Source organism: Dermacentor variabilis, chromosome 2 (assembly GCF_050947875.1).
Source record: "Dermacentor variabilis isolate Ectoservices chromosome 2, ASM5094787v1, whole genome shotgun sequence".
NCBI classification, from domain to species: Eukaryota; Metazoa; Arthropoda; class Arachnida; order Ixodida; family Ixodidae; genus Dermacentor; species Dermacentor variabilis.
The window spans coordinates 3,742,976-3,887,154 of NC_134569.1; the positions used below are offsets into that span (position 1 = coordinate 3,742,976).

At 48.1% G+C, this 144,179-nt stretch overlaps 1 protein-coding gene and 1 long non-coding RNA gene across 2 annotated transcripts; both read left to right on the forward strand.

Moving 5' to 3' along the window:
- Positions 1 to 13,565: 13,565 nt before the first annotated feature.
- LOC142570797 (uncharacterized) lies at positions 13,566 to 16,255 on the forward strand. Its single transcript, XR_012825679.1, has 3 exons — positions 13,566 to 13,871; positions 15,067 to 15,120; positions 16,175 to 16,255. It is a non-coding gene; the product is annotated as an uncharacterized LOC142570797 (long non-coding RNA).
- Positions 16,256 to 25,731: 9,476 nt separating this feature from the next.
- LOC142570246 (uncharacterized) lies at positions 25,732 to 118,911 on the forward strand. Its single transcript, XM_075678648.1, has 4 exons — positions 25,732 to 25,814; positions 32,977 to 33,150; positions 63,763 to 63,976; positions 118,687 to 118,911. The coding sequence occupies exons 1-4, from the start codon at positions 25,732 to 25,734 to the stop codon at positions 118,909 to 118,911; spliced, it is 696 nt and encodes a 231-aa protein (XP_075534763.1).
- Positions 118,912 to 144,179: the final 25,268 nt, after the last annotated feature.

Consider the following 144,179-nt stretch of genomic DNA (forward strand, 5'->3'; position numbering starts at 1 on the left):
GACGTGCGGATAGCGAAAAGGAAGCGGTTTACGCGTTCATTGTTGCAGACATAACCCTTGCGATGCCATACCTATCCGGCCCATCGAACACTCACAGGCGTACGTGCATCGATTTGACATTACCAAAGAATCAGATTGCAGTTGCAATTGAAATACTCATTTTACGATAATTATGTGCGATGTTACTACCTCTGATCTCGTTGTCGGTGTTCTCACTGCGGACGTGCGGGTAGCGAAAAGGGAGCGGTTTACGCATTCTGCGTAGCAGGCGTATCCCTTGCGATGCCACACCGATTCGGCCCAATGAACCACCCAGCGTCTTACGTGCTTGGATTTGATATTACCAAAGAATGAGATTGCAGGTGCGAGTGAAATACTCACTTTGCGTGAATTAGCTGCGACGACACTACCCTGTGATGTCGTTGTCGGTGATTTCAATGTGGATGTGTGCGTATCGAAAAGGGAGCGGTTTACGCGTTCCGTGTTGCAGACATATCTCTTGCGATGCCACACCGATCCGGCCCAACCAACCACCCAGCGGCGTACGTGCATCGATTCGACATTACCAAAGAATGTGATGGCTGTTGCGAGTGACATACTCACTTTGCGTAAATTAGCTGCGACGACACTACCGCTAATTGTAGTTGTCAGTGATTTCAATGTGGATGTGTGCGTAGCAAAAAGGAAGCGGTTTACGCGTTCCGTGTTGCAGGCATATCCTTTGCGATGCCACACCCATCCGGCCCATCGAACACTCAGAGGCGTACGTGCATCGATTTGAAATTATCAAATAATGAGAGTGCAGTTTCAAGTGATATACACACTTTGAATAAATAAGCTGCGATGTTACTACCTTGCGAGCTCATGAGTTAGTTAGTTTCCGCGTAGTTAGTTTTCCTGATCGCCGTGCCTGTGTCCATCAGAATTTAATCCAGGGCAACACAGAAAGACTTTGCACAAGGAGCGCACATCACTTTTAAAGGAACTTCGCGCCAATGCCGTCGCCTTTATTACTCCTCCTGCTAACCTCGTGAGAAGACAGCGCTATTCCCCGAAGACTTCAAACAAACTCAATAGTGAGTCCTCTTTTCCGTCACTGTAGTCAAGGCCTACCTGGGCCACCAAAATGCTACAACTCCTTGGAATATCTATCCCTACAGCATTGTCTATGGCATTGCCCTCACACTCAACCCAAACTGCAGTCAGCCCTCTCCACCATTCCCACTAAGATCAAGCCGCCGTCATGGACAGATTGGCTCACTCCACCACTCCATGCAACTATCTGCTGCTGGTGCTTATCCAGCACGTCAGAAACGTGTTGGGTGAGGACTGGTAGCTGACCGACAAGGGTTGAGCGCCGGACGCTGGCGTAATAATAAGTCTGTTCTCTCTCTCTAAGGCTTTGACGACGAGGCCCACGCTGACGCGCATTTTAACCACGTCGCAGATCGCTTTCAAGACGATTCCACGCCTTTGCGAGTTCTCTGGAGTCGAGATGGGTTTTGAACTATAGCGCGTTCAATCCATTCGAATTTCGTTTGTTTAAATCGAAGTTTTGTTACTTAGCCGCACAGGTTTCGATGTCTTGGTCGTTATTAGTACATCGAGAGAAGGAATCTTTAGAGGGTCAATGTAGAGGGGGAACAAGAATGCAGAGAAGGGGGGGGCATCTGCAATTCCAAGACAGAATAAAAGAATGAGGTGCGGGTAAGTCGGCGGTGGGGAGCGTAGAGCGCATGCCGTCAGGTTGCCTTAGCCAAAGACGAAAAGCAATGCTTCGCTTATGTTGAAAATAATATTATTTCTTTTTTCGGCACCATGTTCTTGCTTTCTGACTGCGTGTTTACGATTATAGCTGCCATGGGATTTGCCGCAAACTCAGAACGTCCTCAGTAGTCTGCGTGCACGTTGTCTCGCAACACTTGCCAGAACAGCAATAAAGATAAATAGGCCCACTGAATGGTATTTCATTTAACCTAATATAGTCGTTACCACAATGCTCTGGGTGTTAACATCCTAATGTGATCTGGAAATTTTATCCTTAGGAAACTCCCACATAATGTGACCCAACATTGGTATTTTGTGCCTGCGTACGCGTCCACATTGTCAAAAATACGACTCTCCTACAGTGAACTGCGCACTATTGATATACGTGCACTGCTCAAAGACATGTAGAAAAACTAGATATTTAGGGGCACCGAAGAAGAAACAGTTCAGTGTCATTGCCTCGCTTAGAGTGTATAATCGTGCATAACCAACTCGCCCACCAGCATGTGCTCAGTCCCTTAGAGCAACGCATAAGGTTATCATCAACAACCTCAGTGCAGCGTTAATTCAAGTCAACCAAACGTAAAAATTAGTTTCAAATGCCAAGGCAAATTTAAGAGAGCATATTCACCAATTCTCGAAGCTAAGTGGAGTATAGCATAAGGTTTGCGAGTTTGCGAGGGATGTTTTCACGAAATAAGACTGACAGCAGCTGCCTAAGAGGCAAGGTTTTTTTCTGTTTACATTCTTGAAATGAAACGCGGCTTCCTTTTCCGACTCGTCCAGTTTTTCATCATAAAAACGGCGTCTTCACGAGCAAAACAATGTGACGGTAGAGATGGCGGTGCCATTTTCACACCGGCTGCACCCGTGTTTGCCGATACCCGCGGCGGGGTGTCGCAAGTGCGCGTGTCCTGCCACTGGCGTCGATGAACACGAGCGCACGTGTGAAATGGAGCAGACGACGGATGAGCCGGTTGTCGCCAACGCTTTTTCGGTGGTTCGCGCGAGTTCAGTGACGTCGCGTGTACTCCTGATTTACGCCACTAGAAAAATATCTGCCCCTGCTCGCGGAAATCTTGAAATCTGGAACTGTGCCACGGACATCGAACCTTGTTAAATTTCAGCGGACACGATGGCGCATCTGTCGATCGCTGTTATGGTCCCCTAGATGCTGTCTGCTACCCAAGAGAAAAAAATAAACATCTGCCGTTTGGCGCATATCTGCGCTCTTCTTATGTCCACCCGTGGCGCAGGTACGGCTCCCTACGTGCCGTGCGTGGCTTGTCGTTTGGCGTCCCGTCGCAGCAATGCTTTGGACTGCTCGGGGTCAACGGCTCTGGAAAGACGAGCACATTTCAGATGCTCACCGCACTGCTGCCACCCACGAGCGGCGAGGCCTACATGGGAGACCTTGTTCTCTCCAGAGAGCCGCGACTGGTAATGCCTGCTCTATAGTCGATGACAGTAAGGCATGGGACGGCCTATTTACTGGTGCTGTTTCATCATAATGCAAAAGCATGCTCCTAAGAATAAATTCAATGGTGTGAAAAAGTGACCTTCCTTCGAAGGCACCTCGTGCCACTCTCTCTCTCTCTCTCTCTCTCTGCGAAAATACGTCTTCCTCGCGGTAGTCCATCTGTTCCCAGGAGCCCGGCTTTGTCATACCCTGTCCCGCACAACGCCACGAACCTTTTGAAGAGTTTGCTTTTAGGCTAGTTGGTACATCTTTCTTAATCAAAACCAGCACATATAACGGGACAATAAAGCGAGGCAAACACAACGTGGCCTTTCTCGTCCCGTTCAAGAGATACGAAACTTTTCGGTGCACTAGATGGAAAGCGAGGGTTCATTGTTCCCTAGACGAAGCGTATGGACGTAGGGAAGTACAGTGGTCCCAAGTGGCTCAGCCGATCCAGAAATCCACACACTGATCAATGTCTTATCTGCGCTGTTTGAGTTATACTGTAGCACAGCTGATTACCCCTTGTAACTTTTTCACTCATTCAACCTGAAAGTTTGCGTGTTGTACAACTGAAACATACGAACAGCTGTTTTCACTTTTATTTACGTAATCTTATTGATCTTTAAAGACCTTGTTACATTACATATGAGTAAGAAGTGGGCGTTTGGTTGATAGCGAGATCTCAATACTGTCATCTTTGCCGCGAATTCTCGTGCACGTTGGTGTCAGTTGCATATGACTCGTGCTTATGGAAGCCGCAGAAGTCGCGGACGCAAGAGACCAAAGTGGTAACGCGGACGCCAACTACCTGTGTTGTAGTTCTTGGCGTTCATAAATATTGCTCGTGCCTTTTAAAATTTGTTCTCCTACTCGCTCGACTAAATGTTGTTTTGTGTATGAGAATAAGCCAAGAGGAATTTGCAATGTTCCCTTTCCTCTGCAGGGCTAAAGAATGGTGTTCTAGCCTGAGCTTCGTCACGTATGTGCGTGAGGTGGCATGTGCGCCGTCGTGCGATGGCTGGTCTCACGATCGTATCGACTGTTCTGTTCCGTGCAGTGGCAGTCGAGGCTGGGCTATTGCATGCAGTGCGGCGGCCTGCTCGAAAGCCTGACGGCCTTCGAGTTCCTCCACCTGTTCGCTCGGCTACGCGGTGTGCCGTCCAAGGATGTGAAGCAACTTGTTGAAAGTTTTATTCACCTAGTCGGTCTTCAGGAGTGCGCCAACCGGCTGTGCGGGACGTACAGGCAAGACTACATTGTTACCCGCCTATATGCCTAGAGGCTTCTATTTCCTAGTGTTAGCCGGCACCACTCAGTCTCAGCCATTACGGCGGATATGGAACATGATTTAAACCCGCGTTACGTGACCTGCTTCAAGAGCAGCTCTCGGGCCTATTAACTCTCGTATGGGAGCTCGTGACATAAAGACGAGAGAAATTATCGACAAGAATCAGAGCGGTTCAACTATATCTGTAGGGTTCGATTTATTACACATGCACAAATTCCCAAGACATTGGTTGTGGGCGAAGGGGATATAGTCGCCGCTACATATCGCAGTCGCATAATGCGGGACATGTGGGCTCGACTGCCAATGACAGAAAGTTGACTAATCCACCACTTTAAGTCCTCTTTTCGTTATTTCTGCAATTCAATTAAAAGAACTGCCGTATGGTTTGCCTGAATTATTATCTGTTGGATGTCATGTAGTTGTAGCTAACTAAAAATCGAGCCTCTCGGTGTCCTCAGTCCTCGCTGAAAAAAAAAATGGTCAAACCACTAAATGTTTTAATTTTTTTCCCTCGATGGGTATGACTTAAAAAAATTCATTCCAGTTATTAATTAAGCGGCAGTAAAAGCTTGCCACCTATGCTACTAAATTCTTATCCACTTTCAATTAGTGATATACGTGGCACGAAATATATCTAATGAAGAAAACTAGTAAGCTTAAGAAGCTACATTAGTAATGGTTCAGCTTGTAGCAATTAACACAGCCCTACTAGGGTGATATATCTTCCCAGTGAAATCTTAGCATTTGCAACATAGGCGCCGACTACGGAGGGGGGGGAAGGGCTCCGGGGCCCGAGCTCCCTCTGGAGTTCTTTGGGGGGGGGGGGGCGTAGGGGGGTCTCAGCCCCCCTGGCGATGCCGATGCCTACTCCACCCCCCCCCCCACCTAACGTGTCATGGTCAGAGTTCTGTCACCCACATCATTTGAGGTTTCTTTTGACTTGCCTCGACCTTCTCACTTAAAATTTTATTGTGGCTAACAGCTACTGCATCATTGTTAGCGCGGGAATGCACGGATTTCAATTCATACTTTGCTTTATTTCTACAAATCCTGACAATATGAGAGCAAGCGCATTAGAATTAACAGCAGCGGCTGAGTCACCTGTATTTTCTCACTTCTACATCGTTTTAAATTTCCACTGTAAACACCATGCACATACATAATGTATTTAAATATCTACACACGACATAGTTTATGATATATTTAAAGAGAACGAGGTAGCCAATTAACAATTATTTCTAAAGGCATGTATAGCTTATGCCCAGAGAATGAATATGTTGCTCTATGTTCACCTCACTTCAAAACGCTTTGCGTGCTTTTTTGGTTCTAAAAAAAAAAACTGCAGACTTTAGTGACTCCGTCGGCAATGTTTTATTATTGGCGTGCGGAATGCACGTGAATGATATGTGTCTCAGTGTCGATTCTCTTTCCAGTCAACAAAGCTAACAACCAATTAACGAATACTTTTCATAATTCACTACATTTATTCAGGATGAAAACATCGTCATTTGCATGTAGAGGTCATAAATATATACAGGGTGTCCAAATCAACTATCATACAACAAAATTTTTAAAAAGTAATGCGTTACTTAGAGAAAACCCAGTGCTTAGAGATTTATTAAGTAAATGTAATCAACTCTCTGACTCGTGACGTAGTATCATAATTACCAAAGTGTCAACGAGGCATTTGTAGGCACAGCCATGGGACATCCAACTGCGGTATTTTCAGTGACACTGATTGTGCACTATTTTTTTTCTGACTGATAAATAAATCCTGCGAAATATGGCGAATACCACGTGACTGCGCTCCCACTCTCATCATAAAACAGCGCCCTTCGACAGGCTCCTCCACATCGTCGAATTTTGGGTCCAGTGTTCTTGTTCCCAAGATCTTATTTTCGGCTGGGACTTCCTTTCCACTAATAATGCCGCCATCGACTGTTCTCGTGCTGAGGTGGAATTTCAGACGCTGTGTCATGCTCCACTCCTTGACCCTCGTTAATAAAGTAAATAAATAAATAAATAAATAAATAAATAAATAAAGATAAAGTATTTGTTGCCGAAGACGTTACAATTCCCCCGCAGTCGTCTGCCCTTGCCACAGTGTCATCCAACATTGTTGCTGATGCCAGCGTACTTTTTACGCCACCTACAATTTTCGCCCGTCGCAAATGTTCCCCGCTGCCTTTCGCTCTTTTGGACGTTCTGTCGGCGTCAGTAGACTTATCTTCGCCAACTGATTGTCCGGTCCTCTCACTTTGCTTCATGGGGAATGCGTCGGCCGTGCCCAGTATGTCGACCCTGCTGCCATCATTGACATGCCAGCTGATTCCATCGCCACTCATGAGGTGGCCGGAGTGACCTGTAACCCCAGGCAGAAGCTGACTTCGGCCGATGTTTTACATAGCTCCATCGCCGACACGTTGACCGTTTCTCAACGCGCCCAGCTTCTACGCCTTCTCGACAAGTTCCGTTCGTCCTTCGACTGCCCGCATGTTCCCTTGGGCCGCACGTCAACTTTTTGTTATCGCATCAGCAACAGTGCGCCACTGCGACAAAGACCATATCGTGTATCCGCGGCAGAGCGCCGTGTTACCGATGACGAAGTAGCCGACACGCTCAAGGGCGGCATCATTCAGCCTTCAGATATGTATGCGATAATGTAGTTATTTTTTTCGCCTGATTTTCCCACCCATCTCTGTAGGCTGGAGGAAGTGTTACAGTGCCTAACTGCCGCCGGTCTTCAGCTCAACCTGAAGAAATGCCACTTTGGCGTAAGTCAGCTCACCATCGTTGGGCATGTATTATCTAAACACGGTATTCTCGCTGACGCCGCCAAGCTCCGTGCAGTTGCTGATTTTCCCAAACCTTCCTCCGTAAGAGAACTTCGCAGCTTCATTGGAATTTTTCGTCATCACCACTCCCTTGAATCAGCTTCTACGGAGCGACTTGAACGATTACGCCTGGTCGTCCACCTGTGGCGATGCCTTCCAAGAGTTGCGTCGCCTACTGACCTCGCCGCCTATACTGCGTCACTTCGACCCGACAGCTGCGACCGAAGTACACACCGACGCCAGTGGTGTTGGACTCGGCACAGCACTCGCGCAGCGCAAATCTGAATTCGACGAGTACATGGTTGCATACGCAAGCCACACCCTCACCATAGCCGAGAAGAATTATTCCGTTACGGAGAAGAAATGTTGGCCATAATCTAGGCACTTGGTAAAAAAATTATGAGGTTTAACGTGCCAAAACCACTTTCTGATTATGAGGCGCGCCGTAGTGGAGGACTCCGGAAATTTCGACAACCTGGGGTTCTTTAACGTGCACCTAAATCTAAGTACACCGGTGTTTTCGCATTTCGCCCCCATCGAAATGCGGCCGCCGTCTCCCGGATTCGATCCCGCGACCTCGTGCTCAGCAGCCCAACACCACAGCCACTGAGCAACCACGGCGGGTTCTAGGCACTTGGTAAATTTCGACCCTACCTCTATGGCCGCCCCATCGATGGGATTACAGACCACCATGCAGTTGGCTGTCCACGTTGAAGAACCCCTCAGGTCGATTAGCTCGCTGGGCTTTGCGGTTGCAAGATTTCAAGGTGCGCGCTGTCTACAGGTCTGGCCGCCGTCACACCGATGCCGACGCGCTTTCTTGCTCCCCATGTCAACCGAAAGCGACGCCTGCCTCTCTGCCGTTGACCCAGTACTTTCGTTCCCAGCAGGCTGCGACATGGTTTCGGAGCGACACAAGGATGCCTGGATTAGTGCTCTTATCCGCTTCCTTTCAAACCCGTCGACTGTTCCTTCACCTTGTCGAGCTGTGCGCCATCAAGCATCTCACATCGAAATTCGGGATGGACTTCTCTATCGCCGGAATTACGTCTCTGACGTCCGCAAGTGGTTGCTGGTCATACCTCGACATCTTTGGGGTGAAATATGTTCTGCCTTCCATACTGACCCGCAGTGTGCACATGCGGGTGTCTTCAAGACGTACACGCGGCTTCGCTCCAGGTTTTATTGGCGTCGCATGTGCACCTTTGTGTGCAAGCACACTCGGTCGTGCCCTCAATGCCAACGCCGCAAGGTTCCTGCTCAGCATGTTTCTGGTCCGCTCCAGCCAATCCCGTGTCCTGCCAGGCTCTTCGATCGCATCGTCACTGACCTGTATGGACCCCTTCCGAGCATGGCTTCCGGAAACCGCTGGATAGTCGTCGCCGTCGACCATTTGACGCGATACGCATAAACAACCGCTCTGCCTGCGGCAACCGCTCGTGATATAGCATCCTTCCTCCTGAAAAACTTTCTTCTCCGTCACGGTGCACCTCGCGAACTTTTGAGTGATAGAGGACGTGTCTTCCTTTCCGAAGTCGTAAACGCGCTCCTTGCTGAATGTCGCATAGTTCATCGCACCACCACCGCCAACCATCCTCAAGCTAATGGTCTGACGGAAAGATTAGCCGCACCCTTGGCGACTTGCTCTCCTAATAGATCGCCTCTGATCACACTGTTTGGGACCTCATTTTGCCATTGATCACGTTCGCCTACAATACTGCACCACAGCCTTCTCCCCTTTCATCCTCTTGTATGGCCGCGAACCTTCGACTACCGTCGACACAATTCTTCCGTACAGACCCGACTCATCCGAATGTACGCCCATCTCTGAAGCTGCACGCCGCGCAGAGGAATGCCGTCAGCTCGCCCGTTCATTTACAGCCGTCGGTCAGTGGCAACAAAAGTCTCGACGTGACGATGATCATCCGAATTGTCACTTTCTTTCGGACTCCCTTGTTTGGCTTTGGGTTTGGACTCTCATCCAAGCTTGTCTCCAAATATCAAGAACCCTACCGTGTTGTAGCTCAGACATTGTCTGTGAACAATATTGTCGAGCCTGTCACGCCACCTTCGGACCAACGCTGTCGTGGTAGTGAAACCGTCCACGTGCAAAGCCTGACTCCGTATTACGACTCCATGAGTGTATTGTCACCATGAGTCTGCAGGATGGCTCCTTTTCCCATGGGGGTCGATTGTAGTGAAGGTGAATGCCCAGCGCTGCAGCCACATCGCCAGTCGATATATATATATATATATATATATATAGTCATATCATGAGAAGCCAACAAACACTGACACAAAGGACAACATAGGGGAAATTACTTGTGCTGAATAAACGAAATAAAGAAACGATAAATTAGTGCAAATTAAAGTGGATGAAAAAACAACTTGGCGCAGGTGGGAGCCGAAGCCACAACCTTCGCATTTCGCGTGCGATGCTCTCCCAGTTGAGCTACCGCGGCGGCGTTTCCCCATCCACTTTCTTGGGTATTTAGTGTACTAGTAGAACCCTGGGAGTGTTAGCCAGCGCCACCACTCATAGACCTTGGCGGCGGACGTGGAACGTCGTTTTTGCCGCAGGCGTCACGAGAACGTGATTTTTTTTTGGGGGGGTGAAGGCAACTGGTCAATAAACCCACATATGCTACCTGAAGGCATCAATGTTGCCGGATTCGAGACCCTCGTTATGTAATAAACGAGAAGAAAGGGGATTAACCGAGGGGCCCGATTTTTCTTAGTCATATCATGATATGGACTAATAACCCCCTTCTTCTCGGTTATATATATATATATATATATATATATATATATATATATATATATATATATATATATATATATAATTATGGGGTTTCTTCGAAGGTCGGCACGCAGGACCCGACGTCACATATGCAGGAAAGAGACGACGAAACTATTGGAAGTAAGACGTACTTACTCAACATTTCGGCTGGGGGACCAGCCTTCGTCAGAGTACAATAACTCTGATACACGCACACACAGGCATATATATATATATATATATATAGTGTTCGGAAATAAAAACTTTCCGCCTCTGGTTTACACTACTTTCGCCTCGTGTCGCCCACAAGTTACTGCTGCAGCATCTAGTGGAACATGTGTGCCTTGATATACTCATACAAATTCGTGATGACTATGTTTGGTATCCTAATTAAGGTGACAAAATGATGAAAATTAAGGTTGGTAAAATGTGCATTCTTCTTTTTAAATGTTTCCGTCACTTTATACGGGTACTCAACTTACCGAATGACCTAATAGGTTGCTAATATAGATGGCTAACAACGCCATAATAGATGGCTAATAGCGCCGTGTTGTCGTTTTTTACCTTCCTTTTGTCCGTGTCTTGTGTTGCGCTGTTACGAACCTTATGATGGCTAATAGGGGGCACGTTACATCATTGCATGCCTATGTTGACCATGACGAGAAATTATCGTGTTTGAACTACGCATTGCTTGTGAAACCTTGAGCGTCCCACAGCAGGCTCGCAACATGTAGATGCAATCGGTGTGGTAAGTGATTTGCATTCGATTTTTTTTTCATATTACAGTTGGCCGGTACAGCAGTCTGGCAACATTGAGAGGTCACGAAAGATTCACATCTACGGAAGCGGCTCTTCCGGAGTAACCGTAGTCGATACCAAAGCTAAGCTTTTGTGCCCTCTAAGAACCGGAAACGATAGCAAGAGCTATAAACACGTCATAGTCACCATATATTATTTCAAATATGCTTCAGTATTTTTAAAAGCTACGGCAGAATTTTCATCCATGCATATATTCACAGACCTAAACAATTCCTTAAGGTATTGAGTAAAAAAAAGTCTCGACTATTGGCCGAAACGGTCTCGAGAGCTACTTTGGCGGCAACTCTGTCTTGTCTGTCTGGATCCGAGTGGTATGCTTGCGCGACCACCCCGTTTGGCTGGCCAACTTGAAGTAGCGAGCCATTCTACGTCAAGATGCACAGTTCATCAAGTTCTGTTTGAGAGCTTATCTTAAGCAGAACTGAAAACTAAGAACTAGAACTACCCTTAGAAAAGTGCCTATTAACGTTATTTAGAACTCCTACACTTTAAAAAAGAGAGAAAAAAGGGAGTCACGGCAACTTGACTCTCTTTTTTCTTCCGAAGAATCATTTTTGCGCGAGTAGAGTCACAGAACAAGAGTCAACATTTGTGTATGGGTCGTCTGACTCTCAAAAGCACGCGAAGAGTCGTCGTGGAAGATCGCGACTCCTCTGATATTCGAGATGAGTCTGGCAAGAGAAAGACTGTAATGCAGGAGAAGAAATACCAGATAACGTCCTCTGTTTTAGGCAGGCCCTCGGGTTCCTGTCCTGGTTGTAATGAGGTGTATCATTCTTTCGTCCTTGTCATGTTCTGCATTTACATCGAGCTCCAAATATCGATTTTCCTTGACCATGTTTGTGAATATCTCACACGCTTAAGCGATAGCTGGTTTCCTATGCTCAGGAAGACCGGTATTCGTCACACTGGTTTCTGACCATAAGTAAATCTCACAAAAAAGTATTGGCTACTAAAGAGAGCATAGCAACGAGATAAGTTCAGTAGGCGCACTCAACAGTGTCGATTGTAAATGTAATTCCGCTACGGAAAATTTAATTTTGAGGATTTAAGTTCCAAAATCAAGATCTTGTTATTAGGCACAAGCTAATGTAATGAAAAACTGCAGATTTATTTTCAGCTGATCGGGTTATTTAACGTGCACGGGATGCACAGTATACGCGCGTTTTCGCATCCTGCGCCCAACTGGAATGCGACTGCCGCGGTTGTGATTGGACTCGTGACCTGGAGCTCAGCAGCGCAACACCAAAGCCACTGGGCTACCGCAGTGCGTTGCGTTCCGCGACCAGAAACAAACATTAGCGTACGCAGCACTGCTTTTGAACTCCCTAAAAATATAAAAAGAATTATGTAGCAATTTACGCCCAATGCTGCATGAACCACTGCACGAACAACAGCACGAACCAAGGTTCGTAGTTTCATCGGATGAATAAACTGCAGTAAACATTCGCTTACTCCTTAAATTAGCAAGCACGGGGCCACGCGCGCACGTGTACACATGAACAGATCTCACTCAATGACCGCGAACACTCGCTGTCACAGCGTCGGCGTGATGAAGGCCGCAAACAGAGTGGACAGAACGCTTCTGCTACTTCTTCCTTCAAAGCGTCTCCGAAACTTGAAATGGCGCTATCTAAGCGCCCCCCAGATTTGCACCCATCGGAAGTTATCTCCACGACAGAGTGAGAGTGGCGCCTGACCCGGCTAGAGCAACGGCCAGAGAAGCGTGCTAAGCCAGCGCCTCCCTTCCCCGGCTTTCGCGCGTTTTATCACGTGACCACCTATAGATACTTGGGGCACCCATCCAGGCACTATACATCTAGGCTCACCCTCGAACACTTCCTTTAACGCACCCAGCCAAGGGCGGAGGATAAGATCTTGTCGCGGTTGACTTTATACGTAAGCTCACGGCAACACCGACAGACATATTTCGACGTTTGTGTCCATATAATTGCTGTCGCAAAATTCCCTATAACTAGAAAACTTTACTAAGGACCAACCACGCTGCTTCTCCATGTCGTGATATAGCGGTGAACGATATTTCTGGAAAACGTGTTGCTAAATCTCCGCCAAATGACTACGCTCGCATTTGGTGACAGCGGCACACAGTCGCAAGAACTTGTGGAGGAAATACCGGAGTTCTGGCAGCTTCAGGTGCATTAGATTATTCAGTAACATGAGCGGCTTTGTAGTTCTACCTTACGTCAGAGCAAACTGCACTCGACAGAAATCAAGGGCAGCCGCACCATTTAGCTAAGCAAATTAAGGACAATTACGCCGCGCCTTCACACTTCGAACACACTCCGACAGCCCAAAGATATATATTTCAAACGCAACCATACCCGGATGCGCAAATTTTGCTTCTGCATGGTGAACGTAGCGGGCATATAAAACGCACGTTAAATTCATGACTGTTTCATTCGTGAAAATTACTCACGTGACGCAAAATTATCAGTGAGCAAAACAGTTTTTATTTCAACGCAAAGAAACGAAAACGAAACGAGGGTTTTACGCAGTTGTGCGCGTACAAAATTATCCAAAGCCGAAGCCGTCAATAGCATGACGCAATTTTGCAGTTGCGTTTCACCATGCGTGAGTACTTTGTTGTTGAGTGGTTCCGAAAGCGCTGCGTTAGGCGCTACTGCAACCAGGCTTTGCGGCAAGTTACGGTGGCAACTTCTTTCCGTGCTATGTTATTGCGACGAGGGGACCACTGCCAGCAGCAGCGTGTCGCTGATTTCATCTTTGCCGATGTCGAGCAAGTGCAGCTTGCCGACCGTCACAAGCGCCCGAAGTGTTGCAGTTCGCACTGCGTCTTTCATTGTGATATGAGAGACAGCAACGCACCGAGACGACCAGGTGCATACGAAAGACTACCAGAGGGGAGTGTCCTGTGCCATGTTTCTCATAACGTCTCAGGTAAGCATATCAGCTTTTGTTCCGAGTTTACAAACGGCGCGTACTCGGCCCTTCCCGTATGGCTACATTTTGCGCCATGTTTCTCTTGGCAGTTCACAGACGTTTCTTTAGGCATGCGTGCGCGTATGTATGCGAAAATATTACTGGCAGACGGAAGCCTCAGGAGAGCATCAAAAATTACAGCAAAGCTGTACGGCCAGGAGAAACACAGTTCCTAACGCCTCTAGTGACGAGTGGCCTGTCGCATCGAAAAATCCGTATAATATCAAGTACTGCGTAACTTGAAGTGTATAAATACAATACTAGCGCCAGTGTGACTTTCGCTTGCGAATACAGGTCGTCGAAACGACAGCTTGTGTATTCTGAAGATTACTAGCGCTTTAGGTGTATTACCTCGAATAATAAAAGCGCTACAACGTGTCAGGCGATGTGGCATCACAGATATTTTCTCAGCGGTAAAGCGGCTGCATGCACAAGCGAACAGACACAGCGCTTGAAAATTGCTGAAACAGAACAAATTTGGTGTGAATTTGGCTGTAAGTAGAAAACACATTAGCTCAAAAACTAAGCCTATATATAATTTATTATTTGTTACGTAATCTTTACTTTCACGGTTGTAAATACTTAAAAGAATGAATTTGCTGCAACATTTATAACGTAAATCCTACTAGCCTTACAAAGCCTGGGTGTGTTATGTGGTAAATTTGTAATATTGCTACTGGATTTTCTATATTGAGTCTGGTGTTTTATGAAAAAAAGGTCCTTTTATTTGTAGTTTTATGTTAGCGCGTATATTTGCCAAGCAGAAATCAGTTGATTGCAAATATGTACCTCCCAGTGAGCTGCATATGAAACCAAGTTTATCCTGTCTTGGCTATTCTAATGTGCATGCAACAGTTTTAAGTATATACAGCTTTAGTTGGCTTAGTCGCTTCAGCATATTTTGTAAAAGGAGAAGGCTGTTCATTATTTTACTGCTTCAATGCAGAAATACCTTTTTTCTTGTACCAAGAAACGCTGACAGCATTGAATGAAATGAAGTGTGGTGTATTTTTCTACTAACTTAATAAAAAGGAATTTTGTCTGCCTTGCATGAGAGATTCGTTTACCTTATTGTACTAAACAATGTTTTATGCCCGCGGCTACTGCTGTTGTCCTGGGTATTTTTATAGTTTTGAAATGTACTTTATTTTAGGTATTCAAGAGATGGCAACACCCAGAAGTCTTCATCTCATCCAGCACGTTATGGGTGAGACAAATTGTAGCAGGCACTTTCGCAGATCTCATTAGCATATGATGCTATTCGTTGTAATTTTTGTGTCCACATTGCTGTATTTATTTATTTTAGTATTATTGTGCAAAGGGTAATAGTTTTACATTGAGACAGAGTAATCGCCAAAAGGGGAGACATGGCTGGAGGAGACAACACACACAAGCCTCCCTTGTCCGTATCTCAATGTTGCTCAGTTAGTCTGTCGTTATCAACCAACAAGCCCAAGTTCCTTATCAGCTACGTTTACTAATTATCCGTTATCACAATTTCATTGACACAACATTGTAATTACAGGGGTACACAGGAAGACAGAGATTTGAAATAATGTAGAGCCGTAGAACAAGGAGCATCGCTGGAGCCAATGTTTCGACAAAGAGGAGATTTTTCTTCTCAAAACGTTGGCTCCAGTGAATTTTCTTGTTCTATCACTACTTAAAGTTAAAAGAAAGCATTATTGCTCTTGCTGAAGTATTATGCATTATGGAATAAAAATTAGCAGGGTGAAATATCAGCAATGTCAAAATTCTTGTATATTCCAATGCTAGCTCGAAAGCCAGAAAAACAAGATCCAGAGAACCACATTGTTAATTTTCACGGCCTAGTTTGGCCAGCTTCATTCCGAGCTTGCACTTTGTTGCATTAACGACCACTGGAATTCGTTAATTGAATTAGCTTGGTGATTTACTTGTGTGAAGAGATTTTGAACTTGTATTAATGCAGCTTAAAATAATGCATGTAAAAATATGCAATGACATTTTAAAGTGGCAGGCTTGCAGTTGACTAGCAGATCACTTGATGGTATGAGCTCACGTTTCAACCGAGCTTCCATGCACAAATCGTTTGCAAATTTTTTTTCATTGCTTGGATTTTCATAAACATAAGTACTGTTTCTTTTTTTGTCGGGGTTCTAGTTGTTTCTTAGGACCTGTTTGCTTCTATTGGTAATGTATCCATGTTACACAGACAGCTCAATTTTTATTGTAAATCGGGACATGGTAGGACTAAGTACATTTGTGCAAATTTGTTGCAGGTACACTCTGGCGGCTCCTACCCCTGCGTCCTACCACCACCATGTCCTGACTACGTCCACTAGGGAGTCGGGAGCCTTACTAATGATGCCAAGCAGGCTGACAGCCGACAGAAAGATTCAGGTAAATACCTGTAATTAAGTGGCGTCTTTTTGAGTGAAGTGGCTTGTAGCTACTCAGCAATGAAAGAATGAACTTCGAAGCCGTTTAGACTCACTGCTATCTGTGCAGGGATGCTCAAGTCCATGCATTTTGTCTTAGCCGCAAAGAGGCTATGTGTATTAGACGAAACGCGATGCAAATTTTGAAACTACAAGAGACCACTTGTACAATATCTTTTCTTGTTTAACACAACAACTACTTTGATAAAGCTTTACCAATTTAAAAACAATACAATGTTCTCTCATACATGGTATTTTGCATAAAATTACTAGGGCTGCCTCAATGGTAGCTAGGCCAATAAACGTAGCCAAAACTGCTTCTTTTTCAAGTTATCCTCATCTTTGTGCTCTGCTGCGTCTTTCTGAAACCAGTTCTTGCACACAGCACAAGTCCTAAACACGTGAGTTACATGAATTTGCAGCGTTTGCTATAGGCCAGTTCTGTGAAAATAAAGTTAATAAACCATTTTGTCCATTCTTAATGAGCCATAATAAGCGGAGTAGTGGCTAATAAGCAGTTCAGTTTTAGGTGTTAGGTCTCTCTTCATTGTCCTTAAAAATTTGGCCCTCTTAATGAAGGAACCAATTTTTTGGCTATGCCATTTATGATGCATAGTTTAATGCTTTACACAAAATTTGACACAGTGTTTACACCAGTAAAGAATTTTGTTTGCCTTAAGTATAGCGTGAAATTGAGAGTTGTTCTATATCGAAGGGCCTCCAGTTTTCAAAAAGAAACTCTAGTGGTCGTGTGCCAGGTTGGGACAGCTGGCAAGGAATAGTCTACTTACACAAATAGGGAGGGCCATGTACACTTGACTTTATGTTAAGATACTATTATTGATCCACAAAAGACAAAATGAAGGATTCCATCCTATAAGCAGCTCTTCACATTTATTTACACTTTTGCACATTTATATACCTTGAGTCTGGTGACTTGTGTCTGTTTTCATTGTCTGCTATGTGCAGATGGTAAACTTCAGATTTGCCTTATGGTGCAGAATATTTCGATGCTTATATATATGGACCTGTGTTTTTCAGGTTGCCTCAATATTTCACCCAAGCCATGCGACTCACTCGGGCCAGCCCTCTTTATAACAAGGCTCAATGCATCAGTCTCGAGTGAGTCTGGAGATCAAGGCAACCTGCTGTGCAACCAGCGTGCAACACTTGGTGACCCCTCTACATGTTCCTTCTATTTCACAGCTGTACTCATCCATCTATCCAAATAGCATCACCACCTGTGGTCTTTTATAGAACCATGGATGAATGTTGGGGTGGAGTTACTTGAACAGACATTCTATTTGTCTCTTGTAATTCGTTGCAAATACTTCTGTTATTATAACTCATATGTTTATTTAGTACCTAGTTTTTAATAGTTCCTTTCTCTTAGAATCCTTACCATCAACTCCTGCTATTATAATGTATACCTGTCCTTATGCTCCATTTCTCGTAGTTCTTTTGTACTTGTGGATGTAATTCATAGGTTCCTAATTGTTCTACAGAAGGCTAAAATGCAAACTTACGGCATTTTTTGTTCATTTGATAATCTACAGCACTGCAATGTGTTCAAGAAATGCAACATAACACGGGCCCTGGTGCAGGATAAATTTAAGAGCAATATAGCGCACTTATTTCAAGCACCCATTATTTTTGAAAAACTCAAGGATGTAGGAGCACAAGAAAGAAAATATTAAACTAGAGAAAAATGCGTTCCCCTCATAAGTCCGGTAATAATGTCACTTCTTTTGACTGCTAGGGTACCAGTGGTACTCACATACAAGGTTTGAGACAAGAAAGCTATGATGCCCTTGGCATTTCTCAGTGCTCATTTGCCACACTGACGAATGTCAAAGGCAGCGTAAGTTTCATGCACACATTGGTTGTATTACACCTTTCGACGATAGCATTTCTCAAATACACATGTCTACAGCAGTGCCTTAAATAGCAGATGTATTTCCTAATTTTCAGAATTTGTTGGTGCAAGAGTAACGGTACAGATCATGTAAAAATAATTTTAAGGGCTATATTTCCATGGATGCACTTCTTCTGATGACGTAACAGTGCCATGTGGTCGGGGGATGAATGTCTTTATTTCAGATTTAAATATTGGCTTCCATATCTGGGTTAGTCTCCTACACTGAGTATTCTAGATCAGAGCCCATTTGCTAGAGGAAAGTGAATTAAACTAGGAATTATAAACATCAAAAGATCTTGTTCGGGACACTAATGTGACAATCAGCAAGGTTGTTTGTGCATTCATTTCCAAATTTGTGAGGATCTATTTTGACTGGTTTCATTTTTGTAAGAAAAAAGTATTTGTTTATTCTCACACTAGAGTTGGGCTGCCCCGATTGGCATACAACCCCTTTACAGGCTAAAAATTGAGTGTATTATTAGGCTGTTTTTGGTTTTGCGCACACAGTGTTAACGGATGCAAACGGTGACATACAACAGAATGCAAAAAAATGACTAAGGAATGCAAGCAGGGCGTGGGGTTATTTAGGCAGATGCGTGCGTGTGCTATCTATAAAACTGCCTATGGTATGCCTAAAGGCATTTTCTAACCCTTTGGTAGAAGCACTGACACCCACTTATTAAGGGGAAATGCTCCTCGAAACATGTTCTTTTTAATTATTTGTACTAGAGATTTGAATATACTGCCATTCATAGGGATTTTTATGTAGATTTGAATTGTCATAGGTTTTTGTGTAGCTGGTGTTTTTTAGTTATGCCCTACATAGTGGCAAAATCTTTTATGGGCACTTTCTTGTGTATGACATTTTCACACATAGTTTTATGCTGTATCTTATTTAGCTAGTTGTACACCGCAAAGTGGCGATACCTATCCAAACAGCTAGTACAATTACTGGAACTAGGCAAAAAATATGAGGCCGCTTTAACTAATTTTTACAGATTGCAATATCAATTAGATATCAGTATTCTGCATATCTTGAAGAGTATGTATGCCAAATTTCATTTGTGTAGGACAATTATAATTGCACAAGGTTATTCTCATGCTATTGTGAAAAAAAATATTGACGCATTCTCAATAATTTTTTTTCACAATACATGAGAAGTATGCAAGATTAGTAGGCAGGCCTGCCTGCCTGCCTACTAATCTTGCATACTTCTAATAACTTTACATGCTGTTTGAATAGATATCGGCACTTTGCAGTCAACAAAGGCCTGAGTTAGCTACAGCACACTGCTTTTTGTGAAAATTTAATACACAAGAAAGTGCCTGCAAATATCATTATGTATTTTGCCGTTGTGTAGGACATATCTCAAGAAGCAGCTAAACAAAAACTAATGGAATATATGAAATCTGCATGAAGAAGTCTACAATTGGCTCTCTTTTCAAACCTGCAGCAGAAATAATAAAAATATTTCGAGTAATATTCGATCAGCAAAACGTTCCCCTTTCTACAGTGACCTACAACATAGCGATGCAAAGTTTAAGACAAGTCCTCTTGCCGAAGGAAGTCTGGGCTCTCTTCCCAAGGGCTTCTGTTAAATTCTGTGAGTTTTCCTGCATTTGCCAGAAGTGCTATACTAAAATATTTGTGAATGTGCAATTGGTGTTGGCACACTAAAAGAAAAAAAGACAGTTCTGTGAAATGTAGGATAGACTATAACTTTGTTCGACATTTACATTTTGACTCCATATATTTCGCGTTTTGTACTGAGTGTTTCAGCGGAGACTGCCGCTAATTATTGAACTGCTCCAGGACAGTGCGACAATTTTCACTAACAGAAATTTATAGCAGTGGCAGGCTTTCGAATTACAGTACTCAATAACGTCTACTTTGTAAGAAGTCAGACTAGCACCAGTTCTGAGATACACATGCCCAAAAAGACATGATCAAATAGATTTCTCTTCCGCACAGAATTGTCCGACAAGGCTTACAGAAGGCTCTTTGGCAAAGTAATATCTGGAAGAGCAAAGCAGGTTCCACCAAGTATGGTGACAAGTATTTCAGAGCTGCCAGTCTGAGGACTCTTACAAGCTAACAATACCTTCAGCACTGACTGGCTTCAATGATGGGATGTCAGCATTTTGCTGAAATTAATGAAACTTCTACAACGGGGGTGTTTGCCTAGCAGCACTAGTTCTAAGTTGTAGCGCTAGGCTGAAACAGGTCGGTACTATCGCGTAACGGGGAAGCCAGCAATTCTCGTCGTCTTCCCTTTCACAAGCACTGTGCCCACTGCCCAGTGCCTTCAGTACAATCACTCCCCACCTAGAGAGTAGCCATCCTGGCGACCTAAGGGCAGGAAAACACAGGGGGGTCATGGCTCTGCTTGAGCTGGGAGACGTGGACAATTTCCTGGCCGCAACGATGCTGGTCAGAAGGCGCTTCCATTGGCTCCATGAGGTAGTTGACCGCGGATGTTTGTTGCAGTACCCGATAAGGACCGTGGTACTTGGAGAGCAGCTTGGGGGAAAGGCATGGAGGGGTAGAGGGCACCCACAACCAGACCAGCGAACCCGGAGCAAAGTGCGTAGCCGTAGCGCATGAATCGTGGCGATGCTTTTGGCGGCACTGGTCGTGGGATGTGAACGAACGAGAGGGCGAGCTGGTGACATTCTTAGGCGTAGGCAGCCGCTCTAGAAACAGTCGTCCACTCCGAAGCATCCGGCCGGTAAGGTAAAATCCTGTCCCTAGTACATGAAGGTTCGCGTCCGTAAAGGAGAAAGAAAGGGGAGGATCCAGTGGTGCTTTGCGTGGCGGTATTGTAAGCGTAGGTGACGAAAGGCAGAATGCAATCCCAATTTGAGTGGTCAGATGAAATTACATGACCAACATGTCGCCAAGGGTGCGGGTGAAACGTTCCGCTATCCCATTAGTTTGAGGATGATATGCCGTGGTAGTGCGGCGAATGATGCTACACTCCCTGAGCAATGCTGAAATTACGTCGGAGAGGAATACGCCACAGCGGTCGCTCAGTAACTCTCGAGGTGCTCCATGGCTTAAAATCAGGTGTTGAATGATAAAACTGGCGACGTCTTTTGCTGTTGCAGATGCAAGGGCTGAAGTTTCAGCGAACCGCTTGAGGTGGTCGATAGCAACAATAACCCAGCGGTTGCCGCTTGGAGTGTTGGGAAGCGGACCGTATAGGTAAGTGCCGACGCGGTCGAACGAGCGCGCGGGGCATGGTAAGGGTTGTAAGGGGCTCGAGGCATGTTGAGTTGGCGTCTTACGTCGTTCGCATATGAGGCATGACCGGACATGCTGGCGAACGGAACGTACATACCGCGCCAATAGTGCCGAAGCTGGAGGCGAGAGTATGTTTTCAACCCACCAGCGTGGCCGCATTGTGGGTGGTCGTGGAACGTGGCGCAGATGTCGGAGCGGAGGCGTAGGGGTATAACAAGCAACCACTCGCGGCCGCTCGAACTGTAGTTGCGGCGGTACAGCACGTTAGCCCTAATGATGAAGTGCGCCGCTTGACGACGGAGCGTCCGAGAGATCGGCGCGGGCGACTGTCTAAAAGGAAGGCAATAAGCGAAGAGATCCATGGGTTCTTGCGCTGCTCTGATGGCATGTCGGTAATATTGAGGGCGAAGGCGCCGCAGGTGGAAATAGACGAGTGGACAGGACCAGGGGGCAGGAGTGACCGGGATACAGCGTCTGCGTCTGAATGCTTTCGGCCTGAGCGATAAACAACGCGGATGTCGTACTGTTGCAGGCGCAATGTCCAACGGGCGAGCCGACTAGCTGGATCTTTTAGTGAAGATAACCAGCATAGGGCATTATGGTCGGTCACGATGTCAAATGGATGCCCGTACACATCATCATCATCATCAGCCTAGTTACGCCCACTGCAGGGCCAACGGCATCTCCCATACTTCTCCAACAATCCCGTTCATGCCCTAATTGTGGCCATGTCGTCCCTGCAAACTTCTTTATCTCATCCGCCCACCTAACTTCCTGCCGCAACCTGCTACGCTTCCCTTCTCTTGGAACCGAGTCCGTAACCCTTAATGACCATCGGTTATCTTCCCTCCTCATTACATGTCCTGCCCATGCCCATTTCTTTTTTTTTAATTTCAACTAGCATGTCATTAACTCGCGTTTGTTCCCTCACCCAATCTGCTCTTATCCCTCAACGTTACACCCATCATTCTTCTTTCCATAGCTCGTTGCGTCATCCTCAATTTAAGCAGAACCCCTTGCTTAAGCCTCCAGGTTACTGCCCCGTACGTGAGTACTGGTAAGACACAGCTATTATACACTTTTCTCTTGAGGGATAATGGCAACCTGCTGTTCATGATCTGAGAATGCCTGCCAAACGCATCCCAGCCCATTCTTATTCTTCTGATTATTTCCGTCTCATGATCCGAATCCGCCGTCACTACCTGCCCTAAGTAGATGTATTCCCGTACCGCTTCCAGTGCCTCGCTACCTGTCGTAAATTGCTGTTCTCTTCCGAGACTGTTAAACATTACTTCAGTTTTCTGTAGAATAATTTTCAGACCCACTCTTCTGCTTTGCCTCTCCAGGTCAGTTAGCATGCATTGCAATTGGTCCCCTCAGTTACTAAGCAAGGCAATATCATCAGCGAATCGTAAGTTACAAAGGCATACTCCATTAACTTTTATCATTAACTTTTATTAACTTTTATAACTTTTACCATTAACTTTTGCAGAAGTGCGCGCTTCGGAATCAAGCGTATTACACGTTCACAAAGTCGGAGCGGTTGGGAAAACTGATATGACGCAGGGAAATTGCTACCGCTGCGGATCTGCGAAACATGCAAGCAGACTGTGCCCGCACGTTGCAGCCGTCTGTTTCAAATGTGATAAGAAAGGGCACATTCACAGAATGTGCCAAGCTAACAAGAAGAGAACGACGAAGGGAGCGCGTCGAAACGCAATGAAGGGGTTGAGTCCCGTTCAAGCTTCTGTTAGCGTGAAGGGAGTTGTTTCGCCTGGTATGGAGTCGATAAAAATTTCAGTGCAAGTACAAGACGTACCCTTGGAACTGGATACGGGAGCTACTGTGTCCGTAATGTCTTTGGATCAGTTTCGTCAAATGTTTCCCTCAATCAAGATAATGCCAACGACGCTGAAGCTGCGGACGTTCGACGGAGCCATCTTCCAGCCTGTCGGAGTGGCTCACGTTGCCGTGCAGTACGGAGAGCAGAGGGCCCAGCTGCCTTTTTACATCACGAGAGAAAAGGGACCCCCTCTGCTAGGTTGACAATGGTTGCAAGCAGTCCGACTCGACTGGAGCCGTATTTTCAAGCTCAACGCTAGTCCCACGTGGGACGATTCTGCCTGTTCCAGACTGCGCGCACTTCTAGACAAGTACCAGAGTTTGTTTCAGGACGAACTGGGGACAATTACAGAAGAGCGACATTGTCCCTGAAAGATGGTAGCGCGCCAAAATTTATGAAGGCAAGAAGTGTGCCCTTTGCATTGCAACCAGCAGTCGAGGCTGAACTTCAAAAGTTGGAAGACATGGGAGTCATTTCGCCAGTCGAGACAAGTGACTACACGACGCCGGTTGTGCCAGTAGTAAAGAAGGAGGTGGCATAAGACTATGCGGCGATTATAAGACCACCCTAAACCCTTGTCTTGAAACTGATCTCTATCGACTCCCGAGAATCGACGAGTTCTTCACAGCGCTCGCAGGGGGCCAAGAATTTTCTAAAGTTGACCTAAATCGAGCCTATCAGCAGGTAGTAATGTCAGAATCGTCAAGAAAGTATTTGACACTGAATACTCAAAGGACTTTTTTCCGTAAACAGGCTGCCGTTCGGGGTTTCTTCAGCACCTTCTATTTTCCAAAGAATTGTGGACACAATGCTGACAGGCCTGAAGGGCGTCAGCTGCTATTTGGATGATGTTCTCATCACCGGCAAGACGTCAGCCGAGCGTTTTGCAAATCTCGAAGCGGTTCTGAAGCGGTTAACGGAGCGCGGCGTTCGAGTAAAGAAAGAAAAGTGTTCATTTTTCCAAATGGAATTACGGTATCTGGGTCATGTTATCAGTGCAGCAGATGTCAGCACAACGCCAGACAAGATAGAAGCACTGTTGAAAGCGTCCGCACCCACAGGCAAGCAGCAACTGCAATCGTTTCTGGGCATTGGAAATTACTACGGGAAGTTTGTTCCTCGATTGTATACTCTGGCGAGTCCACTTTACAAACTGCTGCGTCGCGACCAGCCATGGCTCTGGGATGAATCGTGTCAAAGGGCGTTCGAGGAAATCAAGAATACGTTGGCGTCACCCTCGATCCTGGCGCATTACGACCCAGAGAAACCTTTGCAAGTGGCATGTGACGCTTCCCAATACGGCGTGGGCGCAGTACTTTCTCATGTAACTAAATATGGAAGCTCTCGGCGTTTGTTTTATGCGTCGCACACATTAACTGAGGCCGAAAAGAAGTACAGTAAGCTAGAAAAAGCGCTGGCCATTATCTTGGCCTCAAAAAGTTTCATTTCTACATCTATGGGAGATGTTTCACGTTGATTACGGATCACAAGCCATTGCAAACAATTCTGGGGCAAAAAACGGGCATTCCACCAATTGCAGCAGCACGCTTACAGCGATGGGCTGTCACGTTGTCCGCTTACAAGTACTCGCTCGTGTACAAAAAGTCCAGTAACAACGGAGAAGCAGATTTTTTTTCAAGGTTCCCGCTCCAGGGTCCTGAAGACGGCACGTCTGAAGGCGAGGAATCGTTTTATGCTTTGCGTCTGGACTCTATGCCAGTATCCGCTAAACAGATTGCGCTCGCTACAGCACGTGTTCCAGTAAAGTGCTGCAGCTTACAAGCATAGGCTGGCCATTGCATTTGCGAGATGCGAGCTTAAAACCATTCTTTGACAGACGTTTGCAGATTAGCGTGCATCAAGGGTGCCTCATGTATGGCCTGAGGGTTGTTATTCCGTCCCCTCTTAGGGAAGCCGTGCTCGACGAACTGCACCTTGGTCATCCCGGCATTGTGCGGAGCAAGAAGCTGGCTCGCAGCTATGTCTGGTGGCCGTCAATTGATGCAGACTGACAGACAAAGGTACGGAGTAGCCAAGTCTGCGAGGAACACCGGAATGATCCAGTTAAGGCACCTCTGCAACTCTGCACCTCTGCAAAGCTGGTGTGCCGTCTTCATGTACTAAACTTTTTAGTAATGCATTCATCCCTAGCACAAGCAAAGATTGGAGCCACCTTCCCGCCACCGTTGCAGCCATCCTGGATACCGACACCTTCAAAACCAGCATTCATGAAACGCCACGTTGAATATGTCTTTGTATATTGCACAAATGTTTTGTTATGTTCACCTACTCCTTTCTGTAATGCCTTCGAGCCTTGAAAGTATCTTAAATAAATAAAAAATAAATAAATCTGGCGTCGACATCTCGACCAGCTGCCGGCTGGCGCCGGCCCTATGGTGACACCAAGGACATCCGACTCCGATTTCTCGGGGGCGTTCCTGGTCTTCCCTGAAGGTCAGAGTGGTGACCAGCCTACGTCAGTAGAGCCGATACCCGGGGAGGCCGTCTCTCCAGCTCCCGCTCCTCCATCAGAGACGTCGGCTCCACACAGGCGCTACCCGACAAGACAACGCCGTCCACCCGAGCGATACTAAGCCGTTCTCTAACTATTGTATAAGGATGCAAGTGCACCCTCTAAAATAAAGAGGGAAGAGCTTTGTGTTATCATCGCCGCTTGAGCGATAGCGGCGGCGCGACTATCACGACAACTTGCTAAATTAGCCCAGTCATGCGGCCACCGGGCCGCATTCTACTACGAGCCGTCATGGAATAAACCACGTTTGGTTCTGCTTACGCCTCTTCCTTCGGCTGCGGTTTTCACCCCGTGAAAACACTACACAAAGACAAAAGAATTAAGAGGTATGTGTCAATCATCCCTCCATGACCTCCAGTGTTTATAGAAGCACTTTTCTGTATATTTGCCAAGCCGTAGGGAGGCTTTACGTAACTCAGTCATGCTTTCCAAGTTAAAAATCGGAATAGGGACAATCACAAAAACATTGTATGAGTGATTTGTAAATGTGGCACCTAATGTAACTTATTCATGTATGTGCTGATGGTAGATTACAGGCAGTGCATAATCTGCTCTTACACGATGACTTGTGATGAGTAAAAGAAGCCTTCCTCCCATCTTCCTCTTTGTTTCTTTTGGATCTTGGTGCACTATGTATATTGTTAGAGCTGCGCGCATGCAGCTGGGTATAGTTTGTTTAGGTATTCTGCTTCCTCCCTTGTCCTCATCATTCATGTGCTATCTTTGCCGTAAAAAAAATACAGCTACCTGTGCTACATATTTTGTCTGCGTGTTTCCATTATGGCAAGTTTTGTATTAGTGGTTATTGCAATCTGTGAAATAGTCTGTGTCAGCTATTATACTTCGACTTGGAGAAGTATGTTTGTCAACATAAGTAAACGATTAGTATAAATGTTGCCGTATTTATTTTTGTAATATTGTCAGTTATGAAGTTTTTATACACTGTTGCATGTTGTATGACAGAATAAAATTGATGCACAACTTTTTAATGTGGTATTTTTCAGATAGATTTGAACCTGACACTAACTAGCACAAGTTGTGTGGGAAAAGTGCCAGCAAGAGCACCATAAAGGCAAGACAGCTGTTTCTACTGTTAGGTTGGATTATCAATTGCCAACCAGTTGTTTTCAGCAAGCATAGTATAACGCATATATTATGTAATCTAAGTTAGAATATTGTTTTTATTGAACTTCATTATCTGGCTCTCCTTTGTACATAAGTGCAGCCTTTTTTTACTTGTTATGTGTACCTTACTTGCTTAGGATGTTAAATCGTAAGTTCTAAATAAGATCACGTCTCGGAGAACAGCGAAATAGGTTTAACTTATAAATCTTTTGACTTATTATAAGAGACTTGTGCAGTGGTGAATTGAACTTCTGCATGAATTACATAATATTTTAGGGTCTCATTATGGTTCGTAGTGGCATTACAGTGTCATGCATATGCACCTGCAGGCCACATATTGGATATTTATTTAAGTCTGTTTTGCTTGGTTGGCTATTGATTCCAGTTTCATAGTAATGACAACTGTCTTGCTTTCATGATGATTCTGTGCTGACTGATACATTTGAATTTTCCAGAAGACAATAACAAAGGGTGATGAAATATAAACTTTTTGTTGCTAACCTGCCATGTCCTTTTTGGCAAGTTTGCTATGAATCCTTTCTTATCATATGTTGTCTTTTTACATTAGTCATCTTGAGAACTCGCCGTAGTCGTCTGTACTTGCAGCAAAAGTTGGTGACACATTTTAAAAAGCGGCTCCACACTGCCATCCGAGAGTCAAACGACTTACATGGATTAGTTATTTTAATCTATTTGCAAGAGTATTGCACCACGCACTAAGGGTAACTTGACACACACTGCTGGAGTCATCAGACTCATCAAGGATAGTTACCAGAATCCTTCAGCAGTGGCCATGTGACCCTTTATCTTGAGTCGTCTGACTCATGTAGAATAGTTAACGGACTCCCTCAGCACTAGTCTTGTAAACCTTTTTAGAGGGTTAGGAGAGTACTATAACAGAGTGTGCATGACTATTGTTTGTGGAGTGACGTAACCACCTTTTATCGAGCACAGATAGTCTCGGGACTCTCTGCCGAAAGAGAGTTCGGGTGTCTCCCACAAAGTGTGTCGTATACGTGGCGAGTCCAGACTCTCCGAAAAGAGTAAGAGGTACTTTCTTTTTCTTAGTGTGTTCCAACTTTCTATTTGGTTTACTGACAGTCTATTAACATTTACATTCTAGTAACATGTGTTCATACTTTGTCAAAATAGTTCTTTCTTACTTTTGTACAAAAGAATGTGTTAAATAGACCTTTAAAATACTTGCTTCCTACTTTTGTATAAAGAACATTTGTTCATACACCGTTAAAAGGTTTCTACTTACGTTTGTATAAGGAATACTTTAAATAAACCGTTAACATATACCTTTTTTTAACTTTTCTCTAGATAGCTTTAATGCTCTGTTAAAAGGCTCGTTACTTTTGTGTAAAGAATGTTTACTGTACATTATCAAAATATTTCTTTTCTGAAGGACATGTATGCTCAGTACGTCAATAGTTTGACGGTTTGCCGAAAACTACTTAGAATGGGAAGTAACTTGAAACTTCTTGATAAATTTGTCTACCTTATAATAATGTTGATATATGACACACTCAGGAATCAAGCTCTTTGTTTTAAATCACCGTTCTAGTCCAAGTCGATGGCGAATTGTTGACGAAGTGCTGCTAAAATGTTTAATCAAATATGTTCGTAAACTGTTAGAACTAATCCTTTTAAAGGTTATACTGGACTATGCATAGCCTGCGGTGACGTCAGCACAGTTCGAGAATTAGCTTGCGCTACACCAACTGGCCCGGGTGATCATGGCGGAGTACGCCGCGCATCAGTTGCACCGCTCTATCCCGGCCGTAGGGCTGGTTATATTTAAAGGCCGATTGACGCTCGAGCGACACCACCCACTTGCCGCCCGCGTGTGGTCGCGCGGAAAACTGCACATTGCGCAACCTGCTGTGCACACACACAGGCACGCACACACACTGGGCTCGCACATGCAGTAAAAACCGATATATGTGTACCAGTCTGCGAATGTTCGCCCGACCACATGCGTGCGGCAGGCATGCGGCTCGAGCGTAAGTCGGCCCTCATACCACCACTGTTATTGCAAGGCCGCCAGTTAGCTTTGTAAAGAGATGATCAGGTCACCCCAGTGCACTTCGCGATATAAATAGTACGCCCTAAGCTGGAACATGTCAGCACAGTAGCGTTAATATATTAGTTTAAACAAAAAGAGCCAAAACTCAGAATAACGCTGTTCTGGAACGTTGCCGCTGAAACATCCAAAAGGCTGCAAAATACATATGTTGCTGAGTAAGAGCGACATGATACTGCGAGAAAGTAAAATTGAGGACAAACCAGGATTAATGAAATCTTATCAGATTATGAACAGTGCATTGGTGGCACCTCAATGTCGCTGTACAGCACCGAGATATCTTTCCTGCATTACACTGCTGGTTACTTGTGTGTTGCTTAGCCTTCTGTATGCACAAGCGCACTGCAAATATTGTTTTAATTTTTACGCGATGCAGGGAATAAGCTTGATATAGTTGGTAGTTTACGCTTGTCATGCCGATGTGTCCTTTTGTTTGTGTTGTTCACGAAGGGAGTTAGGCTATCATCTACGATAGGTTAAGAACAACACAAAAGCGGAAGCTGCACGCAACTCTCGCAACACACTGCATGTATACTGTTGTGTACTGCGCGGACGGTGACGCGCGCAGCGTGACGAGCAAGTAGACCAACGAGCTCGGGAACAGAGAATGCTGTATTCGGAACAGCGCGTGCTTCTTATATGCGCTGGCGGTTGCTTATCCACTTCTGATAACGGACACTGAACGACACCTGCCAGCGCTGTCACCTGTGCTCGCTTCAGTTGTAAAGGAGGAGGCCAACTTGCGCGTAAATCGTTGGCCAGCCGAGGAACACACGTCCAGCGGTGCACAGCCGTACCGACATTATTTTAATTGCATGCGCGCGCCGCGTCAGCTTATGTAGAGGCAGAAATAATCCGCTATCAAGAATTTAACAATTGTTCGAGTGGAACAGTTTGACGGATTCGAATAAAGCAATGACTGCTTCTTTAATTGTACACGAATAAGAAGCGTGAAGCGCCGAAAATGCGCGCTGTGAAAACCTTTACGCGACCGCCACTGAAGGCGTTGCGCTCGGAAGGAAACGCTGCGTTTTCGCACTTGAAGACTACGCACCTTTGTCGAACACCAGCGTCTCAGACAGGCGAAAAATGTACAGTGGTGAGCAGCATTGTCTGGAGCGCAGCGACTGTGCTCTGCAGAGCAAGTCAGCGCCATCTAACGTTACGCTCTGGGTTTGAGCTATGCGTCTCGTGCGCATGCGCTGCCAAAATAAAGCGGTGCCTGCTCGTGGTTTCTCGGCCTGAGTGCTTTTGCTTCAGTCCGCCAGAGCCGCGCTGAATGATATGTAACAGCGGGGGAAAACCAACGCGTTTCGCGCGAATCACGGGGCGGCTAGGCAAGCAAGTGCAAGTGATATCGGGTGATCGCGCGTTTCTGAAGCACGTCCAAGTGATAGCGGTGATCGCGCGTTTCAGGCGCAGACCAGGCTAAGAGTGCGAGAATTGGGCCTATATGGTTGTTTGGTGCCTATTTTCGTCTTGTCCGTGTACAGTATGTACTCCGCTACACTTGCAGCGGCATAAAAAGCCCCAGAGCAGCCAAGTTGGCCGCGGTCTGAAAAGACGCGAAATGCGCTTTTAGCAAAATACGCAGTGCTGATACACGCCGAAATACATTAGGGCCGCGGCGAGTGGTGCCTGTGCAGAAATGCGCGGTTATCTGCTATCACTCGCGCTTGCTTGCCTGGCCGTCTCGTTACACTCGTGAAACACGGCGGCATGGCGACGCCCTCGCCGCCGTCGCAGCGTCACAATTGCAGGCAGCGCGCCCCTGGCGGCACGAAACGAACTCGCAAGCCGGTGGCTGGACAAGGAAGCGATGAGCAGGCATGCCTCTGTTTCTGCCGCGCATGCGCGCGGGACGCATAACTCAAACCCAGAGCGCAACGTTAGGTGGCGCTGCCTTGCTCCGCAATGCACCGTCGGCGCGCTCTAGAGAGGGGTGCTCACCACTGTACGAAGACCCCTTGGTGTCATTTCAACGCGAAAACTAAACAATGCCGAACCACACATGCGCTGTGTTGTTGCTCAGTTCTTGCTCACTCCACCCTATTCCTCGGAGAACGTCTCGATGCCTACGGTTTCCCACCTCCACCCATCGTCGTTCTACATGAACCGAAACGAGATTAATGTGGCCCTACTCAACTATACCAGCAAAGCCCAGATGTAGGCGGCAGCAGAGTTTGCTAGTTTTGGGCCAGTTGCCAGAACCTGCGCAACGGGCATAGCCCGGTTTTGCACACATTATAGACCACTTTTCACCGATGTCTCCAAATCTCGTGGTCTAGATCTGGGTACCTGAAATAGCCACGTGCGATATCCTTCATTGCCGTTATTACCAGATGCGATGTCATGAAGGTCCTTTATTAATAAAGAACAGAACGGCTTAGGTAACAGCACGTGGTGACACCACTAGCACCGTGACTTCTGACACCGTCTTGCCTTTCGAAGAACGGTTCAAAATGTTGCAGTTACTGCACGTCGGTTTGCTACACGTGTGTTGTCCTAAGTTGGCGCCACGTCGGGCAATGACGTATAGTTTCCTTGAAACCAAAGTCAGTGGAAGTACTGCAGAAATAGCGCTTCTGCGTGCTGCAAAAAATGGGCACCGAGCCGCCACTGCAGCCGTCTTGCCAGGGGACGCTGTATACAGGCCTATCAACAACCGCCTGCCACAGCATCGAAATAAAAGCGGGACGGCTCCCTCGTGTAAGCCTACGCAGACGACGCGTCTGCCCCTCTACCAATGACGAGGATAGCATAAAACGCATGCACCATCGCTGTCCTCCGGGCGACAACTGGATCCGACAACAGTACGACAAATAGAGGCTTAAAATTTGGAGGACGCTTAAGCTTCCCCTTTAGGAGTGGAACCCACAGCATTCAAAGTCTCCTGCCTGCTTCTCACGCATCCAGGCAACTGCAGCTTATGTAACCGGAATGTTTACCGGGTAACGCTGGCGCCAAACCGCTATGCACGAAGGCGAGCTTTCTGGTAGAAACGCGGCCTCTTGCCCGAGCCGATCCAGGAGATAGTGCATAGCCGCGGCAAAAAAAAAAGAAAACGTCATTTTCAGCTTTCTGTTATTGTTTGCCACTTTTAATCTTTCAGTCCGAGATGATTTAACATAAAAGGCATGCGTTGTCGCTGATTTGTTTCATGATATTTGTTTGTGGGCTGCCATTCTAGAAATTTCGAGGAATTTTGTCAAGAATGTAAGAAAAGGTATGAGCAACTTTAAGTGGTGCGGCAATGTAAGCCAGGTATACCGCATGTCATATAGCAGGGCAGGGCGGATACACATATACCTAAATATATATGGCAATTTTTGCCCACGCCAATGCCGGCTACGGTGCCGACGCCCGACACCGGATTTTCTACGACGCGGGGCCCTTAACGATACCGCGTTAATATCCACGTCTTAAGAACTGTTTCCCTAGGAAGCTTTAGCAGACAACCTGCATACAAGTCGAGAAGCTGGAGTCTTCTCACAGGAGACGTTCGACAACAACAGATGTGCCTGGAAATTGCAGCAACAGCCTGTGCGCATCTAAACATAGCCTCCGGAGAGCATAGAAAATTTCATGCTAGTTGTGAAGCGCCATCTCCCCCTTATCCCACCTAGATATAATATGCACTTGAGTTACCTAAAATAGAAACAATTACTCATAATGACCACTTGCCTGGTGCTAGGGGCGAGGTTTCCGGGTGCAGACATCACAGGAGTCCACTTTCATTCCTACCTAGTGCTTCCAAATTAAAAAAAAAACGCTTTAAAACGCCCTGATGTGGCCAGCCTGCCGTTATTGCAGTGTTTATATGTCCGTATGCCACATACAGCTCTATCCCCGGCCTGCGCAACTCTTGTCCATTTTGTCATGCATGCACAGCGGCGGCGGCAAGCGGAAGCTGTCGATAGCCGCCGCGCTAATAGGTCTGCCCCGACTGGTGTTCCTCGACGAGCCCACTGCCGGCGTGGACGTAGTCGCCAAGACGCGTATATTCGCTGCACTGGCTGACATCATGAACCACTCCGGAATGGCGGTCGTACTCACCTCGCACAGGTAAGGCGACCTCCAACGCGGCGACCTCCAACGCATTCTGGGCTTTTATCGAAAGCTGGTGAACTACGCCTTCGAATTTTTGCGCTTATACACCAGATACTTTGAAGCGGAACAAAATGCGAAGACAGTAGAACAAGCCACGGAAGAGTGGCGCTAGGATGGAAAGGCGACTTTACGATTAGGTGCGCACAGTGCACGCGGGCCATCGTGTACGCGGCGCTTTCACCCGGCACATTCGAGGGAGCGTCGTGCAATCATTCGCGCGCGCCAGATGGGTCGCACCGTATACCTGCACAGCGCAAGGTAAGCCGGCTTCTTCGTAGCAGGTATTAAAACGAACTGCAATGATCGCGCTAATTATCCAGAACGCGACAGCTAGCACGGAAAATAAAATGCTACGTAGTCATGGTAGATTCGGTTCATACCAACACTACAAAGCCACATGCACGCCTAATTTACGGCTATATTATTATGGTCCATGTATGCGCCACATACCCTTGATCTACGCACTGGTCTTCACAGGACACAAGGATTAAGTTCACTAAACGCCAGCAAATATATCTGCAAACAACGGCATGGACAACCATACCTGCACCATTTTTTTCTCTGGTAATTCGGCATTTTGATTACTTATCGACAAGCGATGCTTTATTTCCTGGCGGCGAACATGGGCGCCTGACCGATCGTCCCACGTAAATTTTCACGCCGCCGATGTTCTTGCCGCCAAACGCGGGCAAGCTTTCATAGCCTGTCGTGTGCAATTCCGCCATCTTGTGCAGCTGGTTATCGTTTCTTCAGCCTTAGCGTGGTAACCAGGCTAAGACAGGCGGAATATATATAGCCGAAACAGAAACACGAACTGCACAAGACAATATATATATATATATATATATATATATATATATATATATATATATATATATATATATATATATATATATGTGGTGTCCCACATAACTTGAGCCAATAATTTAAAAGTAACTCCATAATTAAGTTTAATTACCGAAATTTTTAATGATTGGCTGAGGACCCCAAGTCTGATAGTATATTTGTAGAGCACCTTTAGAAACCACCGATCGAGTTGTTCACTTGACGATGCGCCTTACGTAGTCCTTTTTTCCGGGTTGCAAAGAAGGCCTGCGAAATACGAAAAAATCCACGTGACGGAGCGTCTCCGCTGTGGTGGTGTGCTGCTCTCAAGCGTGTGTTCGGTGAACAAGGTCGGCTGCATCGTGACCGGCGACGAGGAAGCGGCAGGGCGTTCTTTCTCTCCTCGGCAGCGCTCGGCCAGCAGCATGCATTTTCGCCGTTATCCGACGGTGAAAATGCACAAATGTACAAACCACGCCTTCAGACGTGGGTTGTACAATTCGCGCGTGGAAGCAATTGGTGGCTCCGAACCTCCGCTATCCTGGCACTACTTTCGTTCGTGTGCACCACCACGTCAAAAACTTTAGCTGCATTGGCCATACGCTCCCATCAGCCTCTGCGCGCTACACGCAATCACGATAGCAGGTTTCTGTGTCGCTTCCTCTGAGGCATGTTCACATAAAAACACATTTCTGAATGTGGCAGTTGAACTATACGGACCCTAGTGCAACCACCTGCCCTACTTATTGGACCACACCTTTCTTATTAGACCACAGACGGGTGCATGGCATGGCAGACTACCAAAGTTACCAAGCGTCACACGTGCAACCTAACATAAGGTTGGCGCCTGCATAGCATCAAACAAAACCAATTTGCTTCCCAAGCGTGAGAGTGCGCCAACTTTTCTGATTCTTCCGCAGCTTGCGACATTTTGTACCACTGCAACACCCTCACGTCTGGGCGTCTTTACTATGTGCACTACCTGCAGGATCGGCTCACGTTGTAAGGAAACACACTGTAACGCTTCAACGCTGGAGCTCAGTAAATGCCTTGTTCCGTCACCGTCATCGTCATGGTGCCATTGTTTGTCGTATTAGAAGGAAAGAGTGCGCCATCTGGTAACACTGTATGGAAAACCAAATTGGCGCCAGGCCAGTTAAGCGCACAGTGCTTCGCATAATGTTTATTCACACTGTGTGTAGGATCAGCATAAATGTTACTATGAAAGATAACTCCGCTCAATGATTCTGTGCACGTTTTCATAAAAGTCGCTTTTATTCCGGGCACGATCCCCTAGACGTTGATGTGTCGAATAACCTTTCTGCGTTAAAAAGTACGCGCATGGCTGACGCTACACAGACACTTTGCTATTGGCAACTCCAGAATCCGTTACTTATGCTGGCAACACTGTCCAAATATTCAAAGATGGCTACGACATCTAAGTCCACGGCGGCTCTTTTGCTTGAAGCATGCGCCCACGCGTTTCTCTTTTGTGGCGTTGAATCGAGGTGTTTCGTCGAAGCCAAAAGATCCCTTGCTGCCGATTACCATACTTTAATCTGTCTCAAAGATTTCAGAGGCAAAACCGCGAAAATGATGGCGCTTTGCGAGCCAACGTCTTGCCTTGCCAGCGAACCACACCATATCTTTCTAAAGAAAAAGAACCTTTGAAGCGAGCCAGAGGTTTAAAAAAATGGAGTTTGTGCGTAGCGCACCTCCGAAAGGTGCCAGCACTCGTTCGCGGCGTTGCTCCACTGGTACAGGTACAACACTTGACTGTTTTCGAGCTTATTGGGCAACTCCGCACTGCGACCCGTGTTGTAGTATACCTCATATAGCAGCACACAATCTATAATCAGTAACGTCTGACCAGCTTTCAGAAGCTAACTATGGTTATTTTGCACTGAGGGTAAATGCTCTAACGTTACCTGTTCAGTGTTTCTTGGTATAAAAGCAAATGAGACCCGTCTGTGAGTCGGGGCCGCACCTTTCATTTCAAATTTAGATGATACGTGTGATCAGGTCGCATGCATCAGATGACTGCTGCTTATTCATGCTTGCAGTACGGAGTGTTCGAGGTAGGGCTCGGGCCAGCGAACACAGCAGACGCCCACCGCCCGTAGAAATTGTCAAACCCTAGTGAAATGCGAGGAGTGAATAACAACCAATCGGACAAAGCTTAGTTCCCTCCAATAGACTTCCACAACATTGCGAAGGTTCTTTCCTTTTTCTTTTTTTTTGTGGGGGGGGGGCATAGTCACTTATCGTAAACGCATGAATTAGAAATGCAATGAACCAGTTGTAATGGACTTTAGGTGTGTGCACTGCGGCGGAAAGCAAGCAAGCGGCGCTATGCGCAGGTCAAATGCTCCAAAGCTGGAATGAGCACTGTTTGCTGGTGCTTCGAAATTTCTTGCGAGTAAATGAACGGACAACTCCATGTGCTGAAGGAGAAAACAGCATATTCTGCTTTCACTGCTAAACTAGAGCATGCTATGAAATTCCGCATCGCGTCATAACATGTGTCATGATCAATGTCAGACCTTCTGAGGCAGTGCCATTCCTGCAACCGTGCTTTCAGACAAAGTACATTAGTGAAAATATTCCTGTTGATTAAAGCTTTATTAACAATGTTGGCAAGAAGGCAACAAACGAAAAAGCTAAATGAAGCTTAAGCGTACATGACTATAATTTATTAAAGCGTCTGCCTGAACGAAGCACACTCCGCGATTTGAAACGCCAGCAAGATATTAGAGAATTTTAGTGCGTCTGGCATTCCGGCAAGCTCGGTTTACCGGTTGAGTGGAGCCGTAATTGTGAGTGGCCACATTGACCAACCAAGCTCAACCACAGAAACACAAAGCCAATTATTATATTCTGCATAGTTGCTGGTGTAAATTTATGACAGCGGCGTAATCGTGTTCGCAATTGCGCCGCTCCCGAAAATTTGCACTTGCAGCGAAGCAGGATGTAGTGAATTACTGCGATTTTAGCTCACTGTTTGTCTGGTGAACTCTATGCCACCAGGTGGCTGCACCACTCCAGCCACTCAAGTTTATGCCCCTGCACATCCGGCAATCCACCCAAACCGCCCCCGTTTGCCGGAATAGCGGACGCTCTAAAAGTCTCAATTGAAAGCAATGTTCTGTTTGCCGGGAAGAAAAATGTCCCGAGTGAAGTGTTTAGAAGAGGCCGGTAGAGTATCATCATCATCGTCGTCATCATCAGCCTGGCTACGCCCACTACAGGACAAAGGCCCCTCCCATACTTCTCCAACTCAAATAAAAAAATCCAAATCATATTTTATTCTCCAGAAAGTATGTGGATGGTCACCTGGGCTAAAAGCTGTAGGAACAGCTTGACGAAGGCCCAGGAAACCATTACATGGCAGCAACAGACAGAGCGACATAACCATAGCAATACAGAATTAGTCATCAAGTCAACTCAAGTACAGCAGTCAAGTACAGCATCAAATCAAGTACAGCAATAACACAGAAGTTTTCTTAAACGACATATGAAAAAATACGGTTTACATGTGCGCAAAGTATGCTCGCAGTTGTTTTTGACCAAAACCAGCAGTATGTTTGTGTTTATTGAGAAAAAATGGCACATTCTGAGCCAAGGATTGCAGCTTGTAACCGGTTGTAAACTGTAGTAAGGACCAAGTGTCAGCACAACGAGTGTTAACTATTGGTGTACGATATTCAAGGGAAGCAAGATGTGTCAGAAAATTACTCATACCTGTGGAAGAAAAGTATGTTATTTGTAACAAACAAAATTCATATATATTATCTACACGGATCAAATTGAAGGATGCTATTGTCAGATTAACACTCGACGTTGGTTCAATGTTAACGATAAGGCGAATAATTTTCCCCTGCAATACAAGAAGCTTGTTCATATTTCTTTTAGCTGTTGTTGCCCATACCAATGTACAATAGTTAATGCGAGAAGGAAATAGGGCGTAATACATTTCTGGTTTAGCACTTGTGGGAAGAAATGTGCGGCAGCGTGAGATTACACCTGTAACTGCAGACAGTTTTCTGGAGATGTAAACAGTATGAGCGTCCCATTTTAGATGGGCAGAAAAATACACACCGAGAACCTTGTGCTCGGTGACCATTTCTATCTGCTGGTCTTGAAGAATGAATGAATTCACCGGAGGAACTGCTTTATTTTGAGCACGAAAAATAACTGCTTTGGATTTAGTTGGGTTTACTTTGATTTTATTTAATCTAGTCCATGGCGATAGATAAGTAAGGATATCGTTGGATTTTGGCTCTAGTGTGCTAATATTACTCCCAGACATTAGTAAGGTGCTATCATCAGCATAGATTACGAATTTTACTGTGGCGTCGATATTTACGATATCATTGATAAAAGTATTAAATAAAAGGGGCCCCATTATTCTTCCTTGTGGCACACCACATGCAATTGGTAAGAATGATGATCTTTGGTTGTTAATATACACGCACTGGTACCTATTTTCTAAGTAGGATATAACTAAGGCCAAAGCTGCACCACGAATTGCATATGATGAAAGCTTAGTAATGAGAATACTGTGATCAATGGAGTCAAATGCTTTACTAAAATCAAGGAAAATTCCGGCTGTCAGTAAATTATTGTTAATATTTTCCAAAATTATTTCCTTCAGGGCTAACAAGGCGGCTTCAGTCGACCACCCCTTCCTAAAACCATACTGTGAGTTTGTGAAAATTCTGTGCTAACATAAAAGTTTGTAATGCGAGAAAAATAATCTTTTCTAATCCCTTCGAAAAAACTGGGAGGACGGAAATGGGACGGTAATTGGACGCAAGGTTGTGATCACCGCCTTTGTACAATGCAGATACCCTTGCACGTTTCATGGAAGTTGGAAGTATACCTGTTTCAAGGACAAGATTAAAAATATGAGCAAGGGCAGACGTTAACAATTCTAATACATACTTAACAGGTTTAATTTGAAAATCGTTTGTATCCAATGATCTACTGTTTTTTAGGCTCATGAATGTGCTGTATATTTCATTGTCATCTGTAGGAGCAAAAAATATGCTTTCAGCACAGCTATAAGCTAGGGTAAGCGTATCCAAAGGAGTACTAGTCGGTCTTGGAGCGTTTACAAAATAATGATTGAAGTATTCAGCTATGTCGCGATCTGCAAGTCACGGCCATTAATAGTTATCTTTCTCGGAATTGAGCGCGAGTCATCCCGTCCAAGGACATTGTTTATAACTTTCCACGCAGCACCAAGTCGTTGCCTATTTATATCTGCAAACAGTTTCTGGTAATATGCAGTCACCGCACGTTTAATCTCCGCGTTTACTTGATTCCTTGTTTTCTTAAATTCCTTCAGTGCGGCTTCGGAACGTGAACGAAGCAAATCATGATAAAGGCGGCTTTTCGTTGTAATCAATTTGAGGTGTTCCCTGTTTATCCATGGTTTTCTCGTTTTCTTTGATGACTGAATTGCGATCAATGGGAAGTGGTTTGCGTACTTGTCGATAAAGATTTTAATAAATTCCCCATATGCATCATTCGGATTGGTTTTGTTCAGAACCGTTGACCAATCACAGGCCTATAAATCTTGTTTGAACATTTCTAAAGTGTCGTGCGTGATGTATTCAATTATAATGGGTTCTTTTAGCTCCCTTGTTGAGAGCAGTTCGTCTGATAGGTCATAACTACAGGGCAATAGTCACTTATGTCAGAAGTTAGAGTACCACAGGTATGTACTTTGGTATTAATATTTGTCAAAATAAAGTCGAGTGCAGATTGAGTAGTGACTGTAACTCGTGTAGATCTTTTGATTAGGTTCAGAAAACCAGAGGAATGCAACACAGTGTTAAATTGTCGAGTAGTGTTGGCATCGTCAAGTATATTTATGTTAAAATCGCCACCGCAGACAAGGCGGCAGTTGTTGCTGCATACATAGTCCAACAATGACGCAAAAAATTATATGAAAGATTTTACGTTACCTGCTGGAGGACGATATACAACACAGATGGTTTCATTTTTGCATTGTACGGTGAGTATTTTGGAATCGGAGGTTGCTTTGCTCAAGTGAGGCACGATTTCACAGTTCTTGTGCCTGTGGGGCACAAGAACTGTGAAATCGTGCCTCACTTCATATAATTTTTTGCGTCATTGTTGGACTATGTATGCAGCGACAACTGCCGCCTTGTCTGCGGTGGCGATTTTAACATAAATATACTTGACGATGCCAGCACTACTCGACAATTTAACACTGTGTTGCATTCCTCTGGTTTTCTGAACCTAATCAAAAGATCTACACGAGTTACAGTCACTACTCATTCCGCACTCGACTTTATTTTGACAAATATTAATACCAATGTTCATACCTGTGGTACACTAACTTCTGACATAAGTGACTATTGCCCTGTAGTTATGACCTATCAGACGAACTGCTCTCAACAAGGGAGCTAAAAGAACCCATTATAATTGAATACATCACGCAGGACACTTTGGAAATGTTGAAACAAGATTTATTGGCCTGTGATTGGTCAACGGTTCTGAACAAAACAAATCCGAATGATGCATATGGGGAATTTATTAAAATCTTTATCGACAAGTACGCAAACCACTTCCCATTGATCGCAATTAAGTCATCAAGAAAACGAGAAAACCATGGATAAACAGAGAACACCTCAAATTGATTACAACGAAAAGCCGCCTTTATCATGATTTGCTTCGTTCTTATGACCTGGTAATCTTAACATATTACATCCGTCGTGATACCACGTCTCTGACAACATCACGATACTAAATTTAAACCCAAATTCATCCAGAAATGAGGTAAGAACATCTTTTCCACTCACAGACCGTGCATTATTATGCAGAAGAGATTCGCAGGATTTTGCAGGAGGTTCAACATGTTTAGAAAGAATGAATTCTTGGTACTTCATAGAAGCATCCATGACGTGCTAGTTAATCTGCGTTATTATCGGAAACAACTCCTATTCCGACTGACAAAATATCCTTTAAAGATCATTTCCATGTGCTATAAGCACGGCAGAGCTGCCATCCGATTGCTTTGCGTAGATTTTGCCGCTGTATGCCCAAACTGACTTCCATTTGTGTTCGTGTTTCTTTTTTACAGTCATCGCAAGTAGTTTTTTGAGCGCGGGACAGAGGTGCTCCTTTACAAAAAACAGGTGCTTTATTGTCAAGGCAGAGGTCGTCATTTGTCAGCCGTGCTTTCTTGGCTTTCTTCAAGACAGCATCCCGTTTTGTGCGCGTCTTGAACTGCACGACAATACTTTTGGTCTTATCAGCCTTTCTTGTGGCCACTCGATGGCAGGCTTCAATGTAACTTACTGTTATCGGTTTTCACAGTACTGCCAATCATAACAAGCAAATCTGTCACGCATTCATTTTCTTTCTGAATGACGCCTTAAATTTCGATGTTTGCCCTTCGCGAGTACTGCTCTGAAGACGCGATTCGATCTTCAGGATGTTGAAATTTACTTTCTGCTGCTAGACATATTTTGCGGAGGGCTTCCTTTTCTGTTGCAAAACATTCTTTCTTCAAGATTTCTGATTCCTGTTTTTGCTTTAGTTCATTAATACTGCTGTGAGCAAAGTCAAGGCTCTGCACAAGATTCCTTTGTTCAGCTTTCAAATCCCTGATGTCATTGCGCAAATCCCTCTCTAGTGATTCGTGAAACACTTTAAGCGCTTGCCTTATTTCATCTTTGAATTTGAGAAGGTCGGCCTCTTTAATCGACATATTGCATGTGGTAGGTGTAGCAAACAGGATCAACGCTGAGAATTATATACTTAGCAAGTAGAATAATTCTAAGAAAAAACTATTTCGGAACAGGGCGGCATTATCGATAAAAATGTTGCAATCAGGGCAGCAGCAGTGACTGCGGAGAAGTATTACAAAATGAGAAGAAAACACAATAGTGTTAGTACTAACCTGCATACAAATAAGAGACGATTGAAACTTGCACTTTTCGCTGTCGCTGCTGCCCTTGTGGCGGTGCGTTGATGCCGGCTTGGCTTTATAGCAGCGGCCACCGGAAGGGCGGCTTCACTGTTCCGGAAAGTCTGTACTACCCCGATGATTTGCTCATTATGACCATGCAGTCCCTGCAATCTTCTTAAACTCATGCGCCCACCTAACTTTCTGCCGCCCCCTGCTATAATTTTCTTCTCTTGGAATCCAGTCCGTAACCCTTAATGACCATCGGTTATCTTCCCTCCTCATTGCATGCCCTGCCAATGCCCATTTATTTTTCTTGATTTCAACAAAGATGTCATTAACTCGCGTTTGTTCCGTCACCCAATCTGCTCTCTTCTTATCCACCCTTAACGTTACACCCATCATTATTCTTTCCATAGCTCGCTGCGTCGTCCTCAATTTAAGTAGAACCCTTTCTTAAGTCTCCAGGTCTTTGCCCCGTAGGGAGTACTGGTACTGGTCGTGAGTACTAAGCAGATAGATAGTTAGATAGATAGTACTTTTATTCATATCAATTATCGCGCACCAAAATGAGGCATTCCAAAGCCTCACCCAGGGCTTGAGTGGCAGCGCCTGGAAGACAGTGAACATTAGCAAAACAAAGGAAAATAGAGATGTTTCAACTAATTCGACAAAAAAATGAGAAATTTTAACAATACAGAGAGACAAATATAGAGACATAAGTATTACAACATCAAATGAGATGACAGTAATGCGAAATTTAGACAATAACACTAGATTAAATAATTATGGGGCAGGAAGCAATGCGGAGAGACATACCGCAAAATTTTTTCTTGGTGTATTTTGTTCTCACGCGGAATAAACTAGCTGGCATAGAATTAAAACAGGCAGGTACATAGTATTGACGTGTGCGCTTTCCGTACCGGGTTGAAGAGCGAGGAATGCAGTAACGGTATTCTGGTGTTAAATCACGTGCAGGAACATATGGAATGTTGAATTGACTGTACCAGAAATGTTTAAGCACAATAGTTTCTGTTAACAAAACAGTAAAACTTGAAAGCTTTAATCTTGTAAAAATATCAATGCTATTACCAATGGGCAGGTCATAGGCAATATTTGTTAAAAGTGAACGCGGAAGCGAATTCACCATGCGCTGCCAGCGAACCGTGCAGAGACCATAAACAGTGATTCCGCATCTAAGCACACTATAGGCTAGAGCGTCTGTAACACATTTACGGACAGAAAAACGCATAAATATCTAATATTATACAGGACACAAGATACATAACGAAATGTTTGGGAAACAAAAGAAAGGTGTGAGTTCTAAGAGAGATCAATGTCGAAGATCAGGCCATGATATTTGACCGAATGCGCACATCTTACTGGTACACAGTTACAATGAAGAGAGGAAGAAGTATGCAAATAAATCATCAACATCAGCCTGGTTACGCCCACTGCAGGGCAAAGGCCTCTCCCATGCTTCAACAACCGCGGTCATGTACTAATTGTGGCCATGTCGTCCCTGCAAACTTCTTGATCTCATCCGCCCACCTAACTTTCTGCCGCCCCCTGCTACGCTTCCCTTCCCTTGGAATCCAGTCCGTAACCCTTAATGACCATCGGTTATCTCCTCTTCTTATTACATGTCCTGCCCATGCCCATTTCTTTTTCTTGATTTCAACTAAGATGTCATTAACTCGCGTTTGTTCCCTCTCACAATCTGCTCTTTTCTTATCCCTTAACGTTACACCTATCATTCTTCTTTCCGTAGCTCGTTGCGTCGTCCTCAATTTGAGTAGAACCCTTTTCGTAAGCCTCCAGGTTTCTGCCCCGTAGGCGAGTACCGGTAAGACACAGCTGTTATACACTTTTCTCTTGAGGGATAATGGCAACCTGCGGTTCATGATCTGAGGATGCCTGCCAAACACACCCCAGCCCATTCTTATTATTCTGATTATTTACGTCTCATGATCCGGATCCGCCGTCACTACCTGCCCTAAGTAGATGTATTTCCTTACCACTTCCAGTGCCTCGCTACCTATTGTAAATTGCTCTTCTCTTCCAAGACTGTTAAACATTGCTTTAGTTTTCTGCAGATTAATTTTTAGACCCACTATTCTGCTTTGACTATCCAGGTCAGTGAGCATGCATTGCAATTGGTCCCCTGAGTTACTAAGCAAGGCAATATCATTAGCGAATCGCAAGTTACTAAGGTATTCTCCATTAACTTTTATCCCAAATTCTTCCCAATCCAGGTCTCTGAATACCTCCTGTAAGCATGCTGTGAATAGCATTGGAGAGATCGTATCTCCCTGCCTGACACCTTTCTTTATTGGGATTTTGTTGCTTTCATTATGGAGGACTACGGTGGCTGTGGAGCCGCTATAGAGATCTTTCAGTATGTTTACATAGGGCTCTTCTACACCCTGGTTCCGTAATGCCTCCATGACTGCTGAGGTTTCGACAGAATCAAACGCTTTCTCGTAATCAATGAAAGCTATATATAAGGGTTGGTTATATTCCGCACATTTCTCTATCACCTGATTGACAGTGTGAATATGGTCTATTGTTGAGTATCCTTTACGAAATCCTGCCTGGTCCTTCGCTTGGCAGAAGTCTGAAGTGTTCCTGATTCTATTTGCGATTATCTTAGTAAATACTTTGTAGGCAACTGACAGTAAGCTGATCGGTCTATAATTTTTCAAGTCTTTGGCGTCCTCTTTCTTATGAATTAGGATTATGTTAGCGTTCTTCCAAGATTCCGGTACGCTCGAGGTTATGATGCATTGCGTATACAGGGTGGCCAGTTTCTCTAGAACAATCTGACCACCATCCTTCAACAAATCTGCTGTTACCTGGTCCTCCCCAGCTGCCTTCCCCCTTTGCATAGCTCCTAAGGCTTTCTTTACTTCTTCTGGCGTTACCTGTGGGATTTCGAATTCCTCTAGGCTATTCTCTCTTCCATTATCGTCGTAAGTGCCACTGGTGCTGTATAAATCTCTGTAAGACTCCTCAGCCACTTGAACTATCTGATCAATATTAGTAATAATATTGCCGTCTTTGTCTCTTAACTCATACATGTTATTCTTGACTATTCCTAGTTTCTTCTTCACTGCTTTTAGGCTTCCTCCGTTCCTGAAAGCATGTTCAATTCTATCCATATTATAGTTCCGTATGTCAGCTGTCTTACGCTTGTTGATTAACTTCGAAAGTTCTGCCAGTTTTATCCTAGCTGTAGGGTTAGAGGCTTTCATACATTGGCGTTTCTTGGTCAGATTTTTCGTCTCCTGCGATAGCTTACTGGTGTCCTGTCTAACGGAGTTACCGCCGACTTCTATTGCATGCTCCTTAATGATGCCCACAAGATTGTCGTTTATTGCTTCAACACTAAGATCCTCTTCCTGAGCTAAAGCCGAATACCTGTTCTGTAGCTTGATCCAGAATTCCTCTATTTTCCCTCTTGCCGCTAACTCATTGATCGGCTTCCAATGTGCCAGTTTCTTCCGTTCCCTCCTCAGGTCTAGGCTAATTCGAGTTCTTACCATCCTATGGTCACTGAAGCGCAGGTAGCCGAGCACTTCCACATCTTGTATGGTGCCACGGTTAACACAGTGTGAAGTTTATTTGATTTCTAGTCTAGTCGGTACAGTATCAGTCATCACCTTTTCCCAATGGGAAGTTTCTTATCCAAGTCACTCCATAATGCGCATCTTCTGCGTCTTTCGAGAACAGATAAAATCACACATTGCTGTCTTCACCCCCGTGATGGCACGCCTAGTGGTACACAACAAGCATTTCGACATAGGATTATATATATTTTTCATTTTCGGGCTCGGGCGCAGCGGCATTGCGATGATTTGAAAACTAAGAACCTAGTGCGAGACCTTCAGAAATATTTTGTGCTTCTTCTTCAGTAAAATACATCAACTTAAATTGATAAAGCATGCATCACGCTAGTTTCGTCGCGTATATTGCTGCCCTCATACCGGGAAGTCGTCGCTCAAAACCGTCGCTCGCGTGGAGTTCGGCTTGCAGACGACCAGTGAACGCGAAAGCCATCGCCTCGCTTGTAGCGCTGGCGCTGTCGCGTGCAAGATCACTTGTAAGGGGTTTATACTTTACTCCCTATATGTACGAGCCGATTGCGAAGAGCCGGCCTCTCTAAGAAGCAAAAAATGCTGGTGCAAGCACTGCTTTCCACGCGAACGAAGGCGAAGTGTTAGCAGCTCCTTGTGTTGGAAATGTTCTTTGGCGAGTATGTTTTTTGCTAAGCTGCATTCAGCGTTCCAGTGAGTACGTTTCCGGGCAAACAACTGTAGTGTTATGTTCCTGCATGCCTCCTCGTAGAACGTAAGCGGTGATGCGATCTTCAGCATTTGGGCGCTGCCCCAAAGCTGTCGGCAATCTACACAGGCGGTTTAAACGCGGGAAAAGTGTACCGCCTGTTGTAGCACGTGTAGTATAGAACCTTCATCAGCGCGCCATCCGCACGCTACTCGTAACCGGCGAATTCCGTCGGCTACGTGAGATGGTCGGTTTCTTATGTGTGCGAGAGAAGGGCGAGCGCAGCGGCTTGGCGTGAGCAGGCTTTCCAGCACATGCAAAATTTACGCTTGCACTACGTTATGGTAGCTACATGCAGGCTGTTTCACAACACACGTGCGAATAAAAAATTCACGGCGCTTGGCGATGAAACCTGCGTCAAGGGTGGGCGATAAACATGCGCCTTCCGTTCAGCGTGCTAACTACTTTTTTAGGAGAAACCAAAGCACGCATTATTGATAAACTCCGGTAGTAATCGTCACGGAAGTGGTTAGAGCACAACACTGTTGTTCTTGAGCGCTTGAAGTTGTTTCGCTTCACAGCAGCCCCCCACTTAGCTCAAAGCTTGTTGTCTTGCAGGAACTAATGGAACATCGGAACGTCGTCGCGGCCGCTGGTGTTCGTGTAAGCGTAGGCTGCACAGAACGCCGGCATGATCGGCCTGCAAGTTCAATTGATGCTGCGCACGTCAACTACCACTCCTATATACACACAAATAAAGGAATGTAGGGTCGAGCGAAGCAGATTAGGACGGCACGCACGCAGAAATAAGCCCGGCAAGGCACGGTCGCGGAGACTGCGAAGGAGCGGAACACCAGTGTTGACGTCACTAAGCCGCGGTTTCCCGTCTCCGCTCGCATCGTCAGCGTCAGCAGCAGCGCGCGGCGCTCGACGGGGACCGGAGCTACAGCGCAATTTTAACCGACGATTGCGTCGCTCCTAAGTGAAAAATCCTCCCCAAAATTTTACCTTCATGGTTTATAAGGTTCCCGCATCCGTATATGACCGTCTTATTGAATTCGACAGACTCTTCAGCTTCCCTTCAACGACCACGATGCGTGAGGATTCGGCTTTGTGTGAACGAAAAACCTCGACGAATCTGTCATATGAGTCTGCAGGGGACACACTGTAAATAAAAGAATCCCAATCGTACTTTTCTATTCTTTCATCAAGACGCCTATAATCAAGTACTGATAGCTTTTGCTGGCTGCGCAAAGGTGCAGGGTGGTTGACACCATCCGTTAACGAGCAGCAGATAAAATAGTAGTCTGCAAGCTTGATTTCAACCACAGCAGACCGCGCCAACAGGTTTTCAGAACGACGTTTATGTGATCTATGCAAGACGAGACCAGCTGCCAAGATAAGTATTCCTCACGCGTAGGACTGTGGATTTTAGTCTCTAGTCCCTACTTTGATAAATGTCAAGATAATCTGCAACCGTTGGAGCATTGGGGCGTAGAATATCGATATTCATATCACCGATAATGCACACGTGTTCTTCACGAGAAAGCGGTGATATTGCATAATCAAGCTCGACTAAAAAGATTCGACCGTTACAACACCGAGGGCGGTAAATTATGTGAAGAACCAACGACAACCAAGGTGTACTTAGGGAGAGCGCAACTACATCTCCTTGAGTAAAAGGAATACTAATTTTAGAAACAGACCAAGAATCTTTAACAAAAACTGCGATTCCTCCTCCTGTTCATTCTAGTCGAGTGTAAGAATCTAACTGGTAACCTGGCAGCGTGAAATGTGATAACACATCTGACGAAACGTTCACTTCCGTGAAAGCAACAACGTCAAAACTTGAATGAAAAGAGTGAGTTAGCGCACAAAAATGGTCCCTGTGTTTCCGTATACTGCGAATATTAACATCAGTAAACTGAAATGAATTGCCTGTGTGATTCTGAAAGAACTACCGGACTTCAGAAAAATCGGAACACTTCACGAAACCAATGTCAGACATGGTTATGTTAGTTTTTAAAGATCTGAATGCTTGTTGATACGAATGAGAGGTGTGCCTTCGGACTGTTTTACAAGGACCTTCCCATTTTTGGCCCAGTTGAACTGAAAACATTTTTCTTGGCCACGACACCTTGCTAGTCGGAACAACTTCCGATTAACCCAAGACAGGTTATTGTTCAAAAACAGCCGATGAGACTGATCGTCTTGCACCAAATCAGGAAGGCCCTTCCGGGCCCCGGGCCATTTCTGCTTAACATAAATTTAGTGGGTTTGCACTAGAATTGGTGAAATATAGTCGCCTCTGCATGGCAGCCGATGCACTGCCGAGATATATGCTGCTTGAAAATCGGTTATGTTTAGCTTGCCTACTAAGGTACGTGAGAAAGAGCGTAAGTTTTCATCAGATTTGACGGGAAGGCCGTGAATCTCGAAGTTACATCTACTGTGTTGTTCGAGGTCATTAATCTACCCACTCATCCTGTCAATCACCTGTCTCTGGGAAAATACTGTTGAAGGGAGCGATTGAACGTGTGATCGAAGGTCTGCAAGCTCAGTCTGATTAGTGGCCACTGTAGCAAGCACCGAGTCATACCGTGACGAAAGGAAATCAATAGCGGACTCTATGTCCTCGACTGCTGAAGCAAACTTTTCACTAGTTTCCTTGACCAACAATAGTTCTTCAATTTTCATCATCAGTGCTGAAACAGTTGTAGTCAAAGAATCTAGTTTCTTATTCAGAGCAGATAGTTGCTGCGAGAATGAACCATCACCTGGGTTGGATGCTACGTCTGGTTGCTTAACCGAATCGACCTTGCCTGAAGGACACTTCCACGTTTCACGTGTTACTGCACCCATCTTCTTGTAGGCATTATCAGTAACTGATGAGCAGTTTTTCCCCAGGTTCAATTCGCCCTCACAGGTAGAACAACTCATAAATTGCCCGTCTTTCGTTATGCCTTTTCAGCAAGAAGTACACAAAGAAGACATGGTGCAGTCAGCGGGAAAACCCGAAAAGTGATGAATTACAAGAGGCGTAATAAACGCTCACCTGCCAAAAACGAAGCAAACGTTCAGTCCACGACAAAGGTTTGCCGCTGACTGCAATGTTCCACAAAGTTGACGGCCTTTAAATAATCGGTGATCGACGCCAGGGGGACATTATTAGCAGGTCCAGAGCCAATGAAGTCAAGGATGGCTTGCTACGTCGAAACTGCAGCTTCCCCTGGATCCGCATGGCGTAGATCAGTCAACAGAAACAGTTGCGAAGATGATAGCCGTTCAAGATAGGAGCGGTTTTCCAGCTGATACTGTTTCACAGCTTGCAGAACCTGCCAAAAAGGTAGCAAACGTTTAGTCCAGGACAAAGCTTTGCCGATGACTGCGCTGTATTCCCTTATCACTTCCAGTACCTCACTACATATCGTAAACTGTTCTTCTCTCTCCAAGACTGTTAAACATTACTTTAATTTTGTGCAGATTAATCTTTAAACCTGCCCTTCTGCTTTGCCTGTCCAGATCAGTGAGCAAGCAGTACAGTTCGTCCCCTGAGATACTACGCAAGGTAATATCATTAGCAAATCGCAATTTACTTAGGTATTCTCCATTACCTCTTATCCCTAATTCTTCCTAATCCAGGCCTCTGAATACCTCCTGTAAACATGCTGTGAATAGCATTGCAGACATCGTATCTCCCTGCGTGACGCCATTCTTTATTAGGATTTTGTTGCCTTCTTTATGGAGGACTACGGTGGCTGTGGAGCCGCTATAGATATCTTTCAGTATTTTTACACACGGCTGGTATACACCCTGATTCCGTAATGCCTGCATGACTGCTGAGGTTTCGACTAAATCAAACGGTTGCTTGTAATCAATTAAAGCTATATGTAAGGGCTCGTTATATTACGCACATTTCTCTATGACCTGAGTGATAGTGTGAATATGGTCTATTGTTGAGTAGCCTATACGGAATCCTGCCTGGTCATTTGCTTGACAGATGTCTAAGGTGTTCCTGATTATATTTGCGATTACCTTAGTAAATACTTTGTAGGCAACGGACAATAAGCTGATCGGTCTATAATTTTTCAATTCTTTGGCGTCCCCTTTCTTATGGATTAGGATTATATTAGCGTTCTTCCAAGATTCCGGTACGCTCGAGGTTATGATGCAGTGCGTATACAGGGTGGCCAGTTTCTCTAGAACAATCTGACCACCATCCTTCAACAAATCTGCTGTTACCTGACCCTCCCCAGCTGCCTTCCCCCTTTGCATAGCTCCTAAGGCTTTCTTTACTTCTTCTGTCGTTACCTGTGGGATTTCGAATTCCTCTAGGCTATTCTCTCTTCCATTATCGTCGTAAGTGCCACTGGTGCTGTATAAATCTCTGTAAGACTCCTCAGCCACTTGAACTATCTGATCAATATTAGTAATAATATTGCCGTCTTTGTCTCTTAACTCATACATGTTATTCTTGACTATTCCTAGTTTCTTCTTCACTGCTTTTAGGCTTCCTCCGTTCCTGAAAGCATGTTCAATTCTATCCATATTATAGTTCCTTATGTCAGCTGTCTTACGCTTGTTGATTAACTTCGAAAGTTCTGCCAGTTTTATCCTAGCTGTAGGGTTAGAGGCTTTCATACATTGGCGTTTCTTGGTCAGATTTTTCGTCTCCTGCGATAGCTTACTGGTGTCCTGTCTAACGGAGTTACCGCCGACTTCTATTGCACGCTCCTTAATGATGCCCACAAGATTGTCGTTTATTGCTTCAACACTAAGATCCTCTTCCTGAGCTAAAGCCGAATACCTGTTCTGTAGCTTGATCCAGAATTCCTCTATTTTCCCTCTTGCCGCTAACTCATTGATCGGCTTCCAATGTGCCAGTTTCTTCCGTTCCCTCCTCAGGTCTAGGCTAATTCGAGTTCTTACCATCCTATGGTCACTGAAGCGCAGGTTGCCGAGCACTTCCACATCTTCCACACTTCCACACTTCCAGTCGGTACAGTATCAGTCATCACCTTTTCCCAATGGGAAGTTTCTTATCCAAGTCACTCCATAATGCGCATCTTCTGCGTCTTTCGAGAACAGATAAAATCACACATTGCTGTCTTCACCCCCGTGATGGCACGCCTAGTGGTACACAACAAGCATTTCGACATAGGTGTGATGTTGTTAGGATCGTCACGTTGCAAAGCGTGTGACGCGAAGAAGATGGAGGAGACGGTGCATGATTAGCAAACACACGACAATTATATTAGACGGCACATAATCGCGAAGAATACCTTCAACTAGAACCACGCATGTCAGGCTGTTCGTAAGCAAGACAAATATAGTCTCACGAGGTTGCGGTTGAAGGCCGGAGTGTGGTGAGACGTTGAGTCCTTGCGGTGGAGCACTCGCTGGTATGAGGACGACCGGCGTGGTAGAGCAGACGCAGCAGCACGGGCAGGAAAAGGTGGACGGCCCACAGCTCCGTAGACGAGAACCGGCCACTCGGTCGCCCGGTCACTCGAACCTCGCGCGTAGAAGCGGGTTCCAAGATGCCGGCAGGCCGACCTGGGGCCTCGTGCAAGGCCCGAGGCCCCGAGGCGCTCCTCGTCTCGACGACGGACGCTCACTCTCCCGAACCTCGCGCGTAGATGCGGGTTCGAGGCTGCAGCAGGCCGTTCCGGGGTCTCGTGCCGTGCAACGACCCGAGGCGCTCCCTGTCCCGAAGACGGACGCTTGGTCAGGTGAACCTCACCGGTAGATGTGGGTTCCGTGGGCCCGGTGGCCCTAGTCGCGCCGGTGTTCCAACGATCTCCGTTGCGCGAGACCCTTCTCATCCACTGCACGAGCCTCCCTCGTCTTTCTTTTTCTCTTGTTGAGGACGGCCGCAATGTCGTCTGCTCTTGCGCTCGGTAGTTTGTGCGCACTTCTTCACAATCACCCCCTACTTAAGAAAGCTCTTTCGTTCAAAGAACTTAAGGGTACTCGATAGCTGCTGGTCCACCGTAGCACACACACACCACAAGAGTATAGCCACTGCACCGCATATCCGAGCACCGCACACTCGGTACGTCTGAGTACACATAAAAATTACTACAACACTACAGTGTCGAGCACCGCACACTCGGTATGTAAGAGTACACATAAAAATTACTACAACACTAGAGTTCCGAGCACCGCACACTCAGCATGATGACTACCTTAACAAGACACAACACCACCATAGAGGGTGAAAAAAAAAATCCACAAAACCAACATGCCAGGAAATGTTGTTCAATATTAAAGTTGCCCCGGTTTGAAGTGCTTGCTATTACAACACCATGTTGAGACACCATGTTTAAAACACCCTGAGAGAGCGATTCCAACAGACTCGCGTCGGCCGCCGCTTCTTTTCCTTGAAACGGTACGCATGTCGATTGTCATTTTCGGTGTCATCAGTCTGACAAGCAGCTGACGCTTTCGGTAACGGCGGTGATGTAGGTACCCGTTCTTCATACTTCTTCAGTAGATTTACATGAAATAGTGTCGTCCTTGTCCCGAGGTCAATAACGTAATCGACGTCATTTTTCCTCTCAAGTACAGTGAATGGCCCTCTCCACGTAAGAATCAATTTGTTGTTGTCCGAAGGCAGCAGTAGCAAAACCTTGTCTCCAACGGCTAAATGACGTGGTCTGGCCTTCCGGTCATAGTGTTTCTTCTGTAAAAGTTTAGCTTTTTGAAGCTCCTCCTTGGCCAAACGACAAGTGTCTTCAAGACGCGTCCGTAACTCAACTACATACCCGTATGAGGTTTTTGCGTCATCATCAATATGATGACCTGTCCATAATTCTTTCAATATCGCCATGGGTCCTCTGACATAACGGCCATACAACAAGTCGAAGGGTGAAAAACCCAGGCTTGACTGAGGGACTTCGCGATAAGCAAAAAGCAAGGGTGCCAAGTAACGGTCCCATTTTTTCGGGCTCTCTTGACACATTCGTCTTATCATATGTTTAAGGGTGCCATTGAACCTCTCCACCAGGCCATTTGCCATCGGATGATATGGAGTTGTTGGCAACTGCGTAAAAGAGAGAAGACGGCTTAGCTCCTTCATCAGGCGTGACGAGAATGATGTGCCTCTGTCACTGATTATCTCCTGTGGGACTCCCACACGAGAGAACATCTCTAGAAGTGCCTCAGCTATTTTTTCTGTTTCAATGCTTGGCAGTGCCACAGCGTCAGGATACCGCGTTGCCATATCGACCATTGTCAGAACGTACTTATTCCCTTTCTCTGACATGGGAGTTAATGGTCCCACAATGTCAATGGCAACTCTCTTAAACGGGGTATCAATGACGGGAGTATTTCCCAATGGTATTCGACCTATTAGATGTTTGGGAAAAGTCCTCTGGCACGTATCGCACGATTTAACAAATCGCGTGATGTCTGATTGGAATCCAGGCCAGTAGAACTCTTCGCTCACACGGTCTGTGGTTCGCTTTATTCCTTGATGTCCGGCAAGGATCCCTTCGTGAGCCATTTTCATCACAAAATGACGAAGGCTTCTGGGTACGACAAGCTGTTCCATTTGTTTCTTTGACCGCAGTGTGTATCTTCGGTAAAGAATTCCCTCCTTTATAAAGAATTGGACGTCGGCGAACCTAGTCTTCATCTCTTGGTCCACTGCTTCAATGCATTTACGTAGACTGCTCTCCTCCCTTTGCCTGCTTTTCAAGTCGATTGGGCTGATGTCTAGGGGGTTTATAGCTGGTACTGGTAATGAAGGCGGACTTGATCTTGGCTGTCTGGTTGTCGCCGCCACTTCCGACTTGTCCCTGGTTTCACTAGCACCCGATGATAAAATGTCAGCAGAGATGGATTCATTAGTAAAACCGTTTCCACCTTCTGATCTAAAGCAATCATCCGCAGCGCTCGGTGTATAAAGACGTCTTTTCCATTCATTGTCAGGATTGGAGGCATTCCGTACGCCTTTCACATTTCCCAGGACAACATCATATAAGGGATTGTCCATGCATAAAACTCTAGTCTTGCCTGTGAAGAACGGTGACGCGATCTCCACGGTTGCTTCAGGTAGCTTCAACAATCTTCTATCCAGGAGACACACCGAGGAAATTTTTCCTGTCAGCTTACTGTCTGGTACAAGGGACCTCTTGACAATAATACAGTCACATCCCGTATCTCGCAAGACAGTAGCGGGATGTCCTTCAAGCACACCTTCGGCAGCAGGCATAGACTCTTCGTCTTGTTTACGCGTCTGCGTTCTCCCGCGTTCCAAACTTCCGGGAACTCGACGCAAGGTCTGTGTCTCTTCGGTTACTGCCTTGGACATGTCTACTTGTTGCATCGAGCACGAAGCCTTCTCAGTACTGTTGGGTTTTTTGGGGCAGTCACCTGTCTTGTGCCCAGTGCGGCGGCACTTTCCACAGAAAGATGTATTTGTATTTGGACCCTTCGTATTGGTCCAGCAATCAGCAGCTCTGTGACCGCGTTTACCACAAAGAAAGCAGCGTGGTCTTTCCTTTTCTTCTTGTCGCTCAGGAGTTCGAGCTTGACCTGGTGGCTTGCTAGTATCCCTCTCGTTTTTACCTTTGCCAAGGTTAACTAACCCTTGCGCCTCCAGGTAATGATCTGTAGCTTCCGCTAGCTTGTCAAGTCCCTGACAGTTCCTCTCTCTCAAAAAGACTGCCAGTTTCTCATGGCAAGTCATCAGAAACTGTTCTGAGACAATCTTGTCCCGCAGAGCATCGTATGTCCGGTCCGTATTGGCCATTTCTTGCCAGTGATCAAAGTATCCCAATAGACGACCGGCAAACTGTCTACCAGTTTCGGAATTATCGGGTTTCGCCGACCGAAACTTCCTTCGGTAGCCTTCCTCCGTGAATCTGAAGCGTTGCAAAAGCGTCTGTTTTAATGTCGCATAGTCCATGGCATGATCCGGTGCCATTCTACCGACGACACTTAGAGCTACGCCTGTCAAACAGAGGCTCAGCGATAGGGCCCATTTGTCGTGTGGCCAGCCCTGGCTCGTTGCGACGCGCTCAAATCGTTGAATGTATGCATCCAACTCATCGCGTTCTTCGTTAAATGGTGGGATTAGCTTGTGCGGACTTTGGTAGCTCTCGGAAGCACCTGCGTGCACACTCTCTGTAAGCTGCGTAGTACTCATGCTACCCGCTGTCGCGTCTAACTCCCTCAACTTTAACTTGAGCTCGAGCACTTCCCTTTCAGCCTTTAATCTAGCTAGCGCTTCGGCATCAGCTTCTTTTGCTGCATTGCGTTCAGCCAGACGTGCTTCACGCGCTTCCCTTTCGCGTGCGCGCTCTTCGTCTACCCATTGTTTCAGTGCCGGGCCAGTCAACCCCAGTTCTTTTCCAATTGCCGTAAGCTTGTCTGTCTCCATCCTCACCCGTCAGACACGCATATGCAATGTGCTGCTCTTCTCGATAGCGTAAGAGCAGTCCTGTTCGCGGACGCCAGATATGTGATGTTGTTAGGATCGTCACGTTGCAAAGCGTGTGACGCGAAGAAGATGGAGGAGACGGTGCATGATTAGCAAACACACGACAATTATATTAGACGGCACATAATCACGAAGAATACCTTCAACTAGAACCACGCATGTCAGGCTGTTCGTAAGCAAGACAAATATAGTCTCACGAGGTTGCGGTTGAAGGCCGGAGTGTGGTGAGACGATGAGTCCTTGCGGTGGAGCACTCGCTGGTATGAGGAGGACCGGCGTGGTAGAGCAGACGCAGCAGCACGGGCAGGAAAAGGTGGACGGCCCACAGCTCCGTAGACGAGAACAGGCCACTCGGTCGCCCGGTCACTCGAACCTCGCGCGTAGAAGCGGGTTCCAAGATGCCGGCAGGCCGACCTGGGGCCTCGTGCAAGGCCCGAGGCCCCGAGGCGCTCCTCGTCTCGACGACGGACGCTCGCTCTCCCGAACCTCGCGCGTAGATGCGGGTTCGAGGCTGCAGCAGGCCGTTCCGGGGTCTCGTGCCGTGCAACGACCCGAGGCGTTCCCTGTCCCGAAGACGGACGCTCGGTCAGGTGAACCTCACCGGTAGATGTGGGTTCCGTGGGCCCGGTGGCCCTAGTCGCGCCGGCGTTCCAACGATCTCCGTTGCGCGAGACCCTTCTCATCCACTGCACGAGCCTCCCTCGTCTTTCTTTTTCTCTTGTTGAGGACGGCCGCAATGTCGTCTGCTCTTCCGCTCGGTAGTTTGTGCGCACTTCTTCACAATAGGATTATATATATTTTTCATTTTCGGGCTCGGGCGCAGCGGCATTGCGATGATTTGAAAACTACAGCGCATGACGTCCTCTTTCGCTTCAACCTTGAACCTGGATAGACTGTTTCTCGGTGCGGCCGCTAGGGGCGAGCATTTTGTTCGAATCGTCATTGAAGAAAAAGAAGGAAGATGCCTACAATTCCTGAGCCGTATTCACTGGTCATTCATTACGTCGAAAACTTTGCTTCTTCAATGTAATTATAATATATAATACGATAGAAAACCGCGTACACGACAAAACGCAATATAGTGCAGCAAATAACATAATACGTACTAATACTAATTATTGCATCACGAAAGCCAGCGCACAAATCACGGACAAAGATTGGACGACGACACTTTGTGCACTGGTTTACACGCTAAAATCATGCCAACATGCCCACCTTACTGTGCTTCTACGCTACTATTAATTGCCATTTGGTGATTAGTCGTTCGTTACTTGTTTTATTTGGACATCGTAGTAACAATTTGCAAAAAAGTCATAAAATGTTCTGAAGTTCTGCACAATGTTACCGAGTACAAATGAGCTTGTCGTAAGCTAATCGGTGATGATGATAACATAAAAAACTAAACATTGCCGGTTGAAAATTAATTTCCCCATGTTTTGTTTCATATAGTACCAATATTACATGTCTGTTTTCCCTTTCACCGCTGGGCTGCTTGTTCGTGAATAGGCAACGGCGTAAGCCTATAATCTGTTTTTCATTTGTTTTACTTTACATAAACATAGCATGGAACACCATATATACGCAGTAGTATTTTTCAGTGTATGGGACACTGTCATCAAATCGAACTTACAGTTCACAACACTCTGAGGACTTCAGTTTCCTCTCTAATGCATATATCCCGTGGCTTGATTTAGTGCTACATCACTACCTTCGAGAGCTGCACGAAGCGAAGGTGCACCCAACTCATATGTTTAAAACTCGAAGTCATTTTTGCCATTTGTCATGCAAGGCTAGTACACGAAGCATTAGGCAAGCCTCCCAGCCTTACAATATTATCGCATATCGAGACTGCAGATCATTCTGAAATCTGACCAGTGCCTGCGGTTGCTTGCTGACGGAATCTATAGGTAATTACGAGGTGTAACGTTCCTTCGGCACTTAATAACAATGGCTGCAAAACACGTCATCGTCACATGCTGGTTGTCTGGTGCAATTTGACTTAACGCAATGCACGGAAAGGTTTCATGTGGCCACTTGTTTAGCGGGTATCTGCTTTTCCTTCTATTGCCCTGTTCAGGCTTGGCGTATGTCCCGACAAATTTCACATTGCATAATGACGCGTGTATTCTGTGCCGACGACGAGGACGAGGATGGGAGCACTAACGGACTTCGCCTAGTGGGTCAGAGTGAGATTGGATGATGACGAAGAAGACGTGTCTCTGCTCTGTTCGTTTTTGTACAGATTGTTCTGTTGTTCGTGAAGAACGTCTCCCGGTGTTCTGTCCGCGTTGTACCGCAACACTGCTGGAGGTGTGGGGTACTGGCCGCGTCTGATGCGTCGGAACCTTTCTGGTAGTCGTTCATCTAGCCCGGACGCACTGTCACCAGTTACGACACCCGTGCATCGCTCTAGTCGTCGATTGCTAGGCCTTGCCCCGGAGTTCTCCGCTCTTCAACCACCTCCCTTCAGGAGCTGCACTCATCTCGCAATGGCCGAAACCAGTCCACCGCAAGCACCCCAAAGCAGTCGGTTTCCCAGTCCACAGCAGGTAACCGTTCTGCATCCGCTGGTTCCCGATCGATATCGCTGTGCAGTCTTCGAAGGCACTGAAGACTGGCTGGATAAGTGCGAACGCGTCGCACAGAATAATCAGTGGACTGAGCAGCAAAAGCTCTCCCACGGGGGTAGCCTCACGAGCTGGCATGACTTTCGGCAGAGGATCACGGATCCTTTTGCGAGTGCCCACCGACGCGACCGCGCCCAGAAAATGATAGAGCTACGCGTGCAACAACCTAGTAAGTCGGTCACAATGTTCGCCGAGGACATGGCCAGCCTCTTTCGTAGAGCCGACCGGAACATGACCGAAGATAGGAAGTTCCACTACCTCATGCGAGGTCTAAAAGAGCACTTGTTCACGGGGCTTTTGCGCAATCCGCCAGTCACTGCCGCTGAGTTTATCAAAGAGACTACGGCTATTGAGCGGGCCCTTCATCACAGATGCAGGCAATACGATCGACTGTCCACTAGCACTACAATCAATGCCGCCGCAGTGACTGCCGAGTATCAGAACTCCTTGAGTCAGTTGGTCAAAGAGCTCATCAGAGAGGAAATTCAAAAAGATTCTGACACCGACACTAGATAGACCCGTCTCGTCAATCGCCAAAGTGGTGCGTGACGAAATCCGGAAGGCGTTCCCGGTAACTGATCTGCAAGACCACCAGCGACCCCTGAGTTACGCCGCCGCTGTCCGATATCCACCACCGGTTGCAACCACATCGCCGTACCACCAGCCTCCGATAGCCGCTCCTTGGTCGCCGCCGCAAGAGGAGGCTTCGAAGCGCCGTTATGCCGCTTCAGTCATACCGCCAGCCGTCGTTCGCCGCGTCTTGGTCACTGCCGCAAAACGACGCTACGGGACGGCCGCAACTTCGGAGAACTGACGTATGGCGCACTGTCGATAGGCGCCCACTCTGTTTTCACTACGGAGGCGCCGGCCATATTTCGTGTCATTGCTGGCATCGTGACACATCATTTCGACCTGTTCGTCCGTAGTCCTATGGTCGACGTGCAAATGACGACGCCATGCTACGCCGCGACGGCGCTGCTTTTCGTGACCCCCAATAGCGCACCCGAGTGACGAATCCGTGCCCAATCATCGGTCTGATTTCGGCCGTCGGTCGCGCTCTCCAACCCCTCCACGTCAGATAGCTTCATCTACTGGACGCGCTTTTGCGGAGCTCCGAGGACGAAGGTCGCCCAGCCCGCCTCGGGGAAACTAAAGGCGGCGACCTCTGGGGGAAAGGTTGCTGGCCCGCCGCGAGACACTAAAAAGCCTCCAACATTCTCGCTGCAGAACGACGTGAAGCCTATCAACACTGCAGAAATTTTGAGCGCGGTCATTGATGTTTTCGTGGATGAGCAGCCGGTGACAGCGTTAGTCGACACTGGTTCCGACTTCTCTATATTGAGTCAGGAACTCGTCCTCCACCTGAAGAAAGTAAAGATGCCATGGACGGGACCTCACATAAGGACGGCAGGCGGCCAATTAGTGATGCCTACTGGAAGATGTACTGCTAGAATTAATATCGGGTATTGTTCTTTCGTGGCCGCTTTCATCGTTCTGCCTGTGTGCTGTAAAGATTTGATTATTGAAATGGACTTCCTAAAGGAATATGGCGTGGTAATTAGCATCCCGAACCGCATGGTGACGTTTTATAAGAGCTCCGGTTTAGTCCATTGCTTATCGCGGCAACACAACTTCTTTCGTCTAACAGAAGACGACGTCGTCATCCCCTCTCGATCGTGTGCCCTTGTTTCGGTAGCACGTGACATACCGTTTCGTAGCGAAGGATTTGCCGACCAAATAACTACGTTGTTGTTTACTCACGGTATCTCGGTCGCACGAGGAATCGTGAATGTCACGGACGGGCGCACGAACCTGTTGCTAACAAATTTTAGCACAAAGTGACGGCACCTTCCCAAGGGGACGGCTGTGGCTTATTTTGACGCCGTTGCGGATGTTCGTGGCTGCTTTTCACTATTCAAAGAAGCGCCTACGCAAGACCCAGCTCCTGTACTTGACGTTAGCACTGCTTTGTCGCAGCACGAACGAGAGCGGCTTCTTACGCTATTGGCCAAATTCAACGACTGCTTTGCGTCGACGTCGAGCGTCGGTCGGACGCCTCTAACAAAGCACCAAATAACTACACAGTATACGGCAAGACCAATTCACCAAAATCCATATCGTGTGCCTCCTAGAGAACGTGAAGCCATACAACAAGCGACAAAAATGGTTGAAGATGACGTGATCCAACCATCAACGAGGCCCTGGGCATTTCCTGTAGTTCCGGTCAAGAAACATGACGGCAGCTTGCGTTTGTGTGTGGACTACCGAAAGCTAAATAAGGTACAAAGAAGACGTATACCCACTTCCCCGTATAGATGATTCACTCGATAGGCTTCGACAGGCACGTTACTTCTCTTCAATGGACTTAAAAAGCGGATAATGGCAAATCGAAGTAGACCCCAGAGACCGCGAAAAAACTGCTTTCGTGACGCCAGATGGCCTATACTAATTTAAAGTCTTGCCTTTGGCTTGTGTTCTGCCCCTGCTACGTTCCAACGCCTCATGGATACTGTACTTTCGGGTCTGAAGTCGAAAACCTGCTTAGTGTATCTCCACGACGTCATCGTGTTCTCCGCAACGTTTCAAGGACACCTCGAACGGCTTGAAGCGGTTCTGCAGTCCATCCGGTCCGACGGCCTCACCCTGAACCCGCACAAGTGCCACTTTGGCTTCACGGAACTGCAGTTTCTCGGTCACGTCGTCAGCCACGCAGGTGTCCGGCCAGATCCTGAAAAAATTGCGGCCATAGCACAGTTTCCCGTACCATCCGATAAAAAGACTGTCACGCGCTTCCTCGGCCTCTGTGCCTATTACCGGCAGTTTATTGTCGACTTTGCGCGCATTGACTTTGCGACGACGTTGCTTTTGTAGGCGGCGACGAAGAGCAAGGTGCATTCAACGACTTGCGGCCACGTCTCCAGACACTTCCAGTGCTTGCTCACTTTGATGAGACCGCTCTTACACTGCTCCACACTGATGCCAGCGATGTTGGCTTGGGAGCTGTTCTTGTGCAGCGGCAAGAGGACACAGAAAGAGTGCTTGCCTATGCAAGTAGAACACTGTCACGTACAGAGGCTAATTACTCCGCAACTGGGAAAGAATGCCCCGCCGTGGTATGGGCGGCTATGAAATTTCGCCCATATTTGTATGGCCGCCAATTCTCAGCGACCACCATTCACTATGTTGGTTGACAAACCTTAAAGATCCTTCTGGACGGCTGGCGCGTTGGAGCCTAAGGCTGCAAAAGTTTGGCATGACGGTCACGAACAAGTCGGGGAAACGACATACGGATGCTTACCTGCTTGTCTCGATCGCCGATAGAGACCTGCTCCGCCCGAAGAAGACTCAGCATTTCTTTGTGTTATGGACACATCCGCCATCGCACAACAACGACGGGACGACCCTGAGTTGCTTGAACTAATCAATTACTTGGAGTGAAGATCTGCGAACCCACCTACAGTTTTCGCAAGAGGACTGTTGTCGTTTTGTTTACGGGCCAAGGTCCTTTACAAAAAAAAACTTTTCTTCAATCGGGTCCCCCTATCTGCTTGTCATTCCTGCAGCTCTTCGTACGGAAGTACTTCAAACTTGCCAAGACGAGGTGACTTCTGGTCACTTAGGCTATACGCGAACATTAGCCTGAGTGCAGCAAAGGTACTACTGGCCGAGACTTACCACCGCCGTGAAACATCACGTTCGCACTTGTCTCGACTGCCAGAGGCACAAGTGGCATCAGACGAAACCAGCCGGCCTCGTACAACCCATCCAGATCCCTCGAATACCATTCGATCAAATCGGAATGGATATTGTCACGTGGTGGTGACGTTGAATAACACAGTAGCAATACTGTGAACGACAAAAACTTTTATTGGGCGAGCCTGTGCCCACAAAACAGGCTACACTTATAGCACAACGATAGCGGCGAACACGCTCGGCGATCGTAGAAAATCTGATCAGCGGGTCAAGCGCGTCGGCATTTATACAGCAGTCATCGAATGTTCCAGACTAATCGTTGGGACCCGCATGCCTTCTACAAAGTTCTACACCATTCGTGTCAAGCGATGAAATCAGATAACACAAGGTTCGGCGACAACAGACAGCGGATGGAAGCATCGATAAATTTCCAGAAACTTCGGATACATGCAGGCGCGTCCCGCGCTGTGCGATAACATTTCTTAGGCGGCAAAACATGTCGCCCGATAAAGACAAGTACACATGTCAATATTTTGGGCCCACTTCCTACTTCTACTGCAGGCAATCGCTTTGTTATCGTCGCAACCGACTATCTCACATGTTACGCTGAAACAAAGGCGATCCAGAGCAGCACAGCAGCCGAGGTAGCGCGCTTTTTCATTGAGCATCTGGTGTTGGGACACGGCGCGCCAACCGTCGTAATAACAGACTGAGGAACCGCATTTACGGCTGCACTTTTAGATTGTCTTGCTGCTGAGTGGAACATCCCATCGAAAGTCAACCACCTACCATCCACAAACCAATGGCTTAACAGAGCGCCTAAATGAAATCATTGAAGACATGCTATCAGTGTACATGGATGTCGAACATAAAAATTGGGACAACATCCTGCCTTATATCACCTTTGCCTATAACACGGCCAAACAGGAGACGACGCGCATCACTCCGTTCATCCTTGTTCACGGACGAGATGTACGAACGATGCTGGATGCCATGCTTCCACGTGGCTTTGACGACACTGATGCGCACGCCGATGTGTTTACGCAACGCGCAGAAGCAGCTCGGCGGCTCGCGAGCTTGCGGATCTGCCAGCAGCCAGACTACGACGCAGGTCGCTACGATCGTCATCGTAGAATATTTACCTAAGAAGTCGGCGACAGCGTGTGGGTTTGGACACCCATTCGGATACGAGGCCTCTCCGAGAAACTGTTAAGGCGATACTTCGGATCATATCGGGTATTGCGGCGATTCAGTGATGTCCCCTACGAGGTGGTTCCCGATAATCCCAACTGTACGCGCCACCGCACACACTGTCTGGAACTTGTGCACGTTGTCCGCATGAAGCTCTATGTGAGCGAATAACTATGTTAGCGTTCTCTACTTCTGCAAGTGACCTTTCTTGTCTAGCATCGGGATGATGCTCTCGTAGGGAGCGACAAATGACGCGTGTATTCTATGCAGACTACGACGACGATGGGAGCACTAACGGACTCCGCCTAGTATTGCGGTACAAGGCGGACAGAACACAGGGAGACTTTCTTCACGAACAAGACAATCTGTTCAAAAACAAGCAGAGCAGAGACACGATTTCTTCGTCATCATCCAATCTCACTGTGACCCACTAGGCGGAGTCCGTTAGTGTTCCCATCGTCATCGTCGTCGTCTGCATAGAATACACGCGTCAATATCCTCGCACTGCAGCCTTTGTGAAAAACAGCCAAAGTTTCCTTCACCGGTGTTTCCTGCAGCATGGATGACTGTGAGTCTGTGTGCGACCGCATCGCCATCATCTCCGAAGGCCGGCTGCAATGCCTCGGCAGCCTCCAGCGGCTGAAGGACCGCTTCGGCGGGGGCTGCACGCTCGTGCTCAGGCTGGCCCCCAGGGAGCGGGTGCGCGAGAAGGAGGTGCAGAAGTCGATACAGCAAGTCTTCGCTGGAGCCAAGCTCAAGGACTACACTGAGGTACATTCACTTTTCGACATAACAGCACAGAGGGGTAACCACGCTTCGCCGACGTGACAGCTTTACGACAGTGGTTCACGACAACAGAGGCAGTAAACAGGATGAACAATTGCCTTTTTGCCTGCTTTGTTTCGACTGTCCAGAACCATTGTGACCGAACTTGAACGGAGAGTAAAAGTAGCTAGAGAGAGATAGACGCTTTGAGGAAGTAAAACGCTGGAGGAAAAATCGCCAACTATGGCTTGTAATGTATCATCATCATCAGCCTGGTTACGCCCACTTCAGTGCAAAGGCCTCTCCCATAGTTCTCTAAATACCGCGGTCTTGTACTAATTGTGGCCATGTTGCCCTGCAAACTTGTTAATGTCATCCGCCCACCTAAATTTTCGCCGCCCCTTGCTACGCTTCTCTTCCCTTGGAATCCAGTCCGTAACCATTAATGACCATCGGTTATCTTCCCTCCTCATTACATATCCTGCCCATGCCCATTTCTTTTTCTTGATTTCAACTAAGATGTAATTAACCTTCGTTTGTTCCCTCACCCAATCTGCTCTTATCCCTTAACGTTACACTCATCATTCTTCTTTCCATAGCTCGTTCCGTCGTCCTCAATTTAAGCAGAACCCCTTTCATAAGCCTCCAGGTTACTGCCCCGTACGTGAGTACTGGTTAGACACAGCTGTTATAAACTTTTCTCTTGAGGGATAGTGGCAACCTGCTGTTCACGATTTCAGAATGCCTGCCAAACGCACCCCAGCCCATTCTTCTTCTTCTGGTTATTTCAGTCTCATGATACGATTCCGTTTGTCACTACCTGCCCTAAGTAGATGTATTCCCTCACCACTTCCAGTACCTGGCTACCTATCGTAAACTGCTGTTCTATTCCGATACTGGTAAACATTACTTTAGTTTTATTCAGATAAATTTTCAGGCCCACCCTTCTGCTTTGCCTCTCCAGGTCAGTGAGCATGCATTACAATTGGTCTCCTGAGTTACTAAGCAAGGCAATATCATCAGCGAATCGCAAGTTGCTAAGGTATTCTCTATCAACTTTTATCCCCAATTCTTCCCACTCCAGGTCTCTGAATACCTCCTGTAAATACGCTGTGAATAGCATTGGAGAGATCGTATCGCCCTGTCTGACGCCTTTCTTTATTGGGATTTTGTTGCTTTCTTTATGGAGGACTACGGTGGCTGTGGAGCCGCTATAGATATCTTTCAGTATTTTTACATATGGCTTCATCTATACCCTGATTCCGTAATGCCTCCATGACTGCTGAGGTTTCGACTGAATCAAACGCTTTTTCGTAATCAATGAAAGCTATATATAAGGGTTGGTTATATTCCGCACATTTCTCTATCACCTGATTGATAGTGTTGATTGATTGATTGATCCTGCCTGGTCCTTTGCTTGACAGAAGTTTAAGGTGTTCCTGATTCTATTTGCGATTACCTTAGTAAATAGTTTGTAGGCAACGGACAGTACGCTGATCGGTCTATAAGTTTCAAGTCTTTGGCGTCCCCTTTCTTGTGGATTAGGATTATGTTAGCGTTCTTCCAAGATTGCGGTAGGCTCGAGCTCATGAGGCATTGCGTATACAGGGTGGCCAGTTTCTCTAGAACAATCTGTCCACCATCCTTCAACAAATCTGTTGTTACCTGATCCTCCCCAGCTGCCTTCCCCCTTTGCATACATCCCAAGGCTTTTTTATTTCTTCCGGCGTTACTTGGGGGATGTCAAATTTCTCTTGACTATTCCCTATTCCATTATCGTCGTGGGTGCCACTGTTCCTGTATAAATCTCTATAGAACTCCTCAGCCACTTGAACTATCTCATCCATATTAGTAATGATATTGCCGCCTTTATCTCTTAACGCATACATCTGATTCTTGCCTATTCCTAGTTTCTTCTTCACTGCTTTTAGGCTTCCTCCGTTCCTGAGAGCATGTTCAATTTCATCCATATTATACTTCCTTATGTCAGCTGTCTTACGCGTGTTGATTAACTTAGAAAGCTCTGTCACTTCTATTCTAGCTGTAGGGTTAGAGGCTTTCATACAATGACGTTTCTTGATCACATCTTTTGTCTCCTGTGGCAGCTTACTGGTATCCTGCCTAACGGAGTTACCACCGACTTCCATTGCATGCTCCTTAATGATGCCCACAAGATTGTCGTTCATTGCTTCAACACTAAGATCCTCTACCATAGCTAAAGCCGAATACCTGTTCTGCAGCTTGATTCCGAATTCCTCTAGTTTCCCTCTTACCGCTAACTCATTGTTTGGCTTCTTATGCACAAGTTTCTTCCACTCCCTCCACAAGTCTAGGCTAATTCGAGTCGTTACCATCCTATGGTCACTGCAGCGCACCTTGCCGGGCACGTCCACATCTTGCATGATGCCAGGGTTAGCGCGGAGTATGAAGTCTATTTCATTTCTAGTGTCGCCATTGGGGCTCCTCCACGTCCACTTTCGTCTAACCAGCTTGCGGAAGAAGGTATTCATTATCCGCATAATATTCTGTTCTGCAAATCCTACTAATAACTCTCCACTGCTATTTCTAGGCCATATTCCCCCACTGACTTGTCTCCAGCCTGCTTTTTGCCTACGTTGGCATTGAAGTCGCCCATCAGTCTAGTGTATCTTGTTTTGACTTTGCTCATCGCCGATTTCACGTCTTAAAAGCTTTCGACTTCCTGGTCATCATGACTGGATGTAGAGGTGTAGACCTGTGCTACCTTCAATTTGTACCGCTCATTAATTTTCACAAGACGTGCCACACTCTCGTTAATGCTATAGAATTCTTGTACGTTACCTGCTATATCCTTATTAATCAGGAATCCGACTCCTAATTCTCGTCCCTCCGCTAAACACCTGCAGCACAGTTCGAGCCCGCATTTTAGCACTGTATGTGCTTCTTTTGTTCTCCTAACCTAACTAAGCCCTTTTATATCCCGTTTACTACCCTCTAATTCCTCCAATAACACTGTTAGACTCGCCTCATTAGATAACATTCTTACGTTAAACGTTGCCGGGTTCAGATTCCAATGGCGGCGTGTGCTGAGCCAGGAGCCATTCTTATCACCCTCTGCTGCGTCAGAGATCTGTCCGCCGCCGTGGTCAGTTTCTTCGCAGCTGCTGGGGACTTTTGAAGTTAATCAACAAGCGTAAGACAGCTGACATAAGGAAGTATAATATTGTTACGTGCAGAAAGATGCAGACGGAAGAGGCTATTTGCAAGCTATTTACACTCGACTGGAGCCAGAGCCCGAGGCCGACATTTTCACGCGCCAAGGGCACAGACCCACTTCATCGTCGTTCTCGCGGCGGCTCGTCTCTCGGGTATCTACCGATAATATTGTAATACTGCCCCCCCGGCGGCAAAAGCGCCGTCACGGTGCTTTTAAATATCCAAGGCACGTGGAGAGTTGTAGGGCTTGAGTCGGGAGATGTGGACAATGGCACTGGTTGTCACACCGGAGGACGTAGTGGGCGTGGCTAGAACAATTTCATAGGTGACATCGGTCACTTGGCGGAGCACGCGATATGGGCCGGTATAACAGGAAAGCAGTTTCTCACAAAGGCCAACTTTACGCGATGATGACCAAAGCAACACGAGGGTGCCGGGCACAAAATGGACATCACGGTAACGGAGGTCGTAGCGTCGCTTCTGTTTGTCTTGAGAGACTTGTAGACGACGCGCGTAAGTTGACGAGCATGGTCAGCACGGGCGATTGCATCACGAGCATAAGCGCTAGTTGAAGCTGTGGTGGACGGAAGCACGGTGCCTAGTAGTAGCGTCGGTTCGAGGGCATACAAGAGGTAAAACGGGGAAAAGCCAGCAGTTTAGAGATGGGGAGAGTTGTATGCAATGGTAATGTAAGGTAGAGGGAGGTCCCAGTCACGGTGGTCGTCTGAAACGTATTTCGATAGCATGTCTGTAAGGGCGCGGTTCAAATGCTCAGTGAGGCCTTTCGTTTCAGGGTGGTAGGAGGTAGTAAATTTATGCTGAATGGAGCAGGCCCGCATGATGTCGTCAATGACTTTCGCCAAAAACGTACGGCCACGGTCTGTTAGCCATTGACGCGGAGTACCATGAATCAAAATGATATCATGCAGGAGGAAATCCGCAACATCAGTTGCGCAACTGGTCGGAAGAGCGCGGGTTACGGCGTAGCGGGTCGCGTAGTCCACCGCGACTGCAACCCACTTGTTTCCTGATGTAGATTCCGGAAATGGGCCGAGAAGGTCTAAGCCGACACGATGGAAGGGCTCGGCAGGTATGTCAAGCGGCTGTAGGTAACCAGCGGGGAGCTGGGAAGGCTTCTTGCGTCGTTGGCAAAGTGCACAAGCGGCGACGTAACTTCGTACGGACGGGCAAGGCCCGGCCAGAAAAAACGGCGACGTACACGGTCATAGGTTCGAGATACGCCGAGGTGTCCCTCCGTTGGTGCGTCATGAAGCTCTTGTAGAACGGTTGAGCGGAGGTGTTTAGGTATGGCAAGTAGGAACTCAGAGCCGTCCGGATGAAGGTTACGACGGTACAGTGTACCGTCGCGGAGGACGGAGAGGCGTAGAGTGGCGTCGGCCGGAGAGTGTTCAAAACGGTCGATGAGTGCTCTGATTTTGACGTCACGACGTTGTTCGTCGGCGAAATGAAGCAGTTGCGACATAGAGAATACACAAGCAGCACTGGTAATATTGGAGGAATCAGGGTCGTCAACAGGGTAACGCGACAAGTTGTCAGCGTCCTGGTGCAGGCGGCCAGACTTGTAGACCACTGAATATGAAAATTCTTGTAGTCTCAAAGCCCATCGACCAAGCCGGCCTGTAGGATCTTTTAGGGATGAGAGCCAGCAGAGAGCATGATGGTCAGTGATTACGGAACAAGGGCGACCGTAGAGGTAAGGACGGAACTTCGCAACCGCCCAGACTACAGCAAGGCATTCTCGTTCCGTAATGGAATAGTTGCGCTCCGATGGTGTGAGGAGGCGGCTCGCATAAGCAATAACGCGATCCTGGCCACGCTGACGCTGGGCTAAGGCGGCACCTACGCCACGACCACTGGCATCTGTATGCAATTCTGTAGGGGCATCAGGGTCCAAGTGGGCGAGAATGTGTGGTGAGGAGAGAAGAGGGTCGAGACGAGAGAAGGTGGCAGCTTCTGCAGTACCCCACGAGAATTGTACGCCTTTCTTCAAAAGAATAGTGAGGGCTCTAGGAATTGCCGCAAAATCTTGAACAATACGACGAAAGTACGAGCATAGCCCGACAAAACTTCGAACGTCTGCGGCTGTCTTCGGAACCGGAAAGTGTCGGACAGCGCGAGTTTTGTCGGGATCAAGCTGTACTCCGGAAGCATCAACGAGGTGGCCCAGAATAGTAATTTGGCGGTGGCCGAAACGACATTTCGACGAGTTAAGTTGCAGCTTCGCCTTTCGAAATACATCAAGTATAGCTGTTAGATGCTCAAGGTGAGTGTCGAACGTGGGCGAGAAGACGATGACGTCGTCCAGGTAGCAGAGACATGTGGACTATTTGAAACCACGGTGCAAGGAGTCCATCATGCGCTCAAAGGTGGCAGGGGCGTTGCATAATCCAAACGGCATTACTTTAAATTGGTATAGGCCATCAGGTGTGAAGAACGCGGTTTTTTCTCTGTCCATATCGTCAACAGCAATCTGCCAGTATCCAGAACGAAGGTCGATAGAAGAGAAATAGCTGGAACCGTGGAGGCAGTCAAGGGCGTCGTCTGTACGTGGGAGCGCGTAGACGTCCTTCTTAGTAATGTTGTTCAGATGTCGGTAGTCTACACAGAAGCGCCACGTGCCATCCTTCTTCTTAACCAGCTCTACAGGTGACACCCAGGGATTCGAAGAAGGCTCAATGATGTTCTTGTCAAGCATTTTGTTGACTTCGCTTTGCATTACTCGTCGTTCCGACGCAGAAACTCGATACGGTCGTCGGTGACTAGGAATAGCATCGCCAGTAAGAATCCGATGCTTGACCGCGAGCGTCTGGCCTATAGGGCGATCGTCGAAGTCGAAAATATCTCTGTAGGACTATAATACTTGGTAAAGGTCTTCAGCCTGCGCAGAAGACAGGTCCGTCGCAACCATTTTCTGTATCTTGGGATCGGTGGCCGAGGTTGGCACGATGAGCTTGCTAAGCTCGCAAGAAGCATCGGTTGATAACGCTGCCACGTGATGGTCGCTGAGACAATCAACGTTGGCAAGGCAAATACCTTGCGGTAGAATTTGCTTTGCCAATCCAAAGTTAAAGATAGGTATGTGAGGGCGGTTCGCAGTAATAGTAAGTATACTGTGAGGCACGGTAACGTCATACTGTAGTGGAATGTCGGGCAGAGCAGTGATGAGGTACTCGCCATCAGGGACTGGTGGGGAAGACAAGAGGCTATTAATAGGATATTATTTTGGCGGCAGGCGAATAGCCGGTGGGGCGGAGGCGGCAGTGGTGTGCGTCAGAAGGTTCTGCGAGAATCGGCAACTCAAGGCGAAGGGTACTGGCAGAGCAGTCAATAAGGGCAGAATGCACGGAGAGAAAGTCGAGGCCGAGAAATAGGTCATGGGGGCAATGAGCAATGACGGTGGTAAAGACAGGGGTGTGGCGGCCGGCAATGCTGACTCGTGCCGTACGCATGCCGATAATAGGCACAGTACCGCCATCCGCAACGCGGACGACGCCTGCCGACGTTGGGGTGAGGTGCTTTTTGTGTCGTCGTCGGAAGGCAGCACTCATAATAGCAAGATGTGTGCCTGTATCGATGAGTGCCGTGACAGGATAGCCGTCAACGTCAAGGTTAAGAATCTTTCGGTTAGTAGGTAACGTGAGCAGAGGCTTTCAGGGCAGGGTCGACAACGCAGCTTCACCTCCAGAAGCTGCAATACCTAGTTTTCCGGCTGGGTCCGGGAGGCGATAGGCGGCGAAGAGAAGCGGCGGAGTTGGGGCGAACGAGACTGATGGCGTCGAGGTGAAGGCGAGCGGCTGTAGCGAAGGTTCGGAGCAGGGGCATCAGCAACAGTGGGTTCATGGCGGGTGGCATAGGGAACAGAAGGTTGAAAAGTGCGGGAATAAGTGGCGGCGTATGTCCGAGGAGGTGGTGGCCATCGGTTGCGGCAGTTACGAGCGACGTTTCCGATGCGACAGCAGTGGAAGCAGATCGGCCTGTCGTCAGGGGTACGCCATTCGGACGGCATGCGGCGAGATATGGCAGAAAAGGACTGTCGGGGACGAGGAGGGCCGGTAGAGAACTGGGAAATGTTGGGTTGAGACGTTGTACACACGGAGTTCAGACCCATGTTCTCAAATTCCTTTCTGACTACGGCCTGAATCATCGCAATCGTGGTTGCTGGCGGATCGGGAGGCGTCGCGGCGAAAGCTGGCGGACAGGCGGCCTCGAGCTCGCGGCGAACAATACGGGTGACGTCGTCACAGGTCGCAGCCTGACGTGGTCGACCCTCACATGTCGACGTAGCAGCAGTGTTCGGTAGCCACGTGATGTGGTGCGTGATACGGCTGCTCTTAGCCTGTTCAAGGCGAAGGCATTCTTTAATGATGGCGTCGATTGTCGAGACGTTGTTTAAAACAAGCAAATTGAAAGCGTCGTCGGCGATGCCTTTTAGGACATGTGACACTTTATCAGCTTCAGACATAGCGTCGTCAGCTTTTCGGCATAGAGCCAAGACGTCGAGGATGTATGAAACGTACGGCTCTGTAGATGTCTGAACACGAGACGCAAGAGCCTTTTTCGCGGCAACCTTGCGGCCAATGGCGTGGTCGGACAGTTCCCTGAGGTTTTGTTTGAAATTGTCCCAACTAGTTATCTCGTCGTCATGCGTCTGGGGCCACACGCGTCGGGTGCCGCCGAGATAAAAGATGACATTGGCGAGCATGATCGTTGGGTGCCACCTGTTATTAGCACTGGCAGGATTCATATAGTTTGATCCATTCGTCAACGTCCTCTCCCTCCAGGCCAGAGACTACACCAGGGTCGTGATGTTGGGCAACTGCGACGACGGGAGTAGTCGGACAAGCCGAAGCCTTTGCAGAGGTGGTCTCGCCACCGGGAGGCATGGTGACAAGCTCGATCTACCGACCACTCCGGAGTTCGGTGGCGAGGACGGGGATCGCTCACCTCCACGAGAATGTTACGTGTCGAAAGATACAGACGGAAGAGGCTATTTACAAGCTATTTACACTGGACCGGAGCCAGAGCGCCAGGGCGACATTTTCTCGCGCCAAGGGCACAGACCCATTTCGTCGTCGTTCTCGCGGCGGCTCGTCTCTCGGGCATCTACCGATAATATCGTAATAATATGGATAGAATTGAACATACTCTCAGGAACGGAGGAAGCCTAAAGGCAGTGAAGAAGAAACTAGGAATTGGCAAGAATCAGATGTGTGCGTTAAGAGACAAAGCCGGCAATATCATTACTAATCTGGATGAGATAGTTCAAGTGGTTGAGGAATTCTATAGAGATTTATACAGTACCAGAGGCACCAACGACGATAATCGAAGAGAGAATAGACTAGAGGAATTTGAAATCCCAAAAGTAACGCCGGAAGAAGAAAAGAAAGCCTTGGGAGCTATGCAAATGGGGAAGGCGGCTGGGGAGGATCAGGTAACAGCAGATTTGTTGAAGGATGGTGGGCAGATTGTTCTGGAGAAACTGGCCGCCCTGTATACGTAATCCCTCACGACTTCGAGCGTACCGAAATCTTGGAAAAACGCCAAAATAATCCTAATGCCTGAGGGCCGGGGTTTGATTGTTGTATTCATATAGGAGGTTATGGCCACGTACTGCACCAGGGTGGCCAATCCTGCTCTGGTGAGAGAGTGCGTTACCAGTTCTGGTCACCGGGATCAGGCCGCACTCCAAGCCTGTTTATGCAATTTTCTCAACACACGTTTCTTTTTCCGGAGGAAAATTGCGGGGCAGCGCGATTTGAACCACGGTCCTCTTGCACGTGACACGGATACTCTACCGCCAAGGCAGTAGTTGTACGCCTCGTTTAACCTACAGTGGTGCCTTCTTTGATCACTGAAGGTGGACCAATCTGAGCTCGGTTAAACCGCACAGATGGCACTCAACTGGAGAAACGTGGTATTTATGACCTGCACATGTGTAGTCATACATAATAGAGGAGATTTCTTTTTTCTTTAAGACGGTCCCTGTACAGTGATAAACTAGAAGAAAAGAACTATTAAAATAGGGCAATAAGAAAGAATGAAAACAAAAAAAGGAAGGGAACAGGGGACTTGAACTCGTGACCCTTGGATGTTGCCCGGAAAGATAGCTCAGTCGGTTGCTCCGTCAGGCCCCAGGTTACATTGAAGCGCCTTAACTCCTGTTCAGAGCCTTGTACTTACGTGTGGTACTTACGTGTGTGGTACTTACGCAATTCCGAGTGCTTGGAAGGCATATTTGCTTGGAAAAAATGGCCGCCCGTTGATGAGAGGGAACTTGAGCGGCTCTAGAGTCTAAGAAAAGGTTAAGCAGGATAGAGCGCAGCACGCTTAGCGTGGGAAGCTAGCCCGTGTAACGATCTCAAGGACTGCTGCTCACGAGAGCGAAACACCTTTTTGCAATTTTAATAACCCTAATAAGACTACTTTCGAAAAGTGAACATCCCACAGGGCTGTACTAGTAGTGCTATGACTGATAATTTTCTTTATAAATAAGCAAACATATATATATATATATATATATATATATATATATATATATATATATATATATGTTACATATCATCTAAGGGATCGAATTCGAGCGCTGTTGCTTTGTTTCTGCGTGTAGTAGTTAAGAGAACGTGTTTAAGGTAGGAGAAAAAAAAAGAAGGGAAAATTACTGAAGTAAAATTGCAGCGCCGTGCTTTTAAAGCGCACTCGCGGTAGAGAAACGGAAGGTTATATAAACGTGCGTGGGCATGGCACGCACGCGAAAAACTGCCTTAATAAATTTAGAGACTCGAGAAGAAGTTTCGTTAACAACCGATAACATGGCAATCAGCACTCGAATACGACGGGAGAAATTATTGAGACATGGGAAATTCCCTTGAACCAAGCATGGTTTGCGAGAGAAATGCTTGTAAGTAATGACCATTTTAAAAAAATGAGGGAATATAAGATAGTCTCCGCGCTTATAGAGGATGGCGTCCGCACGAGACTACATCAGGCACCTTACTGAGACAGGCGCTGTGTGGCCGGAACAAGGCTCCCTTCTCTGCCGGCCAAGCGCAGATAACGTGCGTTCCGATCGCCCAAGGTTGCGCTGGCATAGTTTAGTTTGAATTGAGAGAACTCGAGCGGCTCTAGAGTCTAGGAAAAGGTTAAGCCGGTGCAAGCGCGGCACGCTTAGCGTGGGAAGCTAGCCGTAGTAACTATATCAAGGACTGCTGCTCACGAGAGCGAAAAACCTTTGTGTAATTATAATAACCCTAATAAGATTACTTTCGAAATTTGAACGGCCCAGAGGGCTGTACTACGAGTGCTGTTACGAGTCTACTATGAGTCTACGAGTCTACTACGAGTCTACTACGAGTGGTCGGAGCCCACGTTGTGGGCTACGAGCCCACAACGTGGGCTCCGACCTTCAATACATGTCCAAGTGGGGCTCCTTGCTTAAGAGCTCTGATTTCACGAACCAACTACAGGCAGTCTAGAGGGTCGGCAACGTCGCGGAGAGTCCCCACCTCCCGGTTCCGTCGTGGGCGGCGCCACCAACTTGACTGGGAGCCTTCGGTTCCCCCCATTCAAGTTCCTCAGGACACACCAATAATGTTCTTGTCACTGTCACTGTTGCAAATGGGCTATGTTAGCACAGTAAATTCTCCTAAGCGAAGCATCACGCTCGGAGCGCTGACTGCGTCGGTAGCCGCCGATTGCTCGAGCAGCTAGGCCTAGCTCCAGTTTGTCCAAGCAGCAGCGGACGGCGCTAGCAATGAAAACGCCGCTAGCAGTGGCGCCGACTACGGGGTGGGCTCCAGTGCGCCCCGTCCGGAGATATCCGGAGGGGGGCTGCGCCCCCCCCCAAACACACACCTAAAGTGCCATTACCAGAGCTTTGTCAGCCACATCATTTGAAGTTTCTTTTGATTTTCCTCCACCTTTTTCCTTGAAATTTTATTGTGGGTAATATCTTACTGCATCATCCTTGGCGCGGACGTCCACGGCTTTTAGTTGACACTATCGCTTTATTTCTGCAAATCCGGACAATAGGAGGACATGCGCATTGGAAGCAACAGCGGCGGAGGCCTCATCCCTGGCTTCTCACTTCAACATTGTTTTAAATTTCCACTGTAAACAACATGCACCCACACAATATATTTAAATATACACAGAGGACAAAGTTTATATTTTGGACAGAGATGGAGGTAGCCAATTAAAATTATATTTTTGAAGGTATGGATACCATATGCCTAGAGAATGAATATGTTGTTCTATGTTCACCAGGCTTCAAATTGCTTTCCGTGCTTTTTTGACCATGAAAAACCTATAGACTTCAGTGGCCCCTTCGGCAGAGACATTTATCAATGACATGTGAAATGCATGTGAATGTTATGTGTCTCACTATTGCTTCTCTTCCCATTAAGCAATGCTACCGACTCATAAATAAAGCTTCTAATAATTTACAACATTTATAAGGGATGCAAACATAGTCAGTTGCATGCTAAGGTCATGAATATATACAGGGTGTCCAAATTGACTATCATGCACCAAGATTTAAAAGAAAGAGCAATGAGTTACTCGAAGAAAACCTAGTGCATATTGTTTACAGTACAGTGGAGTAGCTGTCAGTAATTGTTTTGTTACTGAGATATAATTAGGTAATCCTAATTATTTTCTAACTCGAGACGTAATATCCTAATTATCAAAGTGTCAATGAGGCATTTGAAGGCACAGCCAAAGCACATTTAACTGCGAATATTCAGCGAACTACTAATTGCGTACTAATTTTTTCGGACTGATAAATAAACTCCGCAAAATGTGGATAATATCATGGGACTGCGCTCCCACCCGGATCGCAGCGCCCTCGAGCAACCTCAGTCTCAGTTATCCAGGACAGAATAAAGCAAATATAGAAAAACATCTTGGTTGAGCTAGTGCCTTATCTGCCGCGCCTCGGCCGAAGTAACACATCGCGTTTGGTGTTACTTGGAAATAAGCTGTGATAGCTGTTGCCTTAGCGTAGATAAAGTGCACGGATGCTTTTTTTTCACATAATTTATCGCTACAGAAAGCTAATTGACAACGTCAGTGCAAAGGTTTAAAGGTTCGTTTTGTTTCGACCCAGTCGCCATGTCTTCTCTAATGAGCAGAAGGTAAACATGATCCTTGCCTTGGCATCTGCAAATGGCAACAAGAAGGCCGCAAATATATGTATATATATGGATATATATATATATATATATATATATATATATATATATATATATATATATATATATATATATATATACATAAATCGCGGTAAATAGTTGGTCGAGCTGTGCTTGGTGCTTCCCCAACCGGCCTGCAACTACGTACTCGGACACCAGGTAACCGGTCATCGTGCCTGACGACGCCAGCCAAACCACACCTCCGGCATCGCCAACATTGATTTTTTCTGGCTCAGTGGGTCAACGCGATCCTTCCATCTTCAGTGGTTCCGACGAACACGACGTAGAAGATTGGCTCTCGATGAAGGAGGATGACGGAACTTAATTATTGCAGAAACTGCTGCGCGGTTTATTCCTCGGTGGTTCCCTCTGACAGGACCCCACTGACGGTCACGGCTCGCCGGGCCTGGTCGAGGGTCGCCAGTTGGCTTCCCGGGTCCAGTTCGGAGAGTCTCGCCTCCCAAGTCCACGTAAGCGTGAGTATGTGCGTTGTGGTTCGTGGCGAAATTGCGTCGGCCTGAAGATCGGTGCATTCGTGTGTTATCTGCGCGAGTGTGGCTTTGTGGTTGCTACACCAGGGACCTGTCCGGGACGTATATCTGTCTGGGGAGATTGCGTGTAGACTAGACAAGTGTGGGTATGCGTTCGTTTGCAGACGGCGCCAGTCCCTTGCCTGGAGTTTACTGAGAGCTTTTTGTGAGGGAGCGTATTGTGTTCTTTCGAGGCGTTGGTCCTGTAGTATTTGTTAACTTATGGTTAACTCGTGGGTCGCTCATCGGTCTGTCGGGGGCGGAAGAACGGTGTTGTCTGCCGCTCGGCTAGTGAGACCTCGAGCTACGCATTCCGCCTCTTCGTTGCCCGGCAGGCCTTCGTGCCCGGAGCACCAGACGATACCGTGGGTCCATTCTAGTGAGCGGCCCAGTATTCGAATGGCTTGCATAGGGAGTGTTCCATTCATGTATAAACGAAAGGCCGCTTGTGTGTCCGTAAGGACGCGGGCGGGAACTTCCCTTGCTCTAGGCGTTGCGAAGGGCGAGAGAGATCGCTGCTGTTTCTGCTGTTGCGCTGCATGTGGCGCGGATGGAGGCACAGGCTACCAGTTTCCCCTGATTGACAACGGCGAGTGTGTATTTTGCCGCACGACGTGGCGACGGGGGATGCGGGCTAGCGTCCGTGTATTATGTATCTGGGTCTCTGAAACAGCGTTTGTGCAACATGCGGGCACGCGCTGCTCTTCTCACTTGATTGTGGGTGGGGTGCATGTTCTTGGGGAGAGGGACTACTACAATGTTCTCTCTAATGTGTTTAAGCAGGAGTTGTGTTTCTCCTTTGCAGTACTGAGGTGTCAGTGGGTATCCCAGCCGCTGAAGAAGGTGCCTTCCCTGTTGTGTCTAGTTGAGGCGCTCCCTCTGCGCAATGAGCGTGGCACTTGCTAGCTCCTCCACGGTGTCTTATACCCCTAGCGCTAGTAATTTCTTTGTGCTTGTGCTTGACGGTAGCTGTAAGGCCGTTTTGTACGCCATTCTTATAAGAGTGTCCATGCGCTCTGTCTCGCTTTTGCGCTTGACCTGATATGGGAGTGCACCCGCCGTGGTTGCTCAGTGGCTATGGTGTTGGGCTGCTGAGCACGAGGTCGCGGGATCGAATCCCGGCCACGGCGGCCGCATTTCGATGGGGGCGAAATGCGAAAACACCCGTGTGCTTAGATTTAGGTGCACGTTAAAGAACCCCAGGTGGTCAAAATTTCCGGAGTCCTCCACTACGGCGTGCCTCATAATCAGAAAGTGGTTTTGGCACGTAAAACCCCAAATATTATTATTATTGATATGGGAGTGCGTACGTGACACGGCTGATGACGAGGGCTTGTACCAGTCTTAAGGTTTCGTCCTCTTTGAAACCATCTTTGCTAGCGATGAGTGATGCGATGCTTCCTATAACGTGATTTAATTTCTCTGAGACCACCTTTATGCCGTTTTTCTCCTGGACGTACATACCTAGTAAGCGTGCAGTTGGGACGCGTTTTATAGGTTGCCCGGCAATCTCGAGATGTATTGGCGGGACTCGATGTTTCCTAGCTTGCTTGGGCCAGACTTGAAAGTACTCCGATTTGTGTGGGGCACACCTCATTCCTGCTGTGGTTAGATATGACTCGATATGTCCGATAGCTGTGAGTAATGTGTTTTCTCTGTCGCCGTATGAACCCTTGGTTGCCCATAGGGTCATATCGCCGGCATAGAAGGCAGATCCGAGTTTTGGGATGTTTTCCAGTTGTAAAGCAAATTTTCTAAGTCCGATGTTGAAGAGGAAAGGAGATATTATTGATCTTTGCGGAGTACCCTTCCGCAGTAGATCATATATGTCTGATTGTATGCCTGGTATGCCGATGCGGGCTTTGCGTTGACTGAGAAAAGCCACGGTGTAATGATATACTCGCTCTCCGCATCCTATGGCGGCGAGGCCATCTAGGATTGTTTCGTGTGCTTTATTATCCAAGGCTTTTTCCACTTCGAGGGCTAGGAGTAGGTTTTCGCTGCCCGCTTGTGGGTTGAGGACTTCTTCCTTGAGGAGGAGGAAGACATCCTGTGCTGACATGCCTTTCCGGAATCCGTACATGCATTTGGGGTGTAGTCCATGTTCTTCCATGTGTTGTTCTATTCGAGTGTGTACCATTCGTTCCAAAAGCTTGCCCAGGCAAGACCTGAGCGAGATTCGTCGTAACTGATCGAGCCTGCGCGGTTTTCGCGGTTTGAATATGAGGACTATGTGAGCGGTAGTCCATTCCTCGGGTAATGTTCCGCTTAGTGTCCATATTTCTTCGTCCAGCTGCTGTGTAGAGGCTCGGAGGGTTTCATCGCTCAGGTTTCTGAAGATGGCGTTGGTGATCCCGTCGGGCCCCGGTGCCGTGTTTTTCTTGAAGCTCTGTGCTGTCGCGTATACCTCCGCATACGTGATGGGTTCATGAAGTCTCTCGTTCGGGAGTCCCGTATATAGAGGGTATGGTTTCGGATACCCGGTCCTGATTCCCGTGTATGTTTGCTGGAGTTCATGTATAAGTTCATCCTGCGTTCCCGGATATTCTCCAACGAGTTTTTGTAGGGTTGTGTTTGTTTTCGTTTTGGTACTTGAAGGATCGATGAGGCTGCGGAGTATGTTCCACGTCTTTTTGCTTCTTAGCGTGCCTTTAAGCTTATCACAGAATGTGCGCCAATTGTCCCTGCGAACCTTCAGGGCATAATTGCTGGCCTGTTTACTGATGTTTGCAATCCTAAGACCAAGTTTGCGATTTAGCTTCTGTTTGCGCCATCTTTTTGTGAGGCCTCTACATGTTTTTACCTACGGGGCAGTACTTACCAACGGGGCGGTAATTTTACCTGCGGGGCAGTATGTTTTTACCTACGGCACAGTACTCACCTACGGGGCAGAAACCTGGAGGCTTACGAAAAGGGTTCTACCTAAATTGAGGACGACGCAACGAGCTATTGAAAGAAGAATAATGGGTGTAATGCCAAGGGATAAGAAAAGAGCAGATTGGGTGAGGGAACAAACGCGAGTCAATGACATCTTAGTTGAAATCAAGAAAAAGAAATGGGGCATGGACTGGACATGTAATGAGGAGGGAAGATAACCGATAGTCATTAAGGATTACGGGCTGGATTCCAAAAGAAGGGAAGCGGAGCAGGGGCGGCAGAAAGTTAGGTGGGCGGATGAGATTAAGAAGTTTGCAGGGATGACATGGCCATAATTAGTAGACGACCGGGGTTGTTGAAGTATTTGGGAGGCCTTTGCCCTGTAGTGGGCGTAACCAGGCTGATGATGATGATGATGATGATACATGCTTCCTATAAGTGTATTAGATGATTGTCGATTGCCGGCGTGTCGGTATCGGTTTGGTACACTTTAGTGTTGGCGTCACATAGTTGTTCGATGCGTTGGGCTTACTCCTTGATCGTGGTTAAGCGGCCTTGATGTTCCTGGAAGGGTGGACTTGTATCTAAGTCGCACTGTTGCTTCTCCCTAGACTTATGCGAATTTGTAATTTTGGCCTTTCCTAGGGGTTGGCGTAGTTTGGCCAAGGCGCTGGTGATGTAGATAATGTAGTGATCTCTACCCAGCGTGTCGTCTAGGACTCTCCAGCTTGTTCCCACGGTATCGTTGGTGATAGTGAGATCAGGAGTCGTGTCCCTGCTGGCGCTGTTTGCTATTCGAGTAGGCGTACCTTGTACGGTAATTAGTGTGTATTCCTGGCGTTCTATGGCTTCTAGGAGCTTGGTGCCCTTGGTGTCTGCTTTCGAGTAGCCACACGTGTTGTGCTTTGCATTGAAAGCCCCGGTTATAATTAGGCGATCGCGGTGTTCCAGCATTCCCTGTAGGTGCCAGAACAATGATGCGAAGTAAGCCTACCTGTCGCGGGGAGGGGGGGGGGGGGGTTGGAGATTGTATACATTGCATACGACTTGTTTAGGTCTCCCCTTCTTGATAGTCCATATCGTGGTGATGAGATGGGGAATTTCCTCACCGGGGAGTACTGTCACGGTTGTTGCCAAATATTTGCGGACAAGCGTGGCCGCCCTACGGCAGCTGGGGTCGTACCGTATTTTATACCCCATAATTGGCTTCGGTTGCTCTCCCGCCTCTTGCAGGCAGATAATGTCCGCAGGGAATATTGCTGCCTGTACGTATAGCGAGAGAAAGGCGTGCTTGCTTTTAATGTACCTACAGTTCCAGGACCAGATCGTGATACTTTCGCTTTCCATTTGAGGGCTATAATGGGACGTAGAAGGTGTTCTGCTGTCTGTGTTGGAAGTTAGCATGCCACTGTCCTCTGCCTGAGAGCGTATTTTACTACTTTTCCATTTACGCTTGGGTTGCTTGGTTAGTGATTTGTTAACGTATTTCTTTTATTCTTGGAATTCCACAAAACTGTTGAAATTGTTGCTGTATTTGTTGTATTATTTGTTGTTGCGAATGCTCCAGTGCTTGTTGCAATTGGTCCTGAGTGACCAGGTTGCTCTCAGATGGTAGGTGCGTCTGAGGCTGCTTTGGTGGTGTTGTTAAGGGGGACGGGGGCAGTTGTGTCAATGCTGAGGTCTAGCGACTCTCAGCATTGTTGATAATGTCTTAGTGGTGTTGCGGGGTCTTGGGCTTTACACTACCGCGTCGCCTCTCCAAGGCTTCTACGTTGCGTTGCTTTTGTCTTCGTACTGATTGCCAGTTAATATCTTCTCTCGGGTATTATGGTACAGAGTTTCTTGGCTCACCGGTTCGGTAGTCTGGTCCATGCGTTCTTCTTCGGGTCCTCCAGAAGTTGTATGGAGGGGGTCAGCGATTGCGGTCGCTTCGTTCACCATGGTTAGTCCAAGTGCCGTCGTGGGAATCCCCGTCGGTGAAGCGAGCGGCTGCCGCCGCTGGTAAGAGTTAGCGGCTCACCCGTGGTCACGAAATTTTCAAAAATCCTCCTGAGGCCCTCGGTGGTCGGATTTCCACGGGGGTGGTGTCGATGCGGTCATTATAACGTTAGGAAGCTGGTAAAGACATTTGGGGGCGTTTGAAACTACGGAGCCTGAAGCAAGCCGGTGTTGTCCTAGCTTTCGATATATGAGCGGGTGAGTGCTCACAATAAATGGGACGATGCTCAGTTAAGTTCAGTTACGTGAACTGCTAGCTCACGCGTGTCGCTAGCGTGTGGTACCACAACTACGAATCCGACCTCAGCACCTGGCCAGATTTCAAGGCGCGTCGCCCTGAGGTGCGGAAGCTCCGTGCGGAAGAGCGCTTGCGAAGCCATCCCTAGAAGCTCCGCCAACTGCGTTACGCGGTTTATCGAGCACTCAGAAATGCGACCGTCTCTGTCGAGCATCAGACACCGAGAGTGCAAGCCCCTCTTCGACGGCGGGCCGATGATTATAGCGCGTCCATAGGGTGCGCCAGTCTTCTTCGCTAGAATATATATATCTATATATATATATATATATATATATATATATATATATATATATATATATATATATATATATATATATATATATATATATATATATATATATATGATATATATATGTATATATATATCATAAGCCTGGTTACCCCCACTGCAGGGCAAAGGCCTATCCCATACTTCTCCGACAACCCCGGTCATGTACTAATTGTGGCCCTGTCGTCCCTGCAAACTTTTTAATCTCATCCGCCCACGTAACATTCTCCCGCCCCCTGCTACGCCTCCCTTGCCTTGGAATCCAGTCAGTAACCCTAAATGACCATCGCTTATCTTCCCTGCTCATTACATGTCCTCCCCATGCCCCCCGCCCCATTTCTTTTTCTTGATTTCAACTAAGATGTCATTAACTCGCGTTTGTTCCCTCGCCCAATCTGCTCTTTTCTTATCCCTTAACGTTGCACCTATCATTCTTCTTTCCATAGCTTGTTGCGTCGTCCTCAATTTAAGTAGAACCCTTTTCGTAAGCCCCCGGGATTCTGTCCCGTAGGTGAGTGCTGATAAGACACAGCTATTATACACTTTTCTCTTGAGGGATAATGACAACCTGCTATTCATGATCTGAGAATGCCGGCCGAACGCACCCCAGCCCATTCTTCTTTTTCTGATTATTTCCGTCTCATGATCCGGATCCACCGTCACTACCTGCCTTAAGTAGATGTATTCCCTTACCACTTCCAGTGCCTCCCTACCTATTGTAAATTGCTGTTGTCTTCCGAGACTGTGAAACATTAGTTTACTTTTCTGCAGATTAATTTTTAGACCCACTCTTCTGCTTTGCCTCTCCAGGTCAGTGAGCATGCATTGCAATTGGTCCCCTGAGTTACTAAGCAAGGCAATATCATCAGCGAATCTCAAGTTACTAAGGTATTGTCCAGTAACTTTTACCCCCAATTCTTCCCAATCCAGGTTTCTAAGTACCTCCTGCAAACACACTGTGAATAACATTGGAGAGATCGTATCTGCCTGCCTGACGGCTTTCTTTATCGGAATTTTGTTGCTTTCTTTATGGAGGACTGAGGTAGCTGTGGAGCCGCTATAGATATCTCTCAGTATTTTTACAAACGGCTCGTCTACAAACTGATTCCGCAATGCCTCCATGACTGCTGAGGTTTTGACAGAATCAAACGCTTTCTCGTAATCAATGAAAGCTATATATAGGGGCTGGTTATATTCCGCACATTTCTCTATTATCTGATTGATAGTGTGAATATGGCCTATTGTTGAGTAGCCTTTACGGAATCCTGCATGGTCCTTTGGTTGACAGAAGTCTGAGGTGTTCCTGATTCTATGTGCGATTACCTTAGTAAATACTTTGTAGGCAACGGACAGTAAGCTGATCGGTCTATAATTTTTCAAGTCTATGGCGTCCCCTTTATTATGGATTAGGATTATGTTAGCTTTTCTTCCAAGATTCCGTTACGCCCGAGGTCATGAGGCATTGCGTATACTGGGTGGCAAGTTTCTCTAGAATGATCTGCCCACCATCCTCCAACAAACTGCTGTTACCTGATCCTCCCCAGCTGCCTTCCCCCTTTGCATAGCTCCCAAGGCTTTCTTTACTTCTTCCGGCGTTACTTTGGGATTTCTAATTTCTCTAGGCTATTCTCTCTTCCATTATCGTCGTGGGTGCCACTGGTACTGTGGAAATCTCTATAGAACTCCTCACCCACTTGAACTATCTCATCCATATTAGTAATGATATTGCCGGCTTTGTCTCTTAAAGCATACACTGATTCTTGCCAATTCCTAGTTTCTTCTTCACTGTTGTTGGCTTCCTCCGTTCCTGAGAGCATGTTCAATTCTGTCCATAATATACTTCCTTATGTCAGCTGTCTTACGCTTGTTGATTACGCAACGAGCACCGGGTTTAATGTATGCGGGCTGTATTATACTGTTAGCAGATAGCCAGGAAGATTTGCCAACGCTGGTTAATTATTGTGGAGATGAAGGAGACAGTCTAGGTCTCAGTTTTAGTGCATTTAAGTCCAGTGGGATGTTTTTCAACGATACAACTGATCAGAAGCTTACAATACATGGCCATGAAATGCCCCGAGTGGCCGAATACAAATATCTTGGGGTATGTGTAAACAAAGGGCTGATGTACACGGAAAAGCACGAACAGTCTCTCATTGCAAAAGGGCGAAGAGATGCCAGGATAACGAAACATAGGGCATTGTTGGCGTACAACAGGTGTGAAGTACTGAGAGGTATTTGGAAAGGAATGATGGTGCCGGGGCTTACTTTCGGGAATGTGGTCCTGTGCTTACGGACAAAAGTTCAGTCGACACGAAGTAAATCGGAGAGCTGTTGGAAGATTGGCACTAGGTGCCCACGGGAAAAAGACAAACGAGGCAGTACAGGTAGATATGGGATGGGCATCGTTCGAAACACGGGAAGCTCAGAGTAATATCCTATACAAAAACGCCTGAGGAGATTGGACGATTACACGTAGGCAGCTAAGGCATTTAAATACATACACAGAAAGAACATTGACTAACAATCTCGATAAAGAATTAGGAAGCTAACAAGTAAGTATGCCAGACACGAGGACGGAGAAATACAGAGCATTAAACTACAGGTTAAAAACACGGAAGGTAAAAATTGGATAAATTCAATAGCAAAGAAGCGTAGTGTTGAACTTTACCGATACTGAAAACAGCAGATCAGGAAGGAAGCGTTTTATGATAACTCAAGAGGCAGTGCCCTATTCTTTGAAGCTAGGTCAGGACGTCTTTGAACACGCACCTACAAAAAGAAATTTAACGAAGAAGAAGACACATGTACGGTGTGTGGTAAATCTGCAGAAACAATAGAACACCTCATACTAAAATGTGATGGTATACATCCCGATATCGATGCGGGCACAGTCGCGCTTCCTGAGGCCCTAGGGTTTAGTATTAACAATAGTCATGTAAATAAATATGCGGTGGAAATTAGCAAAAAGCGATTGGAAGTTTGGTGGCTCAAAAGCAGAGAGGTCACATCAGGTTAAAAGTGTAGGAAGACGTATTTAAAGAAGATGGCGAAGTTTAATATCTTACAACACAGTTAAACCAAAATATAAAGCTGAGCATGGTGGCAACTGCCATCACCCCGTTTCAAAGGGGACCATCCCACCTTCCATCCATCCATCCACCGTCCATTTCGTCACTGGGCTCTCCCATACCGCACCTCGAGGCTCGCGTGTCGCGTACGTCACAGGCCCCAACTAAATTTTTGTTTTCCTCGCCTTTTTTTCGGCGTACGCACTTCCGCTGACGTCGTCGCGCGCGAGCTTTGCCTCGTTCGCGCAGCGCACGATTTTGCGCGCTGTGCACAAGGAAACACGACTAGCGGTATAATTCAGTACTACACGAATACTAAGGCAGAACAAGGGCATCGTACGGCATGATCACGCGCTGGAACATGGTAGAAAATGGCATAGTTTCCGTACTTGCGCACGGTACGGAAGTACACTCACCCACAAGATATTGCGGGGCGCGCGAGCGCGTGGCGAAACGGCCCTCCTGGATGGATGGACGGATGGATGGATGGATGGATGGATGAATGGATGTTATGAGCGTCCCCTTTGGAACGGGGCGGTGGGTTGCGCCACCAAGCTTTTGCTATTATACTGCCTAATGTCCTACCTAAGTTAAACAATAAAAAATAAACACTATAAACTCCCACACCCTAATTTTCTGATCACTCGTTGCTAACTGTGCTTTTCTACGTTTCCGTTTTTTGTCGTATCCCTTCTTTTCGTCGACCAATCCTCCAATCGCCTCTTACTAATGGCTACTGCGGACATGTTTACTTTTCCACTACTTCCGCTGAACCCAAGGGCTTCAAGGAAGCCCGTGGTGCCTCAATCGACCGCTGGGTAGACGTCCTCGCATTCTAATAAAATATGCTCCATAATTTCCCTAGCTTTACCGCAGCAATCACGTGCTTCGTGTTGCTTCTTATATTTCGCTTTATAGGCGCGTGTTCTAAGGCATCCCGATGTCGCTGCGAAAAGTAATGAGCTTCCCTTTTAGTTATCATAAATTGTTTCTTTCCTGATTTTGTTTTTTTTCTCCTAAGTTGTTACTCATGGCAGGTTTCCTTTCCAGTGCCGCCTCCCACGAGATTACTTCAGCCTCTCTGACTTTCCGCTTGACCGTCTTTGTTGCTGTGTTGTCCACCCTACAGGCCACATACTTGCTTGTAAGCTTCCCAGTTATTTTCCTCCACTATTAATCAATGTTTCTTCGTGTACAAATACCTGAACACTCTCCCAGCCCATTTACTTTCTTCCATATTCCTCAGGCATTCTTCATACTCAATTTTACTGCGAGCTTCCCTCACTTCAAAACTAGTCCAGCCCACATCACCCTGCACAGCTTCATTTGTAGTATTCCCGTGAGCGCCCAATTTCAGGCGACCCACTGACCTTTGGTTCCCATCGAGTCCTGATTGTACCCCTGATTTAAAGCAAACAACCGCATTTGCAAAAGTTAGTCCTGGAACCATTACACCTTTCCACATACCTCGGAGGACCTCGTACCTATTGTATCCCTATAGCGCTCTGTGCTTCATTATGGCTGCATTTCTCTTCCCCTTCACTGTTATTGTTTTTTCCTACGTTTCCATATATCTATTGCCCTCGGTTATCCATATACCAAGGTATTTGTATTCTGTGACACGAGGTATTTCCTGGCCCTGAATCTCCCATTGTAGCAGCGCACCCGTTGTGTCCAGACCGACGAGTGCGCGCATGCGCGTACCTTCGAGACTGCAAGCATGCATGTTCCCGCGCTTCCTAATTGCGCGCCGGCGATATCCTAATATAGCCGCGGGGGGCCCTTCTTGCGATTGACGCTGTGGCGGCTACGACGTTTTCATATTTCCGGGGCGGGAGGGGGGCGGATAGGGCTGGCGCATGACCGGCTTTCCCAACCCCATATATATATATATATACATACATACGTACCTACAAGACGAAGGGTTTTGCGCCAGACCAGAATACATATATCATACGAAAAAGAAAAAAAGACGAACGGTATAGCATGTGATTTTACCGCTGTTTCGGCCATGTCGGCCAAGTTTGACTATATATATATATATATATATATATATATATATATATATATATATATATATATATATATATATATATATATATTAGGCACGTACCCAAGGGAGCCCCCTCCCCGCCGTACTTAGATGGCATACCACGCCACCACTCCTCACAGACATTCCTAACGCGCCGCCACATCAAGGTTGCGACTTGACAGCTATTTGGTCAGCATTTTGCTGCCTTTTTCACTCCGTTTGGACGGCGATAGTTTTCGCCATCTTCTAGGGTGTGAAGGCCAGTTTTCTCATAGACTAACGCCGAGATGGAACCGAGCAGAGCGGTTGGCTCTGCATGGAGCTCCGTGATTGTCTATCTTTTGACCAGTTTTTCCTACGATGTGCTCAATTTCGTGTGGAATACGTGATTTCGCAACATCTAAGGACTCTACACATACCAGTGTTAGCGGTGAGCCCTTCGTCTTTTCGTATATACGGGCCAGGACGCGCCCGCCACACGTGTGCGGATTGCAAGCACTTACGCCGACTACGGCGGCGGCGGCTGCTGCGCGGGAGACGCCGTGCGCGCTGCCGCAACAGATGGCGACGCCCGCTGCGGCCGTAGCTGCTACGCCCACGGGGGCGACGAACGTTACAACGAGCACGCCTAAACGAAACTACATTGAAGCTTCAAGCTCGCACGAACCACTAAAAGTGACAGCGAGGCTCTCGGACCTGGACCGGGAACAAATGGAGTACCAAGACAGCGACGAACGGGATAGTATCATCCTACAAGATACCGATATGCCCGTCACACGCGTCGGGCAGAAGGAGGACAAAGAAGGAGACTGGCAAATGGTGTTAACTGTTCGCCAGAAGAAGGCTCTCGCAAGAGTTGGAAGAAAAACCACGGGAGCAGGCGGTTCCTACGACTCGTCTAGCCAGCACCTCGGACCAGCCAAGAAACCGCCGATGAAGAAAAAGCGACGAGTCAACAGACTACCTCCGTTACCAAAGGAACACTTCAATATAATAGTCCAACCAAATCAAGGGCTACCAATTAAAGATTTGACGGCACCGCAGATTTTCGAAGCGGTCATCATGGCCAAAGGAACGTAAGAGGGGAACAGTTCCTTTTACGACTAAAGCCAGGATCAAACATCTTTATCATATCGACCTCCAAACAAGAAGTAGCAGATATAGTCAGGAAGACAACGACGCTCGTTATCAACGGCAAACAACACGCAGTAAACGCTTGCATTACAGCCGGAGAGGACAAAAAGAAATGTGTAGTGCATAGATTGGCACCGCACACAAGTTCGGAAACACTCCAAGCCAACCTGTGCATCAGAACTCCAGGAGTAGAGATACTACGAGCGCGCATGCTTGGGGAAACAAAGACAGTGGTCATTACTTTCTATGGCCCCATGATACCACTCTTTGTCGACCACATGGGAGGAGAAAAGTCTTGTTACCCATTCAAGAACACCATACAATTCTGCAACGCCTGCATACAAACAGGCCACAGGAGGGACGTGTCCCCTTAACCCCATACCTCAGTATGCAGCAAATGTGGCACTAAGGAGCCAGAGCCGGAGCACGAAGGTAAAGCCACCTGCTCCACATGTGGAGCATCTTGCCAGTCCGAAGGACTGCAAGAAACGGTAAACAGCCATGGCAGAACAACAAAACGCATAGGCAGTCTTCCTCCAGACTGCCCAAAACTCCCATCAAGGAGTCCGTACAAAGGCCACGGTGGTACAACACGGATGAAACGGACACGACAACGGATGGCTCCCATTAAAGCGACAAGAAGACCTACAAGCGGTGTCGCCACGACGACAGCTATCCCGATCAAGAGAGCGACGAAGGAGACATAAGGACTCCGACTCTTCAGACCAACCCATTTCCAATCGACAGGCCATTCTTACAGGGTCCAGGCAAAGATCTCCCACTCCAACAAGGATGAAGGAACCCATCGACAGTAAGGTGAGCTGGGCGGGGATGGTTCGTACCACGGCTCCCATTTCATCGAACCCAGAATACCAAAAATTGTGTTAGAAAGTAGGCAACTCAAGCGAATCTTAGAAGAACTTAGGCTGGAGATTGCAGCACTGAAAATCCAACTCACAGCTAAGGCGGAACAAGCAAGACCCACACATCTGGCGCAACAAGAACACATGAAAGTGACACCCTCTACGGACAAAACACTGCAACTCCTAGTGCAACAGGTGCGAAGCATTCAAAACTTCCGAGAAGAACTATACGCTGATTTACAGGGACTTAAAGGATACGTAGAAGAAACGCTAGCCCGACAAAGGCCACTGCGTAAAAGGGCGAATAGCAACCCCAGCGTACCGTCGGCTAGAAAAGCCAATAATGGCATAATCTCGCACGGACGTCGAAAGCGTGATCAACAATCGCCAGTAAAACGCCCAGAACCGCAGACACCACTGAGATATGGCACCGGAACTTCCGCTTTTTCCAAAGAACAGCGGTAGTGCTACAGACTTACATCGATTTGGCCATTTGCAAACCTGATATTATATGCCTCGAAGAAGTAGGAAAGGGTATAGTCAAGCTAAGGGATTAGTGCACAGTTACAAATCAGCAGTACGCGTGGGTTGCGACATTAGTGCATAAAGGAATAGCGGTGAGCTCACACTATGTCGCTCAATGCGCGAAGCAAGCACCAAATCATTGAAATACACACATCGAAGAAAGGGTGAGCAAAGACCTTTATATGCAGCATATACAGCCATCCCAGGGAACACCCGCCGTGGTTGCTCAGTGGCTATGGTGTGGGGTTGCTGAACACGAGGTCACGTGATCGAATCCCTGTTACGGCGAGCCTCATAATCAGATAGCGGTTTTGGCACGTAAACCCCATAATTTAATTTTTCCCAGGTACCGTCGACCGGACTTTGCCACAATAATTGAATACGGATTAGGCCAGCTGGGAGGAAAAGACAAATTTTTACTCCTAGGCGACTTAACGCTCCCCAAACCAATTGGGGATACCGACGAGATACCCCCAAAGGCAGAAGCCTGGTAGAAATTACAGACAAATATGATCTAGAACTAGTAACTCTCCCACTGACACCCACTATATTAGGAAATAGCGAGTGCGGGGACACCTACCCCGACCTAACCTTCACGCTTAACAATGCAGATGGACAATGGAGAAATTTACATGAAATTCTGGGAAGTGACCACTATGTTATTAGCTATTCAATGACCATACCCCGGTTCAGGCTTCTACCAAAGCAGGCCACAATCACAAACTGGACGGCGTAAGGAAATATCCAATGCCCACAACGCCCCCAACACAGCTGAGGACTGGGCAAAGGAACTTAAAGTCGCGCACAAAGGCACAACACGAAGCATATTCATTAACGCGGTAAACCATGCAGTCCACCCACACCTGCTGCACCTGCGGGAGGGATGGCGCAGCTTAACAAAGCGCTGGAAAAATCAAAGACTGAACAGAAAACTTAGGGCAAGATTAGCAACGCTAACGGAACGAGCAAATGAGTATGCCAGAGCGCTGCAAGCGGATATTGGCTCCAATTTTGCGATTCACTGAGAGGGATGTTATCCACCGCTAAGAAATGACCAACTTACCGTGGCATGATAGACCCGCACTCTAAAAATACGGCAACAGCGAGAACGATACGCACCCTAGTAGGTGAATACAAAGGTGACACCGATAAACTTATCCAAGCGCTCAGGGACAAATACACCAAAACAGGGGGCGATAGCGTCGAATCTCTCACCTATAAAGGGTCGACACACAAACCTCTAGATGAGCCCGTTACGGTCGCGGAACTGTATGCAGCGGCGCAGGAGATCAGACGAAACACGGCACCCGGATGGGACTGCATCACCAACGGAATGCTGCGCAACCTCAGCAATGAGCAACTCGGACGAGTAGTCGAGTACTTCAACAAGGGCATATGGGAAACTGATACCATTCCACAGCAGTGGAAGGAAGCCACCATAGTACTAATCCCTAAACCGGGAAAACAGAAAACTATTGAGAACTTGAGACTAATCTCACGTACGTCATGCCTCGAACACCAACGTCGCGCGAGAGAGTGCCTTGCCCCCTCCCCCCCGCATCGGCTACTGAGGGTACAAGAAGCCCGCGCATACAAAAGAATACAGACAAACACCTATCCCCACCTGGGAAGAGCACACCACATGAATCCCACACTACATGCCGGCGCTTGTCCATGGTGCGGTGCGTGGCTGTCGCTGCCACATGTGACGTGGGAATGTAGAAAAAGACCACGAGAAGCGAACTCACATGAGATGCTTACCTACAATAGGGAGCCGTGGGAGATCTTCCTCACCCGGCCAGGGCTGGGGGCCCAAAGGGGCCTCTTGGACCAGGCGGAGAGAGTAGCCAGGATCACTGGTGTCCTGGAATAGCGACCCACCCAACCGCTTCCCTCCCACCCTACCTTTTATCTTATTCCTCTCTTCCCTCTCAATAATTATTAAAGTTTGTCCTCCTCCTTATACGTTTGGTGCCCACGCGATTAACTCGAGCCGCGTTCAGTTGAAACCACCATTTGAACGGTCACGCGCATTCTCATTGCTTCGTTAGTTCAACCTTCTTTGTTTATAAAAGGATTCCGTCGGTAGTCAGCTGGTCTGTATGCACGAGAAACGAGTTGCGGCCTGACAAAACTCCAGGTGGTTGAAAGTCCTTTTGCTGCATTATTTCCTCGTGTGACGGCTCGCCGCGACGTTGGCAGGTCCTCGGAGCCATGTACCCATGATATGGGTTAGATAAGGTGGAAAATAAAGTAATGCGAAACAGCGTTCATGATCAAACCCGGCTATAAGAGGAAGCTTTAGCTCGGGCCCAACTCCGATGCGGCCGATTCAAATATATGTAAAACGCAAAAACGTTTTTCTGAGATTACCCCTCGGCCGATTTTAATGAAATTTGTTGCATTTGAGAAAGTTATATTCTCTTGAGTGTTGGAAGCGGAAGTTCGATTTCTGGCCTGAATTTCGTGACAATCATTTTCAATATGTTGAGTGTTCGAGAAGACGGGACGTACGAAGTTTATAAAATAATAGCTCTGCATCAAAAACAGATAGCGTGGTTCTGTGAACGGTATCCATTATATCATTCAAAGCGGACAAATTGGATACGTCAATTGATATCTTACGCTTTGTTACATTGTGTACAAGGGTTCTGTAGAAGCTGTATTTCCATATTATTGAATTTCTTTAGATGCATGTGCGACATATCAATGTTGTCCCCTTTAAATGTAACATCCGATACAATTCACATAATCATCATCATCATCATCATCATCATCAGCAGCAGCAGCAGCAGCAGCCTGGTTACGCCCACTGCAGGGCAAAGGCCTCTCCCATACTTCTCCAAATACCCCGGTCATGTACTAATCGTGGCCATGTTGTTCCTGCAAACTTCTTAATCTCATCCGCCCATCTAACTTTCTGCCGCCCTCTGCTGCGCTTCCCTTCCCTTGGAATCCATTCCGGAACTCTTAATGACCATCGGTTATCTTCCCTCCTCATTACGTGTCCTGCCCATGCCCCCATTTCTTTTTCTTGATTTCAACTAAGATATCATTAACTCGCGTTTGTTCCCTCACCCAATCAGCTCTTTTCTTATCCCTAAACGTTACACCTATCATTCTTTTTTCCATAGCTCGTTGCGTCGTCCTCAATTTAAGCAGAAGCCTTTTCGTAATCCTCCAGGTTTCTGCCCCGTACGTGAGTACTGGTAAGACACAGCTGTTCACAGAATGGTGATATTATTTTTCCTTGCTGAGTTAGAGAGTTGGTAACTGGATAGTTTCGTTTTCTGAATTTTTTTTTATTTATTGCCACTCGTTCAATAAATAAGTGACGATCTGAATCAAAAATTCGAAACCAAGTCCCTAGATTTTAACTTTCTCTTTTAAATGCAACATACCTCGTCAAATTTGGTGCTGTGGTTGCCGAGAAAAACGAATTCTTCTTTTACGTGTGTGGATAGGGGCACCCGAGGTAAAGCTTCCCCTTAAACCGATAAGCAATATGACTGTCACCCGTTACCTTGTGTGGTTTTTCCGTAATTGTACAGCACTTTTCGTGCAAGATTACCAACTGCAAACAAGAGTCGCAAGGAGTTGAGAAGTTAAGTGATCTACTAAGTGAGAGAGCCAAGGCAACAGCCAAGCACGAAGAAAAAGCGAATATTAAATAATTTAACCGTTGTTTATGAAAATGTTTATGGTTTCACATCTTTTTATTTAAAACTGAAGTAGTGAAGACGCCGCCGGAAGTGAAGAACAATTGCGTGTGTTTTGAATGACACCTCTACAGTTATCAGTCGAGCCGCATGGCGTAGCCACTTCCCTGCTGTGCTTATGTGTAGGTGTTTTTCTAACCTTCCGCGCTGGGCTCAGTACGTCTAGAACCGCAGCGTCCTGCGCTCTGCACGGTCGTACGGGACTGGCGGCCACGCATGGTTACGCAAGTTCTCAAATAACAATACGAGTCGGTTGTGGCACTTAACTTGGTAGAGCAGTAAACGAGGGATGCAAAAGAACTGCTATTGTTCCACAATTGTTTATTGTTCTATAATTCTTCCAGAGCTACTTCAAAAAACACTGCTAGAATCGGATATAACTCAAGTCTGCAGTGAAGCCCTGCACATGCCCTCATAACCGCCAGGCACTGTTCCTCCGTGAGGCTGCATATGATTCGTAATTGAAACTTTTCCTGTTACCCATATCAGGTGGTAACCACAAAAATAAATTTATTAGCGCGTAAAGTTTTACGTTTCCCCTCTCCTATTATAGTGGAATGGTGAATGTTTAATTCTTTATTGAACTGAAATAAAATTCTTGCTTCGCTGCAACAGTGCAGTATATTGCTAACTTGCACTTCAGTTGGCAGTGAAATTTCATGAGTAAAACGGGCGCAACAGTGAAATGAACTGTACCGCAGACTTTTAAAGATTTAATTAATTAATTATCGACTTTTACGCGCCGAAACCATGAGGCATGCCGTAGTGGGAGACTACGGGAATTCGGACCACACTTCGTTCTTTAATGTGCACCTAAACCTAAGTACATGGGTGTTTTGGCATTTCGCCCCCATCGAAGATGCGGTCGCCGTGGCAGGGACTCGATCCCGCGACCTCGTGCTTCGCAGCCCAACATTATAGCAGCCACTAAGCAAGCATGGCAGGTAGACTTTTGAAGAGTGAAATGCTCAGACTTCATACACTTTGTCCATGCCTGTTGCACACCTCATTGCTACCATCGATTAAAAGACTTCAAGAACAGGAGACGCTCCGGAGGTACGACGCCATTTTCAAAAGGCCGCATGACGACGAGTTTGTTTCCTTATCTGATTGGCTGGCAGAGTAATAGAACCCCGCATGGGCAGTGTGCTTTCGTTGTTTGCTTGTCAACGGCTTTTTTTTTTAAATTGTGTGGTACAATAGAAATATTTATTTCCCATTTTCGCATTTTTAAATTGTTCTTGGCCGTGTTCCTCCTGCGCTACTTTCCTGCGCCACTCCATTTGATGTGGATCGTTGTTTGCCTTGTAAAGGAGAGGTATATCTCACAGGTACACCTTCTTTAATTTCACTTTTGCGGGTTTACGCGACTTTATGGCGAATGTCAGGTGTTATCATTTGTACTAGTAAAGATAACCCCACTCTTCATTTGCATAGAAAACTTACCATGGGCCGGTCCTTCCCCCCGCAAAAAAATCCTGGGTTTCTGCATGATATATATATATATATATATATATATATATATATATATACAAATATATACACATATATATATCTATATAGTCACATCATAAGAAGCCAACAAACACTGACACCAAGGACAACACACGAGAAATTACTTGTGCTTTTTATAAATGAAATAAAAAAACTATAAATTAATGGAAATGAAAGTGGATGAAAAAACAACTTGCCGCAGGTGAGAACCGAACCCACAACCTTTGCATTTCGCGTTCGGTTCCCACCTGCGGCAAGTAGTTTTTTCATCCATTTTCATTTCCATTAATTTATAGTTTCTTTATTTCATTTATAAAAAGCACCAGTAATTTACCCTATGTTGTCCTTGGTGTCAGTGTTTGTTGGCTTCTTATGATATGACTAATAAAAATCGGGCCCCTCAGTTAAACCCCTTTCTTCTTGTTTATATATATATATATATATATATATATATATATATATATATATATATATAAGCAAGAAGAAAGCGATGCACAAGAGACGCGCCGCCGCAAGAACAACGATCAAGTTAGTCGGTGCCCTTGGCGTGAGCGAGTGTCGGCCTGGCTTCCTGGCTCCATTGTAAATAGCCTGTAAATAGCCTCTTTCGTCTGTGTCTTTATACACGTAACAATCTGGTGGAGGTTAGCGATCCCCGTCCTCACCAAGAAACTCTGAAATGGTCGGGACATCGAGCTGGTCACCATGCCTCTCGGTGACGAGCCCACCTCTGCAACGGCTTCGGCCTGTCCGACTGCTCCCATCGTCGCGGTTGCCCCACATCGCAATCCAGGTGTTTTCTCAGGCCTGGAGGGACAGGATGTTGAGGACTGGACCAAGCTCTATGAACACGCCAGTGCTAATAACAAGTGGGACCCAACGATTATGCTCGCCAATGTCATCTTTTATCTCGGCGGCGCCCCACGCGTGTGGCACCAAACGCATGACGACGAGATGACCAGTTGGGACAGTTACAAAGAAAAGCTACGTGAACTGTTCGACGATCCCATTGGGCCCGAGGTTGCCAGGAGAAAGGCTATTGCGGCTCGTGTTCAGTAATCTACAGAGCCGTACGTTTCCTACATCCTCGACCTCTTGGCTCTATGCCGCACAGGTGACGATAATATGTCCGAAGCAGATAAAGTGGCACATGTTGTTGGATCTGGAGGACAATCCCAATTGCTGTCCCCCAAATTTTGGACCTTGCCGTTGGGTGCGGGAGTTGGCCGAGGTTGAGGAGGACTTTGAGATGGAAACTGGAGGTTTATTTAAATTATTTACAGTGAGAGTATAAGCAAATTTACAGTCATAAAGTCATTACGGGTCGGCAGAAACTCGGACGCTGCGGCTGGTAGCAAGCTCGAAACAGATGAATGAAGGAATCCTCTCTTACTGCTCCCGGTCTCTGGCTTTTAACCCCTTCGGTGCCTCGAAGTCACGTCACGTTCGGCCCACCGGCGAGCGCGCTCAGTTGTCGTCATTTTCGGCCAATGGTAGGCGCCCGTGCGAGTGTACGCCACATTCGGCTAAGAGGGTCACTCCTTGGGCTCCAATTACCCGAGGGATTATTTGCATGCGGTATTGCGTTCCCGGTCTGCAACTACCCTCACAAAGGCGGACGGGGGGATTGCTCCCAGGGCTTCGCGGTGCATTACGGCTGTCGTTGCCTCGCCGCTTGCAAGCGCCGTCACAAAAGGCGGATGGGGCGAGACGGGTTGTCTTCGAGCGAACTTTCAGAGCTGCAAAGCAGCTTTCCTCGAGACCCACGTTACCTGGAACAGTGCCAGGCTCCCGCTACACTTTCGGGAAGAGTCAAGCAGTGGGACAGCAGCTCCACATGCGGCGCACGAGGTGGGGGGCGCCAACTCGTTTGCACGTGCCGAGCCTCGGGAACGTGGTAGATGTGCTTCTGCGCTCCTTAATTAGCTGTGACGCGATTCGATGTGGTTTGGTCAATTCGAAGTAGGCTCAGGAAAAGGTCTCGTATCTAACAGCTCCTCCTCGCCCCGGAAGTTCGGAATGGCCGGTGAAATCAATTTGCTGGCCATGAGGAACGCTGAAAGAACATGTAGGGTACTGGTGTCGAGCCTCGTGTGACGAACTTCGGGATCCTGGGCCCTGGAGAACGTACGCCAAACTAAACAACATAGCGCTGCACCACGTGTAAGCGCAGGCTCTTCGCCCCTCACTCGCCAGGCTATTACTAGGTCAGAACGAACCCTGATCTTTTATTTCCCCAATTTTGACAAAGCAGTTCCAACTACCTTAGGAACTGCTATCCATATCTGCTCGAATGCCGACAAGACCAGAGTGTTATTGCCGTTGCAAATCAAAGGGGAGAAAAGGAAAAAGAGCCGAACATAACTTAAGCGGCCCAACTTCACGAACAGCATGTTTCTAACCTATCGCAGTGGCATACTTATCGCACGTGTTGTTGCCACCGATCAGTCCGGTCATCTCCACAAATACGTAATCAGACGCCCTCTAGCTTTGCGGTTACTATTCAGAACGCGTACTTGCGTCTTAGGCAAACGTTTCATTCGCTTACTCCCGTTTCTTCCTTTAGTCCCTATAGAACACGTAAATTAAAGAACATAATTTGCGTAACTTACGCACTCCGCAGAATCCTTTCAAAAATGCGTCTTCTAATGACTCGTTCCACGCACGTTTATTAGAGAAGTCAGAATACGGCTGCCCTTAACACACACGAGCAACCCAGTCAAAAATCTGCTTCCTTCCGTCCGCACAGGGCACGCGCTAATGAAACTAAGAGCTCTTCTCAGTGCAAATTACGCACACACTGAAAACCTACGCGCTTAAGCTTACAAAATTCGAAAACACATGAAAAAACAGAAGGTTAAATAGCACACAGGCGCATTACCATAGGCATCTCACCGACAACCTTGACACTCAGGTTACTCACACACACACACAAAAAGAAAGCCTATCTACTCATTAATAAACACCTCGCGAAACTACATGTTTACATAAAACGCATCTTTCCAATCTTGGAGCTTCTCGAACAAAAACATGAAGCTTATACCTTACATATTGAAAGAAATTCTAGTCTCAAATAGCGAAATTTTCAAATGCTAAAAACACGCTTTACTTCTACGGAAGCTCTCTTGGCCTCCCGTTCCAAACGTTAACGACTGACTCATACTTTTGAGCCGCACTCGAGGTGGTCGCGGTTCTAAAGCTATTCTGGCTACTCAGGAACAACAAAAGGGCCGACACACTATCAGCTCCTTCAACAGGTTACAGTTCCTGGCCAATTTTCGTCCTGGCGCCACGCTTTCACCACTAACTCAACTGACCGCGTCGCGACTCCCTACCACCTCGTCTCGTCTTGCCACCTGGCGCTCCTTTGGCCTACATGCTGCACTCCGAAAATAACTACGGAACGGCGAGGAACTTAACTGCCTCGTGCCCTTTGTCCGTGTTCGCGCAGAACATGCCTCTCGGTCTCTTTTTCACTGGTCGCTCGAACGTGTTTGATGCGCCCACATCTTCAACGATGGCCGCACCTTTCTTTTCGCCACGCCCTGGCTTTTTGCGTCTGTCGCTGAATTTGGCTGCGCTACATTATTCACCGCCTTTCTGTCTTTACCGCACTTCTTTCTACGGCGCATTCTCTTTGAACTCGCTTTCATGCCGCTCTCTCGCGCCTCGTGCTGGCCGGTACACATCTCTTCGGCTCGAATCGGTCTCTTACCCGCACAGTCCGAATGATCCTTAACTAAATAATCCCTCTCTTGGCTACCTAGACCGCCGGAGAGCTGCACCGATCCCTGAACAATGCAGTTGTTTTCCCTTGAGCTACGCAGCTCGCAATACTGTGACCTGCCCTCAACTGCATCGTCCAGCTGGACTTCTCTTCGGCACACAGATCTGACTGGGCATGGGTGCTCGCGTCTGTGGGGTCAGTACTACTCTGTGCTTCATTAACTACCTCGTTAACGTTACATGCGACGCACACGCGTGGTGACTGTGCCAATTCATTCACAGCTGGCCTAGCTGTCTCTACAGTGCTCTGTTGGCACAGCACCTCGTCGCTCTGACTACGCCCTTTAACGGCCTCTGTTGCCACTAAGGCATCGTTAGTGGCTAATCCTTTCCGTTCACCTATGAATGTGCAGCCAATCTCACAGGCCCTACTCTTCTCGTCGGGTTTTGGCGAAAATCCGCCAGATACTTCCTCATTTTTTTGCTCTCTACCACCTACAGAATTTTCAGACAGCCGTTGTCTTTGTGCCTTTAACTGCTCGAAATATTGTATCTCTTTTTCCAATGCTGCACCCTCTTTCTCGTGCTATTGCTTACGTTCGTGACTCTCACGCTTACGTTCGCGACGCTCTCGCTCCCGTGGTTCTTGTATAACCTCCCAAGAAATCTTAATGCTTTCATCATCATTGTCGCTATCTTGAATCGCCTTTATAATAGCTGGCTTTTTCATCTGTTCGTCCGCCTCAACTCCCAAATCGTCCCACACCAATAACAAGACTAACCTCGTCAACCTACTAACATCCATGGCAGCTGCCCCGACTGGTGGTTAGGACTGTTTTCCTTAATTAATTTGTGCAAACACACAATATGCAACAAATTCCCGATTCCTAGAACAATCAAAATAAACACACAATTGAAGTCTGGCGAATCAAAAGGAAAAAAAACACGCGCTCACTTACGGTTGCCGCACCCTACCATCTGGTTGATTGGTCCGGTGTTCCCGATTCCTCAGGACTCTCTGGGTCGAAGGTTCGCTCTTCTTCGATGTTCCCAGTTCCTCAGGACTACTTTGGACGAAGGCTCTCTCTTCTTCGCTGTTCCAAGTTCCTCGGGACTCCTTTGGACGAAAGGTCTGTTTTGCTGTTTTGGGTTCCTGAGGACCCTCTGGGTCGCGGGCTCTTCCTTCTTCGTTGTTCCCAGTTCCTTAGGACTTCTTTCGAGGAAGGCTCTTTCTTATTCGCTGTTCCCGGTTCCTCAGGGTTTCTTTGGACGAAGGTTTATCCGTAGCGATGCCACCAGTTGTCCGAGTTGAGGACGATTCCACTGCTGTCAACCAGTTGTTGGATCTGGAGGACAATCCCAATGCTGTCCCCCAGATTTTGGGCCTTGCCGTTGGGTGCGGGAGTTGGCCGAGGTTGAGGAGGGCTTTGAGATGAAAACTGGAGGTTTATTTACATTATCTACAGTGGCAGTACAAAGAAATTAACAGTCGTAAAGTCATTACGGGCCGGCAGCAACTCGGACTATGCGGCCCGTGGCAAGAAGCTCTAAAGAGATGAATGAAGGAATCCTCTCTTGCTGCTCCCGGTCTCTGGCTTTTAACCCTTTCGGTGTCTCGAAGTCGTGTCACGTTCAGCCAATCGGCGAGCCCGCTCAGGTGGCGTCATTTTCGGCGAATTTTCGGCGAGTGTAAGTCACATTCTGCTCAGAGGGTCACTCCTTGGGCTCCAGTTGTCCGAGGGATTATTTGTCTGCCCGGTCTGCAACTACCGTCACAAAGGCGGACGGGGGAATTGCTCCCGGGGCTTCGCGGTGCATTACGGCTGCCGTTGCCTCGCGGCTTGCAAGCGCGTCACAATAGGCGGATGGGGGAGACGGGTTGTCTTTGAGCGAACTTTCAGAGCTGCAAAGCAGCTTTCCCTGGAACCCACGTTACCTGGAACAGTGCCAGGCTCCCGCTACACTTTCGGGAAGAGTCAAGCAGTGGGACAACAGTTCCACATGCGGTGCACAAGGTGGGGAACGCAAACTTGTTTGCACGTGCCGCGCCTCGGGTATGTGGCAGATGTGCTTCTGTGCTCGTTAATTAGCTGTGACGCGATTCGATATGATCTGGTGAACTCGAAGTAGGCTCAGGAAAAGATCCCGTATCTAACAATGTAACAATGTAATAAAAGGCGTCGCCGGTGACGCTTTCAATTTTCTTATTTTCGGCAACGTCTCGACTATCGACGCAATCATAAAAGAAAGCCGTCTCCTTGAACAAGCTAAGAGCCGTCCTATTTCACACCACATTACGCGGCTACCCAACACTGCTGCTAGGTGGACATGTGAGGTCCGACCGCGTCAGACCACCACCTATGACGATGTCACCCGTATTGTTCGCCGCGAACTCGCGGCCGCCTTTCCGCTAGCTTTCTCCACGACGCCTTCCGATCCGCCTGCAACCACAATTGCCATGATTCAGGCCGCCGTCAGACTGGAATTTGAGAGCATGGGTCTGAACTCCGTGCGCTCCACGTCTCAACCCAGCGTTCCCTAGTTCTCTAGCGGACCTCCTCGTCCCCGGCACTCCGTTTCTGCCACATGTCACCGCAACCCGTCCTAATGGCGTACCCCTTATGACAGGCCGATCTGCTTTCACTGCTTTCGCATCGGCCACGTCGCTCGTCACTACCGCAACCGATGGCCACCATCTCCTCGGACATGCGTAACCGCTTTTTCCAGCACCTCTCGACCTTCTGCTCTCTATACCACGCGCCATGGACCCATTGCCTCTGATGCTCCTGCTCCGAAACTTCGCTAAAGCCGCTCACCCTCACCTCGACGCCGCCAGTCTCATTCACCCCAACCCCGTCGCTTCTCTTCGCCGCCTATCGCCTTCCGGATCCAGCCGGAAAACTAGGCACTACAGCTTCTGGCGGTGAAGCTGCGCTGTCGACCCTGCCCTCAAATCCTCTGCTCACGTTACCTACGAACCGAAACCTTCTTGACGTTGACGGCTATCCTGTCACGGCACTCATCGATACAGGGGCACATCTTTCTATTATGAGTGCTGCCTTCCGACGACGGCTGAACAAGCTCCTCACCCCAGCGTCGGCACGCGTCGTCCGCGCTACGGATGGCGGTATTGTGCCTATCATCGGCATGTGTACGGCACGTGTCAGCATCGCCGGCCTGCACACTCCTGTCCTCTTCACCGTAATTGCTCATTGCCCCCATGACCTCATTCTTGGCCTCGATTTTCTCTCCGCGCATTCTGCTCTGATTGACTGCTCTTCCAGTACCCTTCGCCTTGAGTTACCGATGCTCGCAGAACCGTCTGACGCACCCCACTGCCGCTTACACCCCACGGGCTTCATTCGCGTGCCGACGAAGTCAATAGTCTACATTGAAGCGCTGTCTTTCCCACCAGTTCCTGATGGCGAGTACCTCGTGATTCCTCTGCCCGACATTCCAATACAGTATGACGCTACGGTGCTTCACAGTATAATTACTATTATTGCGAACCACACTCGCATGCCTGTCTGTAGCTTTGGATTGGCAAAGTAAATTCTACCGCAAGGTATTTGCTTTGGAACGGTTGACTGTCTCGGCGACCAATATGTGGCAGCGTTATCGACCGATGGTTCTCGCGAGCTTAGCATGCCCCTCGGGCCAGCCTCGGGCGCCGATTCCAACATAAAGAAAATGGTTGCGACGGACCTGTCCTCTGCCCAGGCTGAATGCCTTTGGCAAGTATAATCGTCCTACCGAGATGTTTTCGACTTCGACGATCGCCCTTTAGGCCAGACGCTCGCGGTCAAGCATCGGATTCTTACTAGCGGTGCTACGCCAATTCACCGACGACCGTGTCGAGTTTCTGCGTCGGAACGCCGAGTAATTCATTATGAAGTGAACAAAATGATAGATAAAAACATAATGAAGCCTTTTTCGAGTCCCTGGGCGTCACCTGTGGTGTTGGTTAAGAAGAAGGACAGCACGTGGCGCTTCTGTGTAGACTACCGTCATCTGAACAAGATTACTAACAAAGACGTCTACCCGCTCCCACGTATAGACGAAGCCCTTGACTGCCTGCACGGTTCCAGCTATGTCTCGTCTATTGATCCTGGTTCGGGATACTGGCAGATTTCCGTTGAAGATATGGACAAACGAAAAACTGCGTTCATCACACCTGATGGCCTATACCAATTTAAAGTAATACCATTTGGATTATGCAACGCCCCTGCCACCTTTGAGCGTATGATGGACCCCTTGCTCCAAGGTTTCAAAAGCTCCACATGCATCTGTTACCTCGACGACGTCATCGTCATCTCGCCAACGTTTTACACTCACCCTGAGAGTCTAACAGCTATACTTGATGTATTTCTAAAGGCGAAGCTCCAACTTAACTCGTCCAAATGTCGTTTTGGCCACAGACAAATCACTCTTCTGGGACATCGCGTTCACGCTTCCGGAGTAAAGCCTGATCCCGACAAAACTCGCGCTGTCCGAGGGTTTCCGGTTCCGAAGACAGCCGCAGACGTTAGTAGTTTTGTATGGCTGTGCTCGTACTTTGGTCATTACGTGCCAGATATTGCGACTGTAATAAGATTATTTATTGTAAGGCACTAGGCACAGTCTAGTCGCACTGACAGTAGGCGAACGCTGATCGCGCGCACAGCCGACACAAGAGCGCCTTCTTCGTCTTCCTCTTCACCACAATGGCCCCCGGGAGAGAAGAGGAGCCATCCTGGCAACTTACGGCGTAGGTAGGATGAGGGGGTCATAGTACGGCTTAAGTCGGTTGACATAAACCGTGTCACGCCCGCGATGCCTACGGTCGGGTGAAGGTGTCACAGGTTCTACAACATAGGTGACAGCGGAAGTACGATCTATGACGCGGTAGGGGCCTTCATAGCGTGCAAGGAGTTTGGTCGAAAGGCCAGGGCTGTGAGGCGGGACCCACAACCAAACAAGGGAACCAGTCGGGAAAACTGGTGAAAGCGCGCCACTGTCACGCCGCAGCTTTTGACGACCTTGAGCAGCGGTCGTAAGGGTTCGCGCGAGCTGCCTACAGTCCTCGGCGTATTTGGCGGCTTCAGACACAGGCGTGCATTCGGAAGCGTCGGGTCGGTATGGGAGCATTGTGTCCATAGTACACGAGGGCTCTCGTCCATACAGCAGAAAAAAGGGCGAAAAGCCAGTGGTAGCTTGTGTGGCCGTATTATATGCATACGTGACGAACGGCAAAACAGTGTCCCAGTTACTGTGATCCGAGGCGACGTACATAGTCAACATGTCACCGAGTGTGCGGTTAAACCTCTCTGTCAAGCCGTTCGTTTGCGGGTGGTAGGCTGTAGACTTGCGTTGAACGATGCTGCATGCAGCGAGAAGGGCTTGGATGACTTCGGACAAGAAGACACGTCCCCTGTCGCTGAGCAGTTCGCGTGGTGCGCCATGTCGAAGACCGAAGTTCCGCAAGATCAAGAACGCAACTTCGCGCGCAGAGGCCGCCGGGAGTGCGGCAGTCTCGGCGTAGCGCGTCAAGTGGTCGACACCTACAATTATCCATCGTTTACCCGAGGAGCTGCAGGGAAGTGGCCCATATAGGTCTATGCCGACGCGATCGAAGGGCCGAGCCGGGCAGGGCAGCGGCTGTAGCTCACCAGGAGGGCGCTGTGGGATTTTACGCCGTTGGCACGCCGTGCAAGCGCGTACGTACTGTACGTATTGTCTGGACGTGGTGACGCGGCGCGTCGTCAAGCAACTTAGACTGTGCCTATGTGCCTATCAATTCAGCTCAGTATGTCTCCCAATCTGCTGTAGTAACTTTACCTTAATCTCCCGTTCATATTTCCGATACCGACAAGTTACGCTCGAAATTTGCTTCCCTGCGTCTTGATCAGCAAAACCTTGGCGCCTCGACATCCGCGTTCTGAAAGACGCTCATTCGCGCTTTTGTTTGTCAAGATTCTTGCTTCTACTTCTGACCCAGAGTCATGGGACGCGCTCAAGGTGCAGTGGCGTCTGTATTGTTCAGGTGAAGGTCGTGCACTCAGACGACGCACGTCTGAAGAACTGGCGGATACTGTAACGAAGCTCCGTATTTCCCTTCGGTCATTCAATTGACTCCGCTAATGCGGTCATGGCAGCGTGAGTTATGCAGGCGTTTCCAACGCCTCATACCAGCGTCGTCTTTGCCAGCTGCTGCTTGGTGATGCAGACGTCATCCATGTTCACACCCGGAAGTTCTGCGCTTTGCAAGAAACTCGCTTTTTGTCGCCTCCCACGCGTAATTACTCGCTCATTGTATCGCACTTCGAAAACATGGCGCATACGAATACGCGAATGAGTCATAATAACGTCAATATGCTTAGTGATCGTGCCTCAGGTTCCACCTGAAGGGCTGACGAGTTAAAAGCAGCATTACCTTCCATGAAGCGTGGCTCGGCCCCAGGGCCGGATGGGTTACCCGTAGAGTATTATCTAGGATACTGGGAAGACAATGGTGCCACATTAGGGTTTTTTATCAGCCGCTGCTTTGAGAACTTCGAATTCCCGTCTAGTTTTCGCGACGGTCGTATTGTGCTCATACCTAGCACGATCTGTCATCAGTTTGCCCAGAAGAATGGAGGCCATTCACGCTTCTCAACGTTGACTACAAAACCTTTACAGCTGTTCTCACCCGACGCTTGGGAAGCCTAATGCCTTCCTTAATAGGACACCATCAGGCATGCTCTGTACCTGGCAGAGAGATACACAGTTTTTCGTTCGTTACGCGTGACATAATGACATACATGCTGACCAGGTCAGCACGTGGTCTCTTAGTTTCCCTAGATCAAGAAAAGGCATTCGATTGCCTTGAACATAGCTACATAAAGAACGTTGTCGCGGACAGTGAAGTGAGCGGCTTGGCGACGAAGTGTTCGAGAAGAGGGTGTGGCGGATGGGTCGTGGAGGAAATTCAGCATAGTTGAAAGCAGGGGATCCTTACGCTGCTCGTCCGGCATATCAGCGACGTTGAAGGCTGACATGGATGCGAAGAGCGGAGGCACTGAAGCCACGATATCATCAAGGTAGCACAGACATGTTTTCCACTTGTAGTTGCGAAGGATGGTGTCCATCATACGTTCGAAAGTAGCGGGCGCGTTGCAGAGCCCGAATGGCATGACGGTAAATTCGTACAAGCCATCGGGCGTAATGAAAGCTGTCTTCTCACAGTCATCATCTGCCATCGGCACTTGCCAATAGCCGGAGCGAAGATCCAAAGGTGAGAAATACTCCGCGCCTTGCAAGGAGTCGAGGGCGTCATCTATCCGAGGCAGCGGATAGACATCTTTACGAGTGATCTGATTGAGTCGACGGTAATCCACACAGAAGCGTATAGACCCGTCCTTCTTGCGTACTAATACTACAGGAGACGCCCAAGGTCTGTGGGAAGGGCGAATGACGCCACGGTGCAGCATGTCGTCGACCTGCTCGTTAATGATCTGTCGCTCGGCTGCCGACACGCGGTATGGTCGCTGGCGTAAAGGAGGATGGGAACCAGTGTGTACGCTGTGAGTGACGGTTGCCGTACGCCCCAGAGATAGTTGGTCACAGTCAAACGACGAGCAAAAAGTCTGAAGAAGCGCGAGGACTTGCTGGCGATATGGAGGCGGCAGATCGGCGTCTACGACAGATTCAAGAACGTCTGACGACGACGACAATGATGATGATGATGTTCACGGCACGGGAGAAGTGAGGGCGTCGAGTTCATAACAGGCCGTGTCGTCGGAAACATCGAGAATGTGAAGCGGGTCAAGGGGCTGAACACGACCGAGTGATTCGCCGCGCAGTAACGTCACATGGTACTGAGACGGGCTACACACAAGCATGGAGGATAATCCAGACACAGTGGTGAGGACGGCAAATGGGAGAGGTAGGGCCTTGCGACGTAGAAAAGTCGGCGACGGTGTAAAAAGTACTGTAGCGTCTGGCGCGGTAGAGCAAGAGACGGGCACAAGCACACACATGTCGGGTGGTATGTCCGTATCGGACACAATAGTGAGCTTGGAGGCTTTTTGTTCAGAGGGGTCAGGCAGCGGGGCGTCGGCAAGCGGGAAGAGCGCCACTTCGGCCCGGGCACAGTCGATGATGGCACGATGGTGAGACAAGAAGGCCCAGCCGAGAATAATGTCATGTGAACATGATGACAACACAAGAAATTCAACAACATAGACAATGCCGTCGATGACCACCCTTGCAGTACATTGAGCAACCGGGGCTATGTGCTGCGCAGCCGCGGTGCTTAGAAGCATACCAGCTAACGGCGTTGTGACCTTATGGAGGCTGCGACAAAGCTTTTCGTCGATAACAGAAACTGCAGCCCCAGTATCAATAAGCGCAATTGCGGCGGTTCCTTCGACCAAAACGTCCAATAAATTGCGAGGTGACTGGTGGCGACGTAAGGGGGAAAGTGACAATTGCTAGACCCTTCACAAATCTTTTGAACAAAGGCACACAATTCTCGTGGGATACTGCAGAAGCCGCCGACTTCTCTCGTCTCGTCACTCTTCTAACCTCGCCACCCATTCTCGCCCACTTCGACCCTGATTCCCCTGCAGAATTGCGTACAGATGCCGGCGGCCATGGCGTAAGTGCCGTCTTAGCCCAGCGTCAGCGTGCCCAGGATTGCGCTGTTGCTTACGCGAGCAACTATCGGTTGCGTATTTCCGTCCTTACCTTTACGGTCGCCCTTTTTCCGTAGTCACTGACCGTCATGCTCTCTGCTGGCTCTCATCGCTAAAGGATCCTACAGGCCGGCTTGGTCGATGGGCTGTGAGGCTACAAGAATTTTCATATTCCGTGGTGTACAAGTCTGGCCGCCTGCACCAAGACGCTGGCAGCTTGTCGCGTTACCCTGTTGACAGCTCTTACTCCTCCAATATTGTCAGTGCTTCTTCTGTATTCTCTGTATCACAACTGCTTCATTTCGCCCACAAGCAACGCCGTGACGCCTACATCAGAGCACTCATCGACTATTTTGAACACTCTCCGGCGGATGCTGCCACACGCCTCTTCGTCCTCCGCCACGGTACTCTGTACCGTCGTAACCTTCACCCGGACGGCTCAGAGTTCCTTCTTTTAATACCTAAACAACTCGGCTCAACCGTTCTAGAAGAGCTTCATGACGCACCAACGGCAGGACATCTCGGCGTATCTCGAAAGTATGACCGTGTATTTCGCCGTTTTTTTCTGGCTGGGCCTTGCCCATTCCGTACGACGTTACGTCGCCGCTTATGAACTTTTCCAGCGACGCAAGAAGCCTTCCCAGCTCTCCGTTGGTTACCTGCAGCCGCTCGACATTCCTGCCGAGCCCTTCCATCGTGTCGGCTTAAAGCTTCTCGGCCCATTTCCGGAATCTACATCAGGAAACAAGCGGGTTGCAGTCGCGGCGGACTACGCGACCCGCTACGCCGCAACCCATGCTCTTCCGACCAGTTACGCAACTGATGTTGCGGACTTCCTCCTACATGATATCATTTTGATGCATGGTTCTCCGCTTCAAATGCTAACAGCCCATGGCTGTATGTTTTTGGCCAGCGCTATCGAAAACATTATGCGTGCCTGCTCTATACAGCATAAATTTACCACCTGCTACCGCCCCAAACGAACGGCCTCACTGAGCGTTTGAACCGCACCCTTACAGACATGCTATCGATATACGTTTCAGACGACCACCGTAACTGGAACCTGGCTCTACCTTACATTACCCTTGCGTGAACTCTTCCCGTCTCGAAACTGCTGGCTTTTCCCCGTTTTACCTCATGTATGGCCGCGATCTGACGCTGGCACTGGACACTGTGCTTCTGTCCACCATAGCTTCAACTAGCGATTATGCCCGTGATGCAATCGCCCATGCTGACCATGCACGCTATCTTGCGCGTGCTCGTCTAAAAGTGTCTCAAGACAAACAGAAGCAACGCTACGACCTCCATCACCGTGATATCCATTTTGTGCCCGGCACCCTCGTGTTGCTTTGGTCACTATCGCTGTCGCAAGGAATGTACCAGCATTCTGCAGATTGCGATTTTCCGCTGCGTCTGTATCGTAATCCAGTGCGTTAATTCATAACACAAACATGACCTTATACCATGCTTCTTTTCACGCGCTTTTACCGCACCTTTTCGCTCCACTGAACTTGCCAGTATCTAGCATCAACAAGGTCATGGACCAAACTCTTATGACATTAGCCGGGCAGCGAGCGCGGGCGAACACCTCACTGCGCGTTTTCTGCTACTCACTAAGTATCGCTGTCCCGGCGCCGTTGCATAAATATTCCTCGCATCTGCGCTCGCTGCATACCCGAGTTGTATCCGATGGCTGTTTGCGGGTTCTAAGTTTTGTGAACGAAGGTTCACGCAGCTTCTTGTCCTGCGGCTACGTGTGAATAAGGGTGACACCGGACTCGGTTGCGTACGTCCGGCGCAGCGGCACCGAGCAGTAGCCTACTATATGCTTCCATAGGCAGTCACCACCAATTATAGTGCTTTCAAATGTTGTCAGGAAGACACCCAAGGCGGTAACGCCTCACCACTTAAACAGAACCACAGCGCAGGTGGGACATTAAACTTTCGTTTTCAGCTCGCTTCGGCGCTTCCGAAGCAGCCGACGTGGCCACGGGGTCCACGTGATCCCTCATGCAACGTCACGCCGACGGTGGTGCCAGCTTTTTCAGTGGTGGAGCTCGCCCCCAATAGCAGACGGCGTTCGCGCGCTTGGCGCCAAGGTCGACGACAGCGCTGCAGTGGCGGCAGCGGGCCTCTTGCTGCGCATAGGCGAGGAGTTGGGGCTAGTTTTGAAGTAGGGAAGCTCGCACTAAGATTGAGTATGAAGAACGGCTGAGGAATGTGGAAGAAAGTAAATGGGCTGGGAGAGTGTTTGGGTATCTGTACAGGAAAAATATTGATTCACAGTGGAGGAAAAGAACTAGGAAGCTTACCAGCAAGTATGCGGCCTGTAGGGTGGGCAACGCAGCAACAAAGAAGGTCAAGCGGAAAGTCAGAGAGGCTGAAATCATGTCATGGGTGGAGGCAATGGAAAAGAAACTGCCCATGAGTAACTACTTAAGAGGAAAAAACGAAATCAGGAAACTAACCATTTATGATAACTCAAAGGGAAGCTCATTACTTTTCGAAGCGAGATCGGGATGGCTGAGCACATTAACCTATAAAGCGAGATATAAGGAGGAAGAAGAAGCAAGGTAAGGTATAAGGTAAGGTATAGGTAGAAAAAGAAGGAAGGTAAAGCTACGGAAATGACGGAGCATATGTTATTAGAATGTGAGGACGTCTACCCAGCGGTCGATTTAGGCACCACTGGCCTCCTTGAAGCCCTTGGGTTCAGCGGGAGCAGTGGCAAAGCAAATATGTCCACAATAGGCATTAGTAAGAGGCGATTGGAGGATTGGTAGAAGTAAAGTAGGGAAACGACAATAGACGGAGACGTACAAAAGCGCAGTTCGCAATAGGGGATCAGAAAATTGGGCTTGGTAGTTCATAGTGTTTCTTTTTTTTTCATTCTTTAAACTAGATAGAACCTTAAGCAGTATAATAGCAAGAGCTTGGTGGCGCAACCCGCCGCCCTGTTCCAAAGGGGACGCGTATAACATCCATCCATCCATCCGGGGAGCCTATCTATAAGCGTTGGGCCCGTCTATGTCACGGAGGTCGCCCCACTGCCCTGAGCCAGTCTAGGCGAATCGTCAGGGGAAGGTGCGGGAAAGGGTGCGTATTCTCGCGAAAGTGGGCGGTGGAAAGAGAGGTTAGAACTAGATTCGCACGTGGAAGCCTAACCTACAGAGGCATACTCTAGTAGTGGAAGGCACACAGCAGAATACGCTTTCAGATACAGAACGGGAGAGTGGAAATCATGCAATATACGACGTAAAATTTCAAGAGCGTGAATTGCACGTTGTGTGATTAGCGTTTGTCGGAAGCACAGACGAAAATCTTTCATTGACAATGGGCAGTGGAGCATCCCGAAGGGTGTATGAAAATTGCACATGGTTTGTTTTCCGCATACAACTTAATGCCATTATACTGGAAAAATGTAAGAGTGCGTTATTGTATCTGCACCAGTTTGAGAGCGGAAAAATTTTCTCTTTAGAGATCGATGCAGTGGTGAACACTGCTGGCAACCTCAAGGAGCTTTAGGCGGTCGGTACACAAAGCCATACTGTTCATTTATTAAAATGTTCTTAACACTAAGAGAAATCAAGGAATGCAGTACCGATTCAAACACTTTTGACGCAGCGCAGAGGGTAGATGTAGGCCTGCAGTTACTAACTGCATGTGTAGCACCCGATTTGTGCACCGGCAATATGCATGCTGCCTTCCGACTGCTAGAAAATGTACTAGACTTAACTACACCTTAACCCTTTCGGGCCCCCTTTATTCTAATGATTGAACGCTTGCTTTCACCAGATCTCTTGCATCTTCAGAATCGTTGGAAGTGTACAGCTGCAGAAAAGATTAACAATTTTCAATTATTTAACGCGTTTTGTCAAGTTTACAGAATGTGGGCTCCATGCCACAGCTCGCTACAAGAACATCAAATGTGAGGACATAAAATATGTCGTGTTTTGAAAAGCTTGAATAGCACTTATTCACTCACTTGAAAATTATCGTTCGTGCATGACATTGTGAAAAAACAATGACAGAAGTGAACCCGCTACATACGAATAACTGACACCCAACCGTCTACCTTGCCATTAATTTTACTAAAACATTCTACACGGTATTCAAAATTGCAGTGCAGTTTCAATAATAAGTCTTTCAACATCTATGCAACATATTTCAAATATCATTACTTGCATCAGCGAAAATAATGATATTTCAGGGATAATGCAGCTATTTATGCACTATCTTGCTGTACAAAATTGTGTAGTCACCGTCTGAAAGGGTTAAGCACTGCGGAAGGAATATCATCAGCACCACAAGAAAGGGAAGGTCTGAGGTGCTTAATGCACCTGAAAACAAACTCTTCATTGACTTACCACGTACACGTACCCGGTGCCATGCTGAGAAGGAAGGTTAATAGGAGCATCTTTGACAGCATACATAGAACATAAATGTTCCACAAATGTTCTACCTTTTCTCGTTCCCGCAATGCACTCACACGATCTGCTCTTTCCATAAAGAAAATGCAAATGAGATCAAAAGCCAAGCTGCGGTTTCTTTGACTCAGTGCGTGCTGCTTATCAAGCAGGCATCGAAGCAATCGTGCTATACGCGGCTGCATGCATAAGTCTTGCATGATGCTGATTTTCCTATGCATTGGACACGGTGCAAATACTGCAAACAGATAATTTCTTTTTGCATTGCTCAATTTAAGGACACAGTGACTAAAACATGAATGCACTGTGTCATGTTTCCTTCGATGCGTCAGCGTTCTTGAGTGCTGCTCGAGCGATTTATCCCCAACTAGCGCATGCATTTGAAAAAGCACTCTGAACTTGTACTGTACTCGACTCGCATGCCCTATACAACAGGGCAGTGTCAGCTAAAACGAAGGACATGGCTGATGACGTACGTACTTCCCATTGTTGGAATACTAATGTCTTCGCATTCGAAAATTATTTTTTCCAATGGAAACAGGGCAGAGCTCGCCCGTTACACTTGAGTCACCTGATACCACACGATACACGCCGCAGTTCACCACCCGAAGTTCCACATGGTTTATTCTTCACATCACACACCCCACAAAGTCAGGAGTGCCATCATTTAAATCGTTGCAGCGCCAAACCGAATTCAAAATTGAGTTCCTGTGACAGAGTTTCTTAGTTTCTCAGTTCACTCGGCAGTTCCGAACTCGATGGATGCGCTAGGCCTATGCGTGACGTAAACATTATCGGTGGTAGGCGAGTGCTGATTATCCATACTGCGGAGTTCGGAAGCATGTTTCCATTCCTTTCGAGCACGTCACAATATACATACACCAAGCACCTACGTTACGGCAATCGTGATTCGGTTGGATGTTTTAGCAGACGATCGCACTGAGACTGGCGGAACCCAGTGGGCAGGCTGGATTTGTCGGCCTCGTTCGAAGTCGGTTGGGATTGACGTCGCACTGCCACAATCCACGGTGGGTCGGTCGTGTCGTTGTTGGCCTACTATGACAACACTGTCGTTCAGGAACACTGTCGCGCCCGTCGTGCGTCCAAAGAACTTGGACGGTCATTGGTGTCGACGTCTTCGCATCGGCGGCCATAATAGGCATAGCAGCCGGAGGCTTCGCAGCCTCCGATTGGTTGACGCCGGCGACGCGTCGCAGCCTCTGATTGGTGCACGCCGATGAAGGTTCGCCATTCGTCGCCGAAATTCTAGCATCGGCAGTGCACAAAGCGTCGCCGCGCTTCAACCTGTTCTCGACGGACGCGTCTGACGCTTTGGCGCGTGCCGAAGCTTGCCGACGCGTCCCAGTGGTCGAGCCTTAAGAGGAAGCTTTAGCTCGAGTGCCCCTATCGAAATACATGAAAAAGGGGAATTCGTTTTTATTGGCAACTACAGCACCAAATTTGGTGAGGTTTGTTGCCTTTAAAAGAAAACCTTAAAATGTAGTGAATGTTTGCGACGAATTTTGGATTTAGGTCATCAATTTTTAATTAAAGATTGGCAGAAATAAAAAAAATAATTGAGGAAACGAAGCTATCAAGTTTACAACGCTGTAACTCAGCAATGCAAAATGATATCACAATTATGATAATCGAATCTCTTAATACATCTAAACGGACAAAATTGATGTGTGACACATGAATCTAAAAATATGTAGTAATTTGGAAATACAGCTTTTGAAGAACCCTTGTACACAGCGTAACAAATTCACGTAAGATATAAATTACAATATCGAATTTGTCCGCTTTGAATCATTTAACGGATGCCGTTTACAGAACCGCGACATCTGTTCTTGATGCAGAGCTAATAAATTGCAAGTTTTGTGCCTCTGTTCTTTCCGTAATTTTTTAGAGTTCTTTTTACAAAATTATTGCCCTAAATCTAAATTCCGCTTCCACGAGTTACTATGATTCACCGTTATCTCTCAAATGCCACACATTTCATTAAGATCGGTCCAGGAGTTACTTCAGAAAAGCGTTTCTGCGTTTTGCGTGTACTTGAATAGGCCTAGGAGCCTAGAAGAGAACTAGGAGTCGGATTCCTGGTTGATAAGAATATAGCTGGTAACATACAGGAATTCTATAGCATTAACGAGAGGGTGGCAGGTCTTGTTGTGAAACTTAATAAGAGGTACAAAATGAAGATTGTACAGGTCTACGCCCCTACATACAGTCATGATGACCAGGAAGTCGAAAGCTTCTATGAAGACGTGGAATCGGCGATGGGCAGAGTGAAAACTAAATACACTATACTAATGGGCGACTTTAATGCCAAGGTAGGCAAGAAGCAGGCTGGAGACAAGGCAGTGGGTGAATATGGCATAGGCACTAGGAATAGCAGGGGAGAGTTATTAGTAGAGTTTGCGGAACAGAATAATATGAGGATAATGAATACCTTCTTCCGCAAGCGGGATAGCCGAAAGTGGACGTGGAGGAGCCCGAACGGCGAGACTAGAAATGAAATAGACTTCATACTCTGCGCTAACCCTGGCATCATACAAGATGTGGACGTGCTCGGCAAGGTGCGCTGCAGTGACCACAGGATGGTAAGAACTCGAATTAGCCTAGACCTGAGGAGGGAACGGAAGAAACTGGTACATAAGAAGCCGATCAATGAGTTAGCGGTAAGAGGGAAAATAGAGGAATTCCAGATCAAGCTACAGAACAGGTATTCAGCTTTAACTCAGGAAGAGGACCTTAGTGTTGAAGCAATAAACGACAATCTTGTGGGCATCATTAAGGAGTGTGCAATGGAAGTCGGTGGTAACTCCGTTAGGCAGGATACCAGCAAACTATCGCTGGAACCGAAAGATCTGATCAAGAAACGCCAATGTATGAAAGCATCTAACCCTACAGCTAGAATAGAACTTCCAGAACTTTCGAAGTTAATCAACAAGCCTAAGACAGCTGACATAAGGAAGTATAATATGGATAGAATTGAACATGCTCTCAGGAACGCAGAAAGCCTAAAAACAGTGAAGAAGAAACTAGGAATTGGCAAGAATGAGATGTATGCGCCAAGAGATAAAGCCGGCAATATCATTACTAATATGGATGAGATAGTTCAAGTGGCTGAGGAGTTCTATAGAGATTTATACAGTACCAGTGGCATACACGACGACAATGGAAGAGAAAATAGTCTAGAGGAATTCGAAATCCCGAAGGTAACGCCGGAAGAAGTAAAGAAAACCTTAGGAGATATGCAAAGGGGGAAGGCAGCTGGGGAGGATCAGGTAACAGCAGATTTGTTGAAGGATGGTGGACAGATTGTTCTAGAGAAACTGGCCACCCTGTATACGCAATGCCTCATGACCTCGAGCGTACCGGAATCTTGGAAGAACGCTAACATAATCCTAATCCATAAGATGGGGGACGCCAAAGACTTGAAAAATTATAGACCGATCAGCTTACTGTCCGTTGCCTACAAAGTATTTACTAAGGTAATTGCAAATAGAATCGGGAACACCTTAGACTTCTGTCAACCAAAGGACCAGGCAGGATTCCGTAAAGGCTACTCAACAATAGACCATATTCACACTATCAATCAAGTGATAGAGAAATGTGCAGAATATAACCAACCCTTATATATAGCTTTCATTGATTACGAGAAAGCGTTTGATTCAGTCGAAACCTCAGCAGTCATGGAGGCATTACGGAATCAGGGTGTAGATGAGCCATATGTAAAAATACTGGAAGATATCTATAGCGGCTCCACAGCCACCGTAGTCCTCCATAAAGCAAGCAACAAAATCCCAATAAAGAAAGGAGTCAGGCAGGGAGATACGATATCTCCAATGCTATTCACAGCGTGTTTACAGGAGGTATTCAGAGACCTGGATTGGGAAGAATTGGGGATAAAAGTTAATGGAGAATACCTTAGTAACTTGCGATTCGCTGATGATATTGCCTTGCTTAGTAACTCAGGGGACCAATTGCAATGCATGCTCACTGACCTGGAGAGGCAAAGCAGAAGAGTGGGTCTAAAAATTAATCTGCAGAAAACTAAAGTAATGCTTAACAGTCTCGGGTGAGAACAGCAATTTACAATAGGCAGCGAGGCACTGGAAGTCGTAAGGGAATACATCTACTTAGGGCAGGTAGTGACGGCGGATCCGGATCATGAGACGGAAATAATGAGAAGAATAAGAATGGGCTGGGGTGCGTTTGGCAGGCATTCCCAAATCATGAACAGCAGGTTGCCATTATCCCTCAAGAGAAAAGTATATAATAGCTGTGTCTTACCAGTACTCACCTACGGGGCAGAAACCTGGAGGCTTACTAAAAGGGTTCTACTCAAATTGAGGACGACACAACGAGCTATGGAAAGAAGAATGATAGATGTAACGTTAAGGGATAAGAAAAGAGCAGATTGGGTGAGGGAACAAACGCGAGTTAATGACATCTTAATTGAAATTAAAAAAAAGAAATGGGCATGGGCAGGCCATGTAATGAGGAGGGAAGATAACCGATGGTCAATAAGGGTTACGGACTGGATCCCAAGGGAAGGGAAGCGTAGCAGGGGGCGGCAGAATGTTAGGTGGGCGGATGAGATTAAGAAGTTTGCAGGGACGGCATGGCCACAATTAGTACATGACCGGGGTTGTTGGAGAAGTATGGGAGAGGCCTTTGCCCTGCAGTGGGCGTAACCAGGCTGATGATGATTATGATGATGATGATGATGATGAATAGGCCGCGTCTGAGTTGGGCCCGAGCTAAAGCTTCCTCTTAAGACCGAGAGCTCGGTGGTAGAATGAACTTTCTTGCAGTTTTTCCCTGTAGCACAAATAGCAGAAGGACGTAGAAGAGAAACAGGGACACACATAGCCGTTAACTTCCTACAACAATTTATTTCAGGGACGGACGTCACTTTTGTACCCTCACTGTTTCCCTCAATTTTTTTCCCAAGCACGTGTCTACTGACAAACTGACAAGGTAACAGAGCAGATGATAGTAAAACACTTGCGCCGTAGGCAAAAACTATTATGGTTAACGCACGCAGGAATTCCAACTCCTTCTTTGATAGTCAGAGGGACGATTTGCTAAGACAAGCATCGCCAAACTCTTCAATGCGAGAACAATGATAAGACGAGTTAATTCGCATTTTCTTATCCAGATAATTGTACCTTCAAAGCAGGGAACGCATCTGCTCTTGTGACAATGAAATGCGAGAAAGCCATCCGGCGAAGGCTTGGTAACATGATTGGAGTGCAGCGTATCATTAATACATCTGCAGCTTTGTCCGATGTAACTCTTTCCACAGTGCAACGGAATTCAGTGAAAAGCACAGGTCCTACAGTTAAAGTAGCCTTTTATGTGCTGCTTTTCGCACGCGTCCTTTATTGTACCACATGGCCTTCTTTTTTTTTTGCACATAAGCTGATGAGCTTGTTTGGAGCTGAGAATATCAACCTTTCCACGAAGTCCTATTTCCTCAGATTATGCGATAGGCTGTGGATGTATCGAGCTAGGCGAAATTTTTCTTTTTAACCGACTCTGTGCTAGCTGACTTCGAGAAAGCAGCGTCTCCTGACTGCGTTGCTCTGAGCAGTGCTTCAGAAATTGACACAATCAAATTGTTAGGAAACCCAGCCTTACTCAACTGCATTAACTGTTGTTGAAAAGTGGAAAACATTAAATTAGGGAACGATTTCGTTAGTGCATTGCTCAAAAACTTTTCTCTATGCTCCTTTTAATGAGCGTGGAATGAGCAGAACTATAGGATGAAACAGACTTAATTGCTCTAGGTTGGTAACCCCAGCAGATACATGTGATCGCCAGTCAGCACAAATTGTAGATCGAGAAAGCGGATACTCCTATATATTGGTATTTCGAAGGTCACATCAAGTGGACTAAGACGTTCCCAGATCACACTTGTAACACCTTCACATTCTTCTTGAAAACACTGAGGAGTGCAGTCAAGAAACTAAAGAAAATCGTCAACATATCGGGATGCTTTGTAGACTGAGGTTCCCTTGAGCCTTTCTGCCTAGACTCTGTCTACTTTTGTAAGGTACAGGTTACTGAGGACGGGTGCCAAAGAAGACCCGACACGTACGCCTTGCTTCTGTAAGAACAGAACATTATCCCACTGGATAAACGTTGAGGTCATGTATTGCTTTAGTTATGTTAAAAAACTGTGAAGAAAAGTTGCGGCTTCAATGAAAACCGCGCTGCACCACATTTGTCAGTGCTTTCTTCAACGCAGTTTAACAAGTCAGACTGAAAAATAGAATAATAATGGTATTTTATGTTAGCGGAGAATGGGCGTTTAGCCTCTTGTAACATGCAATTTTACGAATTCTAAATCTTGATCTGAACTCTTCACAAGGAAGGGACCACTAACGTCGAGAAGATGGGGTCCACAGCCTTACGCTGTGCTCTCTCAACAGATCACAGGCCATGGTAGGCCTCTTCTTATGACAAAAAGCACTGCCCGAGAGTCTAATTTGAAAGCAGCCGTATCACTTCAGTGACCACCCCATGGGTCCCTAAGCATATGATGAAAGCCGCACCTCGAACACGAATGCGAGTGAAATATACATATACATATAGGCGACAAAGTGTGGAGCCATGTGCCTGTATTATTTAATGAACAGTTCAATTCTGCCTAAATTGTTTGTTGAATTACATGATTTAATCCAGTCGCACCATCTGCAGGGCGTGTTCAAGTTCCACCTGTTGCAGAAGCTACGCTGGAGCGAAGTATTCGCACGCGTAAACGAGCTGCAGAGGTGTTACTCCTTCGAGCACGCATTTGTCTCTGACTGCAGCCTGGAGGAGATCTTCGTGGACATTGCCAGAGGTCGTCACCAGTGCCTCACCCCGCCTCTCTCAACGGGAGGTGCCGGAAACACGCCGAAAAATTGATCACCATGCGCACAATGTTCGCCTTTTTTGATAACGAATGCTTTCTTTCAAAAACATTCAGCAGCAATATGCACTTAGTCGGTGAAAGCTGAATTACCATAAACGTAAAAAAGAAATGGAGTACCCCTGCTCTGTGTATAGCCATATTATTGGGACTAGGCTACCTGCTTTTGCTATGACAAGTAGACTCTTGATTTGCTTTTAAAATGGCTTTCTATGGACCGTGAGTGTTATCCAGATTCAACGTTATACACTCACATGTTACCGCCTTTGCTTATCTTGCTTGTCCATATGTGCCACGCAAGTGAAAGTGATCTCACAATTTGCTGCTTCTACGGCAGATCTTTTTACTAAAGCTGAGGGGACATGTGTCTATTAAATAGTTACTTTTTTTTAAAATTATTCGACGACGATTACGATATTCCGTAATGCGATATTTGAGTGCAGTTGCACACGTGTTTTCATTTCACGATTTATTGAGGCGTCGCACCGATGTACGCACCGACTGGCGTATAGCGGCGACGCGCGGCGCAATATATACGCCTCGTGCACCGCCTATACGCGCCGTGCACGCCGACGGTCGCGCCACTGGTGGCGGCCTTGCGCAGAAAACGCGGGAGAGGAGCCAGGCGCGCGCCGTAGTTAGTTGTGTCGTTGATCGTGCTTCTCTGTCTTATTCATGCTTTCAGAACTAGATATGCAACACCATTCGCACGTGTAGGTGGCCAAAGCTTCAGGCAATGTCGAAGAAGAATTGTTGCAGGGTGGGGGGCTCAAATCCCGGTGAAAACGTGCTGGCGATACGGTTCTAATCATTCCCGGCAAAGCCTCATCAGCGGGAGCAACGGTAGCAAAAATGGATCGTCGCTTCGAAGGGAAATTTCTTGTTCTCATCCTTTCCTTTGTCTCGTCGGTGTTTTCTTCCACTCTATCATAGACGCGTGAGCAACGAACTTCGTCTGTAGTGCAGCATGAGGTTTAAAGGCATCTCGCTAAAGTTGGGAATGCTGTTTGCCGCTTATATTGTTTTCCGCTTCTTTACCGCGTTGCGCTAGCTAGGCAGCATGACTGCACTAGCGCATTGCGTTGTATGTTAAAGCTACTAAAGTTTGCAACAACTGAAATTGTTGGTTGCATGTGGGGCGGTAAATCCTCGCACCAGCTGTCGTGCGCTTCATGTTTTTACATCTATTTTATGCGTGGCTACGCACATGTTTAATGTTGCTAGTTGCTCCATGCATAACTCTTGTCGATTCTTTTGAGCTGCGAAGTTTTCACGATGCCTTGTTTGTAAAGGGTATAAATCACGCTGTGTCTCATCGGAAGTATATCAAGGAAGTGCTTCTTTAACAGCTTTATTCTTTTCGCCCGAGGGCATCTTAGATATTGTTTGCGTTTTTGGAAATGTGTGTAGGAAATAGGTAGTTCAGGGCGAGAATTGCTAATAGCTGCTGCACATATTTTTGTTCCATTTCTCGCTGAAAAGTTTGCGTCCCGTTTGGGAAGTCATCACGCCTCGATGCTGCCTAAGCAAACTTAACACACCGAGTGATTTGTATGACAACGTAGTCCCTTCTTACATGTGAGTTTTGTACTCAACTGAATTCTTTCTTATACTTACGCTGCAGACGACTAAACCGGGCCTTGCCGCCAGCGCTCATCTACTTTGACTGGCGCTGCTCTGCCTTCAAATATATCATGTGGCACCTCTCTCTAGTAATATAAAAAAGTACTGAAAAGTTAGTCAGTCTTTAGCTTTGTACGTTTCCAAGCAGCTCCCTTGGGGAATTTAAAATTGCACAAACTGCAGCGGGAACGGTAGTTCATCGGCGCATGCAGCAGGATTGCATCGGCGGTACAGCACTAACAGCACTAACCCGTGTGTTTGGTGACTTCGTTGGCTAGTGTACGCGTTTCCATAATAAATTGGCAATTGCTCTTCTTGAGGTGACTTCGACTGCACTTATTCGGCGATGTCACATGTATTCATCGGCAGAAAAATCACAACGACATATGCAGAGATTGCGCCGTGCGGATTTGTTTGATATAAGTCTGCACTAACGACGGGTGCTTATTATTCAGGTACAGAAGCAGCATTGCGGCAAGGGTAGAATAAAAAATACCATCGAGAGATCGCATCACTCAACAAAATTTATCGGCTAGTGAACATGAGTTCCACGTCATGTAAATGGGGTTCATGGTGTTTGTCTGTGGGACACACCTTGCACGTATGTGGACCATGTTGCCCCGAACACCGGTAACATCGTGTTCATAGCCGCTCGCACTGAGGTCAGCATCTTCCCTACAGCTGTCACCACAGAAGAAGCAGCCCGGCACCCGAACAAAGGAGAAATCGCAGCCGCGAACTTCAGCCATCCTTGCTGCAAACGGTTGTCGTCTGCTACTGCTCCCGCGTGTGCTGTAGGAAGCGTCCGCTAGGTGGCTTTCAGTGGCGCCTCTATAGGCGGTGCACGAGGCGTATAGGAGCGCCACTGATAGCCACCTAGCGGGTGCTCCCAACAGTACGCGCGGGAGCATGCAGGAGCAGACGACAACCCTTTGCAGCAAAGATGGCTGACGTTCGCGGCTGCGATTTCTCCTTTGTTTGGGTGCCAGGCTGCTTCTTCTGCGATGTCATCTGTAGTGCAGACGCTGACCTCTGTGGGAGCTGGTATGAACACGATGTTACCGGTGTTTGGGACAACATGGTAAACATACGCGAAAGGTGCGTCCCGCAGACAAACGCCATGAACCCCATTTACATGAAGTGCAGCTCATGTTAACTAGCCGATCATTTGGTTGAGTAATGCGATTTCTCGATCTTCTTTTTTTAAATTCTACCCTTGCCGTAATGCTGCTTCTGTACCTCAATAAGTACCCGTCATTAGTGCAGACTTACATCAAACAAATCCGCACGGCGCGATGTCTGCATATGCGGTTGTGATTTTTCTGCCGATGAATACATGTGACATCGCCGAATAAGTGCACTCGAAGCCGCCTCGAGAAGAGTAATTGCGATTTTATTGATGCAAACGCGTACACTAGTCAACGAAGTCACCAAACGCATGGGTTAATAAAAGCGCATGTTAGTGCTGTACTGCCGATGGAATTCTGCTGCATATACCGATGAACTGCCATTCCCGCTGCAGTTCTTGTAATTTTAAGTTCCACAAGGGAGCTGCTTGGAAACGTCCAAAGCTAAGTTCTGACTAACTTTTCAGTACTTTTTTATGTTACTAGCGAGAGCTGTCACATGATATATTTAAAGGCAGAGCAGCGCCAGTCAAAGTAGATGAACGCTGGCGGGAAGGCCGGGTTTAGTCCTCTGCAGAGTAAGCATAATAAGAAAGAATTCAGTTTACTACAAAATTCATATGCAAGAAGGGACTAGGTTGTGAAACAAACAAATCGCTCGGCGTGTTAAGTCTGCTCAGGCAGCATCGAGGTGTGACGATTTCCCAAACGTGACGCGAACTTTTCAGCAAAAGATGGTACAAAAATACCATATGCAGCAACTGTTAGCAATTCTCGGCGTGAACTACCCATTTTCTAAACACATTCCCCCAAAAAACCATATCTAAGACGCCCTCAGGCGAAAAGAATAAAGGTGTTAAAGAAGCCTTTCTTTGGTATCATTCCGATGAGACACAGCATGGTTTATACCCTTTGCAAACAAGGCAGGGTGAAAACCTCGCAGCTCAAAAGAATCAACAAGAGTTATGCACCGAGTAACTAGCAACAGTTAAACATGTGCGAAGCCAAGCATAAAATAGATGTAAAAACATGAACTGCGCGGCAGCTGGCGCGAGGATTTTCCGGGCTACATAAAACCAACAATTTCAGTTGCTGCAAACTTCAGTTGCTTCAACGTACAATACAATGCACTCGTGAAGTCGTGCTGCCTAGTTAGCGCAACGCAGTAAACAAGCGGAAACAATATAAGGGGCAAACGGCATTCCGAAATTTGGCGAAAGGCCTTCAAACCGCATGCTGCACTCCAGACGAACTTCGTCGCTTACGCGTCTAACTATGATCGAGTGGGAAAAAATACCGACGAGAAAAAGGAAAGGATGACAACACGAAATCTCCCGCCGAAGTGACGATCCATTTTTGCTACCGTTGCTCCCGCTGATGAGGCTTTGCGGGGAATGATTAGAACCGTAGCGCCGGGATGTTTTCGCCGGTATTTGAGCCCCGCACCCTACAACAATTCTTCTCGGAAATTCCTTGAAGCTTTGGCCACCAGACACATGCGAAGGGTGTTGCCTATATTGCCCTGAAAAAGTGAATAAGGCAGAGAAGCACTGTCAGTGACACAACAAACTACGGCGCGCGGCTGGCTCCTCTCCCGTGTGTTCTGCGCAAGGCCGCCACCAGTGGCGCGTCCATCGGTGCGCACTATGCCTATAGCTCGGCCACACAGTTGCCTCATCCCGGCAACTGCAGCTTAAACAACCGTGCTTTTTACAGGGAAACGCTTGCGACGAACGCTGTGCGCGAAGACGAGCCTTCTGGTTATTTCTTTCTTTCGCCCGGGGTGCTCGGGCCGGCGCTTCCCCGGATGGATGGATGGATGGATGAATGAATGAATGGATGGACGGCGGACGGACGGGTGGACGGACGGACGGATGGACGGGCCGACGTTATGAGCGTTCCTTTTGTAACGGGGCGGTGGGTTGCGCCAGCAAGCTCTTACTGCCTAGCATACTGCCTAATGTCCTACCTAGGTTAAACAAAAAAAAAGCACTACGAACTCCCACAACCAAATTTTCTGATCCCCTATTGCGCACTGTGCTTTTGTACTTCTCTGTTTTTTGTTGTTTCCCTACTTTTATTCACCAATCCTCCTATTGCCTCTTACTAATCCCTATTGCGGACATGTTTACTTTTCCACTGCTCTCGCTAAACCCAAGGGCTTCAAGGAGGCCAGTGGTGCCTAAATCGACGGGTGGGTAGACGTCTTCACATTCTGATAAAATGTGCTCCATAGTTTCCCTAGCTTTATCGCAGCAAGCACAGGCTTCTTTTTCCTTCTTATATCTCGCTTTATAGGTGCGTGTTCTAAGGCATCCCGATCTCCCTTCGAAAAGTAATGAGCTTCCCTTTGAGTTATCATAAAATGTTTCTTTCCTGATTTCGTTTTTACCTCTTAAGTAGTTACTCATAGCAGGCTTATTTTCCATTGCCGCTACCCATGACATTATTTCGGCCTCTCTGACTTCCCGCTTGACGTTCTTTATTGCTGTGTTACCCACCCCACAGGCCGCATGCCGCAAGCTGGTAAGCTTCCTAGTTCTTTTCCTCCACTGTGAATCAATGTTTTTGCTGTGCAGGTACCTCAACACTCTCCCAGCCCGTTTACTTTCTTCCATATTCCTCAGCCGTTCTTCATACTGCAACGGGGGTGTTCGCCTAGCCGCACCAGTTATAGGTTGTAGCGGTAGGCTTAAACAGGTCGTCGCTATATCGTAACGGGAAGCAAGCACTTCTCGTAGTCTTCTTCTCTTGCACCAGCACACAAGCACCATGCCCACTGCCCAGTGCCTTCAGTACGATGCTCAGTTTTACTGTGAGCTTCCCTACTTCAAAACTAGTCCAGCCCATATCACCCTGCACCTACACAGCTTCATTTGTAATCTTCCCGTGAGCGCTCAATGCGAGGCGACCGGCTGACCTTTGGTTCACATCGAGTCCTGGTTGTACCCCTGATTTAAAGCAAACAACCGCATTTCCAAAAATAAGTCCTGGAACTATTACACCTTGCCACATATCCCGGAGCACCTCGTACATATTGTGTCCGCATAACGTTCTGTGCTTCATTATGGCTGCATTTCTCTTCGCCTTCAATGTTATTGTGTTTTCCTGTGTTTCCATGCATCTATTGCCTTCGTTTATCCATATACCAAGGTATTTATATTCTCTTACCCGAGCTATTTCCTGGCCCTGTATCGCCACTCTCTGTTCACTGTTTTCATTGAATACCATAACACCTGATTTTCTAACACTAGATTTCCAACCTAAATTGTTGCCTTCCTGTTTACAGATATTAGCCAGACTTTGCAAATCGCTTTGCTTGTTAGCTAGCAACCCGCGTGAGCAGACGTGAGTACCATCTGGTGGGGCTTCAAGGTAGCTTCCCGCACCTTGCTCCTCGCGCTGTCTTCGCGCTACCGCAGTCTCTGTTTTTCTCCTCATCCTTTCGACTCATACTCTTTGTACTCATCCTTTCTTTCATACTCTCCTCCTCCACTTTCTGCATCATGCATTCAATGTAGCCTCCTCTTCCGCTTTCCTAATCGCGCTCTCTTCACTATCGCCTTCTTTCATTCCTCGCTGCTCTTCGCATTTGCTTGCTGACGCCGAAAGAGAAACAGGCACGCCGACGCTGAACGCAGGAACGAGCGCCTAAGAGCAGTGATCTAGCTCGAAAGATGTCAAAAAGAGCCACAAGCCCTGAGTCACTATGAAATGTGAAAGAATGAAGGAAAAATACCTGGCGCGACAGGCAAAAACAAAATCTAGTAGTCAGGGAGAACCAATTAACAAGTAAAATCGCGAAAGGGTGACGTTCAGCTTAGAAGAGTTGCACTTGAAAAAACCTTATTAACCACAACGACTAGCACCTGATTATAAACAATATATATAAATATATATATATATAAATATATATATATATATATATATATAGTGACACAATGATGCAAGGCTCCCGCACCGCGGGGCGGCGCGCGCAAGGGCCGGCGCCACGAAAGACGACGAAGTGCGTAAGCTGCACGCTCTTCTTCTGGCCCGCCATTAAAGAGAAGCGTCTGTTTGATAAAGGGAAAATCGGACATCAACCCGTTCGTAGTAATTGCTACAAAGGAAACCCATACGGGTTCCTCGAAAGAAAAGCCTCAAAGTTGAAGAAAAATTCGTCCTGTTCCGGGACTCGAACACGGGACCACCGCCTTTCCGGGGCAGCCGCTTTACCATCTGAGCTAACCAGGCGGCTAGCAGATGGCAGGGCGAAGTCGAATTTGTCGACAACACGAAGCAAAGACAAGTGTTTGACGTAGTAGTTCTTCGGTAGCCCGCAGGGTGGAGAGAAGTAATTAATAAAGGGAAAATCGGACATCAACCCGTTCGTAGCAATTGCTACGAAGGAAACCCATACGGGTTCCTCTACAGAAAAGCCTCAGAGTTCAAGAAAAATTCGTCCTGGTCCGGACGAATTTGTCCTGGTACGGACTCTAAGGCTTTTCTTTAGTTCGGCTACCGAAGAACTACTACGTCAAACACTTGTCTTTGCTTCGTGTTGTCGACAAATTCGACTTCGCCCTGACATCTGCTAGCCGCCTGGTTAGGTCAGTTGGTAGACCGGCTGCCCCGGAAATGCGGTGGTCCCGGGTTCGAGTCGCGGACCAGGACGAATTTTTCTTCAACTCTGAGGCTTTTCTTTCGAGGAACCCGTATGGGTTTCCTTTGTAGCAATTGCTACGAACGGGTGGATGTCCGATTTTCCCTTTATTGATTACTTCTCTCCACCCTGCGGGCTTCCGCAGAACTACTACGTCAAGCGTCTGTTTTGTAAGACTGCGTCTTCTATCTACGTTACATTTTTTCTGGTGGAGGCGCCGGGTACACGCTAACACTCTCAGATCGAACGCCGTCTTCAAGCCCAGTACGAAGTCCGGTCGAGCTGACTCCTGTTCACTTACATACAAGCCGTTGACTTCAAGGACTGCCACCTGAGCACGAGCCTCTACCCAATCGAGTCAGAAGGATGACTACATCAGTTCCGTCTTCTTCCTCAATGTCACCGACCGAGGTCGTCCTTAACCAAACACGGATTCCCACATCCTTCCATGGGAACACCTTCCAGGATGTTGAGGACTGGCTCGATCATGAGCGTGTCGCAGAATTCAACGGCTCGACTCCAGAGCGCAAGCTACGCAACACCTACTTTGTTCTCGAGGACTATGCGCGGACATGGTTTTAGAACCGTGAGGCAGTCTTATCGACGTGGGACGAATTGCGGCGGCAGCTAATCAGCACATACGCCAGCCCCGATCGCAGGAAGCGAGCTGAATCTCCATTTCAGGCGAGAGTACAGCGGCCGAACGAAAGCGTTGCAATGTTTATCGAAGATATGTGCCGACTTTTCCGACGCACGGATCCATCCATGCCAGAAGAAAAGAAGGTCAGGAACTTGATGCGCGGTGTCAAGCAAGAGTTATTCGGTGGCCTAATACGCAACCCCCCAAAGACCGCTGCAGCGTTTCTCGCAGAAGCAATATCTATGAAAAAGGCGCTGCAGCAACGAACAAGGCAGCATAACCGCGACGTCTCGACCCTATCGCTTGACCCTCTCGCTATTCCCTTGGACAATACCGATGCCTTGCGGGAGCTCATTAGGCTTGTTGTTCGAGAAGAGCTCCCGAAATTTCAGGTGGCTCCGGTATCTGTACCGCGACTCGCTCTGGCTGAGGTCGTCCGGGAAGAAATCAGGCACGCAGTACAAGTTGCGGAGCGGAGTGAGACACCACAGCACGAGTTACGGCAGCCCCAGCCTCGCATGTCGTATGCGGAAGCTGCGCGAAGTTCGCCGTCTCCGACTTTTCACGATGCGCGCGACGTCCCAGAATTTCATGGTGTGCGTGCCGTTGAACAAGCAACTGGCGGCTTGAGGACTCACCGCACGCCATTCATAGCTGAAACGCGACCAGCCCGCAAGAGCGACTTATGGCGCACTTCAGACCTGAGGCCCTTGTGTTTTCATTGCGGTGAAGCCGATCACCTCTACAGGGCGTGTCCTTACCGCCGAGCTGGGCTCCGTGGATTTTCACTGAACGCACCCTGCCCGCGCAATGGTGAATGCCCCCTGGAGATTGAAGCCTACCTCGCGGACGCCAGGAGCTCGTTTGGCCCACGATTTCATGACCCCCGGTCACCGTCACCTGCCCGATACAGGTCTTCCAGCCCCGTCTTCACGCCGAGCGCAACAAGGCGTCGCTCACCCAGCCCTGCCTCCCAGGAAAACTTAGTCCAGCGACCTGCGGAGGCGAGGTAGCTGACGTTGCGAACGCTGAAGATCTTCCTCTACAACGACCGTGAAATGACGTAATTGAGACGCAAAGGAAGCAGTGTAGTTCGGGGTCAGTATCTTGCGACGTACCAGTTACCATAGATGACCACGAAATCACTGCGTTAATCGACACAAGTGCAGATCGTCTGTTATGAGCCAGAATCTCGCGCGTATACTGAACAAAGTTTTGACGCAATGGACTGGGACTCAGATTCGTACTGCAGGAAGGCACCTCATAACTCCAATGGGCCGGTGCGCGGCATGAGTCAACATTCGAGGCTTTACGTTCATTGGCGACTTCGTCATTCTTCCTGAATGTTCAAAGGACCTTATACTCGGCATGGATTTCCTTCAGGCGAATGATGCCATCATCGACTTGCAAGAGTCCAGAGCCAGCTTCGCTACTATGCAAGCCATAACGAACAGTAATGACAACGACCGTGACATCGCGCTTCGCGTAACTGACGATCACGCCACGTTGCCACCCAAGAACAGCGCGCTTACCCTTCTCCGATGCGACATGGAAGACGACGCCGAAGGCATTGCTGAGGCAAACATCCCCCTTCTTCTTGACCGCCACATTTGCATAGCCAGAGGGTTCTTCAGATGCGAAACAGATGTTCAGTCACTTTGCAAACAAACTTTAGCAACGAGTATCGGCATGTACCGCGAGGAACAACAATCGCATTTCTTCGCGAAATCATTGATGTTACTGACATTGCCACATTGGAAATCGCATCATCTCAGCAAACTGAGTTACCCAGCCTAAACGAATGGATTCACGTTAATGCTGCTCTGCCACACTATCAGGAAGACCGTCTACTGAGTCTCGTGAATGAATTTGCGGACTGTTTTTCAACGTCGTCCAAAGTACGGCGCACGTCCATAACAAAGCACCGCATTATAACGGATGAGTCTGCACGTCCTGTTCGTCAGCATCCTTACAGAGTGTCTCCAGTGGAAAGGGAAGCGATCAATCATCAGGTGAAACAGATGCTCCAAGAAGACGTGTTCCAGCCGTCCACGAGCCCGTGGGCCTCCCCTGTAGTGTTAGTCAGAAAGAAAGACAACACACTACGCTTCCGTGTAGATTACAGAAAGTTGAACCGTGTCACCAAGCGCGATGCTTATCCATTGCCACGCACCGACGACGCATTGGAGCGTCTACAACATGCAAAGTTTTTTTCTTCGTTGGATGTTAAATCAGGGTATTGGCAAATCGAAGTTGATAAACATGATCGTGAAAAAACAGCGTTTGTGACACCTGACTGGCTTTTTGAGTTCAATGTTATCCGCTTTGTTCTCTGTTCCGCACCTGCGACCTATCAGCGGATGATGGATACCGTGCTTGCTGAACTGAAATGACAAACCTGCCTCGTATACTTGGACGACGTTGTCGTGTTTTCGAGTACGTTTGACGAACATTTCGCACGACTCGAGAGTGTTCTCGCGGCGATCTGTACTGCCGGTCTCACCATCAAGCCTGAAAAATGCTACTTCGGGTTGCACGAGCTCAAATTTCTTGGCCATGTAGTTGGTCCTAAAGGCGTCCGACCAGATCCCGACAAGTTAGCTGCCGTCGCCGAGTTTTCGTCACCCACAGACAAGAAGGCTGACCAACGCTTCCTTGGTCTGTGAGCATATTATAGGCCCTTCGTCGAGGGATTCTCGAGAATTGCTGAGCCTCTGACACGGCTTACACACGACAATGTGCCTTTCATTCGGGCGGACGAGCAGCAGCAGGCATTCAATGAATTGAGCAAGCGTTTGCAAGCGGCCACAATACTTGCTCACTTCCACGAAGACGATCACACTGAAATCCATACTGACGCCAGCAATACGGGTGTCAGCGCAGTTCTTGTGCAGTGGCAAGCTTGTGCGGAACGCCCCTTTGCTTATGCAAGCCGCAGTCTCACCAAGGCTGAGGAAAACTACTCAAACACTAAAAAGAATGCTTAGTGGTTGTGTGGGCAATTGGTAAATTCCGACCCTACTTGTACGGTAAAAGCTTTAGGGCTGTCAGTGATCACCACGCCGTGTGCTGGCTTGCCAATCTCAAGGATCTTTCAGGAAGACTAGCCCGTTGGAGCCTGCGCTTGCAAGAGTACGTCATTACAGTTGTCTACCGATATGGGAGGAAGCACAGCGACGCTGACTGTCCCGTGCACTACTCCCTACGACATCATCGGACCCTGACCATGACTTGCCATTTGTCGGCGTTATCGACGCCATAAAGATGGCTGAGCACCAGTGCGCTGACCCTTAGCGGCTGCCCCTGACGAGCACCTTCAAGGAGTTGAAGGTGTTTTACCCCGCTCGCTCCTGCGCGGCTTTTCATCGCTCTACTTGCGCAACAACGTCATTTACAGGAAAAACTGCGGAAGCGGACCCAATACGTACCTCCCTGTCGTGCCGTCGGCGCTGCGCCAAGACATTTTGCAAGCATGCCATGATGAGCCATGCGCGGGAAACCTGGGATTCACTAAGCCATTAGCAAGGATACGACAGAAGTATCACTGGCGCAGGCTTTATTATTCTGTGAAACTGTACGTGAAGACCTGCCGCGATTGCAAGCGCCGCAAGAAACCACCATATAAACCAGCTGGCTTTCTCCACCCTGTAGACACTCCTCAAGCAATGTTCCAACAAACAGGAATGGATATACTTGGACCATTCCCGGTGACGTCTTCGCGCAACAAACGGATAGTCGTACACTGGATAGTCGTACACAAATGGATAGTTGTATACCGACTACTTAACCCGTACGCCGAAACCGAAGCTATTCCGCAAGCAAACTCGTGTGAAGTGGCCACGTCCGCGGTACGCCACATCGTCCTACGACATGGTGCACCGTCTGTTGTCATCACCGACTGCGGAACAGCATTTACAGCCCAACTTATGCAGGACGTTCTCCAGCTGACGCATTGCTCTCACCGCAAGAGCACTGGGTATCACCCTCAAACCAAAGGATTAACGGAACGTCTGAACAGAACGCTGGCTGATATGCTCTCCATGTATATCGACGTAGAGCACAAGACGTGGGAAGAGATTTTGCCCTATGTGACCTTCGCGTATAACACTGCTGTACAGGAGACTGCACAATTTACGCCGTTCGAACTTGTATACGGTTGCCACGTCACGTCCACACTTGACGCCTTGATACCTCTGGCTGATCATAGCCCGACCAGCGAACACGCAGAAGAGTTCGTACAGAGAGCCGAAGAAGCACGCCAGCTTGCTCGGCATCGTATCCGGAGCCAACAGCATACCGACACCCTTCGATACAACCAGCGTCGACGCGACGTGTATTACAATACCGGCGCCTTCGTGTGGGTCTGAACGCCCATCCGTCGCCGTGGGCTCTCGGAAAAGTTGCTCCGCCGGTATTTAGGTCCCTCCAAGGTTAGACACCGCCTCAGTGACGTCACCATGAAGTCGTCCCCTGCAGTTCTGACCCCGGTTCGCCCCGTCTTCGTTCTCGCGCTGACGTTGTTCATGTAGTCCGCATGAAACCATACTATGCGCGTATGCGAACGACGAGATGCACCTGTGGAGCTCTATTTCTTGTCGTCGCTGAAAGAACTTTTTCATGTGACCGAGACGGTCGCTTTTAGCATGGGGGCGATTGACACAATGATGTGGGGCTCCCGCACCAAGGGACGGCGCGCGCAAAGGCCGGCACCATGAAAGATGACGAAGCGCGTAAGCTGCACGCGCTTCTTCTGGCCCGCCATTAAAGAGAAGCGTCTGTTTTGTAATACTGCGTCTGCAAACTACGTCACAATATATATATATATATATAGAGAGAGAGAGTAATGCGCTGCAAAAAGGAAGAGGAGGATGTGCGCGCATCGGTCTGAACGGCGCGAGCCCTCGAGTCGCGTGACCCGAGTGAGTGAGTGAGTGAATAAACTTTTATTTGGTCCAGCAGAGCGCGATAAAACGCGCACCTGGCTAATCCTACGACGGGACTGACAGATCTAGTCTGCCGGCCCGATCGCGGGCGCGCTGGACGGCCAGGATTTGATCCTCAAAGACGGGACTTCGCAGGAGCGCGTCCCACTCTTCCTTGGTGAACTTCGGGCCCAGTGACCCGCACTCCCAGAGCATATGAGGCAACGTAGCTACCTCACAACAGGCCACGCAAGAACAATTTGGATAAATCTCGGGATATATGCTATTAAGGGACGCCGGATTTGGGTACGAGTTCGTTTGCAGAAGTCTTAGTGTGACCGCCTGCGGCCTGCTTAACTTGGAGTGAGGCGGGGGGAAAACCCTTCTCTCTAAGTAAAAGAATTTAGTGATTTAATTGTGTGTGAGAGGAGCGTCTCTGTATCCGGGGAGAGAGTCGCCCGATCCGAGGGCAGCGCGGTCGCTAAAGCCACGCGCAGCCTCGTGGGCAGACTCGTTGAGGTTCAGAGGAACCCCCTCAATCGCCCCGACGTGTGCAGGGAACCAAAGGATCGAGTGCATGGAGGTGTTACCGTGTTTGGCGCCTTTCAGAATGTGAACTACCTGCCGGACTACCCGGCCTTTCTGGTATGCCCTGATGGCGGCTTTCGAATCGCTATACACCCTGTCTCTCCGACCGTCTTGCATGGCGAGTGCAATGGCCACTTGCTCGGCCACCTCTAGGTTCGTCGTCCGGATGGAAGCACACTTGATAACTTTGCCCAGCGTGTCAACGACGGAAACCGCAAAAGCCTTGCGGTCTCGGTATGCAGCTGCGTCCACGAAGCTTGCTGCGATTTTGTCCCTGTTTACTTGCTTTAGTATATTCGATGCTCTTGCCTTGCGACGACCTGCGTTGTGAACGGGATGAACGTTGCGGGGCAAAGGGGCGACCACGATCTTCTCCCCTATTTCTCTGGGGATTTGGGTGTCTTCAGCCAAGTTCTTGGTTGGTGCGAGTCCGATCTCCTCGAGGATACGCCTGCCGGCCGGCGTGGTGCACAGCCGAGTTAGCTGGGCCCGTTCCTGAGCCTCGGCTATCTCCTCCATGGTGTTGTGTATGCCGAGCCGAAGGAGGTCCTCTGTATGCGTTCTGACGGGCAGCCCGAGGGCACTCTTGAAGAATTTTCTAATGAGGGCATTAAGCTTTTCCAGCTCGGCTCTGAGCCAGTTGTGCATGGCCACCGTGTAGGTGAAGTGACACAGCACAAAGGCGTTGATGAGCCGAAGCAGGTTGTCCTCCTTGAGGCCACGATGTCTGTTCGTGACCCTTCGGACAAGGCGAAAAGCATTGTCGGTTTTCGCAATTATCTTGCGTAACGCAGTGCCGTTGCCACCGCGTGATTCTATAAACATACCCAGGACTCTGATGGTGTCGACCCTGGGTATCGGGTCACCGCTCCGAGGGAACAGGTGAATGTCACATTCCGAGACCGGTTTCCGGCCCTTGGGTCTGCGGCCTGTTTCTTTTCTATAAAGGAGAAGCTCAGATTTGGCCGGGGAGCATCTGAGTCCGGTGGGTAGCAGGTACTGCTCCGTGACGCCTACCGCCTCTTGCATGGCGTTTTCCACTTGGCCTTCGCTACCGCCGGTGCACCAGATGGTGATGTCGTCTGCGTAGGTGGTGTGTTTGTTACCTTCAACTTGGGCCAGATTCCTCGAGAGGCCGATCATGCAGATGTTGAAGAGAGCAGGAGAAATGACCGAGCCTTGCGGCGTGCCCCGTGGGCCCAGGAGCACCTCGTCGGAGACAAAGTCGCCGATCCGCAGCTTCGCTTTCCTCCCCGTCAGGAACGAACGGACGTAGTTATATAGTCTGGGGCCCAGCTCGAGGTCTGCCACGGAGGCCAGAATGTATTCGTGGAGAACGTTGTCAAACGCTTTCTCGAGGTCGAGTCCGAGCAGGGCCCTGGTGTCTCTGGTACTGCCGCCGATGATTTGATGTTTGATCATCTTCGTGGCGTCCTGCGACGAGAGGCCGGCACGAAAGCCAATCATGTTGTGAGTATAGACGTTGTTCTCTTCGAGATATCTGTTTAGTCTGTTGAGGACGACATGCTCCGCCATTTTCCCAACGCAGGAGGTGAGAGAGATCGGTCGGAGGTTGTCCACGTTCGGAGCCTTGCCGGGTTTGGGGATCAGGACGACGGTGGCGGTCTTTCATTGCCCTGGGACGCTGCCGTTTTTTCACGTCTCGTTGATCTTCTCGGTGAGGTATGAGATCGAACCGTCGTCAAGGTTCCGCAGCATCTTGTTGGTGATTCTGTCGGCACCTGGCGCACACTTCCCCTTGAGCGCGAAAATGGCTTGCCTAATTTCCCCCACGGTAAAGTCTTCGTCCAATTCCGGATGGCTTGGGCCGAGGTAGTCGGGAAACCGGTCTTCCTCGTTTCCACGCTTTATGGGAAGGTATTTCTCCATGGGCTTGGCAACCAGCTCGTCCCCGGAACAGGATGTGGTAGCTTCGTGAAGGGCTCTGGCGAGCGTGTGTCTCTGGCTGGATCTGGTGCTGCCCTCGTCGAGGAGATGTTTAAGCATGCCCCAGGACTTGCCGTTACGCATCTGCCCGTCGATCGAGTCACAGACCTCGTGCCATTGCTGCTTGCCGAGGGTCTGACAGTGATCTTCGATGGCCTTGTTAAGCTCGGAGATCTTTTTCCTCAATCTTGGGTTAAACCTTTGTCCCTTCCATCTTAGAAGCAGCGCCTGCTTGGCCTCGTTTAGGTGGGCCAGCCTACTGTCCATCTTTTCTACCTCCAGGTCGCTGACAATCTTCTTAGTGGATCACTCGGCGTCACTCTTGATTCGCTCGCACCAATCTTCCAGGTCTTTGGGGACGGGTGCGCTGTCGTTGCCGCGGAGCTTGCGAAAAAGGTCCCAGTCCGTGACGGTGAATTCTCTGGATTTGCTTCGGTTGACTTCGAAGCGGGTCTCGAGAACATAATGGTCGCTACCAAAATTTATTGCGGTGTTGCTCCACTCGGCTCCCTCGACGTTCTTTACGAACGCCAGATCGGGGGTGGTGTCCCGGCTCACCGAGTTGCCGATTCGGGTGGGGAACGCCTTGTCCGTGATGAGCGTGAGGTCCATTTCGTTGGCGTTCTGCCACAGACCCCGGCCCTTCCTCGTGTCGTAGACGTACCCCCACACGCCGTACGGTGCGTTGAAATCTCCGACGACGACCAAGGGATGGGTGCCGGCCAGGTCGACGGACTTCTTGACTATCGTTTTGAACTGCTGTTGCGAGTGCCTAGGATTGCTGTAGATGTTGAGTATAAACACGCTGTTTCTTCGCTGGTTGCGTTGTCTCGTGTTGAGCAGAACCTCCGCCATGACGTATTCGACCTTGCAACTCGCCAGCTTCAGGTCGTGAGACAAGTGTGTAAGCCTCCTCTCAATTAACGTGCACACTCCCCGACCTTCGGCCTGCACGGAGACGGCACAATAACCAGAGAGGGGTGCGGCAGAGACGAGGGTTTCCTTTAATGCTATTACTTGTGGTTTGTTAGGTAGCGATCTTAAATATTGCTGCAAAGGAGCCCTCTTATTGGAGTACCCCCTGCAGTTCCACTGCCAAATTTTGAACTCCTCTCTGCAACTATCCATGATTAGATAAATTGTCCAGGGTACCCGCTGTAAGCACAGGTGCACGCAAGAAGTTCCCCCCACTCTGACGAGCCGATGTGCTCGTAGCCCTGATCTGAGTCCCCAACGCGTTCGGAACAACGACCTGCATCGGAGTTACGGACGTATTATTCAGTATCACCAGACGCTCGAGGGCGTCCATGCGATCGGCCAGCGCGCCTAGGCCTCTCCTCGGGTCTCCAAGGGCGACTTGCACCTGTGCTAAGCCTTGTTCTAACTGCTGCACACTCTTAGTGAGCGTGGCCAGCATGCCTTTGATCTCATAAGTTTGAGAATCTGAATCGTCCTTACTCGAAACTGCCCTACGCTTGGCGGCGCCGGCCGAGTCGCAGGCCGGAACTGGTGCTTCTGTGGCAGTCGGCGCCGACGCGTTGGATGTAGCACTCTGACTGATTACCAATTTCTTAATCTCTATCATTTCACTAGCCATCTTTCTGATCATTTCTTTCAAGCCCGCGTTTTCCTTCATAAGGCGCGCTACCTCGTCGTCCCTTGATTGCTCTGGAAGCGGGTCGCGTGGGCCACGGTAGGATCTCGCGTGGGCGCCACCACCAATCATATCTACCCACGATAGCGTCGACTTTCTCTTCCTCTGTTGGCCGGCACTGGACCCATACCGGGCCCTCGAGACAGAGCGGCTCCTGGAGCGGCTTCCGGATCTGCCCCTGGACATAGAAATGCCCTGGACCGGGATCTTCCCCTGGACCTGGAACGGCGTCCGGAAGGCGGAGAGGGGCTCCTGGATCTAGAGCTCCGGCGAGCCGCGGAGCGACCGGCGGCGGCCGGGAGTTGTCGCTCGCCCATGGCGAGGGCCGGAGACTTGCTTCTATTGGCTCGGGATCGGTCCCCGCGCCTGCGTCTGACGAAGTACGGCGTCTCGTACCTTTGTTTGTATTCCTTGGCAGCGGTGAAGTGTCGGCCTCCGCACAGCCTGCATTTGGGGTCGCACTTGTGTTGTTCGTCCGGGTTGGCAATGCCGCATCCCCTGCACATAGTTTCGTCCGGCGAGGGGCAGACGTCCGCTCGATGCCCGAGGCGGCCACAGGCGTAGCACACCTCCACTTTCTTCCTATAGAATGCACACCTGACAAGTGTGCCACCGTACGACACGTAGTTTGGCACCTTGTAGCCGTCGAAGACCACAACCAGGGTGCCCGTGCTCTTGATTCGTTTGGCTCCCAAGGCCAGCGGGTTCTTCGAGTTGACAATCTTGCTATGGAGCTCCTCCGGGCCTTCACTCGGTGCGATGCCGCGGATGACGCCTTTGCACGTAGAGTTGGGCGCTGCCTCGTACGCATTCACCTCGTGCTGCTGGCCGCCAACAGCGATGCACTCGACCCTGACGTAGAGGGTCGCATTCTCTCTGCTGGGGGTGCTGATGACCATGATATTTTGTTGGAAATTCGGGCACATCGTGTGCGAGTCCCGCTTCGCCTGGTCGAAACCGACTGCGTTCCATATGGCCTCGGCCACAACTGTCGGCCCCACCTTGCTGATGTTCAGACCTCCCTTCGGCCTGACGATGATCTTCGCGTCTTCTTTGGGCAACGGAGGCATCCTTCCACCCCGAATAATTTTGGCTTTAGCGCTGCTGCGGTCTCGGTGACCCTTTGTGGTCGCGTAGTCATTTGGCTTCGCGCCGGTAGAAATGGCAACAACGCGCTCGACGGGCGCCGATTTGGCTCCGGAGCGCCTGGCAGCAACTGTTTGCCATCCGAGATCCTTGGAAAATTCCTCGGGAGTCAGAAGCTCCCCTTCCACTTCACATTTCATCACTGCAGACACCGACGAGAAAAGCTGGCGCCGCAGCAGCACTTCGCCGCGCTAACACTAGCGCGGCTAGGGTTAGAGTTGCAGCGGCGTGGTCTGGACGGAAAGGCCGATTAAATCGCAACAAGGCCACCCACCTTCAAGAGTCGGGTGTCTACGGGATCGCCACAACTTAGAGTCCGTTGGCACTAAAATAGTCGAACTGGGCTCAAATTAAATCACCGAAATCATTTTCAGAAGCGGGAGCCGGTCTTCGCCGCTTACTGGCACGTTCATCGTCGTCGTCTTCCCCCTCCGCGTGACCCGAGCTATGATCGAGAGAGAAGCGGCGCTGAGCTGGAATTATCGACGCGGCTCTGGGCCAAGAAGGCTGGAGCGTATGCATGGCACTGGCGACGCGGGCCGTAGAGGTTCGGTCAAGCCCGTGATGCTGGTGATCCAGGGTGTGGCCGTCGACCTCGGCCTGCGGCAGCCTCTCACGGCAGTGCCGGCCACTGGTACGGCAGGCGTGTAGCACACCGTGCAAAAGGGATGCTCCACCACCATTCCTCAACGAAACGAAGGGTGAATTTCTAATTCGCTATGGTTATCTCGAGTGGATACAGTCTGGTGGACGCCCCGCAGTGTTCACAGGTCACCTTGTGTGTGTGCACCCTTTCCGTGAAATAGACAAGACTTCCGGGCTGCCGCCAGCGGAGACAGGCTCGTGAAGACGTCAACGGGACAATGAATCAGCCGCCTATCCACAACCAGACGTCCTTTTCACGAACTGTCAAGCTCTACAGAAGAACTTCTGCGAACCAACGTCGCCTAGAAGAAAGGATAAAGCCGCCCCTACCCGCACCTACAGGCTCACTGAAAGTGAGAGCCGCTGCAAAGCCACCACGTGGGCTCATTGCGTCAACTGCGAGAATGTACGAGGCGCCCTTTCCGCGAACCAACGTCGCCTAGAAGAAAAGCGCCTCCAATCCCGGACCTGGGGGCTTGGTACCTGCGGAGGCGGGCCTGTACCGGCTCACTGAAAGTGGGAGATGCCCTTCGACAAGCCAGACTCAGTGCCTGTCACGTGACGTTGACGTGAGCAAGATTCCGCCCGCGATTTTTGAGAGCCTAATAAAAGGGCTCCGCAAAGTACTTTTTCACTTCATTCTCTTCTTCTCATCTTTCACCAACCATTGAATAAAGAGTGCAAGCTTCGCACTAGAAGTTGTCTCGTCGCTGCCTGATCGCCAAGGTCTAGTGGATGCCTGCAGCCCGCCGACAACGCCACGCTACCGAATAGTAAAGCCGGTCGAGCTTCGATAAACAGGCGTCGCAAAAAGTCGGCAGCAGGGGGGTACGCTACCCTGGGATACGCAACAGCACTCCTGGAAAGATCGCACTTCAGACGCAGACCAACACGTACGATAGTCCTCTGGGCGTCTGGTCGACACTCGAAGAGGTAGTGGTGGAACCCGGCGTTAGGCCTAGCCAGTGAAGCGGATCCCCACGTCACCGACGGAGCTCGGGACACCGGCACCAAAGATGGAAAGGATGACTGGCCGACATCAAGGCAGCAACTTCTACGACGTCGGCGATGAGGAAGACCCGACAGGAATCGGATATGGAGATACGTGAGACAACAGAAGTTTGTAAGAACACTACTTTCTGACGGCGCTGCAACCATAGGCTAGGGTTGCCTGACTTTGACTTGGGAACCGCTAAGGACCACCGTAGACGAGGATAAGTGCACAGTCAGGCTATGCGAGTGTTTCTATTCCTTAGTGGAGTTTTATTTTTAGTCAACTGAGTTTTTTTCATTTTGAGTTTGGGTTAATTGAAATCTGTTTGCTGTGTTGCCCTGCGTCTCCCGACTCCATCTCTCATAACATCAGCACGCCCCCGAGATCAGTGACACGCGACAAAGTTCACTATAGTTTGTGAACTTGTCATGATCCGTCCCAGGGTCGGCGCCAGGAATCGGTCCAGGATACGTGCCAGGATTCATTTCGGGATCCGTTCGAGGATTTTATTTTGGCCCTGTCACTGATCTTGGTGGTTTAGAAGGGGAGTGGGAACGTGTGGCGGCGATAGCTAAAGATGTAAACCTGTCGCAGGACGAGGCGATAGCGCTCTTCGAAAATCTGCACGAAAGAACGTGCGAAGAGCACAAAATAGAAAAAGAAGTTTCGGAGCTGAAGATAAAGGCTAGCAGAGATGGACGCGTGCTCCCGTGAAGGCACGAGTACACCCGGATCAGCGTCATCCGACTTCCAGGCCAAGACAGATTTGCCCTAAAAAATTGATGGCACCTTTCGATGAGCAGAGGCATGACCTCGTAATTCCGTATTTGCATCGGTTTGAGAGGATAGCAGTCGCGCAAAGCTGGGAGAGGAGCGAGTAGGCTAACGCTTTAAGGCTGTGTTTTTCGGGCGTGGCTCTGAGTGTCTTTGGGCGTATGCCAGCAGAGGAGTCATTAGACTATGACAAGGTAACGAAAACTTTATTGCAGAGATTCAGGTTGACCCCAGAAGGGTTCCGAAATAAGTTGAGGTCACGTAAGCCTGAACATTCCGAAACAGGCAAGCAGTTCGCTCGTCATCTAACAAATTATTCTCAGAGATGAATAGAGCTGTCTGAGACGGACAAAACGTATTTAGGGGTTCGCGACAAAGTCGTGGATGAACAATTTCTTGCCAGGTGTAGCAGCAGTTTGGCGATATTCTTTAAAGAAAACTGCAAACTGTGGAGCAGATATCAGAACAGACAGACCAGTTAGCAGAGGCAGAAGGATTGAGAAATTAAGGAAGAAAGTGACGAAAATGCGCACATGACAGCAGTAGGAGAGATGAAGAACCAGGGGCAAATCAGTCGACAAAAGAAACCCCAGATTTGTTTTCTATTTAACCGGTTAGGTCATTCAGCCGTGAACTGCCGAGTGAGAGGTAATCGTCACGAAACACTGGTGGTTTGCCATTTGTCCTAAAAGAAAGGTCACAAGGCAAACGGTTGCAGGACTCGATCCATGGATAAGACGGCATGTATCATGAGGTCAAGAGAGGGTGGACAGAGAGAGCAGGACATGCCTGTAATGGAAGGCGAGGTACAACGAATCAAATGTGCAGTCTTGAGAGAAACGGGAGCCAATACCGTTTTACCAAGGAGGAGTCTAGTGCCACCAGAAAGCACGAACGGATGCTTTAAACTAGTAATCTTGGTAGAGAAGTCCGTTAAATATCTGCCAGAGGCACGGGTTCAAATATTGACACCTTTTTATACAGGGCTGGTCACAGCTAGATGTGTGGAGCTCCCCTTTATGATTTGATTGTGGGAAATTTGCCTGGGGTGAGGAAGGCAGGCAACCCAGACCCAAGTTGAAGGAGGAAAGGGAAGGACGGAAAGGGTAGCGCCATCTGGAAGCTTTTCAAGGAAGCGGGCGCGTCGCTCCCTGGACTCCGAAATATTTACGCACCGGCGTCCGCAAATGATGGACGCTGTCTCCGGTCTGTGTATTGTAGAGACGCTGGAATAGGCCTTTGTTTGGGTTTTCGCGTAACATTATGTTTTTTCGTATATTCAAATTACAGTCAGAAAGCGACCAAGTTAGAAGCTGTGTGTATGTCGTAGTTTACGATTTTTCCATTCATTTTAGCTTGAGCAATTCAATTCATTAAGTTCCTTGCATTACATGAACGGCCTGGCTATGTGTGGTTCGACAATACTTTCGCCTAAGCGACGTTGGACTCCGGGTTTTCTGCGTCACGGGCTCTTATAAGAAGAGAACGGGAACACAAGTTTCTGATGACATCCCTGCGAGTACCACGCCGGGGACGCCACCCGTCACAGCATGAGGCCTACAGCGTCGTGGACTCCTTCGAAGGCCCAAGTCTTCGATGTTGTTGTCCCTGCGGAGAATGGTCCCGAGACCGTCGCCGAGGCGACGGCCTCGATAGTTGGCCTCTCTGACGTCTATTGCGTTCAGAAAATGGGAGGCTTCAACTTTGAAGTCACCATCAAGAGCATGGCTTCCATGGCTCTAATCGTCGATGCAGGCTGCCTTGTCAACGGTGGTGAGCGTTGTGCCGTCGTTCCCGTCGGCCCGCAGGTCACCAACGCAACATGCCTCTACTTGCCGTTCTTCATTCCGAAGGAAATTCTCGTAAAAGTACTATCACCATACGGCAAGGTTCTGTCTGTCAACGCTGGTGTTATGAGTGGACGACGTGGCGTGCTCACGAGCACCCGTTTCGTCCACATGATAATGAGCACCACAGCCCCTGTCCCCAATTATCGCCGAGTCCTGGTCATCGTGGGACGTTTGACTAGCCTGGCTTGCAACGCGTGTGTCGTCGGTGCGGCTCTAGCGACCACTACCGTGCACAGTGCACTGCAGCGTTCTGTGGCCGTTGTGGAATCATGGCCATGAAATCGACGGATGTGTCCCTCCTTGTCGGCGTTGCGGGGATGGTCACCCTACAGTCGTGTGCCCAGCAAGCGTTCCTTCTCAGACGCTACTGCTGGAGCCTTTCCACCCTAACGACCGGTGTCAGCTGCGGTCGCGACGGCGCGTGACGCCGCAACCAGAGAGATTGCCTTGACACCACATCAACCAGCATCGGCACATGAAAAAGAAGAAGCATGCAGCTCGAGCATTCAAAACACGCCATGTTCGCCGGCCTCCTTGGCCGAACGGGAGGGCCGTTCTGTTGATGACGTGGCCGATCCCAGCACGCCATGTTCGCCAGCATCCCAGGCAACGAGGGACACGCGTGCTGTGGCCGGCGGCGCCTCCACTTCGCCTGTTGCCATAAGTGCTGCTCGCACCGAAGCTTTCGACAAGGCTGAAACACCTGGCCCTGTGGTATCTGCGCTCGCTACACCGGCGAAGTCTGTGGTGCCTTCATCCGCGTCAGTTGCGTCGCTTGGAACGTCACACCCGATTTGTGACTCTCCTGAGAAAGCCACTGCTCCATTGCATCTGAATGAGCCCCCGGCTGCAGAAGTTGTCGGCGGCTATGTCATCGATCCCGCAGCCCAACCGCTACCAGCATCATCATCATCTGAAAATAGCTCCAGCCTCGGAGTCGACAGTAGCTTTGGACTTTCACCAAGCCTGGATGGACACAACGTAGAAATGGCGGTCCCACGAGAAGTAAAGCGTGCCCATACATCAGCTTCTGGCTCGGACGGCACCGCGGATCGCCGCGCCGAGTTACAACGGCCAAAGAAACATCGGTCTTCTTCGAGAGGGCCGGAGAGATGACGTGTGTACTGCATGTCCCCTGGAATCTTTCCCTGTTCACCGACTTGAACACGACCAGCTAAGTTAGGCGACACGTTTAATTAAACATGGCTGACACCCTGAAAGTTATTTCATTAAATGTACAGGGGTTCCTAAGCCCTATAACAAAAGCCAAAATTATCAGCGTCGACCGCGCTAACAACATTCCATGTTTGCAAGAAGCAAATTTTTTCACCATTAGACATGTTGTTACTTTCAAACGCACTTTCAACCTAGAGTGTTTTTTTTTCTCTTTCGCGATCGCACGCTATAGTGGAGTCGGTATTATTATATTTAACAGAGCTTTACTACGAGGTCATCAAGTTTTTATGATGGAACCGGGCGGATATTGGCATTTGATTGTGAGCTATTTCCATTTAGGTTGCGTATTTTGTGCATCTATGGGCCCGCGCAAGCCACTAAGGGCAATAATTTTTGTTCGTGACCTGGGCGTGCATTTCCTGGACGGTCATCACGTGGTTCTTTTGGAGATTTCAATTGCGTTTTGGACACGCGAGCAGAGATGTGCAAACCCCGGGCTGGAGCCACCCTGATTGGAACGCACGGGGTTTGCGTCGCCTCGTCCAGCACTTTTCGTTTCGGGATACATATCGACTTTTTCTTGGTTCATTTGTCTGGACGTGGTGACGCGGCGCGTCGTCAAGCAACTTAGACTGTGCCTATGTGCCTATCAATTTAGCTCAGTATGTCTCCCAATCTGCTGTAGTAACTTTACCTTAATCTCCCGTTCTTATTTCCGATACCGACAAGTTACGCTCGAAATTTGCTTCCCTGCGTCTTGATCAGCAAAACCTTGGTGCCTCGACATCCGCGTTCTGAAAGACGCTCATTCGCGCTTTTGTTTGTCAAGATTCTTGCTTCTACTTCTGACCCAGAGTCATGGGACGCGCTCAAGGTGCAGTGGCGTCTGTATTGTTCAGGTGAAGGTCGTGCACTCAGACGACGCACGTCTGAAGAACTGGCGGATACTGTAACGAAGCTCCGTATTTCCCTTCGGTCATTCAATTGACTCCGCTAATGCGGTCATGGCAGCGTGAGTTATGCAGGCGTTTCCAACGCCTCATACCAGCGTCGTCTTTGCCAGCTGCTGCTTGGTGATGCAGACGTCATCCATGTTCACACCCGGAAGTTCTGCGCTTTGCAAGAAACTCGCTTTTTGTCGCCTCCCACGCGTAATTACTCGCTCATTGTATCGCACTTCGAAAACATGGCGCATACGAATACGCGAATGAGTCATAATAACGTCAATATGCTTAGTGATCGTGCCTCAGGTTCCACCTGAAGGGCTGACGAGTTAAAAGCAGCATTACCTTCCATGAAGCGTGGCTCGGCCCCAGGGCCGGATGGGTTACCCGTAGAGTTTTATCTAGGATACTGGGAAGACACTCGTGCCACTTTAGGGTTTTTTATCAGCCGCTGCTTTGAGAACATCGAATTCCCGTCTAGTTTTCGCGACGGTCGTATTGTGCTCATACCTAAGCACGATCTATCATCAGTTTGCCCAGAAGAATGGAGGCCATTCACGCTTCTCAACGTTGACTACAAAACCTTTAC

Coding starts and splice junctions, on each gene's coding strand:
- LOC142570246 (XM_075678648.1), top strand. CDS start 25,732: ATGGTGACACCAAGGACATCCGACTCCGATTTCTCGGGGGCGTTCCTG. Junction 33,151..63,762: donor GTCGTACTCACCTCGCACAG/GTAAGGCGACCT, acceptor TGTTTCCTGCAG/CATGGATGACTGTGAGTCTG. Junction 63,977..118,686: donor AGCTCAAGGACTACACTGAG/GTACATTCACTT, acceptor GATTTAATCCAG/TCGCACCATCTGCAGGGCGT.